This window comes from Odontesthes bonariensis, chromosome 10 (genome assembly GCF_027942865.1).
Source record: "Odontesthes bonariensis isolate fOdoBon6 chromosome 10, fOdoBon6.hap1, whole genome shotgun sequence".
Classification (NCBI taxonomy): domain Eukaryota; kingdom Metazoa; phylum Chordata; class Actinopteri; order Atheriniformes; family Atherinopsidae; genus Odontesthes; species Odontesthes bonariensis.
The window spans coordinates 26278380-26387196 of NC_134515.1; the positions used below are offsets into that span (position 1 = coordinate 26278380).

The 108817-nt window shown below is 42.7% G+C and overlaps 6 protein-coding genes across 9 annotated transcripts; 3 read left to right on the forward strand and 3 right to left on the reverse strand.

The window, feature by feature from the left end:
* The first annotated feature begins 7781 nt into the window (after positions 1 to 7781).
* On the forward strand, positions 7782 to 14668 carry LOC142390334 (rho-related GTP-binding protein Rho6-like). The gene is made up of 5 exons (XM_075475736.1): positions 7782 to 8124; positions 8736 to 8823; positions 11810 to 11919; positions 12028 to 12162; positions 12258 to 14668. Exons 1-5 carry the CDS (start codon positions 7798 to 7800, stop codon positions 12501 to 12503), a joined length of 906 nt encoding a protein of 301 aa, XP_075331851.1. The 5' UTR covers positions 7782 to 7797; the 3' UTR covers positions 12504 to 14668.
* A 10700-nt stretch (positions 14669 to 25368) lies between these two features.
* ddx23 (DEAD (Asp-Glu-Ala-Asp) box polypeptide 23) lies at positions 25369 to 32182 on the forward strand. The gene is made up of 17 exons (XM_075474928.1): positions 25369 to 25476; positions 26214 to 26353; positions 26463 to 26579; positions 26833 to 26926; positions 27027 to 27092; positions 27195 to 27333; positions 27428 to 27561; positions 27820 to 27932; positions 28025 to 28168; positions 28356 to 28581; positions 28696 to 28841; positions 28955 to 29132; positions 29272 to 29514; positions 29608 to 29759; positions 29849 to 29957; positions 30391 to 30565; positions 30676 to 32182. The coding sequence occupies exons 2-17, from the start codon at positions 26214 to 26216 to the stop codon at positions 30897 to 30899; spliced, it is 2400 nt and encodes a 799-aa protein (XP_075331043.1). The 5' UTR covers positions 25369 to 25476; the 3' UTR covers positions 30900 to 32182.
* Positions 32183 to 33536: 1354 nt separating this feature from the next.
* On the reverse strand, positions 33537 to 53448 carry LOC142389808 (voltage-dependent L-type calcium channel subunit beta-3-like). The gene is made up of 14 exons (XM_075474929.1): positions 53091 to 53448; positions 51796 to 51888; positions 44528 to 44647; positions 43440 to 43562; positions 43226 to 43341; positions 43051 to 43130; positions 42906 to 42925; positions 42384 to 42461; positions 41694 to 41752; positions 41500 to 41600; positions 41255 to 41406; positions 41080 to 41175; positions 40185 to 40355; positions 33537 to 35016 (listed from the first exon to the last, which is right to left on the reverse strand). Exons 1-14 carry the CDS (start codon positions 53169 to 53171, stop codon positions 34612 to 34614), a joined length of 1695 nt encoding a protein of 564 aa, XP_075331044.1. The 5' UTR covers positions 53172 to 53448; the 3' UTR covers positions 33537 to 34611.
* An 8189-nt stretch (positions 53449 to 61637) lies between these two features.
* Positions 61638 to 98243, forward strand: adcy6a (adenylate cyclase 6a). Of its 4 annotated transcripts, none has more exons than XM_075474931.1 (24): positions 61638 to 61860; positions 64672 to 64923; positions 65021 to 65960; positions 84131 to 84280; positions 86810 to 86931; positions 87603 to 87714; positions 87885 to 88012; positions 88108 to 88266; positions 88457 to 88598; positions 89795 to 89923; positions 90016 to 90044; positions 90137 to 90284; positions 90422 to 90519; positions 91133 to 91220; positions 91316 to 91432; positions 91528 to 91686; positions 91823 to 91998; positions 92282 to 92308; positions 93356 to 93385; positions 93490 to 93622; positions 93811 to 94074; positions 94206 to 94410; positions 94524 to 94648; positions 95301 to 98243. In XM_075474931.1, the coding sequence occupies exons 2-24, from the start codon at positions 64904 to 64906 to the stop codon at positions 95427 to 95429; spliced, it is 3630 nt and encodes a 1209-aa protein (XP_075331046.1). In that variant the 5' UTR covers positions 61638 to 61860; positions 64672 to 64903; the 3' UTR covers positions 95430 to 98243. The 4 variants fall into 4 exon arrangements, with proteins under 4 accessions (XP_075331046.1, XP_075331049.1, XP_075331048.1 ...); XM_075474934.1 differs by having other exon boundaries at positions 91877 to 91998; XM_075474933.1 differs by lacking the exon at positions 61638 to 61860 and adding an exon at positions 62046 to 62130.
* A 2425-nt stretch (positions 98244 to 100668) lies between these two features.
* spmip11 (sperm microtubule inner protein 11) lies at positions 100669 to 101690 on the reverse strand. Its single transcript, XM_075475737.1, has 4 exons — positions 101600 to 101690; positions 101026 to 101196; positions 100803 to 100926; positions 100669 to 100717 (listed from the first exon to the last, which is right to left on the reverse strand). Exons 1-4 carry the CDS (start codon positions 101688 to 101690, stop codon positions 100669 to 100671), a joined length of 435 nt encoding a protein of 144 aa, XP_075331852.1.
* Positions 101691 to 103697: 2007 nt separating this feature from the next.
* LOC142390336 (interferon-induced protein 44-like) lies at positions 103698 to 107066 on the reverse strand. Its single transcript, XM_075475738.1, has 8 exons — positions 106524 to 107066; positions 106136 to 106184; positions 105624 to 105819; positions 105362 to 105514; positions 105089 to 105260; positions 104859 to 104959; positions 104543 to 104770; positions 103698 to 103926 (listed from the first exon to the last, which is right to left on the reverse strand). Exons 1-7 carry the CDS (start codon positions 107002 to 107004, stop codon positions 104576 to 104578), a joined length of 1347 nt encoding a protein of 448 aa, XP_075331853.1. The 5' UTR covers positions 107005 to 107066; the 3' UTR covers positions 103698 to 103926; positions 104543 to 104575.
* Between the last annotated feature and the right edge of the window lie 1751 nt (positions 107067 to 108817).

Here is a 108817-nt window from a genome sequence, read left to right on the forward strand (position 1 = left end):
ATTTATTTGACAAAATCAAACAACAATTAATTGTGTCACTTCAAAGAAGGGCTTGAATCAGTTTTTTGAGTGTGGAGACTGCAGATGGAGGTGCAGAGGAAGTTGAGGCTGCAGATGGAGATGCAGAGGAAGTGGAGACTGCAGATGGAGGTGCAGAGGAAGTGGAGACTGCAGATGGAGGTGCAGAGGAAGTGGAGGCAGATGTCTGTCTCTTCAAGACATATGCCTTGAACGAGGTCATGTTGGTGTTGGGCCGGGCATCTGCTGTAACCAGGTACTTAATGAGGGTCTGGGCCTCCTTGCTCTGGTCCTCATAAACCTTCTTCAAGGAGCGGCCTTTGAAATCTCCAAACTCCATGCAGTTTCCCGTGCTCTTGCCTGCATGTCCTGCTTCTTCCTAAACTTCTCCAGTTCCTCTGTCATCTCTCTGATTTGTGGAACGGCTGTTTATTTTGTGATAGAGGGGTTGCCTGTGCTCTTTCATTTGAGATACTATGCACAAAATATATTGCATAGCCAAGACTGTTCTCCAGGAGCCATCTAAATCTCTGGCCTTGGTACATACCAAACTGAAGCTGGCAGTGAGCCAGGACTAAAAAGTCAAAAAACTGGATACGCATACATTCTGTCAGGGTGGGTGAGTAGGCAGGACGCAGATGTGGACTCAGAGGATGTAAAAGGTAAACTGGGTTTTATGAGAAAAACTTAGGGTCCGTTTATACTAATCTGTTTCTATATCGTTTCTATTGCGGATGCACTGTCCATTTACATTAAAATACTGGAATACGACTTCATAGGTGGAAGGATTCAAAGACGCCGGAGCCCACGTAAGCATTGGCATACGATGCTGATTTTAGCAGTTGTAAACGGGGAGAAACGGGGATCCGCAGTGCTGAGCTCTAGCCAATCGGCTTTTATAATGAGAACCCAGCCACAGCAGCAACGCAAGCCGTACATGGAGCGCCGCTTTTGGGTTAAACCGGGAAGAAGCAGCGCATGGTGGGGCAATTTCGTGGACCAAGTTGTTGTCGCCGAAGAATGGTTAATATAAAGCAGTTGCTCATGCTCCAGATGCAAGGGCGATCATGTGATGTGATGGCTGATTAGTCATGTGACTAGCGAATCAACCGATCCCCGTTTCAGTGTAAATGTAAATAGTTTGCAAGACGCCGACACGTAGAAATGGTGAAATGAATTAATGTAAACAGAGCCTTAAACTGTGGAACAAAAACATGACAAAAGACTTGGCATAACGTGCCAAACACTTAGCTTTGATGTGGGGTCGTGGCATGAGGGGGGAAAATCAGGTAACAAGGTAGGTAATGATTTCACAAAATGACAGGGGAGCCTGGAAACTAAATAGGGGACTGGGAGGGATTAGTGACAGTGTGCAGCTGGGGACAATGACAAACAGGTGACATGAGTCAAGCTAATGAACTGAGAGAGGGAAAAACAATGGTAAAACCTAACTAAACATGAACTCAAAAACCAAGACATGAAACAACCTAAAACATGACAAAACACAAAACCAAAAACATGGGGAAAATCCCGTGGGCGTGACACATTCTGTGAATGAAAATAAGAAAAAGTGTGTAAATTCAACTGTAACAGAGGCTGCCCCCCCCCCCTCATTTAAAAAAAATAAAATAAATCTCTGGATAATTGCTAGAGGCACAGGGAGACTACACACAGAGCTGAGGAAAAGTGTTACCCAACACCCTTGCACCTGCTGTAACACAGAGGTGTGACAAATAGCAGGGGGTGCAGCCAGAGCTTCTTTCCACCACTTTATTTTCCTTTCTATCGGAACTAAAATGAGCAAATCAGATCCGTGGATTAATGCCACACACCACATACATACAGTATATCTGTCCATATGGGCTTTAAGGCATGCAGCATAACATCATCAAGGGCCTAAGATAATTGCTGTGATATTTATTAACTGTACTCTGTAACTGCAATGGGCACTTATTCGCGTTGCATGGTAGCATGACAGCTACATTTTACTTCTACATGTTACTTCTACTACTTCGTTTACCTCTACCTAGTTACATTTTTAAAAACATAACTCTAAATATTTGAACATCTCTCTTGGCACTACTCCATCTATGTATCAATCCATTAATTCATTCATCCATTCTCCAGCTATCATAACGCTTTGCTCATAATTCCCACATAATCATTGCACATCAGGCGATATGTTTAACTTTTTATATTTTGCATTTTATACTAAGTTTAGCGACACCCCTTGCTATTTATTCATCGTAGAAAAGCTTACAAGTTTACGTTCAATTACATAGATGAGAACTACCGGAGAACGGAATGCCGCAAAGTATGCCAGAGAGGAGGGAGAAACCGTGATTGGTCAAAAGTAAGCCAAGAAAGGGAGGAACGGGGATTGGTCAAAAGTAAGCCACAGGGAGACGTGATTGGCTAATGTGGGTTTACTTTGGGCTTACTTTAGGCTTCCTTTGGCAAAATTGACGGAACACAGTAAGAGGTAGCAGAATCGATGTCCGCATCCTCCAAACTTTTTACTGGGTGTGAATGCCTCTGTAGAACAATTCCGTCCAAATTTGACCAATCTGGCCATTGTAGTGTTCATACAGGACCTGGTCTAGGGTAATAGCCCATAAAAGCAGTGAAATGGCCCTTTATGCATTCCCTTTGAAATGCATTTGACTTCACCTTTGCATTTTTTAGAACAAAAAGAAAAAAAAACTATAGTAGAAATACATAAAGTATCAGACTTAATTTCCATGTAATACATTTTTAAGATGTCTTCAGTCATAAAGTTGTTGTTTAGAACTAGTTGTTTATTTATTTTACTCGGGACAGATATATAAAGACAAAAATAAAGTAGGTCTACAGTGGAACTCATGATAGAAATACAAATTGAGGACATTTTTGCCGATAAATGTTGTGAATTTGTGGGTGGCATTTGACTTGTTTACGTCGTTAATGCAGAGGTTACCCTTGTTGAATTGTACCTGCTTAGTAAAGGCAGAATCCATCAGTTTTTTTTAAGATTAGATGCTCATACCCCCCATTCACCGCACCCAACCGTTTTATTTATTTATTTGGAGCTGTACTTTATGCTCTTCACCTTTAGAGGGCAGTACAGCTTCATAGCAATATTTTCAATCTTGCCACATTGACTCACATTTAAGGATTTTCATTGCAGTGCATCAGCTGTCCTGAGCCTACAGTAAGATTTGCAACCATTTGGTTTCCGCATGAGACGAACAGGACACTTTTTAAAAACTCTTTCAGTTAAACTGGTCGACATATATATATACTGTATATATGCACTTCGCCTCACTTAGACTTAATAACAGATTGCGAAGACAGCATTGCTTTGACATTTGAAAAGGGCACTTTTGCTTTCAAGACCAAAGGGTGAACCACTTTGCCCCTTTTTGTCCTGCCCACTGGTCTGTGTGGCTCATTCAGTCTAGTGGCAACACTTCTAATAACTGCATAATGTTGAAGTCTCACTGTTTTTCAGGCAGTAAGTGAAGTGACGCTATTCACAGAAAAGGTTGAGAGCTGTGCAGTGATCAGAGCACTTGTCAGTTATTGTACGGCTAATATGAAACCACTCTCCCCTTTTTTGCTATGTACATCAAACGTGACCAGATTTGATTAATTTAGTCTCATCTTGTGAAATGTCTTTGTCTCTCAGTATGTCCGTGTCATTTTGTCTTCATTAGGGAAAGGAGAAAGACATTTAAAACACAGACGCTTTTCACCACATTAAAGTAGAATTCATTTACCAAAACTCTGCCTTTGAAGCTTCCGATGTAAATCCTTTTTATGCATGACTGACACAACAAAACATTTACATCCGCACCTAATTTCTGCTTTTTCCACCAGTGTCATATAGTCAGGACTACACTCCACCACTGCCCATCATTCGGCTGCTAAGATAATACGGTAGAATACGGAAAGACGCCTGTATTCATTTACTAGTTTCCCACCATGCAGCATTAGTGAAATGCCACATTCAAGAGCAATTAAAATCCAAGCATTTTCAGTACATTTCCACCTCATGATTGCATTTAGTTATGTTCTTTCATCATATCCTGATTTACATAATGCAAGGGCTCTGAACCTCAAGTTACTTGAATTATGCAAATTATTTCACTGTGGGGCATATTGGATGTGATGGGTATTTCTTGTTTTTTTTCTGTTCTTCAAAAGCTGTTTGAATCAGATCAAGGTTTTGCCTGATTTCCGTCTGAACCGTAGACTCATTACGCTATGTTTCCAATCAGTTTGGCGAAGTGGACCGATTTCATGATCAAGATGTAGTCAAATTTTGGATGAATCCCATCTCCCTGTGTCTTTCTACATTTCCACTTTATCTCAATATTTGAGGTGCAAGATATCGCGCATTGTGTACACCCATCCATCCATTTTCTATACCCACATAATCCAACTCAGGGCCGCGCTCAGCTGTCATTGGGCAAGAGGCAGGGTTCACCCTGGACAGGTCGCCAGTCCATCACAGGGCCACACAGAGACAAACAACCATGCGCGGTCACACTCACTCCTGGGGTCAATTTAGAGTCACCAGTTAACCTCAAATTTGCACGTTTTTGTGGGGTGGGAGGAAGCCAGAGAACCAGTGGAGAACATGCAACAGAAAGGCCCCAGTCGGGATTTGAACCTCTTGCTGTGAGGTGACGGTACTGTCCACCACGCCACCGTGCAGCCCCATATTATATACAGTGGCTTTTAATTCGCAGCATCAGTGAACTGTTATAGTCTATCTATCCATTGACCTATTACGCACACACCACAACACTTAGTAAAGTCACAAACACTCAATCAACACTAAATGTCAGTGGGACAAGTTAGGTAAGGTGAAACTAGGGTAACTTTCAGCAGTGCATATGATAAATCTAGGTCATACTACTGTCAGGTCCCCGTGGAGCACGCTGGCCCTCACTATAGGTCATCATGTTAGCTGTACACGAGGAGCCGCAGTTTAAGGGATCACACAAAAGTCACTGCATCTTCAGATCACCATCTCCGAGCGTGCCACCATCTCCGAGCCCTGCCACCTTTCATCAGGAGAACGCTGGAGACATATAGGCCAGTAGAAACCTCTCTGAAAAGTCTGCTGTGATGCTGAACATATTGCTCAAAGTCAAAGTCATAGTAAAATTTATTTGTATAGCACATTTCATGTACAAAACAATTCAGTGCTTTACATAAAATAGAAGCATTGCAGCAGGGAGTGGAAGAAGCATTAAAACAAATCAAATAATTTAAATTAATTTAAAAACAAGCAACAGTCTAGATAAGTTTAAAGATACCACACAGATTTCATGCATAGACACATGAGAAAAGAAATGTTTTAACCTGGATTTAAAAATGTCTACATTTGGTGAAAGTTTAATCTCCACTGGCAGTTTATACCACTTGTTAGTAGCATAACAGCTAAATGCTGCTTGTTTAGTCTGGACTCTGGACTGGACCAGCTGACCTGAGTCCTTGGATCTAAGAGCTCGGCTGGGTTTATATTCTCTGAACATATCACAGATGTATTTTGGGCCTAAACCGTTCTGGGATTTGTAAACCATCAGCAGACTTTTAAAATCTATTCTGTGACTGACTGGAAGCCAGTGTAAAGATTTCAAAACTGGTGTGATGTGTTCATTGGTGGCTCAACACATATTGTCTAATCATCATTACCATTTCATTGCCAGAAATCTTTACACAGTGAAAGAATATACAATATTCATATATACTCAGATGTTTGCTGAGATTAAGACGAGAACGTTGAAATCACCCAGGTGTATCTATAGAATGTGGAGGTGGTAACAAAGCATTTTACAATTGGTTACAATGTAGACATCTGTCATCTGTTTGGCAGTCAGCATTTTGTCTCAGGAGTTAGAAACAATATCCACATCACATCGTTGCAAGCAGTTATGGCTCTATCCCACATATTCTGTTTACTGCTGAAAAAAAAAAAAAAACAAACTGAAAAAAAAAGGGCATGCAAAGAAATACATACAAATAACTGTACTGCAGCCAAATTCTTCACATAATCTGCAGGCAGAAGGACGTAGAACAATGGCAATAAAGTTAATTAATCACATTTTCCTGCTGAGAGATATGAGTATGTGTTTCTGCCGCAGCTCTGAACAGAATTAGAGTCAGACTTATTGAGGGAAACAGAAGCTATTTCCAGGAAGAGGGCATGAGAGAACAAAAATCCCCACATTCATCCTGTCGCTGGTTAGTGTTTAGTCAGAGTACACTACTACTACTACTATTCCCAATGTGCAACTCAAAAGGATGTTATGTAAGCCTACAATGACAGGTGAGAGTTAAATATTAAGCTGTTGAGACAAAACATAGTTTTTCAGGTCAAATCAGTTCACTTATGAATCATAGGCACTACGCTGTAAACCTGCAATGCCTACAGCAGCACAAAAAACTGGGTCTCCTGGCACTTGAACACACCATCAAAACGGCCTCCAACTGCCAGCCAGAATGTACAATCTACTCTTGTGCAAGAAGGCATGACTTGCCAGGGCAGAAGAGAGCAGTAGTGCCAACATTACATAAAAAGGGAAAGCAGAAGATCACATCAATTTAAAAAAAAGCTTTGTGTTTTTTCCATGATGTCATACAAAGCTGATCTCCAGTCATAACGATCAGCTGGTCCTCAGTTTCTTCACTCTCCATTACCATGTTGTTGTAAAAGTGTTGCTTGTTTTGGAGACGTGAAAGTGGCAAATGAGAAGAGTTTGTATGAGGCTTGTTAAATTTTCGCTGTTTGCTTTCTGTAATCCCTGCCACCTCCCTTCTACTGCACTCATTCTCTATGCTGAACAGCCAGTAAGAGAGAGCTCTCAGACCGAGAGACACAATGCCGATTCTACACCTTGAATCAGCTGCAGTTAAACGTCGATTTGAGTCCCACCACAGTGGCGGAGAGTAAACACCCAAATTACAAGAGACAGATGTTAACCGACGCTCCAGATGTGCCTGATGGACAATTGTCAGCTTGTTGTATAAGGCCCCTAAAATTAAAGATATAACTTAAAAATCAAACTTTATTACAGAGTTACAGTACACAAATTTGGACATGGGAAAAATATTCTTCATCTCATTCGTTTTGTTTCCAGCCTTGGGTTTTTCCAGTTGAGTTTGTGTGGGTGGGCCTCATGGTGCGTTCAGGGGGCACCTCACTTCAGTAAAATCCTGTCTACGGCACTGAACCTTGTAATCAGTTGATGCCTGTTGTGAAACTGGTCTGAGGCTACTTTATACACACATTCTCTTTGCATAGCATTTAAATACAGGTCAGAGGAAATAGAAACAGATTCAGTTACTTTAAACAAAACAAAAAAAAAAACGTAAGGTAAGGATTATTGATAAAGTGCGATGATTTGTTAAAAATCAAACTGCTCATAAGAAAACATACTTAAAGTTATAATGGTTTTGAATAATCAAAACTAACAGTTTAAATCATTCTATTCATGCTTGTTGCCGTTGTAGCTACTATTCCTTTCAATTATTTTAAAAACAGCATTATTATTCTAAAGTTTGGACTGCAAATGTGTCAGTTTAGACTTCGATTTTTCTTTTAAACTAACAATTCATCCAATATGTCAATGAATCAGGGCGTTTCTCTGTGTGTGTATTGTTAATTAATTCACAAACAGCCCAAAAATCAGGAGGTAACGTTGAAACATGCGATACTTTTTTTTCTGAGGCAAAGGATCTGATTATTTTCTCCGGCTAACTTGATAAGATGGGCTCTCGTGCACCCCCATGCGGCTCGCGCACTACGCAGCGCTCATTGGTTGGCGCGACAATATAAAGTTCCGCAGTGACTCCTCCACTGACTGCTGCCCAGCTTCACGCGCTCGCCCTCAGACCTCAGGAGCCTCCTACGGACCCGACTCACTGGAGGAATTACCGAACTTTAGCCGCATTATCATTACCTCTGAAAGTCCCCCTGTTCTATTTATCTTCGCCATGAAGGAGAGGAGACTCACCCAGCCTTTCGTAGCGAGGTGTAAACTGGTGCTGGTGGGAGACGTCCAATGCGGTAAAACAGCGATGTTGCAAGTCTTGGTGAAGGACTGCTACCCAGAGGTAAGACGCTGCTGCTCACATCCAAAGTCTGCAGACACTTTGGGCCGACAGTTGAAACTGTAGCCCAGGAAGATTGGAATTTAAGATGAAACATTAGGGGAAAAGATGGCTGTGTTTCTTTTATTGATTAAGAATAACTGCGTACTTTTTTAAAAAGGGTTTTTAGGTAGCCTATGTTACTAGGACTGTATGATTCTGTTTATTTTCATATTTCTGATATATATATATTTTTTATAGATTACTAGCTTTTTTGAGCATTGCCAGTACTGTATAACTTATTTGAGTATTGGATTTGACACTCGCAGTAAAAGGTTTATTTTCATACAAGCTTCACAAGCCATAGTTCAACATGCTGTTCAAATAGTTTCAAATTGGAATAAATACACCTGATGTACTGTACATAATAATGTATTACCCCACACAAATTAGGTTGATTTTTTTAAATGGAAAAAAACCCACAAAAAAACTGCGATCAGAGACTGATACAAAACAGCCAAACTCAGTTTTTGTTCCTCTTTCAGTAGTTACCGCAGATGATTTATTGCAGCTATAATAATAATCATAAGTAATGATTTCTCATTGAAGCCTGTTCTCCTGTTGTCCACTTGTAGACTTATGTCCCCACTGTGTTTGAGAACTACACCGCTTGTCTGGAGCTTGAAGACCAGCGGGTTGAGCTCAGCCTTTGGGACACATCAGGTGAGCATCCAGCTCTGATATCACTGGCTTTTACAGAAACTGCGCGTTGTGCAAGGCTGTGATCTCCGCTCCTCCTCCACAGAGTCAACAGGCATTGGAATCTCTCTCCGGGCTCTAGTCTGTGCCGTGGTTGAGCAATGAGCTAAATTGGCCAGTTTCGGTCTCGTATTGAGGGGGCTGACAGTTGGAACCCGTCTACCCTCCCGACAACTCAGTCGGCCACGAATCGTATAATGATTGTAAATGAAGCCCAAGTCTCTTTTATTGTTTCACTTGCACGTGTTCAGACAGACGTCTGTCAGTCCTGTTCTGATGAGTAACTTCCATTTCTTTCTGCGAGTAAAAGAATAAAACCCTGCGATTGAGTCGATTTCCACTCAACTCAACTATACCCAGATGTGATACTCCAAATTTCAAACACTCCAAATGAACAATGGTATAGATTCGAGAAAAGGAAATAAATGCTGAAAGTGAACTTTGAGACGATCGAAAACTTGGCGTTTAAATCAAACTTTTGCCGTTGTTATGGTTCTTGTATGGGTGTGGCGGGTTTTAATGAGACGCATGCATAATCAGTTCTTAGCTTTGTTTGCTTGTTTATGTGGCGTGGGCAGATTAGGTTAATGAATAATAATGACCTTATGAGAGGGCAAAGCTTGGCAAACGTGACTCATTTCCCTGACCTCTGACCTCGTTTTGAAAGAAGTCATACATCAGCGTGACAAAAGACCTGCATGTAATTTATCCAAGAGTACAAACGGAGCATAATGTCTTCAAACATGTGGAATTTTAGGTAAAAAAAAAAACGGGGGTCGAAAAAGCCAGGATGTTACATACCACATGACATCACAGGTGAAATGGAATGATGACAAAAAGAAAACAAAAAAACAGCCAGTCAGCCCTTCTCTTTGGTTTTTGGATCACTGTGTGAGAAGATGAATTGCTGCAGCCCACTGACCCAATGATACAGGAGAACTCAAGAACTGGATCAATGGAAAATGAACCCGGCCAGGGCAGCGTGGTTCTCCTTCATAACAGCGCCCGGCTGACATTAGAGCCCGAGGCTTTGTGTTCAGAGGAAGTTGAGCAGTGCCAGTTGGCCCGCAAAGGGGTTTTTTCACAGTGGAGGGGGGGCGCGGGGGGTGCCTTCTCCATGCTGGGGGTGGATGTCTGCACGTGTGTGTGTGTGTGTGTGCGCGCGTAGAGTTGCTGTGAACAGAAGGCACAAGTGAGGGATGCTGGGAGAAAATGTACACTTGACCTTCATCGCTGCCGTATGGTGTGCGTTTGTGTGCTGCCTGAAAAAAAACAAAACAGCGTTATGTAACTGAAATGTAGGTTTGTGTGTTTGTCTCCCACGGAGTAAAAACCTTTCTGGACAGTCACCCTTTCTGCAAGGAAGCGTTGCATAAGACTGATTTACATTAGCAGCACAGACGTACACACGCAGTCCTCATCGGTTTGGCCTTTTATTTGTATTCTCCTGCTCCCGCGTCTGTCCCTAAGCTTTTGGGGCTACAGATAAAAGTTACCATTAAGGTTAATTTTTAGTTTTCAGATATAATTCACTATTAAACAAAAAATATCCAAGTTGGCATCTTCAGACATTTTTACTTCGTTTGACCAACAGTCCAAGAAAAAAAAAAAACACGTCCAGAGGCTGGAAAATAAGGATATTTGAAATTCTTTGCTTGCAAAATAGTAGTTTATTAAAATCAGTTGACTTTCTGTCTGTCAACTAAGCGCTTGCATAGAAACGGAAAGGGGAGACTTTCAGCTTAAGGTTTGGCCCGTTTCATCTCTCCTCAAGACAAGTCTGATCTTTCTCCCCGTGCGTGATGATGAGAGCATTCCCCCACCTTTTTTCTGTTTTCGTGACTGCAAAGCAGTTAATTTCAACAGACGAGCTTGTGTTTGCTCAGCTAAAAGGATTGTGCGCGCGTGTGTAGTTGTGTGTTCAGGCAGGGGACTGCTGATGCGTGGGAGGCGGTTGGAGTTAGAAGTTGTGTCCTCTTTAGATCCGTCTGCCTCCTCTTTCTCAAGCCTTACATCACCCCGGATGGTTATATGTGAAATGTGCTTTGATTCCCACAACGAGAAATGCTATTGATAGGTAGGTCTTGTATAAGTAGTCCTACTTCGCAGAGTTAAGTCCAAAATCTAGACAGGTTAAATAACCAATGGGATTCTTTTTTTGGAAAGCATTTCATTAATGCTCCAGGAGACTGCCAAATCAGGACAACATGATTGTTAGTTTGTTATATTGCATCCTCTTATAGTTGCAAGGTTAGCTTTTTGTGCACATTTGGCCTTTGAGAACAGGACTAGGAAATTAAATCTTTAGTGTTTTTGGTGAGTATTGATTGGGGGGCAGAAGGAAGACAATAGAGAGCGGACATCCTGTCGGTCTGTTTTTAGCACAGGAGCCTTCCTGAGAGTTAAAAAAATGACACATACTTGTGCCGTTTATGGAAACGTAAGCAAAGTATGTTTCCTTCAGACTTAATTTTCCATAACTGGAATGTGTGATTACGTGTGTGTGTGTGTGTGTGTGTGTGTGCGCTAATGGTCTTGTTTCTTTGGATTTGTGGGGTCTGGAAACTTCTGGGCACCAAAATGGCGGACCCAACAAATTGAAATGGTATAGTTGAAACATTCGGCAACCTGAATGACTTGTTTCAAAGTCTTAACTCCGGAAACATGCAGTTGGAGCCAAATTTAGGGAATATGGACTTTGATGTTATTTTTTATTTTTTTTTAAATCACAAGGTTATTACACTTTAAAAACTTTTTAGCTATAAGAAACAAATGATAGTTTTAGACAAAATGCTGGAGGGAAACAGCAGATCTTTCTCTGTTCAACACAGACAAAATCCACTTTCAAGCAGCTTCAAAGCCCATACCTTATTTGTAAAATCTAGATGAATTTGAGTGTGTACCTTTTGCAAAACAAAACCTTTACTCTGTCACACTCCTGTTTCTCCAGGTTCTCCATACTACGACAATGTTAGACCTCTCTGCTACAGTGACTCGGATGCAGTGCTGTTGTGCTTTGACATCAGCCGACCGGACACGGTAGACGGTGCGCTGAAGAAGGTATGAGCTGCTGCGATTCCCTTTAGGTGGCATCCTCCTCGGTTCATCATCTGCCCTCTCTCGTTCAAATGACAGCCGGGTGACAACTCTGTTTTCTTCTCTTTGCAGTGGAAAGCAGAGATTCAGGACTTCTGCCCGAGCACTCGAATCCTTCTCATAGGCTGCAAGACGGATCTGCGCACCGACGTGTGCACTCGCATGGAGCTGTCCAATCAGAAACAGGCTCCGATCTCCCATGAACAGGTTTGATTATTATTATTATTTTTTCCATGCCTTCTGTCTGTTTGCCTCCCATCTAAAACGCTGCACTTCATCTGATACTCACCGTTACTTTGTAGGGTTCATCCTTGGCCAAGCAGCTCGGTGCTGAGGCCTACCTGGAGTGCTCAGCCTTCACATCAGAGAAGAGCATCCACAGTGTTTTCCGTACGGCGGCTCTAGCTTGCATGAACAAACTCCAGCCTGCCAGCAAACCCACCCCGGTCCGCCGCCTCTCCAAAAGACTGCTACACCTGCCCAGCAAGACGGAGCTCCTCTCCTCCACCTTCAGCAAGGACAAGTCCAAAAGCTGCTCCATCATGTGAATACAGCTGAAAGCATATTGGGGAGGGTGGGGGTGGGGGGAAGGACAGGTGAACTCTACTGTAGCTGGTTCAGTGTGCGGCATCCTCCCTAAACTCCTAAACGTCTTTCTAAAAGCTTTTCTCTATTCAACTCTGCTAAAAGAAATGATTTGGTGTAGAATTTTAACGGCTCCCATACAAGCAGAGCACAACATCCACTTTAAGGTGCAGACCCACATAGAAGTTACTGTGAATCCACTCGAATAAGGTCAGCACCTTCTTTTTCCCCCCTCAGAGGAGGAAGTTGTAAACACTTCACTGACTGCATTAAAGTGATGAAACCCTTTTGAAGTTCTGATGGTAGTGCCCTTTCCCATCCATCTCTCTGTGTGAGCGCCTGTTAAAGGTCACACTATGGCCTGAGCGACAGGATGAAACGTAAAATCTGACAGTGACGGGCAGGGATATCTACAGGAATGCGGCTCTGGGAATTTTAAAATGCTGGTCCTTGAAGGAATGATTCCCCAGCTGACCCCTCTCAGTATTTCATTTGGAAATTAAAGTTGACAACAGATTAAAAAACGAAAGAAGTGGAGGGAAGGGAAGGCTTTTGGCAGGGTTCATTTGCAAACGGTGGTGGGAGGACAAACTGAGAGCCCATCTGAAGGAGTGCAGCGTGACTCAGCACTCGCGTGAGCCACCAAGTCGACGAGGGTGGACGCGCTCTGTTAAAGATCCTGCACATGCCTTTGTTTGGAGTCGAAAATGAAATCATTCTTTCTGGGTCTTCAATTGATAAAATAGCAGGTTATCAACAAGCTTTGTGTCTGAATTCTCTTCCTCATCAATATTTGAAGGGATTGGGCCCTTTGGGGCAGTAAACATGTGCTCATTATGCTTCATACGCTCGTGATGCAGGGCCGAGGGAGTGTTGCACGCTAGTATTATAATGGTTCAACAGTCGAATCGATAATGCAGAACTATATGCGCCGTCTTTTCCATTCCCCACGCTCTTGGCACCTAGTTTGCCGATTATTGACATTCTCAGTGAAGCCTTCTTGCAATAAGGCGGTGGTGAAACCCAGCACCGCTGCTGTTCCCCAAACCTGTTCTTCTCTATTAGAACTGCATTCTTTAAATCCAGCCTCTTTTTGACAGAGGTGGCAGAATCTGAGGCAGGGTCAGTGCAACTTTGTTTAGTTGTAGATTCCAAGGACAACGTGGCGTGAACAGTTTGACGTGTAAAATGGGCGTTTCCCTCCAAGCTGAAAACAATAATTATTAATATGTGCATTAATGCCCCTGTGAGGAAACGGAGGAAGAAAGATTAATTGAATCCTTCAAACAGGCTGGTCCTGTCTTCCTGTTTTTTTTATTTTTATTTTTTTTCATTTCTTCTTTGATTGTTTTCTTTAATTACCGTGGAAAATGGGATATTTTCTGCTGGATGTTTCTACTCGTGGCTGTCACTGGTGTTTATTTTCTTTTTGTAGCTGTTGACGTTGTGCTCACTGGAGTCGTCTGGCATTAGCGGCTGTTGACAGCTCAGCTAATGGAAGACTCGATGATTTGTAGGTCTGCGCCACGAAGCCCAGCAATGTGCAGAACAGTGGAATTGAACGCGTTGCCTAGCAACTGTGGGAGCAGGGGCAGTTCCTGTCTCTGACGGAGGAAAGGATGGCACTCGGAGAGGATGCCTCACCTGTTCTTTGTAGCATTAGACAGAAGCCACGCGGAGGCGATGGCTGGACATGTAAGGGAGTGGTGGACTGTTCGATGTGTTCTTGTGGTTTCAGAAGACCAGACGCTGGCGGCAGCCGCGGGTTGTGTGTTGGAAGCAACACGGAGTCTTAAAGGTGTCTGTAGCACCGCTGCAGTCATCATTTGCCCTCGCAGAGCTGTCTGGCGTTGTCCCGCAAGTTGCTTTTTGTGAAATATACACAAACCGTGTCTCGCAGTTTCTCTTGCTCGTTTTTTTTGCATATCTGTTTTTGTAAATATCCTTCTTCATGAAGCTGTTTATTTAAAAAAAAAAAAAGAAAAAGAAAAAAATGTCCCTGAAGTAAAACAACATGCTTGTATGAAGTAGCCTGTTGTGGCTTCAACTGTTGACTGGATTCTTTGTTATTGCCATTCTCTCTTTAAAACATTTTATTTAAATAAATATGCTTGAGGTTAATTTACAAGCGAGTCTTTCTTTCTGCAATAACCCGACCAAAGTCGAACCTTTTTTATGGATGAAGTCAAGTAAGGTTTATGCTATTGTTACCATATATCGGCTTGACTGGTTTTTGGAGTCTGTGCCATGTACAACAACCTTACATACTAGGTTTGAAAACCATCCAAAAAAGCCTTCAACAGGAAGACAATGGAAGGAAAAAGGGTCCCTCGAGTAGTGCAGGGCAGACGGACATGCATTAGATGTTGTGTTTACTGATCACTGATTTCAAAGAACTACACATAAAAAAGGGGAATACCACCTTTATTAGACACAAGTTGTATATTTAAAAAAATCAGTTTGACACCCATCATATTACTTTGTCAAAACTATACCAGATGGCATTTTTCACCCAAGGTTGATGAGTTCTATCAAAGTAGAGCAAAAGATTATTTGGGTAATTTAATCAAATGTAAGGCTCCACGAGAGGGTAAGACCGATTACTTGGCTGCACATTGTCTATTTTGTCTTGAGGATGAATGATAAAATTAAAAATTAAAAAAAAAAAAAAAAAAAAAGATTTCACTGGTCAAGGGCACAGCAGTCCACATTCACATTCCTCTCAAAGAAATACCATGATACAGACGATGCAATATTGTGTGTGCTAGGAAATATATTCCCAAGAATACATTGAACATCGCGTGTGGTAATATGTGGCCTACAATTACATGACGGTACCAGCTATACAGTTAAGTGTGTATGTTACGCCACTGAAGCGTGAACACAGCCTTAAGGAATCAAGCCTTCCCAAACACACACACTTACATCTTGTGCCAAATTCATACATTACATTGGGAATGACCCTAAAAAAGGAAAAAGTCCTGAGGCTTCCTACTTAGTCATATCGATTAATGTTTTTCAGTTGATATCAATTCTGCATGTATTTGGAGGTATAGAAATATATAAAAGTTCCTTTTTATTATGACAGGCTGCATTCACAAGTGGGACCCATTTATTTTCTAGGCTCATTGATCAGAGGCTGGTTAGGTTGTCTCTGGAAGGAGATAATGCAGATATTTTACATTCTGTCATGTTGCCCCCCCCCAGAAAGTTTCTGGGGAATTGCATGTATTAAACATGTGTTTAGTTCTGTCGGTGAAGTGTTTGCGCTTGTATTGATGTCTCTATCAATTCTAATAATCCTTATTTAGTTGTCTACCTCCAAACTACAAGGCTGCAAAAAAACCTTGATGGCGTGTGATAACATGTAAAGAATTCTTCACTTTCATTGGATTCTACACTAATGAAAGCATACATTTATATCATAAGCTGTCACATTTCTGCTAACACATTTTTGTTAGCTAATACGGCGCCAACCAACATGTCTTTGTCGTAAACTTCATGTTATGCTAACAGGGTCAAATTTGACATTGCTCAATTACGTAATTTCGCAGGGAATCAATCGAGATTATCACAAACTCAAGGATTTCCACTGATAAGCTATTCTCATTTCTTTTTTCCTTCCTGACCATCACTATACTGGACTAATATCAGCTGTTATCAGTTTCTTCCTGCTGGCCAGTGAGGATACTCCATGGATGAAGAGGCTGAATGTTTGCCATTCCTGAGCTATCACACAGGATAGAGTTTTATCTGCCACCTTTACACAACAGCAGAAAAGGCAATTGAGGGAATATGCTCTGCACCAGAAACCTCAGATAAATTGGTTCTTGGCAGCCACAACGCAGCTAGAAATGGAATGGCGGTATCATCTTTTTGATAAGCTGGGCTGCAAGCCTCTCTGTCTTTGACATTTCTTCCCGGAATCTTTTAACAGTTGCTCTATTTCTGTCTTGAACGCATTCATGAAAAAATTGGACCATGCACATTACATGTCTCTGCAAATCAGATAACCCTCTGACAATGGCGTATGGAGCCTGTCATCCATTGCTGGGTGCTTCGAGGCATGATTATACAGTACAGTCGTAGTGGATGTGGAACAAAAACTGCGCTAGCCCTTTGACAAACATGGCTATTTTTTTTTGGATGAACCTTTTCAGTTATTTCTGTTAGTTTAGCTGCATTTCTTTTAAAGGCATGGTTGAACATGCTTGGAAATAAATAAAAAACCAAGCACTTTCTTGAACTACTCTTATATGATTATAGAGCCTGTAGCTGATAGCTTAGTTTAAGAGAAGTGAGTCCGCTTTGTCTAAATTGAACAAAATCCACACGCAAGCACCAGCACCTTTACCTTTTAGCAGAGGTGATTTATGGTTTTTTAATTCTAATGCTCAGTATTATGCTCAGCTAACATAACCTTCATCAAATCCCGCTTAAAAAAAAGGAAGACATCTTTAAAAATTAATTAAATTATACTCGTTCAAAAATAGTTTTTATGGTGAAATTTATGAAGCATCGGTTAGCTTACCCAGGCATGAAGACTGAAAAGGGGTTAGGTTTAGGCACCTTATTGAGTTTAGGTGTTTGGAAAGGATCACAATTTAACCTAAAATTCAGTCTTTCACAACCTTGTATCATTGAAGTCAGAATGTGATGAACTGGGAGTGAGGTCGGCCTCCATTGGTTCAGATATGTTCAAATGACAGGTGTCCTTTTTTTTTTTTTTTTTTTTTTTTACATAAATGCAAAATACCCTTATACAATTTATTGGTCAAATAAAGGTTATATCTACGATAGTTTCTGACAATCAAATCCATGCTTAAAGACTCATTTGCACAGCCCAACAGAGACACACACGGCACAGGTATGTATGACATATGTGACTGAGAGTCATTCGCGATTGATCCATATTGTCTAGACATCTTCCTCCTCCTGTCAGGGTGGATAAGACCCTGCAGCGCAGAAGTGGACCTGCCGAGGACCAGGATCAGGAGCCAGGGGGATGATTGAGGGACAATCGCTACCGTCTTGCAACCCTCTCTGGGACTTGGGGAAAATGGTTGCTGTGTGGCGTGTCTCACTGCCACATAAGTGCATCATCTATCAAGCACGGCAGTGCAGATGTAGAGTAACACACACAGACAAACACACGCATACACAGCAGGCTCATACATTCCCACAATCAGCCTCTCAGACTTGTCTCACAGCACTGCAGCAGTAAAGGAAAATGAGGGGGTAGGGCGTTGGAAAAGCTTTGCTGCCTGGTTACTGATGAGCTATCGCAGACTGGCACATTCCCTCATACATATATATATATATATATATATATACATATATATATATATATATATATATGTATATATATGTATGTGTATTGAGCTTTGTCGCAGCTGCTCTGACTGTGTTGTAGCTCATGTGTCTGGATGCAACATGCTATTGTATGTCAAAGGCTCAGCTGGGGTGAGGAGTAAAGGGACAAGTGTCCTCTATAGGCATCTGCCTCACTATAATTCACTCTAGCAGATGTGCCCACAATCATCTTTTCCCAAATATTCTGCATATTTGTCAGCTTAATGTGTGTCTGGATAATCCACGTACTGTAGAGCAAAAGGTAGGAAGATCAATATCACTTTTTCATATTTCATAATGAGGTACAACCAGTAGTTGGTTAGTTTAGCTCAGCTAAACCTAACAAATGACAAAGTCCCCCTAAAAAATCCTCTTGATGGGTCTTATCTTATTTGAGTAAAAAATATCAGGTCATGGATGGGTAGCTTTGTGGCAGGAGATGTGAATTACTTGCACTTCAGAAGAGCTGGGTTTTGGGATTTCAAGCTTAGCGTACCCCAACCTGGCTGTAGCTTTATCTGTTTCCCGGGATACGTGAGTGCTATAAATCTTTTAATATTTCTATCAGCGCAAAAGAAGAAAATATCATCTCAAAAATGTCAAACCGTTCCTTCACACAGGCTATTTATTTTCTCAAATGCAGACTTGTCAAAGTCGATTCCTATCACAGTATATTTCTTTCATCTCTCATCTAAACAAAAGGCCAGACTGGCATCCCCGGACCAGGCACAGAAATGATAAAAATTCAAGATGAATGTTTCTGATTGTACAGGACTTATTGAAGTGAAGTTTCATTCAATCAGTCCGTCCTCCTTTTTCTGATTTTTAAGTTCAAGGTTGTTCTGATGCGACGGCTTCAGACAGCTCACAGCCCGTTTGTCCATAAATTTTTGGCTACTCAATGAAGCAACCAGACTTCACCAGACAGCACCCACCATAGCCATTCCATATCCCTGAGCCTTGAGGACTTACTCAAATTATCAACTTTATTATGTTGAATTAGCATCAGCATGCAATGCGTAATGTGCCAGAAGTCAAATCAACCAGTCGATGAATTTAAGTGTTATATGTGTCACTGGGTCAGTTGTGCTAGTGCAGTCCAATTATCAGTTCATGGGTGTATCCGTGACAGCTGTATTAGCAGCTAAAGGCATCCATGCATGATTATGAAAGTGTGTCCATGTGTGCTGTGTATACTAAGTGGTTAATCTCATCTGCTCTGTGAGTTGTCTCAATCCCGAGTGCAACAAGGTGAGCCTGGTTCATACATACCGGTGCTCAGCGCAGCACTGTAGGAATGATAAGGCCTTTGTGCCACTCCCAGAGGTAAACATACTCCCCTGCTATGACTCTTCTACTCCCCCCCTCACCTCCTGTGTACCCCTTTTCTAGAAGCCCTCATTTACCGGTTCTGCTCACCTTTCCCAAATCCTAACCTCCCCCCTTCCCTCTTCATGCATATGTGCCCCGTGTGGCACACCCTCAGGGCATGTCAACAGTGAAGCCTCTCCTCGAAGTTTAATTAGACAATCAACCATGGCATAGCGGAGCACGGGGGGAAGGGTTTCGAGACAGGGGCAGATGAGGTGCCTTGAAACGGGGGCTGACTTTAGTTGGGAGTTGGGGGATATGTTGGAGATGGTGTGCATACATATGGAGAACACTGGTTAAAGCCAATCATATCTGTGCCATCCAATCATGTGAGTCCAGCCAAAAGCCTGTTTCTGGGGCTTCAAAGCTGGTTAATATTCACTGCTCAGTGGAGCCATTTCCATTTTGCGTATTTCAAAGGGTTTCGGCTGCAAGGTTTGACCCGAAATTACATGATTTTTGGACCCTTTGATATTGATTTCATGCTTAAACAAAGCCTGCCTTTACCAATAGTCAGCTGATACTGATCAGAGCTACGTAACAGTCAATATTACACAATGTTGGTCAAAAGCAGCTCAGCCTCCATGCTTGAGGAATCATTTACTATTCATGGTTCACAAAGATGTGAAAAGACATATACGAATCAGGTTGAAGTGTGATCCTTTTGTTGTTGTTTACAGAAAGAATACATTATTCATTTTATTGATGCGGTTTCAAAACAAAACAGTTCAAGCAGGGGAAGGATATTCCATTCTCTGACACTCTATTGTCACATATATACGCATTTAGTCCCCTCACTTCATGTCTGTTCATCTTCCTTAATCGAGTCAGACTTCCCTGGCTGTTTCTAATACGTAGAAATACCACAAATAAAAGAAAGGTGTATATCTTTAAGTCTGCACTCTTGTGTTCGATTTGTGCATTTTACACAAGGGACAGCTATGGCAAGTCAAGCTCCTAATGGCAGAAGTATGATTGTCATGGCAACGGTTAGCATGAAAGTATGGGGACTGTTTGAGTGAGTGGTGATGTATGTCAACACTTGGCAGAGATAAATAAAAATGTCAACAGCATTAAATATAAAGTTTTTGATAAATAACATAGATGTTAGCGCCTCATAACTCATAATTTGCTCGCGGTGATGCTTAATATTGATAAAAAATGTTATTTTGGAATTGTACCAACTAATACATATTCTTTTTTTTTAAGAAAACACTTCTTAGTTCACTTTTCAGAAGTCATCACACAGTCCACAATGTTGCTGTGAATTTCCACAAATTTCTTCATCTTTATCAGCTTCCATTTACAACGATAACCTAATATTACAAGATGAATCTGAGATCCAGGGGGAATCACTGGAACCTGTATTTACACGCATGCTTGCATCCTCCATTGAATGAACAGAAGAGAATTGAGACAATAGAGGAGAATAAGTTCCCACAGCTGCTCATTTGAATTGTGTCGGCTAACTCAGATTCTGACTTATTTTGTCTTTTTTTGCTCTCATTATATTCTTTCTTTAATCACGTGTCCTGTGACTGTATTTTAATATGCTTCTTCTTGATATATTTCATGTTATGAAAAAAAAAAAAAACACATTAACATATCATGTACGTACAATTTGGTTTCTCTCCATAAGGCTGAATAGAAATATTTGGACAAAAAAAATGGAACACCTGCTCTCAATTCTTACACCACATCTGTTCCAGTCACAGAAACACTAGTGGACGACATCACCCATTAGTTTGGGAACTGCTGTTCTGAAGCCATGAGTTCAGCATTTGGCCACTGCCATCTTGGGCTTTTTGGAGTCATAAGTGACCATATTTGGACAAGAGGGCAGTTAGGTTTAGACCCGAGCCCTGCCTGATTGGACAAAAGTAGTATCGTTTAAACGCAATTTCATTTTAACTAGAGATTTCTTTTTTTTTTCAAAGACCAACAGACTGTTCAGGAAGTAGAAATAGAGCTGATGACATAACAATGACTTATGGAAAGAAATACTTTACTTATTCGACACTATTGGAACCAGAGATGTTTTGAACCAAGCACCAAACTTTTGTCAGTAAGGCACGTTGTGTTAAAACGGATTGTTTTACATCTCATCCCAGAATGAAAAATACCTCAAAGACGAAAGTTATCAATTACATTTTGCAACCTGCTGTTAATCTTCTTAGGTAAGTATTCTTACAGTGTTTTATTGTTGTAAAAAAAAAGATGGACGCTGGTGCGCATCAGTGGATTGTGAAGGATGTATCAGGTGTTTTTGGTTGCATTCGTCCATTGTTAATGCGCCAAACTGAATCTGAATGAGTCACTTTTTGGAAAATCCTGCATTTTTCCTACGTAATTGCCACTTTTTCCACAGTTTAAAGTTTACAGTGTTCTGTAATGCTGCAGAAAACCTGTATAGAAGTAGCCGCATCAGATCCACAAGCTTGATAAGATGTGCAGTTTCCGGAATGTTTTATTGATCAATTCTTTTTTCTTTTAAATTAAAGTGACAACGTACACATAAAACCTTCCCCAGTTAAAGGTCAGGGGTTTTCACTAATCTTGGATGACAAGAACAAGGTTGAATTCCATCTTGCTGCTTTGTTGTTAGCGTCCCAGTCTTGTGTTGACTATCACATTTGGACAATTGGATAAAACTGGGCCATTGCTCATGTCATTATCAGCACATACTTTATGCAGTGCCATCTGTAGAGCAAATAGGTTATCTATCAACTGCTCTTTGTACATATCCAGAGTCTTGACAGGGAGACAAAATAGCTAAATGAATGTGAGGAGGTTCCACGGGTGTGTAACTATTGCTAACAGGGGAATGGTCTTTAATCACTGATGTACTGTATATATCTATAAAACATTAGTCATATATGCTTAAATTTGTGAGACAGTGAGACTGTATATAGTGCCCTTGCACCCAAGTTATGTTCTGTTGCATCTTTCACAGCAGCCTTTATAATGAATAATGAATTAATAAATTACATTTAGCTGTCACAGTTTCAATTTCTTTTCATCGCACATGCTGGCTCACTGGCACAGTTGAATAGAGCAGAGCCATTGTTCATTCTTTGAACTATGCCAAAATGCCAGCTGTGATAAGGGGCTGCTGGATCTGATTGGGTGTGTTTATGTTTCCTACCTGCTTACCAAACAACCTAAGACTGCTGTATCACAGCTGGTTCAGTCTGCTTGAAGTGACACAGACGCACGTTTCTGTGTTGTTGCTAAGTCGTCTCTTCAATTCAATTCAATTCAATTCAAAAATACTTTATTTATCCCAGAGGGAAATTAAATGTTGATGTAGCTCAATTAAATCAAGGAGTTATTATAGATGCTGATGGCTGTGGGCAGGAAAGATTTCCTGTAGCGGTCCGTTTTGCATCCAAACGGAAGAAGCCTTTGACTGAAGAGACTCTGTTTTCCGATAACAGTCTCATGGAGAGGATGTTCAGGGTTGTCCATAATTCTCTTGATTTTATGCAAAATCCTTCTTTGCATTATTGTCTCCAGAGGTTCCACAGTCGTCCCCAGAACAGAACCAGCCTTCCTTATCAGGTTGTTGAGTCTTTTTAGGTCCCTGGTTCTGATGCTGCTGCCCCAACAGATGACGCAAGAGGAAATGACGCTCTCGAAAACAGACTTGTAGAATATCTGCAACATCTTGTTGCAAACCTTGAAGGATCTTAGCTTCCTCAAGAAGTACAGTCTGCTCTGTCCTTTCTTGTAGATGGCTTCACTGTTGTGTCTCCAGTCCAGTCTGTTGTCAACATGAACACCAAGGTATTTATATTCCTCAACCACCTCCACTTCTTCTCCCATGATGGAAACAGGGTTTGATCTGACCCTGTTTCTCCTGAAATCTACAATCATCTCCTTTGTTTTGTTAACATTCAAGATGAGATGATTGTTGCCACACCATGCCACAAAGCGGTCCACCAGCTCTCTGTACTCAGCTTCTTGTCCATCTCTGATACACCCGACAACTGCAGAGTCATCTGAATATTTCTGTAGATGACAGGAGTCTGACTTGTACTGGAAGTCTGAAGTGTACAGAGTGAAAAGGAATGGTGAGAGTACAGTCCCCTGTGGTGCTCCTGTGCTGCTGATCACCTGGTTAGACACACAATTCTTCAGTCTGACAAACTGTGGTCTGTTTGTCAGGTAGTCATTAATCCAGGTGATTGTTGAGGCCTCCACCTGCGTCTTCTGGAGTTTCAGACAAAGCAGATCAGGCTGGATTGTGTTAAATCTTGGCTTGCCCCGAAATCCGATAGCATGAAATACTTTCCATTGGTCCTGGAGACAAAAGGACAATAGATTTTTCCTTGAAAGGTAGAACAAAACATCACTAAACATTTCCCACAATAAGCTCTTTTCATGATAAGATGTTCTGCTGTGCTATTTACACTGGCTCACTGGGACACAGATGTAATAGGGATTTTGTTGTAATGTAGCACTGCTGATGTCTGCAGTGAAAAATACCTAAAGGAGTAAACCCTTACCTCAAAGCACAAACCTAATATCTGCTACTTTGATCCCCAACTTTTTATCCACTTTGTCCTTTGGCTCCATTATGTAAAGAAGTGTCCATAGATAAGGTACAAGGTCATCTTATAAAAAGGAAACATATGACTCTTACTGTGTTACTAGTCTGTTGTTTTCCCTTCCAATATCTTACCATTTCCATGCATGCTTTTTGAAATAGTTTTTATAACATCAGTTTTGATCTTTTTCTACTGAAACGATTCACCTTCACAAAGGCTCCATAAATCTCTTTTGATCTCCTGGTGGAAGAAAAGGCAAGGCAAGAATATGAATTAGCATTGAGCCAATCCACACTCCAACACAGCACCCTCTAAAATGTCTTTTATCTATATGCAGGAGCTTATGCACACACATACACACATACTACATACACAGCAGAGGACGGTTTAGATTACAAGAAAAACACATGCCTTGCACTAAACAAACAGCACTTTCTGAATTTTAACCCACAAAAAGGTAAAGGATTTAGAATGGCTATGAGCAGACGGGCCTTTATCACATTGGATGCAGGTCACCATTAGAATTTATTACTTTATCAAGCAATAGCAATCCAGGGCTTACCACAGCACACCAGTTCTATCAATATGAAAATAATTCAACTGAGATATTTATATTAGCTATATCTTTGTATCGTTATCGTTGCGGTATCTTTAAAAAACCAAGCATAAACTTGGCTACCTAATCAGGGTGCTTGCTCTTTTTCCAAATTAAAATTCCAGACTTTTTTAAAACTGATACTTTTTTTCCCAAGACCTTAACTTTATGTACTTGTAACTTGAGTACCTACTGCCTACTTCATTGTTTGAGATTGTACCAACTGTGTTTATTAGAAATGTTCATTTTTATAGGCTAGTATTCAATGAACAAATTTATTATTCACAGTAAATTATGCTTTTACTGATGAAAACGTTTCAAAACATGAAAATCACGAGTACATGAATTTCACATCAAACAAGTGTCACAAAAACTATCTATAAAAAAATGAATGGATGGATGAATGTATGTAGAATTCAGTCTCTTCACTCACATCTCATCCCATTAGGCTAATACGTGACCAGTTAGTAAAATTATAGTTTTATAGCCTACCTTCCTATTTCTCATTTCAAAATGCCTTTGAGCATACTGTAAAATGCTACCATACATTTATTTTCCATACTTTATTAAGACTTTCACACAAAATTCAAGACTTTTCAAGGTCTGGAAAACAGTGCTTCAAAATTCCATACTTATTAAGACTTTCAAGACTTGCGCAAGCACCCTGCTAATTGCAGTTTTGTATGGAACTGATCTAATTTTTTTAATAAAATGTCCTCCTTTGTAAGATTCCTATCATAGATAGAATCTATTAAGTCAGTATCGCACTAACTTGTAGCACAGGCGCCCTCTTGTGCCCAAAATGACAACGTCTCAGTTCTTTTTCAACAGGCATTTAGGCGTTTATGTGCTAAACAATTGGGGGTCCTGACAAAATGTACATCTTTGCTGGACAATGTAGTTTTCCAAAGCATCAACCTCAACTCTTCATACCCAAGACATATGCTTCATACGACATTCAATCCTTCATCTCCCATAAACCCTTGCGAACATCTGCTCGTGTCGAGCGTTATGGCGTCTTCTTGAAGCGTACATAAATCGCAACTGTTTTGTTGACAAGTGAAAAAGGTAAGATTTAGAAATAGTCCTGCAACCACCCGGTTGGGTTTAATTTACTGCTAACAGCTAACTTCAGTATGGCGCCTTTGTGGCGCCGTTGAGCAATTTTTGGAAGATAAATAGCCTCTTTGCTAACGTGTTAGCTAGTAAGCGTAGCTTGCTCCCAACGTCCAGTGCATTCATTCTGCACAGGTTGAGTTACTTAATTTCTTATAAATCAAATAAATTTCTTAACGGTTGGTTGTTAACCTGGTCGTGAACCAGATGACACTATTAGTCAGATTTAGAGACAGCTGTTGCCTTTACGTAGTGTCAGGAATAACGCGCCCGAAACCGCGAAGTTTTTAACTGTTTTGATGTTACGTGTTTCGTTGTTGGTTGATTGTTTAGGGGACAACTCCGAACGGTGTTTAACTTAAATATTTTTAACCCACTTAAAATATTTGAACCCACTTGGAATGTTGGTATTTCGCTGACCTTGACTTCATTTTAACTTTATGTTACTTTTTGGGATACTGAGTCTGAGCAATCAGACATACTGTCTGATACTTTATACTGCATGGCCTCATGTGTTTTGACTGTTACGGTAAATGTAATGTCATCCATTTCCAGTGCCATAACTGTGGGCTGTCCATTCCTTCCTGTCAAGAGTAACGGAGCAAAATGCTGATGTTTTGCAAAATGCATGATAGAAGTTTGATATTATGACAGAGCTCCACTCACTCCCATGCTTTTTGTGTCCGCAGATGGCAGCGGACTCCGCGGACAAGAAGGATGCAGAATCCTCGGGGGCCAAAGACAGAGAGAGGAAACGCAGCCGCTCACGCGACAGAGATCGCAAACGGCATCGGTCTCGCGAACGAAACCGCTCCAAGTCTCCGGAAAGGTGACTTGAACATGCAGACTTTTTTCCTTCTGTACACTCGCATCGCGAGTTTCTCGTGTAAATCCAAGCTAAAGGTAGTGTTTCCTTCTGATTTGTGCCATGGCGACAGGGATCGGCGTGCAAAGGACAAGGATAGAGACAAGGACAATGACAGAGACAAAGACAGAGAGCGGGGCCGCAAAGACCGAGACAGCCACAGACGCGATAAAGATCGTAAGAGATCCAGGTATGCCGAGGCTGAAATGCACTGCTGTTCACACATTTCATAGAATCACACAGTTGTGAATAAGCAAAAGTCTGAGAAATTATACTCAAATCCTAAGAAAATACTGCTGATGCATAAGATATTTTGTCACCTCATGCCACTAACTCTGAAAGCAGCTTTCTTGATTTGTGAGCCCACTCTTATCTGATGTGTAGAAGATGGTTCTTGTTTGGGTGTTGCGTCTTAAACCTCAGTCTGTCACTCCTCTTTATAGAAGCCTCTCGCCAAAGTCGAGGGATCGCAGGTTAAAGAAGGAGAAGGACATAAAAGCAGAAGAGGAAGAAGAAGAAAAAAAGAAGAAAGAGAAGGTATGGCTGTGGTTGGGCTTAGGTTTTCGTATGTGGTTAAATTGTCTCGTTCCTTAACCAAGGCTCTTATTTAAGATGTCTGACCTGTGTTGTGCTTCAGGTCCAGCCGCTGTCTTTGGAGGAGCTTCTGGCCAAGAAAAAGGCAGAGGAGGAGGCGGAGGCAAAGGTGAGAACATCCTGAGGAATTTATGTTCTTCTCCTTTACAAACCCAAATGTCTTCTTTTCCTCACCTAAATATTTTCGTTTACTTCTTCTTTTTTTTTGTAGCCCAAGTTCCTGTCAAAAGCAGAGCGGGAGGCTGAGGCTATAAAGCGCAGAGAGCAGCAGACAGAGGAGAGGAGGAAGATGCTGGAGGAAGAGAGGAAGAAAAGGAGGATGTTTCAGGACATAGGGAGAAAAATGATGGGTGCGTCTGAGCTCTTAACTGAGGGGGGGTGGTGTCTGCGCTTCGTTATTCCCTCAAAGCGCGTCGATAACAGGCGAGATTGTGTTTTTTACAGAGGACCCCCAAGAAAGGGAGAGGCGAGAGCGAAGAGAGCGCATGGAGCGAGAGAACAACGGGAATGAAGAAGATGACGGGCGACAGAAGCTCAGAGAGGAGAAGGATAAAAGCAAAGAACTCCACGCAATCAAGGTCGGTTTTAAGAGGGCGTTTCGGCTGCAGCTGTGTGGCAGTCCCACAGTCAAAGAGGAATTCCAGTTTATTTCAGCCTGGTGTATTTTCTGTTGATTGGGCTAATTCAGTGGGAAGAAGCGTAGAAATCTTTCACAAAAAGAATTGTTGAAAGTCTAATGCATCTTTAACTCGCTTAGCAATTCTCACGACGACATAAAGGACGATACACAACACACACGCTAGTATTTATTAACAGTATACCCGACTTCATTCCAGGAGCGGTATCTTGGTGGGCTCAAAAAACGCCGGAGAACTCGCCACCTGAACGACAGAAAGTTCGTGTTTGAGTGGGACGCTTCCGAAGACACTTCGGTCGACTACAACCCGATGTGAGTGGAATGCGAGCACGCTGTCGCTTGATCCAATCTTTGCGTTTTCCGTATGTTAAACTAAAAAAAGTCCAACATGATCTTTCTCCTAGTTACAAAGAGAAGCATCACGTGCAGCTGTATGGACGCGGCTTCATCGCCGGCATCGACTTAAAGCAGCAGAAAAGAGAGCAGTCGCGTTTCTATGGCGACCTGATGGAGAAAAGACGTACACTGGAGGAGAAGGAGCAGGAAGAGTGAGTAAATCTGTGAAAAAGAAGCGTGTAATCATCCGTAGTCTGAATCTTAGAGACGAGTTGGTATGGAAAGAGATTGTTTGAAAGTGGAATATCAGTGTGACAGTTTGTATTTTTAGTGGAAAGCGGTCACCCAGTGTACTCAGGCTGACTGCTAGCTGCTATCCAATCCTCATCCTCCCCTTAGGGTAAGACTGAAGAAGATGCGCAAGAAGGAGGCCAAGCAGCGCTGGGACGACAGACACTGGTCTCAGAAGAAGCTGGATGAGATGACAGACCGAGACTGGCGAATCTTCAGAGAAGATTACAGCATCACCACCAAGGGAGGAAAGATCCCGAACCCCATCAGGAACTGGAAGGAGTACGCGCTGCCCGCGCACATCCTGGAGGTCATCGACAAATGCGGCTATAAGGTCAGCGCGCCGGCCTGTGACTGTGATGTCGGCTTGTGTGATTTGAGTGAAGTCTCTATCCTTTTCTTCGGTAAAACAATAACTTTTATTTTCTCTCTTTCTCTCTCTCTCCAGGATCCAACACCCATTCAGAGGCAGGCCATTCCTATTGGCTTACAGAACCGTGACATCATCGGCGTGGCTGAGACGGGTAGCGGTAAAACGGCCGCTTTCCTGATTCCGCTGCTGGTTTGGATCACCACTCTGCCTAAAATCGATAGGTAACGCAGCTACGGCTTCAGTGATCTCCAGGAAGTCTCATTCGGTGTTCAAACGGTCTCACTCAGCTTTTTCCTTCTTCTGCCCATCATGCACGCTTTTCTCCGCACGGCAGAATCGAAGACTCGGACCAGGGTCCTTATGCTGTGATCTTGGCCCCGACTCGTGAGCTGGCGCAGCAGATCGAAGAGGAGACGATAAAGTTCGGTAAACCACTCGGCATCCGAACGGTGGCTGTGATTGGAGGAATCTCCAGAGAGGACCAAGGCTTCCGCCTCAGGATGGGCTGTGAGGTAAAACCCCTGAACTTAATAACCCCTTTTCTGTTGGAAAATAAATGATTTACTTGAAACTTCAGTAGAGCATGTTTAGAGAAAGCTAACTAACTCTTACCACTGTAAACACGGACTTGTTTTTTCATCCACGGTGTAGATCGTCATCGCCACCCCTGGACGTCTGATCGACGTGCTGGAGAACAGGTACCTGGTGCTGGGCCGCTGCACCTACGTGGTCCTGGACGAGGCAGATCGTATGATCGACATGGGCTTCGAACCTGACGTCCAGAAGATTCTGGAGTACATCCCAGTGACCAATCAGAAGCCGGACACCGAAGAGGCCGAGGACCCCGAGAAGATGACGATGAACTTTGAATCGGGGAAACATAAATACAGACAAGTATGTGCATCCTAATTTTCCAGGCTCCTCTGTTCACGACGCCTGGGCGTTCTCTTGTTAACGCTTCTCTCGAACCGCGTGTTTCACTCGCAGACGGTCATGTTCACCGCCACGATGCCCCCGGCCGTGGAGAGGCTGGCCAGGAGCTACCTGCGACGTCCTGCCGTGGTGTACATCGGCTCGGCGGGAAAACCTCACGAGAGAGTCGAGCAGAAGGTCCTGCTGATGTCCGAGGGAGAGAAAAGGTGAGACCGCGCCCACGCGCCATCGGCAAAAAAACATCCAGCTCGCTTCGGTGTACCTGAGTGTGTTTGTGTCTGTCTTTGCTGCGCAGGAAGAAGCTGTTGGAGGTTCTGTCGCATGGCTTCGAGCCTCCCATCATCATCTTCGTCAACCAAAAGAAGGGCTGCGACGTGTTGGCAAAATCTCTGGAGAAAATGGGGGTAAGTCGTGGCGGAGCAAATCTTTTCCCCCAGTCTCTCTCTCCCGGAGTTTTGTTGAGTGAGACGGCCTCATTAAACTGTAGATGCTGTAGCTATAGGCGACTGACTCGCTCAACAAACGTATCATGTCACAGTTTAAGGAAGCGAGCAAGAGTTTTCCTTGTGGGAAGTTGCAGAGTTCCTCCAAAAATCCCTTTTAGAGATCTGATATTTATTAATAAGAGGCTTTCCCAGATTCCTCCTCTAGTCTTTTTCTCTTTAAAATGTTCCCACCCACAGTGACGGCTTACACATGAGGGACTTTTCCTTTCATGCCACCTTGAGGTTTCGCATTAAATTCGGTCAACAATATTTAGTTTATTCTGGTAGTCGACTTTCTTAATTTAGATTGTGGCAACCAAGTTCACCCTGGACCGTCTCTCCTCCTCCTCAGTACAATGCCTGCACGCTGCACGGTGGCAAAGGCCAGGAGCAGCGAGAGTTTGCGCTCTCCAACCTCAAAGCAGGAGCCAAAGACATCCTGGTGGCCACAGACGTTGCTGGTCGAGGTATTGATATCCATGACGTCTCCATGGTCCTCAACTACGACATGGCGAAGAACATTGAAGGTAGGAGCCCTTGTTCTTTTTGCAGCGTTTTTTCTTTTGTTTCTCACGGAAGTTCTCAGTACCTAAAATGAACAGAAACGTCACCGTTTTCACTCCTCTTCCTCCTCCAGATTACATCCATCGTATCGGTCGTACCGGCCGTGCCGGTAAGAGCGGCATGGCCTTGACTTTCCTCACTAAAGAGGACTCGGCTGTGTTTTACGACTTGAAGCAGGCCTTCCTAGAGAGCCCGGTCTCCACCTGCCCCCCGGAGCTCACCAACCACCCGGACGCTCAGCACAAACCCGGAACCATCCTGACCAAGAAGAGGCGCGAGGAGACCATCTTCGCCTGATTCATCTTTTTTTTTTTTAAACTTTTGAACGAAACACAATGCAGGTTCCCGACTGTTTTTATCTTTATTTTGCATCATGCAGTGTACATGCATTTCTGTGTTCTACGTTCAGGATCCTGTCGCCAGGTTGTTTTGAGCAGAATCCCGTTGATCTGCACCGTATTGACATCAAACGTAACAAACGGCTGCCCGATGCGATGAGGATGAGTAGTTCTGTTCTCCTAAACCTGCAAGAGACCCAGTACCAGATTTGATGTTGGTTTCTTTTGCTCCAGATACAAGCGTTAACCCAAAGGTCATTAGCTCTTCAAACATCTGTATGATGTGACTGCAGCAAAACCGACTGATGTGTGTCTCTGAAATGTCGAAGCAACTTCTAAAAATGATGGAATTAAAAAAAAAAAAAAGAGGCAATGTGTGTTGTCGCAGGAGTTTTGTTCATTTGTTCTGCGTTCAGATCAAAGCACCTGGCTGTTTATTGAGCGAGGCGGTACAGAATGTGGCAGGAAAGCTTTAACGAAACCTCTAAGCAAATCCAATCATTGCAACACCAAACGGCACCAACAAGGCATCAGAGAAACCGCAGGTCTTGGTTTATCCGGCCGTCTTGTAGTGTTAAAAAAAAAAAAAAAAAAAAAAAAAAAAAAGGAGCAACTTTTCAAATGAAGTCGCTTTTTTTAAAAGTTTAGAAGTTGTGGTTTCTGACCTTTGGCTTCTCCTATCTGATTTTTTTTTTTTAATTTATTTTTTTTTTAAAAAGCAACATGCTGACTGGACTAATGGAGCCACCAAATGACTTGTGACTTCTCTCAAAACTTCTCTCTTGGATGTGGCAAAAATTTCAGAAGTTTCAGAAAAAGGCCACAATAATCCAATACTTTTAAGTCCTAGAGGGAAAAGTATACATTTACACTGTGTTGTAGAACTTTTGTATTTTTTTTTATTTCTTCTAATCTAAAAAGAATAGTTAAAAAAATATCGTGGCATTTTTCTGGATATTTACTTCAGAGAGAACAGAAAGGATTGGTGTGCCTCCTCCACTGTTTTTGCAGTATTCATGATGTCCCCATGTTTTCTGTATTTGGTGTGAATTAGCCTGTAAGCTGGTGAACATCCCTTTACCTTCTCATATGCCTCATCGACCTTTTTCACAGTAAGACTGTTCAGCACTTCAGAGCAGGAGAGGCTAAGATGTGATGTAAAACCCACTCAGAAGAGGTTTAACAGCTATGGGGAGATGTAATCAGGTTTGTTGGGGGGTGTTTTCTCAATAAAGTTTTCTCCAAACGTGCATTTGACCTCTTTACAAACAAGAGTATCTCGCTCTGGAGAAAAAGCTGAAATCCCCTTAAAGGGCAACCTTGCTCCTTTCCAATCGTTTGTTGTTGTTTTTGTCATTGGACTCAATTAGAGACGCGTTAAATGGTTTACAGATTAAAACTATCTTTATCCTACGGAAGCCTGGGAAGGAGGCGGCGCCCATTCGTAATCCATTGCGAAAGAAAGACGCAACCCACCGAGTTCAATGAAACAGACGAGCCCAACAATTTAAAAGTACATAAAATGGCATGTTTATTTAGTTTCAGTCATATTTCACGTAGCATTGTAAATCTGTTTTCGAATAGAAAGCATTTCTGTACAGCATCAGGCAGAAAATGTCTCGGCTTTCAGCACATTTTCCTTCTCTTTTTGATAAATCGATGGGAAGAGGCGTGTCGGGTCACGCTAGCACGCTGTGGTAAGTCCGGTGGATACATGGTTATATTTAGTGCAGTTATTGCATCATAAAGCAACCATCCCAAAAATAAACACAACAGTAGTGCAAATTTCTTTTTTTTTCTACTCACACAGAAAGAGGAAGTCCGGATGGTCTAAGGCGTTTATAGTTTTTCAGTGTCAGGCTTCATATTGCATACAGAATAAGAGGAAATTAAATTGGAACCCTTGTAAAAATTGTGCTTCGTAAATTGGTTGCTGAATTGGTCCACTTTGAAAAAAAAACTGCCAAAATATCCGTGAAAATAGCTAGTTGGTGAAACTTAAGACATGCAGGGGCTTCGACAATTCGCTCACTTTTTTTTATTATTATTATTATCGCTAATTGACAAATAAATAAATATCAGCCTTAATATGGGACTTTTTAAAAAGAAAATGTGCAGCGAGTGGCTCCTGAAAGTGTGTCAACGAACAATATTGTGGAAGATTGTCCTCAGAAACTGTCTCTACAAGACGAAGAGGAGGTGGAACCGGCGCGTCACTAAAATACTTAACTGTTAAAAAGAAACGATCAGTTTTCATGCAACACTTGCATAGATTTTTTTTCTTTTCTTTTTCTTCTTTTTTTTAAACCATGCTGATTTTTTTTTTTTAACTCTTGAAAATATACAGAACACTACAGATTAATACTCATGAGACATGGAAGCGGTAAACCAGTGAAGACCGAGCCTGCGCGCGAAAAAGAGACGCGTCGCTGCTCTACGTCGGCTCGCGGGCTTGGAGAGTGGCGGGGGAACGTCACGGGTGCTACGAGTCCTTCGGGAGCCCCAAACTTGTCAGCGGCGTGGAGTTGAGCGCGACGAGCGCGTGAGACCGAACACCTGAGGATCCCCCTTTGTGGAAAAAAAAAACAACAAAAAAAAACAGCTGCAAAAACTGCAGCACGTCGCGTTCAAACCCGCAGAGGGTGAGATCGTGCGTGGGGGTCGTGGATGCTACAATCAGTAACGTGCTACAATCGAATCACGGGGGGGTGATGATGATGGGTTTGGGGTTGGAGACACCGGGTGGTGCTTGAGGTGCAAAAGGCATGCGAGCTTACATTCTGTGAAGACTTGATTGGAAGAGGAGCTGCAGCTCGATACATGTGCTAGATATATGTGAATGACTTCGTGTAAACAAGCGATTTGGTAAATAATTCGTCCCTTGAAACCTTCAAAAACAACTTTTCTCGGATGTGTGTACATTCTGACTGCCCATTTGTAGATTTTTTTTTTTTTTTAGGTGTCCGAGAGTGATGCCCAGAGCGTTCCGCACCGAAGGTGGCGCCGACACCCCGCTGCAGCCTCGCGCCGATTACTTCTCTTGTGACTGCTCAGAAACGGCACGTGTCTCCTAAACGCCATTCGGTGAACACGTGGGTGGCAACGGACAAGTCCATATAAACAAAGTCAAACAAATAAAGTAGCAATGAAAGAAGACCAGGTGTCCATTCTGTATATACATTGCAATCAAACGTATTACTATTACCCATAAATGGATTCAACGACATTCGTTTATCCGTAAAGATCATTCACTTCGTGTTCAGCTGAGATGTGCAAATAGTCTTAAAATAATTATACATGCAATAGTAAAGAGAGTTAAAAGTCTTAGGACTTTTAAGGCCAGTATATGAGACATCCTACCAGAGAGAACTTGGGCAAAGCAGCTGGCAGCCTGAAACCCTTCTGTTGGAGAGGTGAGCAGCCCTGTTGACTGTCATCTGATAGACTTGACCTCTGACAGGTGGGTGATCTCCTCGGGTAACTAAACTAGGAGTGTGGAGGACTGACAGCTGGATCATTGGTTAATAAACTGGGTATCTGTGTCTGTTTTTCTGACCGACATTAAAATTTGGAGCTGATTCACCTTTTCATGGTTTCTGGAGACTGTACAACAGACGAAGGGCTTGTAGGGGACCTTGATGGTTATCTGGAGGCTGGGAGGGTCCCGTGTTTCAGTACGTGTCTCGGGGCCAGGGGCGGCTCCGCTGGCGGTTGTTCCTCTGGTTGTGGCCTTGCTGAGCATCGCGCTGGAGCAGCCTGTCCTGTGACTCGTGACCGTTGGTGTTTTGGGAGCTGTCTGTGTGCCCTCGGTGAGAGGGGTACACGCCCCTGTAAGCGCGAGCGTGGCAGGGAGAGGCAAACTCATCCTCTTCCTCCACTTCTTCCTCCTCCTCCTCCTCCTCTTCATCTTCCTCAATCCCAACATGGCACGGGCTTCCCCTGCGGCCACGAGACAGGGAGTCGCTGGCCTCGTCAGATGGCATGAGACTGTCCTGCTCCAAGGGGGAGTGGGCCTCCTCACCGGCCTCCTCCTCATCCCCCTCCAAGCCCACGCGAGGCTGCGTCTGGTTCTTGTTCTGGAGGATTTGAGTGGTAAAGGAGGGGGAAAAAAAGAAAGAAAGACAGAGTCAAAAGAAAGGCTTAAAGCAGAGACAACGTCTCTCAAAGTAGCTCAGATTTTCTGATAACTTCCTAATAACTCAAGTCTGTATTAAAGGATAATACAGCTTTGTTATTTTTAACATGGTATACAACCCATTAATGTGACTGTGGTGGCTCTGTGGGTCATGCTGACTTTGCACTCTTCTCTATCATCCTGATTTGGCAAGAGATGAATATATGTGGAAGCTGGCCAGTGGCCCCAGGTGTAAATATGCAATGCTGCTAGCAAATGTACATTATTGCTCATTCTGTTCACTTTGGAGAAGACTTTGAAGCAGCCATAAAAAATTTATTCATGCCAAAAATCGAGCATCTTGGAAAGCTGCAGGGTTTCGTGCAACTCCTCGTGGAGCCGCAACAGTCACACGCGCAGGACGTGCGACAGGTTAAAACAAATTAAGCCAGAATGACCCTTTCAAAAACAACGCCCACATGCCAGAGAGTGAACCAAAAAAAGTTACCGGTTGCTGCAGTTGTTCCTCCTCCCATCATGCAAGAGACGCTGACAAAAAGATCTTAAAGGAGACATATTTTACCTCTTTAAACAAGTTAGAATTGGTTTATGGGCTATACAAAAGATGTTCATGAAGTTCTTTGCACAAAATCACTCTCACATAAAGAGATTTCACCAGTTCTATTCTTGCCAGTTTCAGTCTCTCCCAAATTGAGCCGTTTAAAGGGCTCTGTCACTTTTATGCAAATAAGCTGTTGCTGGCCACGCCCCGCCACGCTCATGAGAAGCATCCGGCTGCGTGTACTGTTTACCTTTTTGTTTTGAGGGTCCAAAAGGTACATATATGTACTCAAGTGGTAAAAGGTACATATATGTACCTTTTTTTCTACATGCTGGGGTACAATAGACAGTCTGTGTTAGGCTACTTCAGTATAAGGGTACAAAACTATCCTTCAGAGGGTACTGCCCCATTGACAAGCCATCGTACCCCTAAAGGAACAATTCTGTACTTTATTTTCTGAGAGTGTATTTTTAAACTGTTTTTTTAAATTCCTAGATTGTTTTTAAAGTGTTTATAATTGTATAAACATTTTTATTGCTTTATTATGTCTTGCTACTGGATGCTTGAATTTCCTTCGGGATCAATAAAGTATCTATCTATCTGTCTGTCTGTCTGTCTGTCTGTCTGTCTGTCTGTCTGTCTATCTATCTATCTATCTGTCTATCTATCTATCTATCTATCTATCTATCTATCTATCTATCTATCTATCTATCTATCTATCTATCTATCTATCTATCTATCTATCTATCTATCTACTCCCTATCTATTCATTTGTTTTCTTCTGCAGTCTCCAGCCTGACTCACCTGTGGTGCGTTTCTGGAGACCCAGGTGTCCAGCAGCAGCTCCAGTCTCTGCCGGTGATACCTCCCGGTGGTTTTCACAGCCACGAACAGGTCAGCCTGTGTGAGCTGCTCCACAAGCCGAGGGGGAGCGCTCCTCTGCGCCGGGCCGCTCACCGCTCTCCTCTCCCGGGCCAGCCGCCTGAAATAAGTTGAGAAAACATCCGCGCCCCCTGCAGCCGGCAGCTCCTTCTGGTGTCCGCCAGTGAGCACGAGCATCCCGGCCACCAGCAGACAGGTGACCACGGCTACAGCAGTGCGAGGTCCCCCGACAGGCTTCCACATGTTCACTGCGTGGATGGGTTCACCACTTCGCTCATGGACAGAAAAGAAGTGTTTTCTCAACTTATTTCAGGCGGCTGGCCCGGGAGATGAGAGCGGTGAGCGGCCCGGCGCGGAGGAGCGCTCCCCCTCGGCCTGTGGAGCAGCTCACACAGGCTGACCTGTTCGTGGCTGTGAAAACCACCGGGAGGTATCACCGGCAGAGACTGGAGCTGCTGCTGGACACCTGGGTCTCCAGAAACGCACCACAGGTGCAGCCAACAACACAACACTTCATGTGTGATTTTCCTTTCGTAGCCATTGCGCTCATATGCTCGATGCTCGATACAAGATGGCGGATCTTCAACTAATGTAGAGGGTGGGGAGTGGGTGGGGACTCGACAGGTATATGCAAATTCCCCTATTGTGACGTCACAATAGGGGAGCCATCCAAATGGCTCACAGCAGCATTTTTTTCTTGACACCAAAGTCTTTCTACTGACCTACAGAAAATGGATGGATGGCTTTTTTTCACGCTTGGAGTGTTTAAAGGAACAGTAGAGGCCCAAATATGAACACAAAGACCCGCAAAAAGGGAGTTTTGCATAACATGTCCCCTTTAAATACAGCCAGATGTCACAATGAGGAAGGCTGATCATTTCATCACTTTTCTTCAATTCAACCATCTTTCGGCCCTTTCATCGCTAATCAGAATATCATCACTTGGGGCCATTTTTTTGGGTCACATCAGCTCAAATTCTTGAAATTCTTTGTTGTGAATGTACAACAACATCATGTCATGACTGTTTTAATTAGACCACCATTAACTGAACCAAATCGCAACTCAGTTTGGTGATTTGCACCACCTGAGGTTTTAAAAAACAAAACAAAACAAAACGCTGACCTCCCCCCTTCACGGTGGAGAGTTTTCCAAACACCTCATTTTGTTCTATGAGGAGGAACAAGTGCGTCAATCAAAAACTCTTCAACCGGATTATTTGACAGAAAAAACAAACCTGTCTTTTCGTGACGGACAAACGCCGAGAACAAAACTGGACTATGTAAATCAGCACTCACTAAAAGAAAGGAACCAAAGCTGCTGTTGATGGCAGAAGTTCTACTGATTATCTTCCAGCTGCACACGTGTCCTAATATGGCACACAGCTACTACCTAACAAAAAAAAGGTGAACGCATGCAACTCGAATGCATTTAAAACACATATTCAGTTATTGTCTAGGTAATAATCAGTGTTGCAGGTTACTTTTACCAAAATAATGTACTTGTTAGTAAAACCCCATAAACAAGATGGGACACTCTAAAGTGTCAATAAAGACTGAATGAAATGATTTGCAAATCTTATAAAAAACATATTTAATTTAAAATAGAACACAGAAAACATATCAAACACTGTAAGTGAGACTTTTTTTACTGTTTCGTATGAAATATGAGCTCATCTGGAATTCTATGGCAGCAACACGTCTCAAAAAGTTGGGATGGGGTCAGCAAAAGGCTGAAGAAGGAAGAGGTACGACCAATTAGGTTCATTGACAGCAGGTCAGTAACATGAATAGATGACGTAAGAGCACCTTAGAGAGGCAGAACCTCTCACAAGTAATGATGGGCAGAGGTTTAGCAATCTGCAAAAAAACCTGTCCACGAACTGTGAAGCATTTTCAAAAAAGCGATTTCAAAGATGTTGAATATTCCATCATTTGCTGCAATTAACACCATAGAAGGATTCGGAGAATCTCTCTGTGTGCAAGGGACAAGATTGAAAGTCAGCCTCGGTGGAAGCAAAGTGGAAAACTGTTTTGTGGTTCGACAAAATCAAAATTTGTCATTCGAGCCCAGCTTGTAATCAGCGCTCAGTTCTCAGCCTGCATCTCTGGTGGTATGGGGGTGCATTCGTGCCTGTGGAACTGGCGACTTGCACATCTGGAAAGGCTCCAAAGGTATCCAGGTTTTAGAGAAAAAACGTGCTCCGATTCATGTTTTTCAGGGAAGGCGTTGCATATTTCAGCAAGACAGTGAAACCACACACCGCATCTATTGCAACAACATGTCTCCAAAGTAGAAGAGTTCGGGTGCTGCACTGACCTGCCTGCAGTTCAGACATTTCAGCGACTGAAAACATTGAGAGCATTGCGGAACACAAAATTTCACAAAGAAGACCCAGGCTTGTCGAGCAGCTGGAATCCTTTATCCGACACGTATGTGGGAAACATGGCCCCGTCCCCAACTTTAGAGACGCGTGACTGCCATCAAATTAGCGACGGGCCTACATTTTTCATGAAATAGTAAATTTTCCCACTTTCAACATTTGTTCTTTTTTTCTGCGGTCTGTTTATTATGTGAATAAAATGCTTTATTTTGACATTGGCAAACTACAGCATCCCAAATTGTTCGGAATTTTCTTTCCTGTTTTAATATAGGTTCAATAAAAACTCATAATGAATAAAAAACTGTTTTTCCCCCGATGATCAGTGGGTTAGGTTTTACCTTCACTTCCAGTGTTAAAAGTACACTAAAGGGTCTAAAGGGTCACAGAACTGGGGAAGTGTAAAAATGGACATTCGGGGGGGGGGGGGGGGGGGGGGGGGGGGTGCAACAGGGTTTGCGGTGATGTTTAAGTATCTTTAGAGTCCTCTGTTCTGTCTGTGTGAGCGTGATAACAGGTAAAACAGTTCAACGGCTACAATCGTCAGACAAAGACGATCGACTTCAGACGAACGCACTGTTTATGCACTGATCATTTGCCTTGAAATCAGCATCATTCGAGTTATGTGTGCACCACTGTGAGTAGGGGACAGCATTCACAAAGCATGCTAAGAAAAGGGTCAAGACCGATGAGAAGTAGGAAACAATGCGAGCATTTGGGTTTTTTTTTTTTCACGCAAGCATTGTGTTTCAATTGCGGTTGCCAAATGGAGTTTGACAACTTTGTGAATTTTCTCAGAGAAAGCTTGTGGAGCTGCGGTTCACCCCGAGAGCATCCAGTAAAGGAAAGGAGGCAGGATGCAATAAAGAAAACAAACTGCAAAACTTAATGAAAGACACACATCTTCGTATCTTCTCTGTGGTGAGATCTGAGTGAATGAAATGCGGCTCATTCACTGTCTCAGCCTCTGTGCTGTGTTCGGGTGTCAGGTGTGGAGAGAGGGGTGGGGTTGGGAGGGGGGGTGCAAATACATATTGTATATAAACCCTATTACTTACCCCATTTTTGTAAGTGATCATTCAATTAATTCCTGTGTTTCAGAAAACTGCAAAAATGTTAAGCATGGATGAGTGAGAGGACAGACAAGACAACTGGAGATAAATCACAGAGTCTGAGATGGAAACAGCTGGTAAAGACAGTGAGAATGTACGTATTCAAAACCAGATTCCTTCACAAAGAGCTCAAACTATACGTTAAAAGCACAGCTTCTCTCTCTCTTGCCAGACAAATTCACAAAGACAAACCCACCTGTAGGCTGGAGATGGCAGAGGGCGGAGTCATCAGACTCGGATCTAGTAACGGGTTAAGAGGGGTGTTGCCGGGGAGGTGAGTGGCTCGCCAGTAGACTTCCAGGTATTCGGCCAAATGCTCACAAGCATCTTCCAGCTGGTTCTCATCCAAAATGACATCAAACATATCCTGTGAGTTTAGAAAGCAAAGTTTGAGAGTCCATAACCCTGCTCCCACTACTAAGAGCTTCAAGCTAACATGGCTCTGTTGAGCTGTGCAGGGCAGAGCTGAGCAGACAGACTGACAAAAGCTCTCTGGTTCAACCTTCTCCGATGAGTGTGTGGAGCACCTTATTTGATGAAAACTCTTCTATGAGCCTTTTAGGGACGGAGCTACTCTACTGACTCTGTGTCTGTGATGATCTTTTCTAACCCTCACAGCTCTCACATGAAAGAAACAGAAATTAATCACCCGAATAATCAGAGTAACAATAGACAATAGGTGAGCGGTTTGCCAGGTTTATCCATAAAGTTACATATATTACAGACTGAGAATAGTTACTGGTGCAGATAAGAGAAAATAGGAAACACATCCTCCTTCATATGAAGACGTAAGATACAGGCTGAAATGGAAATGATATTGAAGTTTGTGTAGATTCATGACTAAACCTGTATGTAGCTCTATGTAAGCACGGCTCTACGTTTATTGTGAATGATCACCTGAAGCCTGAGTTTTGGGTTTTCCCTTTCATCATAAAAATCAGTGGAGAAAAGGCACAAACTGGTACCTAAAGATTCTTCGGCATGAGGAAAAAGTAACGGTGGCTCAAACAGGATTAAAAAAAACATAGATTTGTTGGTGGAAAGTATCAACGCAGCAGCACCGTTCGCCAACAATTGATCAAAGCACTTACAGGGGGGCACTGAGTGAGTTTGTCCGCGGCCATCATCTGCACATTCAGGTGTTTGCTCTGAGACTTCCCCCTGGATTTCACCAGCCTCTGCAGCACCTGAGAGGGAGGGGAAAACACGGCGTCATAAACTCAGGAGGATGGGCTGTCCAAAGTCAACGTTCAAAGCGGGACTCGCCTTTGGTGAGGAAACTTTGACATAGACAACGATGGGAGCAAGGGAGGTTTTGGCGAGCTGCGCGGGGTGGTTGATGGTGTCCGCATCCAGAACCACCAGCTGCAGGGTTTTGGCGAGCTCGAATATCCTCTCAATCTCACTCTGAACCTCGGCTGCACAGCGAAGGTGACATTTGCAGGTTCAGATTTATTCCCTCTCTGGAGTAAAGAGCTGTGGCATTTTCATGCTGATGTTGGAATAGTTACCAAGGCTGGAGCGGGTGTTGGATCTCTCCATTATGGGTCTTTTGTTGAGGACAGATCTTTTGGCTAAGGACAGGTCGGCAGTTACACGGGTGATTGAGATTCTGCAACAAAGAATTAGAAAAAATATATACTATTCAGGGCCCGAATATTCCTGTATTCTGTGTTTATCATGTAATCTTATCCTTTTTACAGACCTTCCCTCAAATCTGTGTTTTAGGAAGTCAAAAAGAGCTTTCTGCATCATGTCCGTCACCTAGAGAGAAAAACATTTAAAAAAAGTATGTTATTGTATACTTTAGATTTATACATACAACTGCAGAAAAACAGCTGATTTACACCCAGGAACTGTCGCATGCCCGCCCAACATGACACAGCTCGATTGGAACAGCGAATTCAGACAAGTAAAGCTTGAGAAACTCAGAGAAACAAAAGACTCAAAGCTGGAACTAATGCAAAAGGCATGCAAAAAGTCTTCTCTTGGTCATTATTGGTGCAGACCAAATGGTCGTTTTATCCACTCAAGAAATAATTCTCAAACCTAACGTTTGCTCAAAGTATTCAGGTTATATAGAAAAAAAACATTATGTTATGGCTGTGAGGGTTTTCTGTAACCTTTAACCTGTGCGACATGTCTCTGTGTTGCCACAGCAACCAGCAACACGAGGCCTCGTCACTGTGGCTCTCCTTGGATCTAATTGAAATGCTGACACTTTTAAATCCCTGTTGAGTTTGAGTCACTATATCATGTCTAACATGAAACACACTTGTCCAACGGAGTTTAAACTGTTTCAAATGATTAAGTGGAGGAACGCTTTGGACAGAGAAAACGCTGCGGAGTAAATCAGTCATTCTATCAGCTGGAGGTGAAATGAGGACAGGCTGACCTCATAGCCCTTCAGCGATGGCCCCACGAGGACCACCGGCCTCATAGAGGGCACCACGTCATACGGAGGGACATGCTCCTGCAGGAATTGGGGAAGGACGATGGGAACAGAGAGAACAGGGTTAAGATTTCATCAACGAGTGATGGGAAAACCAGCAAGGTCAATAAAGCCTGAATTTCATAACATCTACTCACATTTTTGTTTGTACATTCCAGCTGTACACAGCAATCATTTCTAGTAATGGACTGAAACATTTACCACCTGAAAAGTTATCCAGTTACACTTGCTGGTAGCTGCTGTTCCCAGCTTTAAAATGATTAATCCTAAACAATCATTTCATAAAACAGTAGCCCAAACTTTGACACAAACAGCATACTGCAACTCCAGTCACATTTCTGTTCTATAGGTCTTTAATTCCACCCTATAAATGATTTCAGTGAGCATTCCACAAAAACCTAGAAATTAAAAGTAAAAAAAAAAAGATGAGAATAATCTTTATCATCACAAAGTGCTCAAACTCACCTGTTTTTGCTTCTGTTTAGCTTGTGAACACAAACCAACACGACAATCAAAACAAACCAACACGACAATCAATGAAGGCAAAGGAAAAGAAGGCAGCAGGAGCTGATTTCTCTTCCAGCAGCAGACGGAGGCTTGTAGTACTTACATTCACCTGCAGATGGCGGCGTGGTCCTCCAGCTCCCCGTCACCATGTCACCTAAACTGGAGGAGTTGCCTCCGGTTTTCCTGCAGACAGCCGCACACTGTATTATCACCCTCACTCTTTGAAAACGAATCCTGTGAGAAGCGTAATGCCCATGTGGCTGAATGTTTTATCTGACCTCTGTTTCTGCTCTTGTTTGAGTCTCATTGCCTCCAGTCGAAGAGGGCTGGGGATAAAGGTGATGTCTGCTCCCTCTTTTACCAACCGACCGATCCACCAGTCATTGTTGTACTTCTGTTAAGTTCAGTGAAATAACAGCACGGAGTCACATATGTGTCTTATTCACTGCCAGGGAGAGGGCTGATCATTACTAATAGAACGTAACGGCTCACTTCTTTGATGTGCAGGAAGTCTTTGGCATCAAAATTGACTGCAGCTCCCTGGACAGGACAGTCCTCATCCAGAGCTCCACAGTAACTCACATTGGTCTTTACTGCAAATGCTACAGGTTTGGACTGTGGCAGCAATGAAAAAAAGAACAAAAACACTTGACATGTCTGAACAGTATTGGGTCGATTTGTCGGTTATGAAAGCGGTGACCCATGACTTCACTTGTGTTTCTGTTGTCTGGCCATCTGTGGCTTATATTAACAGTAGTTATAACTCATATTAACTCGTGAAGTGGTACGCTAACTATTTCTCTTTAAAAGTCATAAACAATCAGCGATTTTTAATGTCACCTATCATTGCTTGGTGGCCAAGAGTGCTGCGCGCTGTGCACGTGGTGCGTTCAATACCGAATACTTAGTGGGAAGGATGAGTTCCCTTTTTACTTTTGGAGGATCTGAGGATATGTGGCTGTTTTTTTTTTTTTTTTTTTTTTTTTTTTTAAATTTCCAACAAGCCACCCTGGACTGAGCACTCTGACATTGGAAGCAGAGGTGTTGCTGTTAATCGCTGCCCCCTGACATATGAGGGCAGGCCTTTAGAAGTGTTGAAGGCAGTCAGCTGATGACGACTTGCCTAATGCTGATCTTAACATGAACTAAAGTTTCTGACCCACTTACAAATCCTGCATCAAGTGTTGTGTGAAGGTACATTGACTTATCGAATCCCAGAGGAATAACTCAATTTGCTTTTTAAAACAAGACTTTGCAAAAGTCTGGTTCTTAGGCAGCAAACACGGTTGCAGGCTCGCGAGAGATAGGTAGGGGAGTGCATCACCATCTATAGTAGGATCACGCCATTTTTAGCCATCCCCGTGTGACAGGAAGCTCAGATTGCCACAGACAGATAGATTTAATAATAATTTAACCACAGTTAAAATACATTTCCTCAATCTGTTGTTTCCAAAATAATCTGCTTCCTGATTTAGTGGTAAAAAGGAGTAAGTTATCGTGGCTCCTTTCAGCTGAAAGCACTTTTCTGGAGCGTACGCTCAACGTACACATTTTATCGTATAAAACCCAGTACGGCGTACCTTAGCTCTGTCGAGCTGCTGCTGTGCCTGGCGTTCGGCTTCACGCCGATACGCCTCGCGGTCCTCCTCGGCTGACAGGTCTGAATCCGACGGTCTACTGGTATACGAATCAGCCGACCCCTGCCAGGAGAGAGTCGCATGATAAAATTTGACAACGGGAACACATATTTCTATAACTCACATCTTACGCTAAAAGATCACTTAACCGATATTACTGGGATCAGAAGCATAGGCCTGCTCTTTCTGTCAGTGTGTGTGCTTTCGTCTGTATTTCATGCTCTGCGGTCTGTTTGTATGCAGGTGTGCATGCAAATATGCGTCTGCATTCATGACCACATTCGTGTGTTATCCTGTGTGAATCCACCAAACAATGCGTTGCTCTCCCACACCAGCTATGCTCTGACAGACCAAATATAGCACAAAGGAGGCAACTGCTTCCTCTTCTCTCCTGCTTGGCCCCAATCCATTCCAGCATCCCCCACAGTGCAGCACATATACATCCTTTATTCCCCAGTTTATTCTCCAAGGACATCTCCTCATTAGCAAAATATATGCTGGTTATCATTTTTCGGCGTAAGCAGTTTAAGGACGCATCCCGGGGACGGCTGGCACATTGTGCTGAAGGCAACACATAAAGGGGATGGAGTCATTCTACACAAAAAGGTTGCTTTCTTAAATACAACATGCAACCTGCTATTAGGTGCTATAGAGCTGGAACTATTAATCATAAACAATTAGTTTATGCTCAAAAGAAAATTCCCGAGGAACTGTCTTAGGTGCTGTCTAAATATCTTCTTCTTGAAGTCACGATGCCAAAACGTTCACTGCTGCCAGCATCTCAGGTCTTGAGTTTCCCGCCCTTTCTTTGAGCGTGAAATGAACTAATCTGGGGTAAAATCTGCCAGTGGAAAAATAACCCTTCCTGCGAAATAGAAACGTTAAAATTGACACCGAAATCAGTTGTTGCAGGTGATGAAATGGATGTTAAAATAACAAGAAAATCGGAAATAAAATGGAAAAAACACGAAGATGTTCTGGAGGCAGTTTGAGTGTCTATGAGAGTGTGTGTGTCTGTGAGAGAGAGTTCTCCTATATTTGGTTCCCATTTGGCTTCTCTGAAGAAACTCAGCCCTTGATCTGTCAGAACCGTTGCAGCAGAGACAAAATCGAGTCTGATGAAACAAATGAGAAAAGAAAGGGAAAAAAAAAAACGTGACAGGCGTGATGGAAATGCTCAAACAGTCTCACGCGTGAAAGATCAACCGCATTCTTCGAAATAAAGCGAAACGTGAAACAACAAAGCATACAGTACTATTTCCACACTGGTTTTTCTTCTCCCTCAGAGTGCAGCGGCTCCCTGGTCATCCATCTTGTCAACATATACAAACTGATCCTCTGGAGGACCAATTAGCAAGAGCACAATAAAACGAAGTTCAAGCACCAAATACACAAAGAAGTCCCTCAACAGAGGAGAACAACCGCGGCCTTTGCTCTCTCTGCAATTCAGAAGAAATGATTATCAACAGTACCACTGCAAGCGAACACCTCTCCTCCTTTCTTCTTTTTTTTGGTGTGCTGTCTATGTTAGATAACTACATCTGATTTCTAGCACTCACAAGCTCTGCAAGGCAACACTGCACCAGTGCCGGAGCAGCGTTGACAGAGGAGAGGAGGGTGAGGAAGAACAGGTGGAAATAGAAGGAGAGCGAGAGAAATGAGGGGAGTGAGTGCGTTACACCAAGATACACACCGAGAGGAGAGGGATGTTTATGAGTAACTGATGGATGGTTGGCGAGATGAGAGATATATGTGAAGATAAACCAAGGCGACCTCAAGGGAAAGATGAGATTAGAACCCCAAAAAAATTGAGGTGAGACCTACATGACTACTTTTTTACCCAACAGAAGAAAAATAGCGAACATGACCAAGACCACATGAGACAGACAGATAGCAGAGAGAGTTGCAAACCTGGCTGATTAAGAGGACGGCGCTGGAGCCCGATAAAGACATGAATGTGAATTTCCTATCTGTAGCGGCTCCCGTGCCTTCACTGAGAATGCTCCCAAAACCTCACAGACATTATAGATATGCTGGTGGGCGCAGAGTAAAGGCGTTAAAGGCTTTAAATGACGGTAGAAAACAGGAGTGATTGCTGCTTGTTGTGTGTGTTTGGACATGACGCTGCACTGTGGACCGCTCCTGCACGCTCTCCGGCCCGGCCACCTGTAAAACGCTACACAAACATGCGTTATTGTGCAAGAGGGTTGTGTAAGAGAAGCTTAACTGCATTGCAGAGTGTAACAATGAGAGTACATCTAAATCTTCTTTTTTGAAGATTTTTTTTTTTCTTTGGCTTATTCTCGCTAATGTCCCTCTCTTCCGGCTAAATTTAACATTCTTCCTTCCAACTCTGCTTCTCTTGATTATTTTCTTACACGCTGCAACTCAAGGGAGAGGTGTATCATCCGGCTAGGTGAGTCCTGAGAGGTCCAAGTCATCCTACAGGTTATTGCATTGCCTTAAAACGGCCTTTTGAAAAGTGACTGAAAAAAAGCTTCTCCAGGCTGGATTAACATGATAACATGGTTGGGCTTCGCAGCACTCCAGATTCTTCCAAGTTCCCTCTTTTTGCAGCTTTTTGTAAAAACTGTTGGATGTAGCTTTTTGGATTATTTTTTTTTTTTGGTCAGACGGCTTAAACTCGTAAGATATTTTGATTGAAAAAGACTATGTGTAAACTTACAGTCACTTAAAACAATTCCAGATTGTTGCTCTGCTCTAATAACATCCTGGATTTATAGCTGCCAACCAAAAGGCAACGTCTCTGCAGTCAAATCTATGAGAAAAACTTTGTCACACGGTGTTGTGGCGCTGCACATACTTCAGTCGATAACTTGATTCCGCTCGCCTGTACAACTTTTATATCTGGCTCTTTGGCTGCTTAATGTTCACCGGTTGGCCCTGTGACAGCTGTGATAGACTCCAGCCCACCGTAACCCGAAATAGGATGAAGCAGGAGTAGAAAATGGATTGATTCACAGCAAAAGCAAAGTTACTGGTTGGACAAACATTGAGTTGTGAGAATCCTAAAATGTTCCCGATAGCTGTAGAGTTGGGTAATATCTCCTGCTGTGAGCGAGTCCCTTAACATAGTAGCTCGATACACTGGCAATGCGAAAACTCCCGAGTCGCTTCACGTTAAGTTATATAATACTCAAGTATAAACAAAAATTACCGGGTGCATACGAAAAGAAAAAAATTAAGCAACAACTGACACATCAACGCTGAGTGTCACATAGGCAGAATCAGTGTCAGACTAAGGAAAACTACCAATGTTCTCGGATGATGCATCTACATAAGGTTGTTATGGAATTGCTTCCACTCTAACCGAGACTTTCCCCGACCAATCGCCCAAGACGGGTGGGCAATTTAACAACAGTGTGCCACCCGAGGCGCCTACTGGCTGACTTTCAGTTCTTCTACTGTGCTCGCTGGACTGAAAATAAATGTTGTTTCACGTGACCGTGCCATTAGCACACCTGCATGCACCAGCAGTTCACCAAGTAGGAGGAGTCTGATGATAATTGAAATAGTGGATATGCTGGATGCACACGTCACATGGGCCCAACTCTAACATATGGCTGATACAAACGGGAAAAGGTTGTGTTAACACCCAGGGATAAGGTCGTCATAAATCAAAATGATTAATAAAGTGTGTGAATCTGCTGAGTATGTTGCTCTCAGGCTGTGCCGCCACATGTGTTTAAGAGATGTGCTCCTCCTCTGCAACTTCAAGCTGGCTTGTTAACTGGAGATCTGACATTCCACCAAACTAAAAGTGACAGATTCAAAAGTTTGGACTCGGGTAAAAAAAGCAAAAGAAAGCATCAACATGAAGAACTGCTGTTTCTGGGTCATTATGTTTCTGTATCTGTTGAAACATACTAATTATGAAACACACAGAGACTGATGGAAAATTCCAAAATTCTCCACCTTTAAATTGCAGGCAGCAGAATCCGAACAACAGCAGAATTTATTATGCTGGAGGCTGAGGCAGCTTTTCCCTTAGTGGAACAACCAAAACACAAAACTGCAACCTCAAGCAATTTGGAAATCCGGCAAGCAAATATCTCATTTCAAAGAGTGCTCTGTGAACTGTGGGGTCGTAATTCAATGTCAGCAAGTTACACTCGGCGTGCTATCCGAGGCACGATGCGATAAGTCACCGTTTTTTACATAAGCGTCGGTGTCGACTCCGTGTCAGACCGATCAATCAAAGGACTGTGTAGAAGTGACAGGAAGTAAAACAGTTGCAGGAATGAGGGGAAACAGGCACCCTGATGGAGAGGGGAGGCCAGGTGAAGGAAGACGACAAAGGAAAACTGAGAGGTGAAGCACCTCCACAACAATGAAAATGCTGTCAAATGTGGGGGAGATAGGAAGAAAGGAGAAGAAGAAGAAGAGAAGAACAATGTGTGTGAGGAGGCTTTTGTACTTACTCAGTTAAAGTGGTGATGGCGCCGCTGCCGGTCCCTCCCTCTCTTTAGACTACATGCTGTATGCACACCAGCCACACCGTGTCCCATCCCCTAACAAGGGACAACCTGCACTGGAACAGACGCCGGCTACACCTTCTTTTCTATTCTTACCCCACCTCATCGCATCACAACACAGCAACCAACGCAGCACTTGCGTCACTTGATCCGACCGCCTCTTTAAATCCACATCACTCTCCCTCTTATTGCCTTTAAAGTCCAACTCAATGTGCGGCAGCAGAGGTGAAACAGATGATGTTGTTATCACGCACTCCCCCAAGATGTCCTCATGTCCTACATATAACACATGCATCCATACTGTATCCTGCTGCAGAAATGAGTCATACTCCACTGCTCCTCCATAGTCACCCCACCCCTATCACAGCCAAGAAACTATCTGCTCTGTTTGTGAATTTTACTCTGTCTGCATAAAACACTTTGTCACATCACCAGCGGGAGCGCGAGGAGGCGGGGCGCCTGTTGTGCGTGCGGGGAGAAGCTGATGATTGACAAGCAAGTAAAAAAGGTGCTTGCGCAAACACTTCACCCACACATCATCACCGGCATCATGAATATTTTAAAGCGCACAATATTCTCTTTGAATCTGGAGATTGTCATTAAGCCCCCCCACCCCACCATGATCAGGATAACTAATGTCCCCTCCTGAAGAAGATGTCTTCTCAGCCTTTTTCCGCTCACCGACACCTCACTGCTACTCTGCTCCACATTCCCTATAAATCTAATGGTGCTGTGGATGAAATGAACCCATCTGAAGATCACACCTGCTGTTCAGAGGGAAACGTTGCGCCTCTCGTCTTTAAGGCATTCAAATCAAACTGGTCGAGCCCGTTCGTGAAGTGTTTCAAATCCCGAGTAGAATGTTTTCCTGTTTTTAGCCTCGCAAATACGAGCATCATTCCCGTTCACATTTGACAACGAACAGGTGTCCTACTTAACATGATGTAGGGTTGTCACCATACTAGAATTTCAAGATACCGTCACCCAAGGAAATACTTGTTTTTCTCATTTTCGATGACTCGTTACGTGGAATAAAATAACATGAGCGAACATGGCTCCGGACTAACTTTTCCACAGACTGCTTGAGCCGACTTCAAATCTACACGTTTGTCTTGTTCTCATCTCAACTGCATTGTCGTTAAACAAACGGTATGCTCATGAACAGACACTTTACAGAAATGACCAAACTCGGACACATCAACGTCACTTCCAGTGGGACGAACAAATATTGCTTCTGATAGCCTGATTCATTCCTTTGCGTGCGCTGAATATTATCGTCATTTCTTTTTCCTCTGATGAACGATTAGTTGATTCCTGGCTTTCCAAAGCTCCAGAAAGGGTGAGCGTGTCCGTTTCTATGGTGTCACGCTGTTCGACACGTGTCCCATGTTCAAAGTTCATGGTCGAGTCACAAACTAGCCTTTTCCCGCCTCAGCTATAGCACTATAGCAGTGCGTGAAATGCACAGCGCTCCTTTCTTTGCCATACCTACACCGTGTGTTCGATTCTTGTCGGATAAATATGTGTCTGGTGTGTACAATGTGGAACCTACTTAACTAAATGATCTGAGTATTAAGTAAATGAGTATTTCTTCCACTACTATCTGAAACAAAGTGTTTTCAGTTTAAATAAACCAATTATTTCAGACTGTCAGAGTAGCTTGTGATGTGAAGTTTAAAGGAATTGGTAGATGGGTAGAAACAGTTTCCCACCCTGGAATCTGCTCCATTTGTGTGCCCTGTTGCGATCATTCCAGGTCTAGATTTATTGAAAAAGTCTAAAAGGATCCTGTAGAAATACTCAACAGAGCCCTACAGGAGAAAACAGAGCCCTGTATTTCTGTCATTAGAACGTCATTCATTTATTTTTTATTTTTTTTGCCTTTAAAGGGGATATTTGAATCCCTCCCAACTCAAGACTTGCCCTATTTGATGCACCGAGGCTAGTAAATCTCGGGGATCTAGTGATTTGGGGTAGAGCTCTGTATGCGCAGTTCATCTGTAGCAGAGTGAAACCTCTCGACTCCTCACAAACCGATTTCTACAGGGATCAATTTCTCCCCTCTGGTGGAGTGGAAGTGCGAGCAACTCTGCTTCGCACTGACACCCACATCAAATCGAACATATCCTCAGAAACAACACATGCAGGGGAATTGCATTTATCGTGAGTATGCTCCCATCAAATCTCATCAAATCATCTGGTCTTGACGAGACTATAATTTCCAAAGAGAAAATATTCTTTTTTTTTCTTCTTCGTCAAAGAGAAAGTCTTAAATAACACAGAATCTCCATATCTTCCACACATGCCTGACCTGAAAACATTAATTAAAAAAAGTGGGCTGTGTTGGGATTTCAGTGTTAAAGTGATTCCACTTTCAAGCATCATGCTGCCCTCTAGTGGGCAAAACAATACCTGCAACCAAGGACACGATGAAGACAAAAAGCAGAATCAGTCATGAATTTGAAACTAAGATAAAATAAATACACAACTATCTTATTTATCATATATATGAAGGTGCTGCACTCGTGCCAACAACTCCAAAGAGATCTGCTCAGGTGGACAACTTCAAGCACTCGCAGCTTTATTCATACTCACACATTGTGACCTACATTTGCTTAGAAGAAACGGTTATTCCCTCCCACTGACGCTGAGTGTTTGATAATCACCACTGACAGCGATGTGCGTAGAAAAATGAATGCATAAGAGAGCTTTTACCTGCCGTTTGATGAAGCTGGATGTCGTGTCAGAAGACGTGCTGCCATCTGAGCGTTTGAAGCGGCTCTTGCGTTTAGGCAACTTCCTGGGCAGCTGGAAGGAAAGAGGCATACACAGGTTAAGAGAAACAAAAAAAAAGGTAGAGGAGGGGGTGTCAACCAGACAGACAGATTTTTTAACTGCTTTTGGCTAGCTTTAGACTAAATAAACACCTAAAATTAGGCTGCATGAGTGCAAAAGCACTGTCCACGAGGGGATAAAGCGACCTAAAGAAATGCAAATGAATAGATGTAAAGCGGAGATATGTCAATATATCCAAAATGAGATAATAACGTGACATGGAGGGTTGACGAAAAAAAAGAAAAAGAAAAAAGACATACATTGTTCAAACTGGCACACAAAAAATGTGAAAATGATGACAATTAGCCACAAAATATCCTAAAAAATCCTCAAAATGACTGAAATTGGCCCAGAATGGCTAAAAAGAGATGCACGCTACCAAAATGTGACGAGAAAATGAATAAACAAGTCAATTCAAATATATATATATATTTATATAGGTGTAAAAATAAGACCAAAATGGATAAAATTTCTTAGATCTTGGTTGGATGAGTGGGGGTACTTTTTCATGCTCAACGGCCCATTGTTTCATAACCTGTATATTAAAAATAGTAGATAGAATCAGCTGTGACTCTGCCAAAAAAATCCCAATGCATCTCAGCACTGCTTTTATGTAGACAACACAGTTTCAGCTTTAAAGCAGACCGAGCCCTCTGACAGAAAACACTGGACTCGGGCCACAGGTGAGTCATGGTGTGCACATTAACACCAACAAAAAAAAAACCTGCAATCACGTACTATGATTCTACTGGTGTGTGCTGGTTTTTCCTCCATCAAAATTGATGCAAACGTTGAAGGAAACCGTACTGAAATAAATAATAAAGCACCAACGCAAAGGCCTGATCGGACTGAAACGGTAGGATGTATCAAGATCTGAGGAGGTGCCAACCTGTTTGTGTGTGTGTGTGTGTGTGTGTGTGTGTGTGTGTTGTGTATACATTAAAGGCATAATATGTCAGCTTACTGTGTGATGCACTGGCTCAAACATTAACCAGCAGTTTCAACGAAGGCAGGGGTGAAGAGGAGAAAAAGTATCTGGCTGCCAAAACGCGACGCGTCAAATGAAACAACAAGTAGCAATTGAGACGTTAGCTAACCGTCTTCAAACACTTCGCTCCGCGAGGACAGAGTTAGTTTAGTGGTGTGAGCAATGGGAGTCAAGTGAGTGGATTTACCTGAAAATAATGCGACTGGGAGCCGGTTTCCACAGCAGACAGAGGGTCTACGGGTGATTTGGACATTTTGACTTGCACCATCTATCGAGAGCGCAGGGAAGCGGGATGCACACAGACATGGGTTACTGGTGGAAACAAGAGGCATCAAATACATCTATATGCAGTGAAAACAGAGAGGAAGAGCGGAGGAAAAAAAAAAAAAGCGGCCATCAATATCCAGACCTAACTGACAGGGAAACTACTTTGCTACTCCAGATAAAAAAGAAAAGGGAAAAAAACGCGTTATATCGGAGGTAAAAAAACGTACCACGAGCAGGACAAATATTGGAGCTAAATTAAACGGTTAACGGCGCGAGGCGGCGTCGTCGTCTCACAAGCAGCCGTACAGGTCCGTACTAAGTGCGCGTGTCTGCCGGGGGTGTCGAGGTTCACCGAGCCGACATTAAAATCAATTCACACCAGCACATAAACAGTCTTTGCACGTTTCCTTCTTCTTTCTTTTTCTTTTTTGTTGGTGTATTGCTTTGTACGGACACAACGCCTCGTCTCCTCTGTACACATCGTTTGTTTGTTGGATTCAAACACACGAGACAGCAGTGAAATAAATGGGGGACCTTCAAAGGGAGGGTTTTAAAAGTCAAATCAGCGAAACATTTTGCTGCATTTTTTAGGTCATAGACCACAGTTGTCGTTTGTTGGAGGAAACGGTCCTTTTCTTTAATGAAAGTTGAGACGCCGCCTATGAAGCTTAATTAACGGTTTATTAATCATTACTAACGATCGAACGAACGAATCATGAAATATGAGAAGGAAAAGCCCTCGGGTTGCCACATTGTGCCGAACCCCCCTTCTTTAAAACTTTAACAAAATGTGATCAGCTCCCTTACTCATTGGGAAGATCCACTCAATGCATTTCATCTTTGTGGAAAAGGATTAGGTGTTTACAGGTTCAGAGGTGTTACAGATTAGCCATTCACTAACTTTAAATAGCTCGACTTGCTGGTATTATGTTTGAAAAATGCAGCTTTGTGATGGATAGATGGTTTTTTCATTGCACTTTAAGAGACTTATGACGTTCACACATATTTTCATCCTAAATAATCTGTGAACATGTGTTTTCATGCAATACAGTTGCAGTCACAACTGAATTTTCACACTGAATAAATCAAATGAGAAGAGTTGCAGTTAGATCTGTGAAAATGATCCCGCCTTTCTGGGTTTATTTCAAAAGAAAGCCTCACTTCTAAATATTGATCAGGAGGGTGTATTGGGGTCAGTTGGTTTGCATCGTTGGAATGGTAAATGTATGTGCTGAAGTGTAGGGATCACTCTTGTTTGTTTTGACAGCTGTGTTGTTGTGTTTTTCTTCTTGAAATTGCGCTTATTCGGGAAAAGTCTCAAAGTACTATCAGCACCTCAGAAGAAAAAATTCTCGTTATGCCTGAGAATGCCATCTAATACACTATTACATCTGTTGAATGTTATAGATTATAAATGTACAGTGCTGTGCACCCCTCATTTCTTTATGTTTTCCTTCCAAGGAGCCAGATGTGCGCTCTCCAGCCTGTTCTCCATGCTTTCGTGAGGTCTTTCAAAGTTTTTCTCTGGCTAATTTTCCACTTTGTTCTCTTGTACCTGACTATTTTCAGAGAAATGTATTTTAGGTTGGTTATGCCGCTGAGCAATGACATGTGAATCATTCAAGCATAAAAAGGGACCCAAAACAAGGGATGAACCAGTGTTGTGTCTACGTGCCAAATTAGAAAAGAACTGGACTGAAAATCTGTGTCAACACGTCTTATAGAGTAATGAGTCCGAGTTTGAAGCCCGTGAGCAAAAGGCAGCCACCATCCAAAGGAGAGCTTTGGAGTGTCCTTCAAGAAGCCTGGATAACTATTCCTGAAGACTGCTTAGAGAAATGACAAGATAGCTTGTGTAAGAGGGTTCGGGCTGTGTTGAAGAATAAATCTGCTCACACCAAATACTGACTCTCAAGCTCATACCTGCACAAACTCAGTTTTTTCCTTCTACACTCTATTTTCATTTATGTTTGCACGTGTTTTAATAAAATCACTGAGTCTGTTTCCTGTTTTCCACGCAATATATAAAGAAATTAAAGTGGTTTGAGACTTCTGCTTTAGTTGGCTGAATTTTGTTCTTGTGTCATTTGGCCTACCTCAGCCTTTTCTCCCTGTTTCCATTCCTTAAGAAAGGCTTCTTGACAGCCACCCTTCCACAGAGATCATTTCCGATGAGGCTTCAGTGAACAGTAGACGGATCAACTGAAGGGCCAGACGCATCTCTCAGCTCCCGTGTCAGGTCTTAGCTGGATTTTTTCCTATTTCCCAAGGAGATTTTTTTCCTATTTCCACTCCAAGTGGTGAGAATGTCAAAAATGACTTCTATTTAGGGTCATTTTGTGTGTTATCGCAAATATCGAAAGAGAGTCTGGAAATTGTATCAAAAATAAAGCCACAATTGGCGGAGAAATAAGCCATGTGCAAATGGATGTTTCCCAGTATTGTAGTTACTCATTTGCACAAGTGCCAAAACATGAATTGGCTCAAAAAAAAAAACATTAGCGTCTTAACTAACATAAAGTTATCACTCCTTACAAAATGTTGTGTTCAGCTGCCTGTGAGGGACGAGTTTTCACTCAAACATAAGATTAAAGGGAAATAAACTGTTACTCACAGTGGGATTAGGTTAAACCAAACAAAAGTAGTTATTTTAATACTGAACCACTTGTTTATGCTTGTAAAAGATCAAAACCCCCCATATAACGAGACATCTCTGAAATCTGACTGGCTATTTTGCATTATTGCCATAGCAACCACTAAACAGCTCTGTTGTCCATTTCTTCATTCCAGTCGGTTTGTGGATGGGAGGATCAGGACAGGGCTCCACATAAGGACTGCACTTCTAATACCAGTTGTCATATGAATGATTGTAGCCATGTTTGGTCTTTTTTGAAAGTCTGGGCTTTTTCATTCCTCTTGACTCTCAGCAGCTTGCGGGTTAGACGGTGAAGTTTCTTAAATGGATCACTCCAGGGTTGAATAAAAGCGAGACCATAGTAACAGTTGACCTTTTGGGCCAGTTACTTTGCCTCCTAGCTTTAGTAATCCAGCATGTTGACTTTAATGTGGCGTTTTTACAATAACCTATAAGAGGAACTGACTGAACGCAATAGAAATACGTCATATTCCTCTGTCAAACTCTTGTCTTGGAATATAAATGTTACAATAATGGCTTGTAACGATGATCATGGGCTTTACATGCAACATAAAGCAACATAGAGCTCATGTTGAAGTTATTGCTCATGATCTATTGACCTTTTCTCAAGGCTGGCTTGTCCCTTGTAAGCTGTTCATTTTATGTTTGTTTAAGGCTTCCAGTAATGTCACCTGTCAGCTTTTGTAAACAGCTGCATTATGTTGGACAGTAAATTAGGGGATTTTTCTTAGAAACCACACTGTTCATTTCCAGTAATTCCCTGTTTACCTCGCCATCACTGTTGTATTTCCATAAATCATTGCTTCGTATTTGAGAGTTTCATCATGTTGAGTTTTCGACTGAACAATAAGTGAAATACACACTTATATAATGTGCCGACTGTTTCTGAGGCACCACCAGCGGGCTTGTTCCCCACTTTTGTTTTCTTCAGGGCATTTCTACTTCCTTATACAAAACTTGTCCTGCAGCTTTTGCACCTCATGTAAGATTCTGATCTGATTGGTCTGTTATTTGTGCTCAAACACATACCCTTCATGCCCCTTACCATCTATGCAAGGCACTGTGGAGAAAAAAAGTATGAGAAACATGCCCAAATCTGAGGAATTGATCTCTCACAGACACTCCTCACTGTTGGGACAGCCAATGATATCTTTTGTGGAATTGAAAATAATGGGAAAGTGAAGTGACGATAAACATAACAGGGGGAAGGCGGGTGGTTGCAGTGAATGAGGTTAGCACTTCGGCATATTGTTCTGGTCGCCATCATTTCTGATGCATGTTTTCTGATATTTTAACTGAACTTGTAGAAGTCGAGGCAAAAAACGCGCCCTCTGCTGGTCTGTTTTGTAACGCCGGTCAAACCTTACATGGCAGCACAGAAGAGGGCAGCGTTGCTATTCTTTCAGCAGGTTCTGGAGGGATTTCCTACAAATCTACTTCGTAAGCCAGTCTGACCAAAGAATGTTCCTCTTGAGCCAACAAAAAAAATAACATGCATTTGAAGGATGTAGTGATAATTTCACACCAACAAGTGGCAACTGTTCATATTTGTTCAATCTGTTTGTTCAGTTGTGTTCATTTACCTAATAATGGATAAAATAGTGTGTTCACAATATAGGATTTAAGTGAAATCCTAAAACACAAAGGTGGGTGGGATTTTTCTGTGTATCTTTTGTTGTTGTTATTCTTTTCTTAGTTTTTTTCTTTCATATTTCCTTTTTTGATCTGATCAAATAGATATAGCAGATCTTAAAATCCTGCATGCCATAGATAGATGGTACTTTTCAAGTCTTGAGCTATCCCTCATTCCCTTCTATTTTGCCTCCAAAGAGCCAGACTTGTGATCTTTAAAGTCTTTTTTTGTCAATAGTTCTCCAGGCTTTCTGAAGGTCTTTCAAAGTTTGTCTTTCGACATTGGCTGCTTTTTCACTCATTTTCAGTCTAGAGAGATACATCTGACCCTTCAACTGATCCATTCACAGTTCACTGAAGCCTCATAAGAAATGGTTTCCATGGAAGCGTGGCTGTCAAGAGGCAATTCTTAAGGAAGGGAAACAGGGAGAAAAGGCTGAGGTGTGCCGAATGACACAAGAAGTGGACTGAAAATCAGTGGCAACAGGTCTTATGGAGGGATGAATCCTCCTCAGAGCCTGGACCCGGAGTGTGGGATCATCTCGACAGAAAACGGAACAAAAGGCAGCCAACATCCAAAGAAGTGCTCTGGGATGACCTTCAAGAAGCCTGGAGAACTATTCCTGAAGAACAAGAAAGCTTCTCCAAGTGGGTTCAGACTAGGGCTGTAGCGATACACTAATCTCACGATACGATACGATACGATACGATACATGATATTCAGCCAACGATACAATTCAATAAGATACGATAAGATACGATACGATACAATAAGATACGATACGATACAATACGATTCGATACAGTTACATCATTTTCTGGGGGAAAAAAAGGGACAGTGTGATTTGACATAAATCGTTGCTGATTTGACTGGTGGTCCAACCTTTGAACCGGAAGGACAACACAGCCAGACAAACAGAAACAAACGAACATGTCACAAACGTGAGAGCTATGCACTTTATACAACATTTTTATGAACTAATTTATCACTGTTTTGTATAATGTGACCCCCTAGGATTGTATTGTATTACCCTAATGTTCTGGGTTTTCTTTTTTTTTTTTATATATTTTTTGGGGCTTTTTATCCCTTTTATGGACAGGACAGTTGGAGAGAGACAGGAAGTAGGGATCAGAGAGAGGGGGAAGGCATGCAGCAAAGGGCTGTCCGGTGCGGGACTCAAACCGGGGCCAGCTGCAGCGAGGACTGTAGCCTCTGTATATGGGGCGCCTGCTTAACCCACTACGCCACGGAACACCCCCATGTTCTGGGTTTTCACTAATTGTAACGTCTGACTTTTCAATAAAGTTTGCTTTAAAAAACAACAACATATTATTAAAAAAATAAATAAATAAATCGATACTCGCGGCTGAAAAATCAATACTTTATCGGGAAACGAAATATCGATATATATCGCAGTATCTATAAAATTACTCAGCCCTAGTTCAGACTGCGTTGTGTCTTGGATTCACGTTTGCACACATTTTCAATAAATCACCGCTTGCGTTTCCTGTTTTCCAGACAATATACAAAGAAACGAAGGGCGGATCAAGACTTTTGCACAGTTTGCTTAAAGGTGGGGTATGAGATCTTGGAAAAACGGTTCCTGCAAGCTATATTTTTGAAAATACACAACCTTGCCTCTCCCTTCAGCCCATCCCTCGAAACCACGCCTTCAAAACACATGAACGAGTCACGAGTCTGTGAACGAGCAGGGGGGAGGGGGGCTGATCGGTTGATTGGCGTGTCAGAATCCAATAGAAGTAACTCTCATCATCACTTCTATTGGTCAGTCAGACATTTCCTATTTCTACACCCTCTACAATGGACTAAAATATTAATTTTTCCGCCCCAAACATTCTATTTTAGTGGGTGCAATGGGGTCGTGAGGAGGTTTTCAGACAATATGATAAAAAATGCTCCAGAAAACATCTCATACCCCACCTTTAATAGTAGCTACACTAATATAGCACATCACAAAGATATTATTCAAAAATCTGTTCTCCAAAAGATACTTGTAGATGTCAGTTAAAGACCACGTAGGGTCCTAAAAGACAGCGTATGAGTAGCAAACAGGTGCACTCGGGTAAATAAATCGTGACCTTAAAAAAGAGAGGTAAAAGAGAAGTGTTGTGAAAATAATGGATTGAGGGTTCCAAATTATGCATGAAAAAAAAAACGTTTTTACCGTTAGTTTAAGTTTCTATTGCTATGTGAAATCAGCTGTTTTAGGAGTGCCTCTCTCTCCTGGGAAACCTACACTTTTTACATAAACTACAGGAGAAATGGACGATGGAAGCCATCCTCCCGTCAGCTTATCACTTACCCATTGCTGTACCTGCTTCACACAGCTGCTTAACTGGATGATTACAAAGAGGGTTTACTTTCCACTGTCTTTCCTCTTCCTCTCTTTACAGGCTTCTCCATGTGAGGCATGCTGGAGATTACAGTTGGAGGGGTTTCTTCACCTCTAGAGGGAGTGCCGAGTTACTGAGAGCGGGGATGAGTGTGGGGAGAGCAGCCGTGCGCGTCAAGCGCGATAAAGTGACAGAGCACCGCGCCGGAAGTGAGAGGGATTTAATTTTAAAACAAAAGAATTTGAGGGGACTGGAGTGGTCGTTCCAGTTGATGCGATCTTATTGGACTAAAAACAACATATAAATGAATAAATTGATGAAGCAGATTCCCAAAAAGAGTCTTTATTTTGATCTTGGCTGTTTTGAGTCCCACATTGGTCAGTTTTCTAAGCGGTTGTTCTTTCATCGTGCGTCACTCTGCTGTTGATGTTCACGTCTTTGAAGATCACATGTACATGTGCGTCTTTAAATCTAATGTCAGATTTGGATTACCAGGCCGCTTTGGTTCACATTTTAGTCTAGTTCAGTTTCTCTTTAGCCTGTAATTTACCTATTTTAAATCACTTTTGTCCCATTTTGGTAATTTTGCATTCCTTGGGAGTCATCTTAACACTTTTTTAAGTCCTTTTGTGCCTCATTGGAGTTGATTTTGCTCACATTTCGTTTTTTTTTTTTTTCCCTTTTTCTATGTGGAGTATAATACAGTCACGTGAAATAAAAAACTGCACTCCTTTTCAGTTCTAAGGTTATCAGGACACAGAAAATCATTTGGTCCTTACCAGGCCTTAAGATTAAACGAATACAACCTCAGATGATTATTCATTTAATGGAGACTGAGCCAAAAATGTAGAAGCAGTGTGTGAAAAATTAATTACATTCCATGATTTAACGGCTTGTAGAATAATCTTTAGCAGCACTAACTTTAGGTAAAGAAGTTTTCTGTATGACATTATCAGTCTCTCACATCACTGTGGACAAATTATGGCCAACTCCTCTTTACAACATTTCTTCAGTTTAATTAGGTTTATGGACATTTGTTTATGCACAGTACTCTTAAAGTCCCACCACAGCACAGCAGTTAAGTTAAGTGACTTTATTTATACCTGAAGGTAGATTTGGTCCTCCGCTTTTAACCCATCCAGGTTGGCCCTGTTGACACACACGCACAGTGTCACACACTCAGAGAAAGATGCCAACCTGGAGCGGTGGGCAGCCATGAAGGCGCCCGGGGAGCATGGGGGGTACGGTGCCTTGCTCAAGGGCACCTCAGCCGTGACAAGGAGGTGGACTGACACCAAGTGAGAGTGGGAATCGAACCGCCAACCTTCCGGTTATTGGACAACCGACTCTAACCACTGAGCCAAAGCCGCCCCGTCAGGTTTAGGTCAGGAATTCTTTTCTTTTTCAGACATCCTGCTGCAGAATTGCTGCTGTGTTTGGGATCGTTATCCTGTTGTTTGACCCAGTTTCAGCCGAGCTTTAACTGTCGGACAGATGGCTTCACATTTGACTCGAGAATACTTTGGTATACGGATGAGTTCATGGTGGATCCAATGATCAGGCTCTGTGGCTGCAACCTAAATCCAAATCATCAGCCCTCCACCACCGTGCTTGAGATTTTAAGACCTGGTCAGGATCAGGGGGTTCTTTTTTTTTTATTATGTCCTGATACATAAAACTTTACAATACGAACAGGGCGTAGGCTACTTCTTTTTCACATGACTGAAAAACATATTTAAAGGGATATTCAGCAATCCTACAAATCGGGGTTTTAATTTGAAAACGACAACCGGAAGTGTGGTCTTCGTATTTTCACCGCGTTGTCGGTGGTGCTCGGAGCCGAGAGGGTCAGGGGGAGGAGAGGCAAGGGAGTGGAGCGAGAAGACGACAGGAGGAGATCCACCACAGGGTGACCAGTTTAACCGGACCATCCTTGCACGGCTCGTCTACAGATGGTCCTCCACCCTGGCAGCTCCGACCGACAACAACGCCGAATCGGATTGTCTGCTGCGGTCCTGTCGGGGAGTAGAAACAGAAGATGTTCACGGTGAGTCCCGTCCTCTTCTTCTTCTTTTTTTTTCTTTCTTTTTTTGTCTTTGAAAAAAAAAAAAACTGCCGCTGCACACGGCGGGCCGATGTGTTTCATACATGTCCCCCCACTGTCCATACGAGCGTGTCTCGCGCTGTTGCTCAGAGCCGTGTGCGCCTCTGCCACCTCTCCGTCAGCGCTCAGTTCGTGCCGGAGTGAATGACATAGCTGGCGACAGTTCCTGTGAGGCCTCCGCTTCACATTGGCGGTGGTGGCAAAGAATACACGGTCAGTACATGTTTTCCACAGGCGGCGGCCAATAACAACATATCTGTGCGTGTGTTTTGGAGGGGGGGCACGCGCATCAGTGTGCGTTTCTCTTCTAGCTGACTGTCCCGAAGGGTGTTATCAGGCTACATGAACAGGCTTCCAACTCGCAATAGGCGCTCATAAGAATACAGATATTTTCGGATAACATGACTTTAAACTTGAACGCCTCTGTTGTTTTTTTTAGTTTTTTTTTTTTACGCTGCTTAGAATTTCACAGAGATGCGATGGATCTTAGAGTATTGTTGGTCGCTAATCCTCCATCCACTGACTGATGCTGAGGAATGTGCAGCAGCAATAACACGTTTATTTGCCCAAAGACTCGTGTCTGTTGATACATTAATCCTGCGAGTATTGCTTTGCAGAAGACTGAAGGACACTGGGCTGGAATGAATAAATCTCTGACAGAGGCGTGTTTGTGTCCTAACTTGAGCTGCAGGACGCAGCGGAGCGGTTTTATGGTCCCTGCTGTGGTTGTCACATAGGCCACGGTGTTATGTAACAAGAAGCCTACGCTGTTTGAATGCGGGCCCTCACACACACGGCCTGCCTGTGCATGGCATTCATACGCCGGATCGCAAACACATCATCTGCACATGATCAGAACAGGGCCGCAGAAAATGGAAAAAAAGAGAGAGAGAGAGAGAGAGAGAGGGAGAGAAGAGCGTCCGTTTAAGGCGCTTTCATTTCTTCTGAATGTTTGATGTTTCTGCTTTTTGTCTTATCTGGCGATGATGCATCTGCATCATCTGGAAGAGACATGCACGCGCGGCCTCGGACATGTCTAATGAATGACTTACTGCTCGCTTGTTTGTGGCCAGTGTCAGGTTGAGAATGCCCCCCCACCCTCTGTCTCTCCTTTTTTTTTTTTTTTTTTCCCACCAGGAATGGTCGGTCACCCACCCACCACTGCTTTCCCCGCTTCCCCACCCCTCCCCTTGCGCTATAGCTGGGGGGAGGTGGAGGGGAGTGACCAAGAGAGCACGGCCAGGCACCACGCAAACACGCTCCAAAGCGACTGGCAGCACCGCGACGCTGGCGAATGGGTATGAGCTGGTCGACCTTGTGCAGGGGAGCGGGGGACGCAGTCGGGGAGGTGGAGGTGGGAGAGGAGGAGAGGTGTATTTGTGAGAAAGAGAAAGAGAAAGAGGAGGGAAGGGGGGGGGGGGGTCCACTGCCAGGGAAGGAGGGATACGGCTCGGTGCGTGCCAGAGAAGGCGCATGCAGGCAAGATATAGCAAGGAAGGGCTATTTTTGCCTCAACAACACAGCATGGCTCTCCGGTGAAAATGCCGGTCGGGGTGGGGTGGAGGTTGGAGGGTGGGGGGCGGCAGCAGCAGCAGCAGAGGCGGCTGCGCTGCGTTCCTCTCTGCACCGGGGAGCTCAGGGCGTCTGGAGGCCTGGTGAGATCAGCTGGTTGCTGAGGCATATGTGGACGTTTCATAATCCAATCAGGAATCTACACCGCCGTCCCATTATTACATATACTGTCATAAAAGTGCTGTAAGGATGTTATAGTGATATCACGGCACAATGAAATGCGACCGGGTCAGCACAAGCTGAATATCACAGAGAGACCCACTTTAAATCCACGGTCACCAGCAGGGGAATCATTTAGACATTTTTGATGGAATAAAATGGACGAAACTACTCACACGCAGCACTGAGACAGCGAGTAACGTTTCAAACTATAGCATATTTATTATAGCATATATTTCATTTTCATTTGAGCTTAACTGCGTTTCTATTTTTGACTTGTGCCATATTTACATGTCTGTCTGTGATATGTGTGCTATGCAAAGCTGAAATGGAAATACTGACATCCTGACTTTCTAGTCATTTCCAAACAACTCGATTTAATCCCGCAGGCCTCGAGATTCTGTCACTCTGTATATGTCATTACTGTCTTGACAGTATCCTGTTGTCCAGCAGCGTTTATTCTTTTTTTTTTTTTTTTTTTTTTTTTCTTACTGCGATTATAAGCAGGAGGGGAGTGTTTCTGCCCCTTCAGCCCAGCTGACTTCTGTTGTATGTTTTTAGATCAGAGGGTGCGTTTTTTTCTTTTGCACTGGGGTCAAATTGAGCAAGTCGTGGTTCACCTTAAAAAAATTCAAACCTACATGCTATTTTGGGATCAACCCCCCCTATACCCCCCTTCTTTTGTTAGCTCTGGAAGTAGCTCTTATCCTATGAATCAGTCTCAGCTTTCAGACAGTCACAAGTGCGACTGCTTATCCAGGAAACTCAATTTACAAACATTTTGCCAACGGTATGATCCATTTTTATTTCCCGTCAAATTTGGTAAAAAAAAAAAGTTATTTTCCTCTAACAAGCTTTCAGTAGGGATGACTGTTAACAAGGTTAAGAAGACATCTGCGTACTACTTCAGTCTGTGTTTCACTTGGTGTATGTTCAAAACATTTAATCACAACCAAGTCACGATCACAAACCTGTTTGTTTCCTTGAAATCCTCTTTATGTCTGATTTTTTCCCCCCCTCTAGACCCAGCAGAAGCCGTGGAGATAGGCCCGGCCGCAGAGGCGCTTATTAACGTTGGTCTCTGATCTCCGGCTGTGGCACAAACATCTGGAGTTTTGTGTGCCCTTTGGCCGGCTTCCATTCACTCCCACCCTGCGACCCGGCAGCGTGGCCTCCACGAATCTCTCCTCACTTCATCAAAATTTCATTCAGGGGGATAAATGAGTGAACCGGCTGCAAGGAAAAGGGCTGGGACATGTACCAGAACCCCGACAGGTAAAAGAGCGGCTCTTAGAGGTGGGACAGATGAGGAAATGTGTATCGCTGTGACTGGTATCTGTCTTATTGAACGTTCCCCTCTCTGCTCACACAGAATGTCCTGGTTCAGTGGTCTCCTAGTTGCCAGAGTGGACGACCGCAAGACTGCGTGGGGTGAGCGCAATGGCAAGAAGTCCAAACGGAAGGGCGGCTCATCTCTCTGCAACCCGCGTTACATGAGCTGTCTGCGGGACCCAGATGCTATGGAGCCCCCTTCCGGAGCCCCCCTCCATCAGCACCACCGCGGAGGGGTGGCAGGGGCTGTGGGAGGTGGGGGCAACTTCGGTGTCCGCTGCGGATGGCAGGAGGACCACTACGGCAAAAGGGGAGGGGCTCCCGGGGAAGGGGTGGGGCTGAAATCTGTCGACTTGGGTTTTGAAGACGGGGAGCTGAAAGGAAGGAAAGGGGGGTGTAATGGAGGAAGTGGCGACATGGGCGATGAGGGTCCCAATGGCGCAGCAGGGGTGGTGACGGCTGCGGACTGCTGGCTCAGGGTGGTGCGAGTATTCCAGTCGAAAAAATTCCAGTCCCGCAAACTGGAGCGCCTATACCAGCGTTATTTCTTTAGGCTGAACCAGAGCTCCCTGACAATGCTCATGGGGGTACTTGTGATCGTGTGCGGCATCATGCTGACCTTCCACTGTGTCCACGCCGCCCCTCATGTGGCCTTCTCGTCAGCCCTGTCGGTGGCGATGGCGCTCTTCATGGCTCTCATGGTAGTGTGCAACCGCAACGGCTTCCACCAGGACTACATGTGGATGGTCAGTTACCTGGTGATCGGAGTCTTGGTGTCGGTACAGGTGTTCGGGGTGCTCATGGTGGCACCCAGGAGCGCTTCAGAGGGAATCTGGTGGTCCGTGTTCTTCATCTACATCATCTACACTCTGCTACCTGTGAGGATGAGGGCGGCGGTGCTGAGCGGAGCAGTGCTGTCCATCATACACGTCGTGACCACCTGGCAGGTCAACCAGGAAGACAAGTTCCTCTGGAAGCAAGTAAGAAAGGCTTGATATCTGCACATCCTGTCATCTTTTTGATTATTTACTTGATAGTTTATGGGCATTTTCTGCAGTAGTTTTCCCCATTTATGAAGTTCACGAATGGAGAACACTACACAACACCATGTTGTATATTTTATCTCCTCAAAATCTGTATCAATGCAAGTGCACTCACCAGCTAAAAAAGAAAAAAAGGGGAAATTCTCTGCTGTGTTTTGACATCTTGACTCTGTAGTAATTTCCAATCTGAAAGCACCAAGCCTCACAATTAAAATGGCGTAAACGTTTTAGGCTAGCATTGCCCCAGCAGCAATAAAAGCAGCAGTAATAATTGCTTTTTTTATTTTAGAATAAGAGTGCATACATAAAAAAAAAAAAACACAAAATGCTTCCAAACCCATATTTCTGTGAGTACAAATAGGGTTCATAAGGTACAGAAACTACTTTTTTTTTTTAGGCATTTGGGAAACAAGCCGCTCACGTTATGAAGGCCAAAATGTTATCGTGCCATGAATGTATTGAATCAAATGCCACATTACCTGTGTGCATGGGACAATAAAACACACTCATTTCAAGTGGTGTTCCTCACCGCTTTATGAATCACTGTCCAGTGTTCACTCTCCTCTCGGTTTAGTTCCGTTTTGCTCTACACCAGCTCTTGAAAGGAATACAAGGATCCAGTTAGCTGTGTTGTTGCCGGGCAGCTGCTCTGCTGCACCTGGACCAAAGCAGTAAAGTTGGGTGCTGCAAACAATGAGCTGAAAGACGCTAAATGCACCACTGAGCCGAAAGAAACTTCTGGGTCAGGTGATGGTGCTCTGTTTGTTTTTTACAGATAAGGAATTAGGAAGCTATATTGCTTTTGATCCTTTAAAAAAAAAAATAATAATAATTTCTACATGGGCTGGAAAAAATGATGATTACGATCAAAATAATTTACTGATTAGTCCACAGATGGATTCAGTGTATGTTGACTCCCAAATGAAACTGTTTTTATTTACACGTTGTTTCTGTCATCAAAGAACAGAATTTGTCCGAAAAGGTGACTTAAATGTCACTGACAATATCAGCGATTATATCATAAAGTAACAGCGTCTGCACGTACGTGTGAAATAGTTCAGTCAGACTGAACGTTAAGGCCGACACGTGTGGACGACTGTCGTGCAGGAAGTAGCAGGGATTTGTACAAAGAAGTTGCTGCATGTGTTGCCGAGCGCCTTTTCTCTTAAAATCTAGTGACACAGTTTCTAAGTGGACTGCAGGGAGGAGAATTTATGAGCGACTCTGCAGCTCACCAGGTTTGCGTGCAGACTCATTTGAAAAACCATCAATAGAAATTGAATAGTCAATATACAGCCCTGCCCCATTCTGTAGGCCGAATGATTAAAGGACGAAGCAACAATTAGCGGATGTATATGTACGATGATGAAAGAACAGTGAAATGCAGGCCTAAAACCTTACATGTAGTTTTAATGTGAAAACTAGAAAGATAGAGCTCGACATAACTGCACACGAAAGTGAAAACAGGGACAGTGAATTAATAATTCGACTGCAGTTGACTCTTAGCTGCATGTCTGGCTGCATCTGAAACACGGCCATGATATTTATGGTGGGGTGGTAGCGTGTGAACCGGCAACGCGGCCGCTGCACTGTAAATCGCTCTGCTGTGATTTGTCACCGTGTTGTAGCTGCGTATTTGGGGCTTATGGGTCTTGCTGCACAGTGTGTTGTTTTTTTGCGTCATGCCAAGGACCTAAGGGCTCGCTGAAGGTCAGTGGGCTGAATGAGCCGCTCTGGCTGGACGGCTGCGTGTGTGCGCGCACTGTCGTATGACAGTGGGAGAACACCGTGATATAAAGCAGTATCATTCAGGTCTCTGTGCTCTCACACAAGGGACTCTCTGTCCTTTTTCTCCGAGGGTGGAGTGACGGGGCTGAGGTCAAGGGGAGGGGAGGGGGAGGTCAGTTGTGGCTGTTTGCCTTCTGTAAAAATCTTAGCTGTTTTACAACTGTCATCTCCTTGGGGAAGAGTTACGTAAAGCATAATAGGAAGGCCGTTCCTTGAAAACAATGGGGGGGATATAAGACCTAATGATCACTGATTGTCACCGTAATGTCTCTTAGGTAGGCATTCATCAAGACATCCTATCACGTGTTGGCCTGTTACATAAAACCACTGCTGTCTGTACCACAAGTCCCTTAATGTTGTGATTGTTAATTATAAAATAATTACTAAAGTCAACGACGAGATCAGGGCTCCATGGGAACCGAGTAATTACAGCGTGCTCTGCAACATCCTGCGTGATATACCATCGTGTAATCTATCACGGATCCAACATTGTTTGCCATCGTTTAGTGAATGGATGGCATGAGATAGCCACGGCCGAGCAATGCAGCCCGTTTCTAAGGTCGCCTGTGTACTGTGTGACATGGTAATACGGCGTCATCAATCACTGCTTCACGCTTGTGTGCAAGTATTTCCTCTTTCTCCAATAACTCATTAACCTCACTGTTGGTTTCTGTTGCTGTCGACGGCCACAGATGATTCCATGTTTCGCTGGTGGAGATTTCCTGATGTCTGATTTCACCTCCGTCTATCGCGAGAGAAATTGTCTCGATTTGTGCAAGTGTCGGCTGCTTAGTAACCGCCGTTCATGTACAGGAAATGTGTTGGTTTTTAATTCACGTACCAAGCGGCTTGTGTAGTTTGACACGCTGTTGGCAGATGGATTGTTAATTCAGTGACCAGCCACAGGTGATTATTTTTTTTTTTCAAACAAACGTTTTTCCCTTTTTACTTCAGCTCCATTGTTTGTATACAATAGGGGGAATAAAGGCCTGAATGCGAGACTCGCACAAATACTCGACAATTCAGAAAATCACAGAAAAATGTGAAGACAGCTTGCGTAAAGAGCCTGGCTGAGAGTTCTGTGGTCATCACAACTGGGTCAGCAGCACTGTGACGGCCTCAAAATCACAAAGGATTGTCACTCTGAGAAAAGTCGCTCACAAGCACACGCTTTTTACTCTCTTCAAATTGTAAATTGTTTCAATATTTTACAAGGCAGGCTTTCTGGGTGTACTTATAGTCCGTGTGAAGTCTTGTCACTGATTTGTAGCAGGCAGGGTTTGTTTAGGCCTCATGGTTTTTTTGTTTCTTCATTTATGATTGTTAAACTGTTAATGTAGTCTTTTATATATAAATAATAGCTATTAGGATTGGTTGACACATCGATTGATTGAATATCTGGTTTGAACTGTATTGTTAACTAGACGATTTTCTCTTTAACTTACACTACAACTGTATAAAAGTGGCACCTTTTGCCTGCCAAAATGTCCAGTTTAATCATAGTTCCCATTACATGTGGTATTAGCATCTAATCTTAATGTTAAATATACGTTTTTTATAGCACAAAACTGTCATTTAAGACTTTTTATTTTTTATTTTTAAGGTGAGACCTCTACATTTTCTGAGGTATGTTGAAATAAATAGGGAAAGATTACGTCTTGGGAAAACTGCTGAAAAGTAATGTTTCAGCGTCATCCACACGCTTTTTTTTGTTTTTTTTGTTAAACAACAAGCATATTTTCCAGGCTCGTCTTTGAGATTCGTTGAGATTTATTCATCCCAGAATGAAAAAATGTTTTTTCGCTCATTTTATCGTTAGAGTAAAAGCGAAACATGTTTTCAATAATCCTTTTGTGTCATTTGTTGTTTTAAAGAAGGATTTAAAATAAATAGAGTTTGGAGAGAAACAAAAAAAGAAAGAAAGAAAAAAATAATCGTCCAGCCCCAAGCCTTAGTTCATATACGCAGTATAGAAATCATTAGAAATGTGTCACACACTATAATCATTCAAGAGGACTCGCATTATATATGTGAGCTGTAGTTCTGACAGGCAAGCCGCCATGCCAGGAGTAAAATACATTAGAAATGATAACAGTAGTTGATGGTTTTTAGTAGATAAAAAGACCAGGACTGTAGTTTACTTCAGCTCGTGTACTAAATTGCATAATTACGATGCCTTGTGCAGAATATGCTCGACTACAATCACAGAAATCTTCTCATAAAACTCTGAATGCAATTGCATTAAGCTCATGTATGAAAGTAGGTCTTTGTGTGTTCATTCTGTTCAGGATTGCCTGAGTTGTCTTTACTGTTGCTGCCGGTTGAATCCGTTGTGTAAGATCAGCTACAGACATCTTGAGGGTGTCTAGTCTCTATATATGGAGTACTTCGTGTTGGACTCTTGAAATCTATTGCACTTAATCCCATCAAGCCTTTCAAAACACATTCAGGCCACACGGTTGTTTTCTGAGCTGTATTGCTCTAAGCTTTGGCTCGTATGTGTGTGTGTGTGTGTTTTTGTTTTAGTTTTTTAGCTCCGTACAGTAGAAACAACTCCTTGTCTTTAGGTCTTTTTATGTCATATTCTCACATCTAGCTGTGTGAACCACCTTGACGTAAAAGGATTGTAAATGACCACTTTCCGACGGACACATCCTGTTACATGGAAGCTTCACTCAGCTGTTAATCCCCATGTTTCTGTGTCACCGTGCCTGTGATCCTCAGCTGAAATCAATTAGCCATAACTGTACGGTTCATGTGCATGTGAATGCACCCGTCCCACCCGTCCACCCATCCAAACTCACACAAACTCTCGCGTGCTTTATCGCGGCTGACGCCTTCCATTTCTCGTCTCCAACTGCTGCCGTTTGTTGTCCTTTGGGAAGTTACATCACGAAACAATAGTCGTGTCTGCATGTGTGGGTGTCCATTTTGTGCAAACTGACATGCACTGTACGCTCTTCTGTTGAAGATTCGATCAGAAAAACTGCACCAGGCACATTTTATGCCCTTAACGTCGCACACTGGTCGCTGCTGATAAGCTTGTCAATGATTTCTTTTTGGGGTGTTTGTCACATTCTTCACCCCAGAGTTATTTGCTTTATGGCCCCTGACAATGGCTAGCATTGTTGTATGGCTGTTGTTGACATAAGGGTTGTGAGAGGTCAAAGACTGGTTCCTAAAAATATCAGGCCCTTGGTGTTTCTACAAACTATTGCGTCATTATGAAACAGTCTTATCAGAGCCTGCGTCAGTGCAACAGGCAGGTTACTCTATCCCCGTTTCTCTCTGGATACACACAGGCCTGGGTTTCACATACCCTGAAACACACACACACACACACACACACACACACACACACACACACACAGAGACTGTATAGAGGCCGCTAATGCTGCAGCCAGACAAACAATTTCTGTGTCTTTTGCAATTGTGTTCGTTAACGAAGCGTAAACTAATAGATCTTTGAACTTTGACCGCAACAACGACGGTGAGCTAAGACCTGCGAGGCCTCACCGGTCTCCTTGTCGAGCTGCGATTTGGAGTGTGTTTTTGTGTTCAGAAAATAAGATAAGGGGATAGATTCTTAGTAAGAATGTGCTGCTTCTGCACAATAGTGATGTGCTGTGGGCTCATGTCCTCACATAATTTGCTAAAGGGCTGTTTAATCAATTGTCACACTTCCAAGATGTCAGACACAGAACTGATGCATTTCTATCGGAGAAAATCTTGCAGTGAATCAACTGTATCAGCTGTTCGGCAGCTTCACAGCAGCTCCCTGTGCTGGAATAACCTTGTGTGCTCTCTGCATCAAGATGGGAGACTTGAATCTCAGTGGAGGAAGTGTCAGCCTCTGATGATCGCCCGTACAAAGCTGCCGCTGTAGAACAGAGCACCTCGTAGAAGAGGAAGAAGAAGCAGCGAGGCGGTGCGATGGGACGAGAATCTGATATTCTCCCCACGCACTCCTTCCACAGCCTCCTTGATAAATAATTTGCGTGTTTAACTCGGCCGCAGCATTTTAACGAGGATACCTGTCACATGCACACTTCGCTCACAACTAGGCTCGGGTGCTGACTGATGGAATCCCACGCACGCACGCAAAAGACACCAGGGCTTCACCCAAAAGATCCCCACAGGAGGGTATCAAAAATTACACCAAAATGTGATGCAACCTGTCTCCATGTGAACACATTTCACCTGACTGACCGTATTTCTTAGTTAGTCTTTCATGGTTAAAAACAAACACACACACAGACAAACACACACACACCATAGGCAGCAATCAGCCACTCTGTGGACCAATAAGAGCTCTGGGGAAGGAGTTTAGCATCACTTCTGAGACTGGTGGGGAATAAACAGCATTGCTAAGTGTCTCCCGTCAGGGCTCGTGTTGAGTCGGTCCAGCGGTTGCCATGGAAACAACTACGACTCAAGCAGCCAAGACCTAGTTTGGTAACAGTTGCCAAAAGTAAATATCAAAAAGAAAAAAAAGGAAACATTTCAGAAACCAGGTCAAAATTGATTCGTGCCGTTCACGCCTTCTTCCGAGAAAAGGAAGCTCGAAGGTGAGTGTCAGAGGGTCTCAGCTTTCTCGACACGGTGCTGTTTGACTGCTTGGATAGATTTGTGCTTTGTTTTCCTCCCCCCTGCTGTCCAAATGAGACAGTCCATGATTAAACATGGCAATGATGGCGAAGGGGTCATATGAGTGGAGGTGGTGGGGAGTCGTTAGGGAGGGATGCACAGGATGTTGTTTGCCAGTTGTCTGCTTCAGAGAAGCTTATCTGTGGTCAGCTCGCCATGACTGTGCATCTTTGTAGCACCACTGCTGCAGGGAAACATGCGGCGGGCCTCAAAGACAGACCGTTTTCAAGAGTAAAGTTGGTTGTGGTTTTGTTAGGTATACTGGTTTCTTCTCCTAGATGTAGATAATGTTTTTTTTATTGCTCATCACAACTGCTCTAGTTTCCCCCTAATGTTAACGTAAGTCCTCTAAAATGCTGCCCCGTGTAATGGAAAAGTACCATTTTGGTTTAATCTCATCTACCCCTCAACTTGTTGTCCGTTTACAGAGTGCGAAGCCCAGCAGCTTTGCAGGCGTTCCACGCGTTCCAGAAAAAAACTTGATGATACTGTGAAAAAGGTGTCGACTTCCTTAAGCTTTCCGTTTTCAGGCATATTGTGTTGCCATTTGAGTTGAACTCCCCCCCCCTCCCTCCCAAAAAAAACAAAAACAACAGACACTTTTGCAACTCCACTGCCAGAAAGCTTTGATTGTCACACTCTCTCCACAGAAGTCACACCCGCCTGCTTGCCAACAGAAATGTGTGGTGTGTATTTTTTACACTGTCAGGACCCCCAGCTTGTCCTTGTCCGTGTTTACAGAAACGTGACTGAGGAATGAGGAGGTTCGGCCTGATCGGGATAACCGGCTTTGCAATGCAAGTGACTGTCTGTGACTCGGCTCTACATTATTTATGTAATGTGCAGAGGGTCTCGTGTTTCAGTGCAGAGCTTCAGAAATATACAGAGATGTCTGAAACTGCGGAGCGGAGTTTTTACATAAAACCTGCACGCCACGAGCGGTACTTTCACAGTGTGTTTGATATTAAAAAAAACCGCGTTATTTGCAATGAGATGTGTGCGTTTAGGCATTTTCAACAGACTGTCTCGAAAGGGTCGAGGTTCAGCATCGAGCACCTGATCAATCCTTGTTGGAGGTTTATCTCCTTAATCACGTTCTCTTTAACTCGAACACACACATAAAAAATAAGCAAGACCCCATCAGCTGCTGCTCGAATAAACTATTTCTGCGTGACTCTGTGAAATGTTTGACTTTGCCTTTGTCCAAAGTCACTTTTGATTTACTGTAGTCCACCATTTCCCATCTGACCGTTTCTTCCTAAAAACAATCTCACATGGCAATAATATCTCGATTTACTGTTTATTTGCCCTCAGAGGTCAACAGGCTCGTCTGTGACATGAAAGTACGAACCGACATGTCAGGCCTGATCGGCAGAGGCCTTTGGATCCTCCCGAGTAGGTTAGAAAAGTTTCGAACCGGAAGAAATCAATCCCGAAGTGTCTAAAACTCTGTGTAAACTGGTCAAGAACATTCAAAAGTGTCATTAAACCTGTGCAAAACTGCTGCTTCTTGTATCAAAATTGTGGAAGTGGCAAATGCAAATGAAAGCAGCTCCAAAGCTTCCCTTGTTATCTCCTTTATCTCCTGCCTACATTGGACTATCCTGTTTGAATGGAAAGTAGATCGTTCGTTGCAGTCACCACATGCAAAAGAGGCAATACTTTGACTGGGTTGTTCGCGTTCATAGCGTGTTATTTGTTCGTAGTCCATCTGCTCAGCAGTCAGCGCTCTCATATTGTGGTATACATTAAGAATGCGTGCAGTCGGGACAGTCTGATCGGTGCAGTCGTCTTTTCAGAAATCCCTAAAAATGATAGTTCTGATCTGTCTTTGACCTCAACGGGTGCTCCGCAGACTTAGAGGAAAAGCGTTCAGGAGAAAACGCAGGTCATTCGTTGGACCTTTTTTTTTTCCCTGAAGGTGTTTTCGTGTCATTCCAATTCAGGCTCCTGTCTGATCAGAATCTTTGGATTTTGCCTTTGAATCTGACTTTGCAAGACAGGGTTTTTAATTTGCTTTGTTGGAAACAGTCATTTTTTGGGGGTAATTGCTACCAACCATCCTGGTGCTCCCATGATAAACTTTGGTAGCATTCGGATATTAAGTAAAAACTCGAGGTAGTGATGGAGTGCGGAGTTTAAACACATGTAGATCAGTTGAAATGACACAGTCGAAAAAATGACAGAAATCGGATACCAAGAATAGCTTTTAACAGTGTGACTGATGTGGAAACGTCCTGGGAAATGATATCCTGGATATCCTGTTCTGATGTTCATCACAGACATACTCGACCTGAAAAGACACAGAAATGACACCGCGGTACAGGTGGCTGTGCTAAAAAAAAATCTTCTCTGTTTTTCTGCCGCTTCAAAGATGTTTCATGTGACGTAGCGCACGAACAAGACCACCCGGCCGAGTGAGGGAGCAGAGTGAGCGGGCGGGGCGTGACTATTTATCTGTCGTGGTGGTTCTGGTCATTTCAGATAAGGACAGTGTGAGCTGTGTGTAGACACGAGGCTCAGGCTGAGTACACAAACCCAGCAGCTGCCTGGCACCAAACGCACACACACACACACACACACACGGACTCTTTCACAAAGGCTGAAAGTGACAGTGAGCGCGAGTCGGAGTGTGAGGAGGTTGGCTAAAATAAATGTAATGATAGAATATGACACAAATAACCAACGCTCTCAAGGAAAGATAAGGAACGACCTTTGTGGGAGGGGTGTGACTCTTATGTTTTGCCACGAGCAGTGCTCTGTCATTATGTTTTGGGTGTTAAGAGTTTGTTTTACAGAGCCTGATCCAACACAGATGTTCTAAGAAGTTCCAGATGTCCCTTAAAGGCCGACAAGCTCGCTGGCCCGGTTTCAATAACAATATCCCATCAGTCATTGCTCCCTCTGGGAACAGGTTTTATAAATTCTTCTTCGCCACAGTTTTCTGGACAGTACGGTCCAGCTGAAGGATTTTTCCATGTCAGCTTCAAGTATTTCCAGCATATCTAAGTCACCCCCTGAACGTTTAGAAGGATTCCGGCTTAGTGATTTTTAAGTAGTGAGGAAAAGCTTTGTGGATTAACTGACAAACTGTTTGACGGGCAATGATTGTCCAACTTCTGAGTTATAAGATCAAACAGGTCCAATCAGTTCCTGTGGTACCAGTATTTTTTAAACGTTTTGGGGCAGAATCTCAGTGTTTTTCTCCTCAAAATCAAAAATGCAAGCAAAGACTGTTATTTTTTTGTTACGTCTGACTTGGAAAAACTTCGTCCACAAACCAGTGGATTATCTGAAGTTTCCCCAAATGTCTCCTTTTAAAAGATTAATGATCTTTTATCACTCAGTTCTTGTGTTTACCTTGAAGCTCCGTCTTGCCACATGATCCCGCACAGAAATGTTAGCATACAGTTGGACTGATGTAATGCAGCTTATTTTCTTCTGTTTTAGGGGGTTTTACTACAGCTGAATCCAATATAACTATAATAACTATAATTATGCACTATGACTTTGTGTAGGCTGCAAACTCTCTCTGTTCTGTCACTGCAGCGATTTGTCGAGCCTTCCACATTGCGATGCATCTTAGAATCGAGAAAATTCCGCACCTCTACTCCTGGGTATATTTAATTTAATCGGAGGAGTGGATATGAGGACAGATACCGAAAGATTTGTTTGCCCCACGGTCTCCAAGGGAAATATTGGACCTATTCGACACAGGCCACATATCAACCAAGCATTCTAAAACTGTTCCAAAGGCCTGTATCTTATCACATAGTTATCTTATCACCTGTATCTTTGACTCCATTGTTAGGGGACATTCTCTGGTCTCCACTCCACACGCAGCAGAGGACATACCGTAGAATATTGTCCAACTTTATTGATATCGGCAGGATAATTTATACACTTTGAAAAACCTATATCCACATTGGCCCTAAAAAAACAAAATATCAGTCAGGCTCTGAAAGTATTTGCATAAACGGTGCACTTGTGGGAACTCTGTTAACGTTGATATTGTTGCTGTATATGTGACTTCCTGAGAATACAAAATACTCCACCTGTGTAGGATGAGCCTTTGACACAGCGCCATCACCCCACCTCTGCATCTGTTACTTTCCCCTTCTCTATTGGCACCCCACGCCCGCATCCTCCCTGAGTCCGGGTGGAGGACTGAGGGCCTTTGGAGGGAGACTGAGAAATGAGGGCGATGGTTATTAAAGTGAAAGCTGCGCTGCCATCTCTGATAATTCACAGTCTCAGTGGGTGTGAGTTTCAGGCCAACACTGAGCAGAACCTCTCGCGAGACTCCGAAAGGAGCTCACGCTGAGAGAAAGACAGACGGAGCGACGCTTCAGCAAAGTCAGTTTAATACAATCATCACAGTGCTGGATTCAAAATTATATCTTTTAAAAGACTAGTTCGACTGGCTGGTTGTTTATATTAAACAGGTTTAGTTTGTGTCTGTATTTGCTTGCTTACAGATTTCAAAGCTTTTGCATGACCTGACATACACAAACGCCTTCTTGTGGGCAGTGTTGGGTATTGGCCCAGTGATGTAAAGGGAATGAGGGGCAGGTGGGATAAAATAAAGGGAGCAAACAAAAAAAAGAGACACTCAGGCTATCTGGGAGCCTCATTCACTTTGAGATTGTGTAGTTTGAAATGAAATTGGTCCGTGATTGCCGACTTTCAGTCACATCCTGCAGACAGTTCTGGAGAGTTTATTTATTTTTTTTGTATAGACTCTAAATGTATTTTTTATGATGAACAACCTTCTTTTATGTTCCGCTTGAATTCGGAATAACTGATTTATTTTGGTCAGCAGAAACAAACAGCGGCCTGTTTATCTACGCATGTTTAGTTCTTTTTACCTCTGCCAACCCCTGAAGGAAAAATCTGCCGCTTTATTTGGTGAAAAAAAACCTACTATGATCATCAGCTAGCCATCAACTTCGCCCTTTTTTTAAACACTGAACTACTTTTTCTTTTAGAAACATCTCGCCTGCTGCAGTGAGAGCGAAGGCAGCTGTCAGGGAAACCAAAACAATGAGCCAAGAGACCTTAGCGGCAGTTAGAGACACGGCTTTTCCACTTCAAGCCATTCCCGCCACGACTGCGATCCCCTCTTAACGGGAAATTATCGATTGCTGCGTCGTTGAAGAATGGCATTCTGATGCACAACATTTATTTTAGTCTCCGAGGAAACGTCTCATTCGTCCAGCCTCCCACATTGCTCTCTGCTCCTTAAAAAAAAAACACTCACCAGTGGTCTGAAAAGGGGGCCTGATGGCCTTAAAAGTCAATGTTTATAGACTCACTGTCAGGACCGAGGACTTCCTGCTAAAGTAAAGGCCTGCTGTGTTAAATCCATCACAAAGGATGAGAAAATGTATAAATACAGTTTCTGAATATTCCACTCGCTCTCGGTAATCCTCGCCTGCTCCCACAGCTCGATCTTAGCTCCAGATGGCCAGTTTTAGGTGTGGATGGGGATGAGTCTTCCCCAAACTTCTTACTGATATTTATTTATTTATTCAAAATCCAGGATGCCCTTTAGATTCTAAAAAAAGGATTTTTGCCAGAAATGTGATTAAACTCATCTCAGCTAAGCTCTGTAGCTGTAAAATGACAAAGCTTGCTGGGGAGGGCTGTTTGTGTGCAATAGCTTTACAGTACTTGTTATGCAAAGAGCCGGTTATTGATTCAGCAATGCAGCCATACAGCCATGTTGATCATTTATTGATTAAGCCAGCATATCCTCTCTAAACTGTTAGGGGCTTTTTGTGACCAAATGCACCTTAATCTATGCTGCAGAATAGCCAGTATTGCTGCTGTTTTGCCTGTCCCGTGTAGTTCAGAGCAGCTCTTACATAATGGCATTTTGATATCCAGGGATTAGGCCGAGGTCCTCTTCACTGACTGGCTGGCTGGTTCCATCATGTCACCCCCGGGGAAATGACAACTGCTTTTATGGCCAAAAAAAAAAAGAAAAGAGGATGTTCCGTGACGTGATGTTCAAGTCCCGGTTTATTCTCATCCGCACGATCTGAACATACCGTTTTAGCAGAGCCATAATCATACTCATCTCAGTCATGATTCCTACCTGACAAAGGTGGGATTTTAATGGAGCCGGACCCAACCAGCGAAGGAGCGGCCGGCAGGATAAGTGAAGAGTCGTGATAAATGAGTGTGTTTTTGAACACGGAGGACATGAGCAGGTGCGGTGGCCTTGTGCTGGGAGCGTGGCGGCCTGCACAGGTAGCAGGTAAACGCTGCCAGGCAGAGCTCCTAGGGAGGTGGAGTGCTGTTGCGCAAACACAGGACCTCACTGTGTACTCTGCAAACCCACGATCCCCTGCCCTCTTGAGAAAAGCAAGCAATTACTTTGAGGTTGTGAGCTCAGACACACAGAGTGTGATGCCCTATGTGGAGCGAATCCCGACAGATGGAGGCACACAGTAGCCGCAGCTCGCAGCGTATGGAGCGAATCCCCTCATCCACACATAAAAGTGATGACTGCACACACGTACTGACATTCACCTGCACACAGACACCGTGCTTCAGGTTTCACTTTTGTCTCCTGGCTGTTTTTGCTTGAACAGTGAGAGTAAAGTAAACAGAGCTGAGCGCTTCGAGCCATCTGCCTAATGTCACTGTGGCCCATATCTGTCGGGCTCCCTCCCCCCCTCACACAGTCCCTCATTCGTACGCTTCCTACTCTTGTCAACCTTACATTGTCGTTTTCCTTCCTCATCCCGCTTCTGTTCATACCACTTATTTCCTTCCTACCCTCAGCGACTGTCATTCCTCAGTTTTATCTGTGTCGTCCATTATGCTGCCGTTTTTTTTTTTTTTTTTTTAATTTTTCACCCCACCCCTTGTTTGCAAACTCAGTTTCCCATCTGTTTCTGTTTTCATTTCTGCAATATTCGACCGCTCTACTCAGAATTCTCTTGCAGCTTGCACGCTCTTTCAATGACGCCGCTCGTTTCGTGTCAGCTCTCCTTAAACATGCTTCTCTGGATCGGAATTTAAGACAGTAGAAAAGCTCAGAGTGGATGATTTCAAAATTGCACCCTTTCTTTGCAAATACTCTGAATTTTCCCTTCTCTGCTCATTTTAGTTCTTTGGCACACACGATGGCAGCAGAGTGAATAATTCGCAGTAAAGAGCAAAGCATAGACGGAACGAAGACGGACAGACGTAAAAATGCACAGATTTTTCTTTGCTCTCATCAGTTCTCAACTAAGCTTTGTGAAGCATAACATTTGAATAGGTTTTATTCACACACGAATAAAGTTTGCAGTGAAATTTCAAAAAGACTCCCATGGTAAAACCTTATAAGATGTAATGTGTCTAATTCTTCTTATCACATTCAAAGCCTCAGACCTCAGACCAGAGCTTATTGTCTGTCCCCAGCTCTTGTCTAAAGACAAAGGGTGATCGTGCCTTTGAGGTAGTGGCTCCAACTCTTTGGAACTCTCTTCCTCTCTGTCTAACGGTCTGCAACTTCTTTAGACATTTTCAAAAAGAATCTGAAGACCCACCTATTTAAAATAGCTTTTATCTGTACTTAAAGTGCCCATCTGCTCTGTAGCCTCATGCTTTTCTGCAATTACTGTGTTTTCTTATGTGTGTATATGATGTGTATATGAAATGTTGACTTGCATCGTATTGTGAAGCACTTTGTGAATTTTATTTTCTGTGAAAGGTGCTATACAAATAAATTTCTTCTTCTTCTTATTATTATTATTCACGAAGTTCAACGTATCAGAAGACTTTGAAGCTCCACGCCGTATTCACACTTACAGTACGAACGTGACTTGTAGTTCTTCAGTCAGTATAGTGAAATATTAATAGTTCAGCGTGCCGCAGAACAAAACATATCTTTAAATAATACATGTGGGCACAAATATGAAAAACAATGCTGGAGGTACGTTAGGAGGAGAGGTGTGAGAGAATCTCTAAAAAAAAAAGAGCTGAAAACTTCATTTTAAACTGTTCATTTTTGCTAAATATAAATATAAAGCCGAACGGGGGAGTCAGAATCAATGGGAAATGTGACACTTGATAAGCATTTATGGACGCGAAAGTCTCATTTTATTTCAACTTTTTTTTTTCCCCTGTAAAAGGCTCACTCAGTGTTTTTGCACAAAAAAAGTGGCGGTTTTCCCCTTTAAATAAAACGTCAGTGGATAACAGCGGGAAAAATATATATCGTTATGACTGACATCTGCACATTATAACCGTGTGCTGTAATAACAAGTAATAGTGCCTTTTTTGGGGGTTTGAGTAGAATTAATAGGTCGATCAAAACACCAAACGCCACTATCACATATCCCTGAGATCTCTGTAGTTGGATGCTCTAATGTCTGAGCATTGCAAAGGCTGGTCTATTCATATTTTGCATGATATGTTTAAAATGCTAACCTGCGTAACGGTGTACAGTAATGTTACATTCGTGTATCTCCACTTTTACCCAGTAGATGTCAGCGTGATACATTCCGACTACAGTTGCACTTACTGAACTTACAGTATTTTTTTTAGGACTTCTGCTGCAAGAAAAGAAGCAGAGAGTCGGAACTACCTGCAGGGAGAGGCAGCACAGCTTTGACTGAAAGAAGACTTACAGTTGACAAGCCTTTTCTTTGCTCCTTCTGGTGCTCGATACAGGATGCATCATCTCTGGGCTTCCTTCTGGTGCACTCTCAACCTTTGTTAGTGTCCACATGTGGCCTCCGCAGTGAGAAGCGTCACGTACGGCCTGCAAGCAAGAACACATCTTTCAGAGGAAGTGGGCCTGTGCTGGGTCAACAGCAATTCCCACGACGCAGATGGGGACGTTTTTTGTTTTTTTTTGCACGCTGGAGGTTATCCCATCATAGTATCGCATTAAACCACAGACACTTGTCAACAGATCACAGCGCACGGCATGCCGTAAAAACGACTCGGTGGTTAGTGGCCAGGGAGGAGCAAAGGGGACGACCGATCCCACAAATAGGCCCGTTTCCTGTCGGAGGAAATGTGTGTGAAAGGCATGTCAGAGTATAAAGGAGCCATAAACACTCGATAGTTGAGAGCTGCGAGTGAATGATGTTGTAAATATTATGGCGCGTTCTTTACTAAAATCGATCAATTACAAAGATACAGAGCTGAGTGTGCGACAAAGCAAATTTACCCTGCGTATTGAAAAAAAAATATCCAAGCTTTTGGGGAATTTGCACACAAATGTTTCTCTGGTTTTAATTCAATCAACGCAGCTGAATACATGATTTTGATGGGATCCATTGATGGGGTGTAACGGCACATTCACGCTTTGTTTTCACAACATTTAAGTGCAGGTTTAATCTGTGCAGATCTTCTTACTGAGATCAATTATTTTTCGGATTTTGCACAAAGAAGATTTATTCCTTTCTAATTACAGGTGGTTCACAAATATGTAGTTCTATGATAAAATATTTCCCCCAACGCACACATTGCTTGAATAGATTAAATTAAATTCAGTTTTATTTATATAGCGTCAAATACAACAAATGTCATCTCAAGGCACTTAAACAATATAGTCCAATTCAAGCCAATTGGAATTCAATTCATTGTAATCATAATTATTTTCAAAATGATCCAATGCATTCATATAGAGCCAATTCAAAAACAATTTCCTAGCAAAGGAAACCAACAGATTGCACCGAAACTTGTCTTCAGTCCAATCTCCCGTCCTGAGCGTGCCTGAGGCGACTGTGGAGAGGAACGACTCCCTTTTAACAGGAAGAAACGTCTGGCAGAACCAGACTACTCCTAGAATAGATCCTACTCCTCCTTGAGACCTACGGTTGCATATATGTAAGGAAAGTTAAATGTCAATTGGCTGATACGCACGGATCAGGATGGATGTGCGTGTGGAGTTTATAACTATTTTTCACATCACAGATCCAAAAATAGATGCAACTTAGAAATACAGAAGGAAAATTTGCGTGTAATTTCATAGGCAAAGATGTTCTTCTGAATTCCCCAGATGAAGACACGTACATTTACAAGCTATAGACCTGAAACAGTATCCTTTTAAAGGTACTTGGTATAAATACGCTACTACAAGGAGGTGGACTTGTCTTTTTTGCCGAGAAAACAGTTAGCCAGGACAAAAAGCAGATAACGTGCAGACAAGGGGACAACAACCCTGTGGTTCATCCTATTAGCATGTGGTAAGCAAAACATGCACACCTCACGCAGTAAAAAGCTTCCTTTGTTTGGTTAGTCAAATATTTGGGCAGGGTGAGCGATTGAGCCTGGGAGCGGCCGACTGATACCAAAAGTGTGAGAGCTGGCAACTCTCTTTTTCTGAACACAGGTAGCCTTTGTAAAATAATTTTTTTTTTTTTAAAAAGCCATCGCTTTTGTATCAGCACCACCATCCTTGTTCAACTTAGTGCCAGTGGTGTAACGTAGGGTTTACACTGGGATAGCAAACAGCATAGCCCCCCCCTCTCCGGATGTGGATCACATTCAGAAGTGTGCTGCAAGTCAGTTTTTTTTTAACTTTTCACAGGACCGACATAACCTGCCTCATTCTGCCTTTGACTGAGGCTGTGCAAATGTTACTGTCCCATTTGCAGGTTTTCACCACCGGCTGTATATCTTTTGGGCTTGTAATTCAGATTTTACCCACTTCTCTGGATCGTGAAGGAACTGACAATCTTATGCATCAGTAATAAATGCTTAAATTATTCAGTATTTCCCTTATTCCCCACAAGCATTTTGTCTGTGTGTTTATTTCTTATTGTACTTTTTTGTACAGTCAGCTGGTATAGTTTGTAGACCCACAGCAAACACGAGAACCTAGAAATGAAATATCTGAGTAATATGAAGGTTAAATGTTGTGGTGATCAGATGGCACTTTAATTGGTCAACATATATTTGACCGGCTACTTCAGATTGCATGCAATGTGAAAGATTAGTCTGTTATCTTATGAAATCGGTGTTAACTTTAACAGGATGGGAGCGTTGACTTGAAAAGACTGAAAGATGCTGGAAACCATCTGTCTTAACTTGATTTTGTCCTGCAAAGCTTCCCAAAACTGTCCCTGTCAGTGGACTCGGACCGCTATCTTGGGACTAAATTTCACCTAGTTTCTCTCACAGTTGACAACTTCCATCTTTAGCGGCTCATAGTTTAAAAGCATTACACAGTACAATGTGCAGTGAAATTATTCCTTGTCCTGCTACCAATGAAAAGAGAATTAAAATTAAATTTGAAATATGAAATATGAATGAAAATTAATAAAAAAATATAAAATAAGAATTAAAAAAATGTATAAGGTATCTGAAATGTACAATATTAACAGTATTAATGGATAGAAGTGGAGGTGGAGTCCAGTTTAACACTCACTGTTGAGCAGACGGATGACCTGGGTAAAGAAACTTTTCCTCATCCTCTCAGTGGGGGGCAAACGTGTGAATAAAATTCATTCCACAGGTATCCTAATTTATACAGTAAACAGAGTGCAACACAAACACTGTGTGCATCACTGACACTTGTTTCAAAGATAAAATAGCCCGTGGTTATAATGTAGATTTCTTTGGACAAGTCTGTCCCAAAAGCAAACTTCACCAGCCGTGAATCTTCACTCCTTCTTTATCTAATGCCTGACAGTATCTTTGTCTCTCCCTTGCCCACTCAGGTGAGTGCTAATGTCCTGATCTTCCTGTGCACCAACATCATCGGCATCTGTACCCACTACCCCGCTGAAGTTTCCCAGAGACAAGCCTTTCAGGAGACCAGAGGGTACATCCAGGCCAGGCTTCATCTGCAGAGGGAGAATCAGCAGCAGGTAAAACTACACCGCCTTTACTATCCCATGCTTTTACGGACGATGACTCATCGGCACGCTCCTCCAAAGAAACATAATGTGATGTGGTTGTGTTTACACGAGAAAAAATAAAATAAAATCACGTGTTCCTACTTTTTCTCTCGTAAACTGCACAGCCTCTGTCTGAGTAACCACAATAACAATGTGCAGACAGCTGCTGCTGCTGCACGCAGGTCTCTGCCACTAACTCCGTCCAATAGAGCAACACTCTGAAGGGAAATGATAGTGCTTCAGTTTGAATTATTGCTGTTGATAGAGAACAAAATAGAGTAAAATCAAATAAGAATCACGTAACAAACTTTTGGAAAGTTGAACTGTAGCTGAAACAAATGCCTAACTCTAATTCTTATTTTAAACCTATGCATAACGGAATTCTACGCCAATACCTAAAACCAAGTCTTAACCCTCAAAAATGACCCATCATGACACACACACACACAAAAACAGACACACAGAACCCGAAAAATCCAACATCTGCATCCAAAAACCTATTACCTTTCCCACAAACAAATATCTGAATAGTAAAAAATATAGATCAGAAAATTTCTTTTGTGTATATGTAGGTCTCACGGTGAAACATTTTTAGGATCGTGATGGTGCTAAAAGTGAGTTAGTGGCCCAGCAGGAGCAGATAACTTCATCTTGGTCAGAGCCCGCAGATGGACACTGACGGGGTATTCGCCCGAGGCGTAGAGACGACTTGGAATTTCTCCCCGCTCAAACGAGGCGTTTTATTCCTTTTGAGTCTTTTCATTTCACTCTCTGCTCTCTGTATGAATCATTTTTGTGCACTTAAAGGTCTGAAAAGTTGCAAAGCTCTTAAGTTCTCATCAGAGGGAGTGACTCTTCTGAACAGAGATCCAGAGTGACCTGAAACACAATCGGAAATCCAGCATTTTCTTTTACGTAAAAGCATATTTGCGTAACCCCTGCCTTCTAGCTGGTTTAAAACTGTTTCAAATTGAAGTAGATAAGAGGTGCAGCAGAAGTGTACAGAATGCTTTTTTAACTTCCAGGCATACTGCAGGAGATCTCCACAGTTGCATTATGAACCATTATGAATCTGAGCTGAAACAATTCCCGACGGGGCTATTATCCCTCCTGGAATACAGTGCCACATGTTAAGTTTCAGGTCATGTCACACGTGAATGTAGCAGTATAAAACAAACAATAAAGGAATAAAGGAAATCTGTCGGATTCAGATTCGGGAGTTTCTTTCTAACAGGGTTGATGACATCACGCTTGGTAACTGGGTTAGCGGATGAAGGGACTGGCTATTAACAACAACCAAGATGGCCTGTGAAACTCCGCGTGGACACAGAGCCACAGCCAACAATTCAGTATGTGGGCTGTAAAAATACTCTTTCATGGTAACACGACCAGCATGGCACTGCTTATTGTAAATAGAGGTGGCAAGTTTTCTGGCTTTTTCCCACCCACACAGATATCTCCCCGAACCATCTAAAAGCAATTGACGATGACAATGGGATACTGAGTAATTCTTGTGGCCACGTCTCTGCGACACACACACACACACACACACACACACACACACACACACACACACACACACACACACACACACACACACTAAATCCCACTAATCCTCACCACGGTCGTTAGTTTCCTTGTACAGCGATTTCCAGTTTTGCAGAGTCTGGACAAAGAGCAGACAAAAAGGTTCTCCGATGCCCTCTTGTGCAATTTTTTAGTCTGAACGATTAAAAGAGACAGAAATATTTTATATTTGTCCAACAATTTGTGAGAAATCTATAATCAACAGACGCCAAATGATTGCAGTGTTATCCAAAAGGCAGCTGTCAAAGTAAATGTGCTTGTTTTGCTGTTACCCTGCCATGCTTTTGTGTGAGGTCAGTAAGAAAACTTTAGCCAAAGAAATGACCTCCGCTCCGTCGGCAGCTGGACTCTCCACTCTTGGAGGAGCATTTTTCCTCAGGAAAATGAGCTCCGGTCAAGGATTTCTTTGTGTGCAGACAGGAGCGTTGCCAACCATTTGTAGCAGAACAAGCCACAATTTCAACATGTCCACGACCCCTTAAAGGCAGTCCGTGAAAACTTTACAAAACCTAAAATTGTCGTCGCAGTGTGGTTGGCAAAAACACCGACATTTTTGTCTTTTTCTTTTTCAAAGCAGTAGCGAAAACATTCACAAAACAGATAATTTGAAGAGATGTCCTCCGAGGAGCGAAATGGGACAAACTATCAGGTATCAGATAGTATCAGATTTAACAGGCTTATTCTTTCACATTTGCCTAAAATTCAAACAAATTCTAACCAGATGCAACAGCACGATGACCGGAACCGCCCCTTGCCAAGAAGATGGGCCCTAGTTTAAATGTTCTCAGAGATTAAAATGGCAACCCGATTGGAGAACATTTGCGCACATGCGCACACATGGAGGCGCGACATATTGCACGCGGACAGCAATGTTGTGAAAGACACAATCTGCATTTTTTGTGTGTGTTCCAGGAACGTCTGTTGCTCTCGGTGTTGCCAAGGCATGTTGCTATGGAGATGAAGGCTGACATCAATGCCAAGAAGGAAGACATGATGTTTCATAAGATCTATATCCAGAAACACGACAATGTTAGGTGAGCCAGCCGGGGACACTTGGCCCCGAATACTTTACTTTATGTTTTACCCAGAAACTGCAGACCAACTTTGTTTTTTTTTGTTTTTTTTATTTCCGTTATTGGTGTTGTTGTTTTGTCAGATATCCTTAAATAACGTGGCAAGTCACAATCTGAGTAATGGGGCATGATAAAACACATAAATCATGTTAGGATGCATTTGTTCATTCCAAGGAAACGAAAGACCAAACAAACACACACAAACACACACACATGCGAGGGCCCTCACAGAGACAGAAGACGGTGGAGTGGTTTGGCAGAGTAGAGGCTAATTAACACTAGTGAGGGAATACTTAATCACCCACAGCCAAGATAAGATAATCCCCAAAGATGGAGAGCTTCAGCACACATTCAATTACAGCACAAACACGGCGCACGCAGTCCCTCATACTCACAGTCGCGTGCACAAACACAAGCTCACCACACACTCAGAAGTCCCTGGGACGACGTTAAGGCCAAACTTCATGACTTCTCAAGGTCAGCTGTCCTGATCGTGGCAGATCTTAGAGGGATATCAGAGGGTGGCTGCAATCAGGGCTAAAACTTTACACCTGGCTGGTAGTATCGTTCATAACAGGGGAATAAACGTGTTTTGTTTAATGCCGCTTTTCTCTGTCTTTCCACCACTTTAGTATTCTGTTTGCAGACATCGAGGGTTTTACCAGCCTGGCGTCTCAGTGCACGGCCCAGGAGCTGGTCATGACACTCAATGAACTCTTCGCTCGTTTTGACAAGCTGGCGTCGGTAAGAAGGAGTGCTTAGATGTCTTGAGGAATACTTTGAGGAAATTAAACTACGGCTTCATGCTTAGCCGACAGATATGAAAGTGCTTTATTATACGATTCTGATGTTGTGCTGTTCCTTTTTCTTTATGCTTTTTCACGCCATGAACCCTTCTTCGCCTCGTTTCTCAGGAGAACCACTGTCTCCGTATCAAAATTCTGGGCGATTGTTACTATTGTGTGTCCGGGCTGCCTGAACCCCGGGCCGACCACGCCCACTGCTGCGTGGAGATGGGCGTCGACATGATCGAGGCCATCTCGTGAGTAGAAAACGAGTTCTGGAGTTAGTTAGTTTTGCTGTACAGTCCTCCCCCCCGCTGCAGAGGAGACACCAACGATGGTCATGTGCTCGCAGGTTGGTGCGCGAGGTGACGGGGGTGAACGTCAACATGCGCGTGGGCATTCACAGCGGGCGGGTGCACTGCGGGGTGCTGGGACTCAGGAAGTGGCAGTTTGACGTGTGGTCGAATGATGTCACGCTGGCCAATCACATGGAGGCTGGAGGCAAAGCGGGGTGAGAGAAAATACCCATCTCATATGTTTATAGTTTGCTTATATTTTTGTGTCAATAACAACAAGCCCCAATTTTTTCAAGATGATTCATTCTTAATATATTGTTCCTGGCCTATGTAACTCTGGTATGTTTGCCAAGCCACTGTTTCCATGTGTCACCATTAAAATGATTGTAAAAAAAAAACCACCAGACGGATCCACATCACAAAGGCCACTTTGCAGTACCTGAACGGGGACTATGAGGTGGAACCAGGTTTCGGAGGCGAGAGGAATGCGTATCTGAAGGAGAACAGCATCGAGACTTTCCTGGTCCTCGGCTGCAGCCAGAAACGGGTCAGTGCACAAAAACGCAATTTGATGCAAACGTAAGAGGTTTAAAGTGTGGAAAACAGAATCAGTCAGGTTTTTCTAAATGAGGCTAAAATGAGACAAAAATAAAAAAAGAGAAACAACTGGTGTGAGCAACGGTAGAGCAGTACCAGCCCTGCTTTTAATGCAGGGAGCTGTGCTGGTGGGGGAAAACATGAAAAACCACCCAGGAAGTCCAATCTGAGTATGATCAATAAGTCTGAAGTTTGGTTAGACAACAAAACAATTAACGGCGGCTTATTATGTTACGAGACAGAAAGCGACTGCTCTGAAATGTTTTCCAAGCAGCAGCCAGTTTGTAATGTGCTGGGATCAGTCTGGATGTAGATAGAGCATCAGTTAAGTGTAGGTAATTATAGTTGATGTGAACTTAAGCATCTATCAAAGCTGCTAAGATCTCTGAATACTGTCAGTCTCCTGACAACCGTCAAATTAAACGGAGAGGTTAACTAAATAAATCAGTTTACAAAAAATTCATGACTCAGAATGGATTTTGTTTTCATTTATTGTTCTAGAAACGTTTTTTAATTTTTTAATTTTTTTTAAACGTGATCCACATTGTTGCACCGAGTGACACATTTCTTCGTAGTAATAATCTGGACAAATACACAGTTAATTCACAGAGAAGTTTCTAAAAAAAAAAAAATCCCAAAGTTCAGGTGTATTAGAAAATGTTCAAGCTTTTGAAAGAATTTATGTTTTCAATGATTCACATCTTCAGCTTGCTGTGTAATGTAATACAAAGGCTTTGTTCAGCCTGCAGATGAATCAGATTTATGTCTGATCTGATCTGCGTGTCCAGACATCGTGAGAGCATCTACGCGAGTTGCTACACTTGCGATGCAGGTGTCTGGAACTATGCTCGCCTTGTGGCTTTTAAGCTGAGGGGAGAAAAAAAACAAACAAACGAATGATTTGAAGAAATATTGGCAATAGTAGATTGGAGAGATGTAATTGTTATTTAACTAAGCAAAACCAAAAGTGTATAACTCACTGCAACTGACAGACATGTGAATGAAGTCCTCTGACTGCCTCTATGCAAAAGAAAAAAAAGCCAGATTTTTAAAAAAAGCACCCTTAGTCACTCATTTTGTCATTCACTGTGTGCTGTGTTGCATGAGAACAGTTGGTCAAGCCTTTGTGTTGTTCTCTCTGAGCAGAAGGAGGAGAAGGCGATGATGGCGAAGATGCAACGGACGAGGGCCAACTCCAACGAGGGGCTGATACCACGCTGGGTCCCCGACAGAACCTTCTCCAGGACCAAAGACTCCAAAGTCTTCAGACAAATGGTGAGTCCGGACATCATAACGCTGGAGAAAGAGCCAGGCTGGATCTTTCTTCTGTGAGAGTCAAAATGTCGTCTCGTCTCTTTTCTTTTCAGGGGATCGACGAGTCCTCCAGTAAAGACAAGTGAGTACAGACTCTTCATGCACTCCTCTGTTGGCGTTTTAATGAACCCTGCCGCCTCCTGCTTAGGCCTGTGCCTTACCTTCTTTTTGCAGCCGTGGCGTTCAGGAGGCCATGAACCCCGAGGACGAGGTGGACGAATTTCTGGGGCGAGCGATCGACGCTCGAAGTATTGACCAGCTCCGAAAAGACCACGTCAAGAAGTTCCTACTCACCTTCCAGACCTCCAGTCTGGAAAAAAAGGTCCACATTGCTATCCCTCATTACCACCGGAGCCTCTTATTGTTAATTTATGGAAAAAAGCTGCTGCTCGTGTCGGATTTCTTCCCCTTCTTCTGCTTTTTAAATTGTTGTCTTTTTTTTAATTTTTATTGTTGCAGTACTCCAAGAAGGTGGATGACCGTTTTGGGGGCTATGTTGCCTGTACTCTGCTTGTATTCTGCTTCATATCTTTCATACAGATTGTTATCTTTCCACAGTGAGTACCTCAGTCTCACACAAACTCACAATGCTACACTGTAAATTCTCATTTGCACGCTAGCTCGAAGTTCTACTGCTGTATGCGAGTGAAAGTGTCTCATTCTGGATCACATTTGACTGACCAAACCTCACAATTCGAACAGTGATCATCTGTGACACGGGACCATCACAGACGAGACAGTCCCCTAAGCTGATGTAACAAATTAAGAAATGTACTAGTTTAAGCCTAATTTTTGAGAATACCAACTACGGTCTATCTTTATGACATACAATACCCATGAGCCTCAGCCATGGTTACTTGGAATCAGAGCATGTCGACCCAAGAAGGGTTCATATCGCAAAAGTAAATATAGTTTCAGCTGCAGATGTTTTCTCATCAACTCCCAGGGGAGAATCTTCAGCTCTTTGATTGGAAGTTTCTTGCTGAAGTGCACCATGGGAGTTGCGGTCTATGATGCGAATAAATGTGCTTTTACACCACAAAGAAATGAACTAAAAACAATGCTGCGTTTGCTTTACAACAGCCTACATGAACCACCAGAACAGACAAACAGCCTGGAGTTTCCTTGAACTGCTCCTTAATAACAGTGTCTCTGTATTCTTTCCTGCAGCACCCCAGTAATGCTGGGAATCTACATCAGTATCTTCATCATACTCGCCAACATCCTCTTCATCTGTGCCATATACTCTTGCATCAAGGTAGTGGAGCTCATCTGGACACAACGCCAAAAAGATTTGCTTGTATTTCCGTGCGTTGGCGGAACATTTAATATGTGAACCGTCTATATTTGCAGCTCTTTCCAGCTGCGATGCAGACTGTTTCGAAGAAGATTGTCCAGTCGCGCACCAACAGCACCCTTGTTGGAGTGTTCTCCATTATCCTCGTCTTCATCTCTGCCTTTGTTAATATGGTAAGATCAACATCACTGGTAACCCAAAGAGACTTTCAGAGTTTCATACAATCAGTGATTTCTGAACGCACGCACGTGTGATTGTGCTCCTGCAGTTCGCCTGCGACACCACGAGCTTGACGGAATGCGTCGCCAAGAAGCTGAACACCTCCGCAACCCTGGTGACGCCCTGTCTGATCCGCAGCTTGAATGTGTCTATTGAAGGGGGTCTAGAAATCTGTCCGAGCCAAGGCCCTTCGTGCCCCTTTCCTGAGGTGAGTTCATTGTTTGTCACCACTTGGCTGCGTGCTCCCTCTGCATCTGGAAAGGGAAATGTCACATTTGCATTTGTGTCTTTTCTGTGATCTATTGTTGCTGATGCGTCCTGCTGCCGTCTCCCGTCTGTGCCAGTATTTCAGCTACAGTGTGCTGCTGACGCTGCTGGCCTGCTCCGTGTTCCTGCAGATCAGCAGCATAGGGAAGCTGGCCCTCATGCTGCTCATCCAGCTCACCTTCCTGCTGCTGGTGGAGTGGCCACAAGTAGCACTATTCGACAACGCGGACCTCTTTGTCACCTCCAATGCCATGTAAGTGCAGCGGCATAAAGAGAGATGGAAATTTGTACCGGTGACGCAAGGCAGCATAAAAAGACGTCGGTTCTATTCAGTATTTTTCCCTGAAAATGTGAATACGTGCTGAGAGTATTTAAAACTTTAAAACAATTTATTAGTCATTTTCGCTTATGGTTTATGGCAGTTTTATTGTCCTCAGAATAAAAAGCACTTACCTATTGATCAGAGATAATTGTTGTTTTTTTGTTTTGTTTACAGAATTTATTCTAATGGTGTTTTATTTTCTTTCTCTTTTTAGTGATTTAAATGAAACTAGTGCTCAGTGGTAAGTTTCATAAAAATGATAACAAAATCTATCTGTCTGTCTACAAAAATAAGTATAAATCTGTTAAATGTGTTAAAAGTATATTGGAATTTCACTGCACAGTTATCACACTATCTGGATAAAAATATATATATACCTATATTATCTTTCAAGCCCGAAGCAATGTGAGCATTGTACTATACTTTCTAGACACGTGACCAATAAGTCCTTCTGAAAATATTGATAGACATAAGGGCAAAGCCAATGATTTACAGTGAAGTTTTGATGGTTGAAGGTTTAGTCTCTCAAACAGTTTTTACTTCTAGTTCCTTTAGAGGCAGAGAAATCCAAAGTTTTAGAAGAAAGGTTTGAGTTTCCCCTCAGGTGACACAAGGGGTCGTTAAATAAAGCCTCACGTTGTACTGGATTAAAACCACCCGCCTGATATTATGTGCGTCCGCTTCGTGCCACTCACTCTGCTTTAAAACAGAGAGACTACAAGGATAAACCAAAATTATTTAAATTACTGTAGGCCCATAATCATTCAGGCCTCTTTTTTTACACTTCCAACACGAACTACCATAATCTTATTGGATTATGGTTCTATCTGTGCGTAATCTGGATACTTTGCTTACATATTTCCCAGATTCCACAATAATCGGATGTTATGGACTACGTTTTGACTAAGAAGATATTTCCTACTTTTCCACCTAACATTTAAATGCAAGCTTCACAAGACTTACTTGCTCCTAGAAGCTTTTCAAAATCAGATTGCAAGCTTGTGCCACCTTGAAGCATCTTTCTGAACAGCGTGTGGCAACTGTCAGTGGTTTTAATGTTGTGGCTTATGAGTGTCTATTTGTGCTAAACACGTGAAACGAAGGCTAAAGCCATTCTCTACTTTGGCCTCGACTCGTTTGATCGAAAAAGTCAAATGTCTGAGGTAACGATGAAAAAAAACTGAGTGGATATTTGTCAAATCCTCACAGCTCTTAAAGCTAGGATAACGTTTTACTTTTTATCCTGATTTGTGCTGACCAGGATGCTTTGTTTTGTTTGGAATTTTAGGTCCAGTTTCAATGAAACTACAAACCAGTGGTAAGATCCTTTTCAGTGTTACTAAAGGTTTTTATGTCCTTACTACTAAAAAAAATCAGCCTGCTTCCAAATTTTTTTTTAACTTCTCTTTGTTGTGTTTGCAGCCCATTTGTTGTGACCAAAGTGTCCCTGCGGGTCATGACTCCAGTGATCCTCACAGTCTTTGTCCTGGCACTGTACCTGCACGCACAGCAGGTTGAATCCACTGCACGCCTCGACTTCCTGTGGAAATTACAGGTACAGACACTACAGTCCACTAGGGGGCAGCATCAGACTCCTAGTCCCTTCACCTGCACCCTTTTCGTTATATGAATGAACATTTCAGAGTGGTCCATCAGTAAAGGAAATGACAGAGCAGCTGCTGCACGTGACACGACAGCCTTTATAAATGCCAGCAATATCTAATAAAGAACCTTCACCTCCAGGCCACAGAAGAGAAGGAGGAGATGGAGGAACTGCAAGCCTACAATCGTCGCCTCCTCCATAACATCCTGCCCAAGGACGTGGCTGCTCACTTCTTAGCTCGTGAGCGGCGTAACGACGAGCTATACTACCAGTCATGCGAGTGCGTGGCCGTCATGTTCGCCTCCATCAGCAATTTCTCGGAGTTCTACGTGGAGCTGGAGGCCAACAACGAGGGAGTGGAGTGTCTCCGGCTGCTCAACGAGATCATCGCTGACTTTGATGAGGTAAATTTGTGGTTTTTTTTCACCTCAGTGCGGCTTTGACCTTCTTCCTTGTGTTAAAAAGTGCAAAAAAATGAACAATAATTCAAAATGACACAAGTGCAACCAGCGTCTCTCACATCTTCACGTCTCAGATCATCAGTGAAGAAAAGTACCGGCAGCTAGAGAAGATCAAGACCATTGGCTCGACCTACATGGCAGCCTCGGGTCTCAATGACTCCACCTACGACAAAGAGGGTCGCACTCACATTACAGCGCTAGCAGACTATGCCATGAGACTGAGAGAGCAGATGAAGTACATCAACGAGCATTCCTTCAACAACTTCCAAATGAAGATAGGTAAGGGAGAGCGTTTTCCTTGGAATTTTTTTTTTAAATAAGTACCATAACAGCGCATGTTAATGCAATGCATTTGTATGTGTGTGTGTGTGTGTGTGTGTGTGTGTTAACAGGTCTGAATATTGGGCCGGTGGTAGCAGGGGTTATTGGGGCACGGAAGCCTCAGTATGATATTTGGGGAAACACAGTCAATGTGGCCAGTCGCATGGACAGCACAGGTGTACCTGACTGTATACAGGTAGGTTTCAGATAAGATCTATTTTATTATCTATGCATTTACAGAGTAGTCGAGAAATACAGTCACATGCTCAGAAAGGGCTCGTGAGTTTTGAGGCAGTTTTTGAATAACTTGCCTGGACACAGAAGAAAAAGAGAGAGAGTTTGACAGCTCCGCTTTGCCTTGTGATACCTTGATGTGATTTCAACAAGTTTCCATTTAATCGGCCGACAGTGATACTAAATTCCCCCTGCAGAGACAATTTTTAACCACCCAGGCAGCCAAATCCGTTTAAAAATGACTTTTCAACGAAGCAAACGTGTAGCCGCCGAGAGTAGCGCTTAAGAAAAAAGAAGCCACCAGGGGATCCGAAAGTGACGAAACCAGCTCAGATGTATCGTCTGGAAATCTGTCACCTGATAGAGGCTCAAACTAGTGATTCATCAAAGAGTGTTTGATGATTCTATGATGTATAATCAATGATTGTATGAAGTTTGAAGTTGCAGAAATCAATTAAAAGCTCCCAATATCATCATTATGTTCCAGATTTTCTCTGCTCCGAGTTTTTGGGCTAAATACCATTTTTTTTTGTTTTTGTTTTATTTCATCAGCTTTTAATGGGACAATATCTCTGGTAAATATTTATCTGGTGTCCCGCAACTCTGTTTTCCAGGTGACCACAGACCTCCACCAGGTGCTTGCAAGCAAAGGATATGTGCTGGAGTGCCGCGGGGTTGTTAAGGTCAAAGGTAAAGGGGAAATGACAACCTACTTCCTGAACGATGGGCCTCCCAACAGTTAGCAGCCATGACAGCAGCAGATGCTGGGATGATCCCCACTGCAAGGACACGGCACCACTGAGCGAGGGCTCACAGCGCGAGCGAATGGCTAAAAACTTCAGTCGCCATCACTTGAATCCCAAGGAAAGAGGGTGGGAAAAAAATAAAAAACTTAACTTTTAAGACTTCGAATGGAAGGTGTTCTTGATGAGAGGGAAAGGTTCTCGTTTGACAGCCATTTCGGCCCACATACATGTTAAAGGACACGTGTTTTTCTCATGTCTAGCCTCTCTCTCAGGCTTCTTGAAAGATGCAAAGTCTGTTTATTTAAAAAAAAAAAAAAAACGCCTTTTAGCCTGTGTCAAAAGAAGATTAATGCTGTACATAAGGCTACTTTTTATTTTCACTTTGCGTTCTTTTCGGAAATTTTTATTTCACACGATTTATGAACCCGGTACTCACGTTTTGTTTTTTTTAGTTTTTTCCGCATTAATTATTTATTTCAATCTCGATGTTCTGTGCTAAAGGTCCTTTATGAAAACGTGTGAACACATACGGGCACAAATATCCAGTTTATTACACGTTTATAAGTGTGTATGTACATGCATATTTGTGTGTGTATGACTATATGTATAAACTGAGGAGGACTATATTGACCAAAGACTAAAGTATTTACTAAAAGCAAGGCAAGACATGTTGATATGTTCTCGCTAAAGTCAGCAATGATCACCACCTCTGTTTTTTCAGGCAGAAGGCTTGAACCCTCTGTCTTTTTGCCCAACTGCTGGCAGCGAAGGCTGCTCCATTGTTTTCATAGAATATGTAGAATTTATTTATTTTGTCTGTCATTCAGGCAGCAGAGAGCAGATTTTTAACTCTTAAATTATAATATAGCCCTCAATCAATGAAATAGATGAAATATATAAAAAAAACTAAAAAAAAAACTAAAAAACGACAGAGGATGTTATTAGAAGGTTATTCCTGAGATCTATATTTTTTATCCGAGCAGTGGAAGAGCTTCAGCGGGATCAGGATTTTCCTCATCCTCATTTCATGTCAGATAGGCTCTTTGGAGCTCGAGCAGCCTGTGAGCTGCTGGTTTCAGCCGTAAAAAAGTATATCGCCACCGACTGCTCCTTCCCTTTCAGTGAGGTACTTCTTTTTTGGTGCAGACGGAAACGAAGGAACATACATCAGCGAGTTGTTCCAGAGCCTCCAGATGGGGGTGGGTTGGGGGGGGGGGGTTTCAACGCAGCGGCATCACACGGCCTGATTCTTCTATGAAGAAGAAATAGACGAAGGAGAGAAATATCTATTGATTTTGACTGAATACTGTGCTTTGTAATCCTGAAGGGGCATAACTATTTTCACTGTGAGGTTTTTATGATACAACAAAACTGCTTTCTTGCCAAACATAACTGCTTTGAAGCATGTCTGACTGTGGTATCTTGTTTTCATTTTTGTTTGTTTCAGCGTAGGGTATTTTGTATCGATTCTGTATCCATCATTTGTATATTCTTAATGTTGTTATTATTATGATGATTCTGGTTAATTATTATGCTTAATATGATGATTCCATTCCGATGAAAAAGGATCAAAGACCAGCACGCTTTCTTGTAAAATGCCAGTTGTAAAGCTCAAGCTCACTGGTACCAACTGATCAACTGCAGCCAATGAGTTCTGCTGTTCAGTTTCGATATACAAGACGATATTTCACCCCGCGATAGGTGTGACCATGTAGGTCTAACCATTGGATGCCCTTCCAGCAGAGCTCAAATGGTGTACGGTCACATAACCACAGCAGCAGACACACACAGACGCAGATGATTCACGGTGTGTTCTTGTTTTCGGCCGCTGCAGCAGAGTGAATCTCAGTCAGGCTTTAGGGTGCCCTACTGCTTCCACACGTGAAACCTCTCAGTGATAACAAACAGGATCCCTGCTGTTACTCTTGTGTGAAAAGGACAAGGCAGAATAAGCAGGCCTACACATTTGTTTCTTGTATTTTGCCCCCCTCCCTCCCGCTCCTCAATCAGTCTTTTAGCAGTGATTGGAAATACTAGTTTGATTGCCTTAAGTTAATAGAAAGACAAGTCTTAGAATAACATAACAATGAATAAAACATGTGCCTGTTTACCCTGCCTGGACTGCTGACGCTCCGACAGAGAGAAAAAGGGCGAGGGCTTTTTGACAGCAATTTTCAGTTAACTTTATAATCTTTGCAACGATCTTGGTTTCTCCAGCTCAGCTCTTTGAAATCTGGATAAATCAGCACTCAGTACGCTCCTCACTCACACTCATCGCTGGCAACCAACAGTTGATCACGTTTGTACCAAAAGCCAGCTCACGCAGCCTTGTGCTATTGGTCCCTCCTGTGCAATGATATTTGGGCTCGGGTGTGGTGGGAGCACCAGAGGACAGTAATGTAACTGAGATTACCAACTATCACATGAACAACGACCAATGAAGAGTGATTCATTTAAGCAAAGAGTTTATAGAATGGACATGAGTTTATAAAGACGTTCATTGTATGTATTCTATTTCTATTGGCTGTCCATAGACTTGTGTTGATTGTTAATTCTTGGGATGCTTTTTTTTTGGGGGGGGGGGGCAGGAGCAGGGAGAAAGGTTGTCCCTATACTACTGAAACAGTGTTTTGCTCAGGCCTGAAGAATCCTTCCGTATTTGTTTTTCGTTTTATTTGTATTTTCCCTGAGTTTGGAGGAGTTGAAAGGGGGAGTGTTTCGCTAAGCTGAAGGACAAGAAGAGTAGAGGACTATGACAAAGAGAAAAATAACATTTCCCCTTGAAAATAAAAATAAAAAAAATATCAATGGCTCTTCTGTGTGTTGATATGTTTGCGATGCTGCCAAATGTGTCGAGAAATGATGTGTTACAACTGGTTTATAAAAACAGAGGTCCATCACGAAATGTGCATAAACTTCATGCGTCATCGTCATGTTATCCTAAAGAGCCAGAGAGTGCAAAGCTTCAGGAAGGCCCTACAGAAAATACATGTAGAAATTCAGTGTAACAAAACTGAATACAACCATGATTGCTGATATATGGATTAGAAAACCCGTGATTCTTAAGGCAAGCTTGAGTACGCCTGTGATTTCATATGAGCCTCATTACGTAAACATGATTAGAAAGTGACTATGAACACCAGAAAAATCCCATTTTAGGAGCTGTGGGATGAGCAGTGGCACATCTGCACTGTTGCTTCACATGAAAAAGAATCACCAAAGGAAATGAAAAACATGACTGAGAGAGTTGCCAAAGAAGGATACATAAAGTTCAATGGCCGACTTAAAGGGATAGTTCGCCTCTTTTGACATGAAGCTATATGACATCGCTTGGTGCTATTTTATCTCCCTTCGTATCACTGCGTGCTGCCGCCTGCCAACAGCCGCGCCTGTTTCAAGGTGTAGACCGTGCAGACAAAAGTGCAGACCGAGCAGTCCCCTGCTTCCGAGCAGTAAACACAGTGAAACTGCTGTTGGCAGGTGGCAGCACGCAGTGATACGAAGGGAGAGAAAATAGCACTAAGCGACTGTGAGGTCTGACTTTTTCCTGGACAAAGGAAAGGACATCCTAAATTTTGTGTCACAGGACGCAGTAGGGGGTAAGTCAATGTTCATAAACGATATTGCTAGTATGGGATGTCATACAGCTTCACGTTAAAAGAGGCGAACTATCCCTTTAATGTCAATAAAAACATAGATGCAGCTGTAATAATGACAAAACAGGGCTGCGGCGGCCATTGGGGACAGTGTGCTACTTGCAGTCTAACTCTGAAAAACAGATGACCAAGATCTCCCAACTTGGTACAGAGATTGTCTGTGATCCAATGTTAATTGGATTTTCTACAGATGACAGCTCAAAGAAGACATACGTCACTGCCTATGAATGACAAATCCGAGAGAAAAAGAAGCCCTGCTTGCTCTGACACAAAATTACAAAAGCAAACTTGCACAAGAAAAAGCCTGATCTAACTGATCAGAAGAGAACCAGGTAAAAGTGCTACGATGGGAGTACAATGATGGTTGCAATGATCCTGGCCAGGTCTGCTACAGTGAATGCAGAATCCCTATAGTGAAGCACAGATGTGGAAGTATTATGATATGGGGCTGCAGAAGTGCAAAAGGTGTTGATGAGATGACATTTCAAAAGGGAAACATGGAAATGGGTAGATGAGCTCAAATGGCAGCTGATAAGATGACCTCAGTCTACAGAGGTATGGCTGAGGAAAACTATCCCAGCGTGAACTATCCAAAGCCCAGGCCCGAAATCCCACAAGTTAATTAAGAAAAAATATATAATTCAAATTCAAATGAATAGACTTGTCAAGTTTTTCACACCACTTTATGTGGACTTAAAGGTTGGAGCATGGAACAAACCACCAAAAACATGAACAAATAAGACCAAAGCCAAGCCAATATCATCCAGCTGCACAGCTGCAGGGGGAGTATGTGTCAGTCATCCTGGGCTGCGGATTCAACTTCAGACAATCTATTAGTTATTTTTCTCCCCATGAGCAAGAATGCCAACGTATGGGTGGTTTTTACTATTAGCCCAGATGACACTGGGACCACAGGTTTAATCCCTGGCCGAGCAGGAAGGATTTAGTATTTGATTTCAGGATCAGCTGAACCTGTATACTTACTATCTTGAACACTTAAAGTACTGCTTGTGCAGTCCAATAATACACTTATTCATGGTCATCCACAAGTAAATCTATGCAGAACTGAAAGTGGACTCTGCATTACTCGGTATAATTGAGCTGTATTTTATATCATATATGATAGAGGTCCATAAAGCCTCTTGGGAATCTTTTGAGCCTTGTGAGGGGTGAAGACCATTGTTCAAAACTGTGGCCTGAAAATGACCTTATCTCCTTCGATTTCCACGGCTATGTTCGTCATTACCCCTTTAGAGTATAAGCTAGCTGAATTAACTGGAAAAACTCCAATAAAATCTTAATTCCTGTATGTTGATCAGCTTCTGTAATTCAGGTGCAGCTAACTATTCACCCTCGCTCATTCATAGAGTTTAAACCTTCTGACTGCCATGGCAGTCAGAAGAATTATTTTGATTTAAAAAGAAAAAAATACGATTCACCATTAATGCTGAAATCAATCAAATAAAGCATGCAAATCACCAAAAGTGTACGTTTTATCCGTTTAATTTCAGACGTTTCACATGAACGCCGATGCTGCATCTGACATGTCTACGAAGATGAGGACAGAATGATGAGAGCGATCAGAAAAGGCTGAACTCCCGGTCTGTCATTGACATATCATCTACAAACCTGTAAAAGCAACAAGTGGATTAAACACACAGAGGCCCGGATGATAAGGAGAGGAAGAAAATAAATATTTTGTAATGTTACCCACTTAGACATCTCACTGTACTTTCTGGGAAACCGTCTGACCTGAGTCCATGGTTCAGGCCTTTTGGAAACCATCCACCCGTACTGCTGGTTGTCTGTCAGAGGCATCGTGTACAGCTGGTTGGGAGCTGGAGAAGAGAGGAGAAATTTCATTCTTCTCAGCCGTTACGTTCAAGGTGCTCTCATCCGCCATTTTTTGAATCCGAAATGCTGAAATATCTGCTCACATCTGGGGGCTTGAGCCTGTATGATCATTTCTCTGTATCGCTTGTAACTCCCATGGTGTATGTCAGTGCTGTAGGGAAGAGGCTGGTGGTGAACTTTGTTTACATCTGCACACCCGAGGGGCTCCTGCTGCCTTTGAAGCGAAGGAGGCAGTGATGTTCTGACATTGCCATCTGTGTGCGGAAATGTTGCCTTGGATTACATTACGAAAAAAAAAAAGACTTTTGCATGTAATGTGACTGTTGCACTTGTCTCCAACATTTTGTGAACTAATTAGTTTATTAATTATGAAAATGACTGGATTGCTGACACAAATTAACTGATTGTTTCATAACATTTCAGTGGGACTTCCACAGGTTGTCACGCCCCTCCAGAGCTAACTTAAATAGCAACTTGTTGCTCGTCTTAGCATGTCAACATTGGCCTGCTCTGCACTGTCTGTACCGCCAAAAAGCGCTACTTTTTCTGACACATGACAACGTCTAGGATAGTTCCCGTTTATTTTGGACCAAAAGGCCGATTAAATAAGAGCTGCTCTAATTAGCTTAAACAAAAGCAAAGCCCAGCTGCTCTTACCCTGAGGAAGAGACGCTCCGCGGGGATTTGCGATCATTTTATCGCCTATAGGGTTTTGATAGCCCAAGTTTGTTAAACCAAAAAAGGCCATAGAGTGCCACGCTTTGTTTGACCAGCCAAATGCAAAGCCTGCAACTCGGTCACCGAGAGACAAACAGGACGGCCTTCGAATAAATCACAACTTCTGGTTTACGTGTAACCCTGGTAACAAGCCCCACCCCCCATGTTACGTAACGAGACCGTATTTCCCTTGACTTATTTAAAAAGAAAAAAAAGAAAAAAAGAAAGAAACTGTGAGTGTTTTGTTTTGTTAGTTGTTCATCTCATGATTTCCTGCTAGCTTGAATTTGTTGTTCTACTGTACAGAAATGAGCAGAAACTTGTTGAACTAGGAATATTGGTAGCGAACATGGAATCCACGAAACACGTGACCAGCCCAGAACCAATCAGCATAGCGGGAATGCAACAAGGACTCATGGGAGAGAAAATTTACCTCCAAAAAGGGCTACATACCTTTTTCATGCACTTGTAATGACGTTGTGATAACACCTGTGCACCTTACTCACCTCCCTTTTCCCTGCTGTGTATCGATAGAGCGGTGTTGGCCGCGGTACCGTCACCGTGAACGAGAGAGGGTGAGAGGACTATAAATACCTCTCGTCGCTATTGGCTATGTAGGTGATTGGAGCTAGCTGTCTGGAGCACCACACAAATAGACATCTTTGTGGATCTGACGTGGCAATTCCCCTGCTAATGTTCACAAAACACACACTAAAAAAATACATCCATGTAGGGCTATCCTAGTCAGTGCAAACTCAGATATCTATCTTGTGAGGGACGCCGGTGCTTGACGAGGTGTTAGCTGCTGCCGAAAGAGCTAACAGTCAACCAGCCGCAGCTCTGATCACCATTTTCATTTTATTCACTGGAAAATGCTCATGTCTTTTTTAGCCTTTTTCTTATATATTTATTAACAAATAACAAGAAAACACACTTTATCATCCAAGTATCTTTCTTAATATCTTTTAATTACTGCTACGACTCTTAGCGTTGGCGAGCTAAACTTAGCCAGCTAAGGAACCATAACGTTAGCCTGTTCAGGCCATGGTTAAGGCCATTGTGGGCGCTTTCCCACCATAGTCCTGTGATGGGCACAGCTCAATTCTGGGTGGATTTCTGCATGCCCTAGACTCGTGGTGTGAGCAGTATCGGAGCGGAACTGGAGCGCATTTAATCAAAACTGGCTCCATGCTCCAACTATATTTTGCAGCTCCGCTCAGTTCACATGCTCTGATCAGCACACCATGCAGCCGTGCAGCCACAGTGAGTACGCCCCAACACATCTTCGTTGAAAAGTCTGCGGAGGCATCTTTTTCAGCTGCGTGTGGGAGAGGGGAGAACAGAGAATATCACTGAATTCCAGGTTTGCTTTGCATTTTCAGGACATTCCTTCTTCACTATTGTACATCCTTGTTGTCGGTTATTCTGTGAAAGTTCAATGTTAACTGTGGCCAAGTTGGAGAGGAGCTCCCCGTCTGTCATGTGCACTAACACACGTAGATATTTTAAACACTATTTTAACATGCGTTTGTTTCCAAAGTTATTTTTAACTGATGACTGTCAGCTGCCAATTTATATTCCATTCTAATTCACAGTCAATTCCAATGATGCATAAAGCAGGCGGTGAGTCAGATTGCAGGTGTATGTTGTGTAGTTTACGGTCCTTTAAAGAAGGAGGGACTGCTCCTCAGCTGGACTGACTCCCGACACCGGGACAGTAACAGTAACTGTCCGAGCTGCATTAATAAAGTTCAGTTCTTCTGTTTATTCAGACACTTTGAGCTTTCATTGAAAAGCACAATACCGATTAAATATGCTTCAAGCACTTCAAGTATGATGCACGGTCCACTGTAAATAGTTGTGCAGATTTGATTTTTCTTTTTTAGTGAAGACGGTTCCATTTTTCTAAATCTTAATGATATTCATTCTGGCCAGCAGGATTTTTGATTATTATAGACACAAATTGAAGCACAAACTAAGAGCACATTACCTTAAAATAAGACAACAACTGTCATTTTTTCCTGCTAGTACACATCAGAGGGACAGGTGAGAGTTTTTTCCATGCTCAACTCACAAGAAGCGTTTATTATAGAGCACTGAGATACAAGGATGCAAAGTTTCAACAAATCTCTCCTCAGTCATAGGTCACTTAATAGGACTATGACCCCATAAAGATTCAAACATTATTCAATCGAAAGAAATAAACCATGATGTTGAACTAAGTTATCTTTTTGTTTAAGTGCCAACAGTGACCCAGCCTTCGTTATCTGTAACAGGACAAAGAGCAGAATAAACATAAATGTCAGTTTCTCTGAGAAGCGTTCTCATGCAGCTCAAACTACTTGTCATACTAATAAATTGTATTGTGCTGAAACATCCCTCTGAATCTGTCATTTTATTAACCAAGCTGCATGTGACTAATTAGTTTTTTGATGGATATTTTTAAAAATGTAGGAAAAAGAAAGCATCTCTAATATAATTAGCAAAAAAGGTGTTAGATTTTATGACCAAGCCACATCGGGGAAAACTCACTGAGCAACCTTAAAGGAGGAGCTAAACAGCTTTAAAGATATTTACATTAAATAAATATTAAACGGCCTACGTTTCCCAGCATTTACATTATCAGCAATTTAACAGCTATGGGATGTGGCTCTTTAATGATTTGAGTTGAATTCAGTTTGAATGAGAAAACTTTCACACTTAAAAGCAAATATTACAGCCAATCAAAATCTTTAAGTAGATCAGAAATGAGCTATACACTGTTTATCAGTCTAAACAGGTTTAAAGCATTATAACAATGACTAATCTGAGCATTTATCCTTTTATCTTGTGTGACTACATCGTTGGGAAAGCGGTAGCAATGCTGGAATGATAAATACTGACAAGTTGGTATGTGATATTTTTCGATTTCCACTCCTAATCTTTGACTTCAACGCTGTTCAGTCGGTCACTGAGCTCATCAAAGTAGTTATCAGCAAAGCGAAGCATCTGAATGACGGCGGTGAGCAGCAGGATGTCGCAGTTCAGGTCCAAGTCCAACTCCTCGCTGTAGTTCTTCACTGGAACGACGCAGGACAGCGGCACACCGAGCCGCTCACTGGCCTCTTGCAACTGGATCACACAATGCACATGACAAAAAGTTTCAAACAAACGACTTAAAAGTCTAATCTGCAAGTATTTTCTGTTTTAAAATGCTCACCATGTCTTTTATGTAGCCACTCGCATAGATTTTGGTCACATCCTCTTTCACCAAAGGGCAGGCTTCGTCTACTTTGGTAAGCAGAACCAGCTGAGGAATACCTAGAAAACAAGCAGAGAGAGCTTTTCCAAAATTAAAATAATTTGTTGTGGTTTAGATTAGCTTTTAAAAATGGAAAACTGTCCGTGTTTAAAATTACAATCACCGGAGCAGGACTCGATTCTACTGACCCTTCAAGTTGACCTTTCTGCGGATAGCATCCAGCTTCTCCTCCAGCTTTGCAGGCATGATGGAGATCTTGCAGGCATCAATAACATAAGCCACACAGTGGGTCTTGTCTCTGAGACCTGGGGACTTGCGATAGCCATGAACCTCTGAATGCAGAGGAGCGGAGGGGTTGAACTGAGTCCATGTTTCAGGAAAAACAACAGAGCAGTTTGAGTGAGCCACAGCCAAATCCATGTTTCAGTTCATAGAATGCAGAATGTTATTAAATGCTGTACCTGGTAGCAGTTGGGCAGGTGACCTTCGAGGATGCTGCTGATGTCATCTATATCCAGCCCCGCCCCTTTGCCTTCCTCCAGCCCCATGGTATCGCACAAGATGATTGGCAGAGGCTTCCCTTCTCGCCCAGCCTTCAGAGAGTAGGTGCGAAACTGTTGGGCAGAAAGAGATGGAGTAGTAGAGCAAAAGAGATGCTGGGGCAGTATTTTCATTTCCACATCGAACGCTGGAAACAGAAGCAACTGAGAGGATGGCACAGACCTGTGTGGTGAGGCTGGTGGTGGAGCTGCCTGATATGGCCTGGCTGGTGACGTGGCCTCTGAATACTGAGTTGATGGAGTTAAAGAAGCTGGACTTTCCAGCTCCAACTGGTCCAATGAGTAAAATCCGGGCCTGGGACACAGAACTGACTGTGGGTTTGTAAGTTTTAATGCTCTCCATCAGCTCGGTCCTCTTTCTGTGATGAAATTTAAAGGAGACATTTTATGACTAAGAGGTCTCACTAAAATGTATGAGGCAGACTTTGGTCAAATATCTCTTGGTTTAGCCACAGTGGCACAGCTGAAACTCCTCTACTGACACCAAGCTGTTTTGAAGGGCAGATTAATTTACAATTAAAGCAGTTTGCATCTTCTGGCAGGTGTAACATATTAATTATTCCATTCAAATTGTTAACACATTCTTATAGTTCCTCAAGTCGTATCACATTTGTCAAACTGTATATTGTTTGAATGTAATAAATGTTAATGACATGGTGTGATGGTCCAACTTACTTAGATTCCCAGGTTACAGCCCTCCATGGCCTTTCAAGTTCAGTGGTTTCTGTTGAAGAGAAAAACTCATTTATACAACAATCTTAGTGAATCAGTGAGAAGTACACAACTATATATTCAACTGTTGTCTTTTTGGTGGTTCTACATGACTTATCTAAAGAATGTAGTGTCATTAGGATTATGTGATTCAAAGTGAAAAGTATAAAACTCTGCCCTGTTCCCCACGTGCTGTTTATATTCTACCTAAGACCGGATTAGGTGTTAGCTAATTAGTTTTTGTGTTCCAGAAATACTGCATTAAATACTGGATTGTTATTTATTAAATGCAGCAGTATTATTCTGATAAATGTCTATGACAACAAAATCCACAATTTTATAGAAAACTTACCCTCCACCTGGTAGACTTCACACTCAGTCAGGTTGAGGTCATTGCCGTGCATTTCTGCAGCAGTGAAGTTATAATGATTTCCTGGATTGCTGAACACTACTGGTTTGTTTACATGGACAAGAACCAATGCTTCTCCAAAATAAGGACCACAGGTGTTGATCATTTTCACTGCATTTGGAGCATTAGCAACGGGATATTTGAGGAGCTTTTTTCCACTGAAGGTGAAAAGAAAGGCCTGGTCATCATTCACAAACAGCCCAGACTGACAAAAAGGTCGTCTGGTGTAGCCTCCAAACACATAACCAGAGGCGTTATAGCCCACAGACACTATGGGGGAGTGGTTGTCACATTGCTGATGGAAGGCAGCACCGGTGAAACCGTGGACGCTGGCTTTGTACAGCAGCTTTAGTTTGACTCCTCCCAGCTGAGAGCAGATAGTTCTCTGCTGGTTCCTGTTTAGCTGAGATTTCAGATTGGACATCTCGTCTGCTGATGTGAGCTTCTTGAAGATACTGAATGAAACTTTGCTGTTTACTCACGATTGAATCTACAAAGACAAGACAGAAAGAAAAACCAGCATGAATTAAATAAAATGTGAGGTTGACAAAATTACAGTTTGTTCTTTTTGTGAACTGATTGAAGAGTGAACATCAATAAAAAAAAAATTGTTTTGAAAATCTTGATGTCTGACATTAAAACCAAACTGAAAGCTGTATGATCCATTGTGTTTCAGTCTTTAGTAACCTGCAGGATTGATCCTATTCTTACCGGGGAGGCGGTGTAGCAACAGGTGATTGGGGGTCTGAGTGCACGTTTTTCATCACTTGTTGCTGTAGTCCTATTTGCACCTTTTTAAAACAAAGTGTGTTTGATAGAATTTATATCATGTGCTGAATAATTCAGCCCATATTTAATTATTTTTCATACAGGTTCTGCTTTTGGATGGTCCAAATGAAAAAAATAGAAAGCTCCGGTGGCCTTTTTGCATTTTCACCGACCAAATAAAGTTTTCACAAATCCTAAAATGTGTATTAAAGACTCTGTACCCTCTTTAGAATAATTATATGCAGATTTGAGCAGTCTAACTATAGTAGTTTTCATTCAGGACATAGTGTTGGGTGATTAGAAAGCAAAAAAAAAACAGTGAACTGCCCTTTTCAGCATTTTCACAAATCAGAAAAAGGTTTCACGAATCCCAAAATGAATCTACAGGCTCTTATATTCAGATTTTAGCAGTCTAACTGTAATGTTTTTTTCACACAGGATATAGTCTAAGGTGCTCAAGTTACGAAAAATGCAGTTTAATTGCCCTTTATGCTCATCACTATAATTCGCAAATCGGAAGGCAAATTTTAGCGTCGTAGCCTATAGCGTCATGGCTGTGATAAGTTTCGATTTCCTGACAAAGTAAAGTCACGCCTAACATAAAAATGAATAAAGATCAAGCAAAATAAATCAAAACCAGAGTGTTAATCACCTGTTCATGGGTACTGTTTGCGTTTTAATTCAAAGTTGTTTTTCTGTCCTAGAGGAAATTTGTGTTAAAAGTAGCAGCACCAAAACCTCCAGTTGCAGAAGAAGGAAAGAAAAAAGAAAAAAAAGACATGCATGATTAACAAAAAACATACATGTCTTTAATAAATCACTCTTACCTCCTCTTCCTTGATGCAGAGATGACTGAGAGCAGATGTGCTCCAGTCGGCAAAAATGAAACCTGAACTCTCAGACTAGAGTATGGAGCCCCTAAGTGGCCATAAGAAGAAAATATTTCCACGTTTCACCACAATTTGCACATGAGGTATAGCTTATTCGCTTGTTTAGTTTATTTATGCAGATGAATTCAAAGTAAACGCACCAGCAGGATGGAGGCTCGACTCCTTGTTCAGTTTCTTCAATGCTGAGTGTTCCACTTTTGCCATTCAGTCATAGATCATGCAACTACTAAATATATTACACAGTCTCATTTGTTACTTAGTGTATGCTTATGTATGTCAGCGAAGGAGCTGTTATGGGTCATGTGCTGTAACATGCAAATTGGTGCCATGAGGCAAAAAAGGACAGCCATATAGCTGCCTGTACCACCCCCTCTGTTGATTTAGAGTGATCAATAATAACGCTTTGAATCTCTGGTGAAGACTTAAACTAATAGTGTGTTGTCAGTGGCCACAGAAGACTTTTTGTTTTGTTACAGTAAAGAACACATCAAAACATTGTGTCGAGTGTTTTCAAAGAATAAGCCTCTGATGAGATTAGAGAGCATCCACAAAGGCGTTCCAAGAAGCAGCCTACCATAA

What these genes read in the sequence shown, in the direction of transcription:
- LOC142390334 (XM_075475736.1), top strand. Translation starts at nt 7,798, where the DNA reads ATGCGGCTCGCGCACTACGCAGCGCTCATTGGTTGGCGCGACAATATA. An exon ending in CAGCCTTTGGGACACATCAG is followed by an intron (nt 8,824 to 11,809) that starts GTGAGCATCCAG and finishes CTGTTTCTCCAG; the next exon opens with GTTCTCCATACTACGACAAT. An exon ending in TAGACGGTGCGCTGAAGAAG is followed by an intron (nt 11,920 to 12,027) that starts GTATGAGCTGCT and finishes TTCTCTTTGCAG; the next exon opens with TGGAAAGCAGAGATTCAGGA.
- ddx23 (XM_075474928.1), top strand. Translation starts at nt 26,214, where the DNA reads ATGGCAGCGGACTCCGCGGACAAGAAGGATGCAGAATCCTCGGGGGCC. An exon ending in AAGAACTCCACGCAATCAAG is followed by an intron (nt 27,562 to 27,819) that starts GTCGGTTTTAAG and finishes ACTTCATTCCAG; the next exon opens with GAGCGGTATCTTGGTGGGCT. An exon ending in ACTCTGCCTAAAATCGATAG is followed by an intron (nt 28,842 to 28,954) that starts GTAACGCAGCTA and finishes TCCGCACGGCAG; the next exon opens with AATCGAAGACTCGGACCAGG.
- LOC142389808 (XM_075474929.1), bottom strand. Translation starts at nt 53,171, where the DNA reads ATGGTGCAAGTCAAAATGTCCAAATCACCCGTAGACCCTCTGTCTGCT. An exon ending in CCAGCTTCATCAAACGGCAG is followed by an intron (nt 44,648 to 51,795) that starts GTAAAAGCTCTC and finishes CTCTCCTGGCAG; the next exon opens with GGGTCGGCTGATTCGTATAC. An exon ending in CAACACCCGCTCCAGCCTTG is followed by an intron (nt 41,407 to 41,499) that starts GTAACTATTCCA and finishes TTCGCTGTGCAG; the next exon opens with CCGAGGTTCAGAGTGAGATT.
- adcy6a (XM_075474931.1), top strand. Translation starts at nt 64,904, where the DNA reads ATGTACCAGAACCCCGACAG. An exon ending in CAGATTGTTATCTTTCCACA is followed by an intron (nt 90,520 to 91,132) that starts GTGAGTACCTCA and finishes TCTTTCCTGCAG; the next exon opens with CACCCCAGTAATGCTGGGAA. An exon ending in AATGAAACTACAAACCAGTG is followed by an intron (nt 93,386 to 93,489) that starts GTAAGATCCTTT and finishes TTGTGTTTGCAG; the next exon opens with CCCATTTGTTGTGACCAAAG.
- spmip11 (XM_075475737.1), bottom strand. Translation starts at nt 101,690, where the DNA reads ATGGCCTTTTTTGGTTTAACAAACTTGGGCTATCAAAACCCTATAGGC. An exon ending in CGGAGCGTCTCTTCCTCAGG is followed by an intron (nt 101,197 to 101,599) that starts GTAAGAGCAGCT and finishes TTCCGCACACAG; the next exon opens with ATGGCAATGTCAGAACATCA. An exon ending in AAGTACAGTGAGATGTCTAA is followed by an intron (nt 100,718 to 100,802) that starts GTGGGTAACATT and finishes TTGCTTTTACAG; the next exon opens with GTTTGTAGATGATATGTCAA.
- LOC142390336 (XM_075475738.1), bottom strand. Translation starts at nt 107,004, where the DNA reads ATGTCCAATCTGAAATCTCAGCTAAACAGGAACCAGCAGAGAACTATC. An exon ending in TGAAGTCTACCAGGTGGAGG is followed by an intron (nt 106,185 to 106,523) that starts GTAAGTTTTCTA and finishes TCTCTTCAACAG; the next exon opens with AAACCACTGAACTTGAAAGG. An exon ending in CAGAAAGGTCAACTTGAAGG is followed by an intron (nt 104,960 to 105,088) that starts GTCAGTAGAATC and finishes CTTGTTTTCTAG; the next exon opens with GTATTCCTCAGCTGGTTCTG.